At 40.8% G+C, this 127,447-nt stretch overlaps 3 protein-coding genes across 9 annotated transcripts; 1 reads left to right on the top strand and 2 right to left on the bottom strand.

The window, feature by feature from the left end:
* The first annotated feature begins 8,885 nt into the window (after positions 1–8,885).
* LOC131235031 (pentatricopeptide repeat-containing protein At2g27610) lies at positions 8,886–13,571 on the top strand. 3 transcript variants are annotated; one of them, XM_058232116.1, is made up of 2 exons: positions 8,886–12,118; positions 12,525–13,571. In XM_058232116.1, the coding sequence occupies exon 1, from the start codon at positions 9,363–9,365 to the stop codon at positions 11,913–11,915; it is 2,553 nt and encodes an 850-aa protein (XP_058088099.1). In that variant the 5' UTR covers positions 8,886–9,362; the 3' UTR covers positions 11,916–12,118; positions 12,525–13,571. The 3 variants fall into 3 exon arrangements, with proteins under 3 accessions (XP_058088099.1, XP_058088097.1, XP_058088098.1); XM_058232114.1 differs by having other exon boundaries at positions 12,492–13,571; XM_058232115.1 differs by having other exon boundaries at positions 12,454–13,571.
* A 6,399-nt stretch (positions 13,572–19,970) lies between these two features.
* On the bottom strand, positions 19,971–90,442 carry LOC131234939 (transcription initiation factor TFIID subunit 12). 5 transcript variants are annotated; one of them, XM_058231944.1, is made up of 9 exons: positions 90,234–90,442; positions 84,951–85,475; positions 59,721–60,233; positions 39,168–39,242; positions 33,882–33,960; positions 33,704–33,768; positions 33,185–33,220; positions 20,920–21,022; positions 19,971–20,084 (listed from the first exon to the last, which is right to left on the bottom strand). In XM_058231944.1, the coding sequence occupies exons 2-9, from the start codon at positions 85,455–85,457 to the stop codon at positions 20,065–20,067; spliced, it is 1,398 nt and encodes a 465-aa protein (XP_058087927.1). In that variant the 5' UTR covers positions 85,458–85,475; positions 90,234–90,442; the 3' UTR covers positions 19,971–20,064. The 5 variants fall into 5 exon arrangements, 4 of the variants coding, with proteins under 4 accessions (XP_058087927.1, XP_058087926.1, XP_058087928.1 ...); XR_009165845.1 differs by lacking the exon at positions 19,971–20,084 and adding an exon at positions 21,136–21,383 and having other exon boundaries at positions 20,818–21,022; XM_058231943.1 differs by lacking the exon at positions 19,971–20,084 and having other exon boundaries at positions 20,338–21,022; positions 90,234–90,441.
* Positions 90,443–108,628: 18,186 nt separating this feature from the next.
* Positions 108,629–120,006, bottom strand: LOC131234564 (subtilisin-like serine-protease S). The gene is made up of 11 exons (XM_058231501.1): positions 119,935–120,006; positions 118,482–118,573; positions 118,285–118,382; positions 116,597–116,749; positions 116,075–116,186; positions 113,870–114,407; positions 112,613–112,707; positions 112,302–112,541; positions 111,142–111,256; positions 109,537–109,741; positions 108,629–109,190 (listed from the first exon to the last, which is right to left on the bottom strand). The coding sequence occupies exons 1-11, from the start codon at positions 120,004–120,006 to the stop codon at positions 108,643–108,645; spliced, it is 2,268 nt and encodes a 755-aa protein (XP_058087484.1). The 3' UTR covers positions 108,629–108,642.
* Between the last annotated feature and the right edge of the window lie 7,441 nt (positions 120,007–127,447).

Below are 127,447 nucleotides of genomic sequence, written 5' to 3'. Positions count from 1 at the left end.
GCTTGATTGGGTTTCGTGGTAAGACAACCGAGGTTAAATAGAGGCTTGTTCATCGCTTCGGTCAAACTTCGTGGTGGTGTGGGTAGTAGAATCCCTAAGCATATGGCAACATGACCCTGTTGCCTGTCTGTTTGAGACCTAGAGATCTTTTTTATGTTCATCAATATAATCATGGACATAGGGTGGCAAAGCTAACTAATTCTAATCTAATAAATCTGGATTGGTTTGTTGCATGGTGCTGGCTAAGAATGGAGAAGTTGGATTGAATAATAATAATAATAAGTATATATAGTGGACGATGAATAGACAACGCGACATTGAGAGAATAGTATCGTGTTGTATTGAAGTTATGTGGGCTTCGAGTTCTTCGTTCTCTACTAAATTTACATAAGTTTAAGGTGGTTTGATGAAAACTTATATTAGAATCAACTTTCGTCATCTTCTCTGGATTAACTACGCCAATTAGTAAATGTGACCGATTATACTTCTAACTTAAAAATGAGTTTTCAATTATTTTTTTTCAAATTAGCCAATTATTTGTCAAGCGTGACTGATTATATTTCTACTCTTGAAACGAGCCTTCATAATCTTTGTGTAATTAACTTGATTATAAACAGGTGTGACTAATTATATTGTGTCATCTGTTAGTATAATCACTTAACATTAGCCGTGTGTCATAAAAAGAATCACCGCCGTTTAAAACAACGGACATCATCGAGCGTATAGCTTCTCTTATTTTGCCACGAGTTTTATTATCAATTTTTAATCAAAACTTATTGTCACATGCCTGAGGATGAGAAGTTGAGAACCTTTCTTGTGCTTCAAGATCTCCCTTCCCAATCACGTCTACCTGAAATAGGATTGCGTACTAACTCAGTACGCTCTTATCGTACCGAGTAAACTTAGTTGGGCCCACCTTGAATGTATGTGGTCAACATCTAATTTAAGGGGTTGAGCTCAAAATTTAAGCATATCCAAAGACCAATTGGATCATACCACAGGAAAAAGTGGGGATAATGATTTCCACCATTGAAACCTTGCTAGGCCATACAGTGATGTTTATTCTTCATCTAACTTGTTAATAAGATCATACAGACATGGATGAAGGGAAAATATAAATATAAGATTAATCCAAAACTTATGTGGTCCCCAAGAATTTTTCAATGGTAGACATTCAATTCACATTGTTTCTTGTGGTATGGTCCATTTGAACATTGTATATGCTTCGATTTTCAGATCAAGCCATAAAATTATCGGGTAAAATGGATGGACGAAATAGATAAAAATACATAAATTAAGGTGGACCTCACAGAATTTACTTAGTAGGTTGTGTTGTCAGAAAAGTCTTCACCGCCTTTGACCGGTCGTAGGGATTTCTGGACCGGTCATGGCCCACTCGACTCAAAGTCCAGCGAGATCACTTTTTGGTGTTCGGGATTGCTCGACCGGTCGTGGGGATTGCTTGACCGGTCGTAGAGGTCCCACGACCGATCGTGGCCTCGACTCGACCAGTTGTGGTTACGCAAATTCGTTCCGCGATTTTGCGGATTGCGAAAATCTGAGACCTTTCGCAACTGGGATGCGGAAGGGAAGTTGCCTAAACTATAAATAGGTGTCACTAGGGCTTTTCTAACGTATGAAAAATAATTCTAAAGCATTCTAAAGGGTTCGGGGTTTATCAAAGGGTATAGCAAGGGTGGGATTCGAGGCTATTCGAATCGGGTAAGTCCTCTCTCTTGTAATTTCTATTTTATAGTGGATCTCTGCTGCTTTATGTCGTAGTTTTTTCCCGCAAGGGTTTTCCGCGTTAAAACTTTGTGTTCTTCTGTGATTGCTTGTTACTATTGAATTGCTATCCTAAATTTAGATCTGTGTGATTCCGCAGACCAAATCCCCAACAAGTGGTATCAGAGCAATTGTTGGGGCACAGATATGAAACTGCAGGATTAGTAATAATGGGAAACAGAAAGTTTGATATTGAGAAGTACTCGGGCAAAAATAATCTTGAGTTATGGAAGGTTAAGATGCTTAACCTGTTAACCAAGCAAGGCGAGATTAAGGCTCTTGAGGAGCGAAAATCTATCATGAAAGATAATGAATGGAAAAACCTTGATAGTAATGCTTTAGCCTCTATCCGTTTATTTCTCACGAATGAGGCTCTCTATAATGTTTTGAGGGAGAAAACTGCGGCTAGTTTGTGGGCGAAGTTAGAAAACATTTATGCAAAGAAGTTCTCTGAAAATCGCCTACACTTGAAGCTACAATGTTATACCTTCAAGATGGCAGAGGGTGAAGATCTAGAAGTCCATATCAGCAACTTTAATAAATTGATGTGCAAATTGCTGGATATGGAGGAAGTGGTCAAAGATAAGGAACAGACATGTATATTGTTGAATTCTCTTCCTGCATCATATGAGTCTTTCAGAGATACGATGTGCACCACATATAAAACCCTAAGTGTTGACACCGTTATCTCAACTCTTCAAGGGAAGGCTATGAGAAAGTTAAATGGCGACATGGGGGCATCTTCCGATGCATTGATTATGAGGGGTAGAGATTTTGAGCGAGGTACAGGATCCTCAAGGCCTATATCCAAATCCAAGGGTAAGGGCAAAGGAAAATTAAAGTGTTCGAATTGTGGGTTGTCTAGACACATGAAGAAGGATTGTGAAAATCCTAAATCGAAGAGAGAAGATTCTGAGGCTTCATATAGGGAGGTCGATGCTGCCACATCAGATGAATCGAGTGGATGTGATGGTAATGTTTTATCTGTGTCTACTATCAGGTGGCCATATGATGATCGTAAGGACGAGTAGATGCTAGACACAGGGGCATCTTTTTACATGACTCCTCATCGGAGTTGGTTCATCAGTTATAGGGAGTGCGATGTTGGACAGGTATTTAAGGGCAATGATATTGCCTGTAATGTTGTGACTGTTGGTACAATGTGTATCAAGATGTTTGATGGAGTGGAACGTACATTGATTGATGTCAGGCACGTTCCTTATTTGAAGCAGAATATGATTTCTCTTGGTGTGCTTGAGGCAAAAGGATGCAAATACATAGGTATTGATGGTACTCTTAAGGTATCTAAGGGGGCACAGGTAATTATGAAAGCGCAATGAGTCGGTAACATGTACAGGTTGATCGGGAGCACTTCAAAAGGTGGAGCTGCAGTGGATGTAGCGGATTTCACTTCTGCACGTGCATGGCATGTTGAGCATGACCACGTGAACGGGCAGGGCAGGAAGGTTAAGACGCGCGGACAGGGATACAGAGCAGGTGGAGCAGCCACCTGTGAGAAAAATCACGGGGCATGATCGCAGGATATCGGCGAGGTATATAAATGACTCCAATATCACAGGGGATTCATCTTCTATTCAGATGGCTCTAGGTGAGCCTGATGTTGAGAAGTGTAAGGTGACTATGAGCGATGTGATAGATTAGTTGTACCAGACCGACATATGGGAGCGGGTGGAGCTTCCAGTGGGCCAGAGAGCAGTTGGAGGTAGGTGGATTATAATGACCCAAAAAATTTCATGGTAAGACCCGAGTACTACCTCTATTTTCCTTAGAAGTTATTTATAAGTTAATTAGCGTTAAACTCGATTGCTTGTGAAATTAACATCAATCACTTTAAATTTGATTTGTATGACTCAAAACTTGTAGAATCATTAGCGCTATGTTACTCTGAAATCTGGGATTCAACGCTAAATCCAATTGCTCTCGAAAATTTTTAGAAGTTTTGGATCGGACCTGGACCGCGCGTCGAAAGTCCGATAGGGATGATCTTAGGCAGTTATGGTCACCATGTTGGAGTTGGCCATCACCTCAAAAATCAAGTCCAGATGATGTTCTGGGTCGATTTGATTGAGTCCGGAGTGAAGAGTGTGAGAACGGTGAGAAATTAAATATGATTTTATGAAATCTGAGTCGTGTCGCTTGCGTGACAATTTTAAGTAATCTGACCGTTGGATTCTGACCCAATTTCACCCTCGGATCAGGGAAGATGGCCCAAACATGTCATAGTGCTTGTGGACCTGATCGAGTTTCGGTGATTGTTGAATTGAGTGTGGTCCGTCACGGCTGATCTGTAAAGCCAATCGGTACGAAAACTCAGCCTGACCTAGATCCATGGTCAGTGAGCTTAAGTCCGACCGCACGTGGAAAAAGGCCCACCGGAAGTGCTCCGTTGGATCGAGAGAGGCCTGATTTGGTTATAATCTAAGTATACCTTGGCCCTGGGGTTATTTTCATCAATGTTAGGCCTATATAAAGACCTTAAAACCCTAACTCTCTTTTCCATATGAATTTCCTAACCCTAGCTAAGAAAGAGAGAGAAAGTGAGAGAGAAGTTGGTGAATCATCTTAAGATTCTTTCCTGTCGCTCTTCATCCTTAAACCATCACTTTTGAATTGTTATTCCGGCGATTCTAAGTTCATCCTTGGGTAAGTTCATCTAACCCTAATCTGTTTTAGAGCTTAGAATAGTTTATGTATTGTTGTAGCTCATTTCTATTCTTGCTTTAGATTATCTAGTCGCCGTTGACGAAGACATATCGTCTGAATCAGTTCGGTGCGCTATTTCTGATTTAAGGTGCGGACTATATTCGTATAGGTTATGGTTTTCAAGGCTTTCAATGTCAGTTAATGGTTTATTCTTGTTATGGGTGTGATTTCATATGCTAAATGTTATGTTTATATCGTATTCCTGATATATATGCCTTGTGTAGAGATTTGTATATTCTATGTGTATATAGAAAGTACCGTATACGTATAAAATGTGAACATGTGTTTGCCATGATTATTTGTCGTGTACTTGTGCTGATTGTATATGTGTCAACTCCTTGGCAAAAAAGAATTGTCCAAATGCATGTATTTCAACATACGTTATGTATGATGAACTATGTAGTTTAAGTGTTTGTAGAAATGTTTGAATGATCTAAAGTGTATCATAATATCCTATTTGCGGGCGTTGAGAAGCGATTCTCAACTCTCCTAATGGTGTGTATGATTTCCTACATGTAAGTCACATTCTTTATTGTTTAATTTCCAGTATTACTTATGTGTAAATCCATGTTAAGTTGATATCCTTCAAATGCTCACATACTACATGATTTGAATTGTTGTTCCATTACTATTCTAAATTGTTGATATGAATATCTGTTGTAGTGGAATATGTTTGGGACTATGAATTAGTCCAGGAAATCAGTAATCGGCCTTGAGTTCGTGGCTGAGGTTGCTTTCGCCACGAAAGGACGCGATTTGACGAACCCGAGTCGTAATAGAGTTGTCGGCAGTGGTTTGGCCACGCGGAGTGTTTGCGCACTCTATGTCGTTCAACCCAACGTGCGCTCGTGCTAGTCGAGTTCGTCAAGTAACCCGATTGTCCGATGTATGTTCACCATGTATGGACGCTATTGTATGAATGTAGGGTACCAAACTTACCGATGAAATCCCGTTAACCGTTGTACCTTGATCCGCTAAGACTCATGAGCCGGACATGGTGGTATGGGACACCGTGGTCAAGCTGTTGGCCTACGTTGGGGTGACGAGCCTCCCCGTAGTGACCAGTGAGCAACCAAACTCGTGAGCTGATTATGGTGGTATGAGACACTATATTCGTGCTGTCGGCCTATATTGATTGGTGACGAGCCCTTTGTAATGACCTCGAGCATACCTGGATACTGCATTAGGGCGATGAGCCTTAGAGTAGTAACGAATGTATGATAGGCGTGCATTGATTGGTGATGAGCCCTTTACAGCGACCTAAAACCATATGATCGTCTGAGATTGCCTAGGACTGACGACCCTAGAATGGATCACTGTATGAAAATTGATATGAGGAAGGTACCTTAGCTTCCCAATCCTGCTGTATGAAAATGACTAATAACCACTTGGTAATCATGACCATGCACCGCATTGCATGTGCCTGGAAGAGATGGAGCACTTGAGGTGATGTCATGCGTAACATAAGATGAAGACGCTGGGGGTGTATAGGCGAGGGCACGCATCATTTTACATACATCCTTGCACTAACAAGAGTAATTAGGACATGTTTGATTGTTCTGCTTTATCATTACTGCTTGATTGAATTGATAACATGTTAACCTTTGCTTTATTGTTCCACTGAGTTGATCACTCACTCCCACGTTCTGGGACGGTGTTTAAACACCAACCAGACTCTGTCTTAGATGCAGATGTTGATGCGACCCCTGAGGCAGAGTAGGAGTTCGAGGATGATGAGGCCGCATTTTCTTTTATGCAGTTTTCAGGTGGGTTCTTATGAGTCATGTCCTGATGCGCGGGAATTCTGGGTTTTCCTTTGTAAAACAACATGTCATTTAGTACTTGTATTTTTTGATAGTAACACTTGTAAGTATGACCTGGCATGTATACGTATTTCAGGGACTTGCACATGTACACATATGTTTCTTTAAGTTTTCCGCTTGCGTCGTTCACTTATCCCTGAATTATGTTTGCAGTTTGGCTTAATCTATTCCATGTTTTATGTATTCTTACAGACAATATACATTCATCATTAAATATGTTGCATAAGTGATGTTTTGAAACTCGGAAGCTGAGTTATGCTCGACCCCCGAATTTCAGGGCATTACATGGATCTTCAGTAGGATACAACATACATACAGGGCGAGGTTGGTAAGGAAGGGTTATGCTCAATGAGAAGGGATCGACTTCTTAGAGATATTCGCGCCGACGGTATAGCAGATGTCTATTAGATCCGTGATTGGCGTTGGTTGGCCAATGTGATCTTGAACTGGAAGGATGGATGTGGAGTCTGCACTTCTACAAGGGAAAGTAAAAAGCAGATTTACATGAAGCAACCAGAGCAGTTCGAAGTTAAAGGGGCTGAGAAAAGACTTTGCAGGAGGTCATGGTTCGACCTGTCGCCTGAGCAGTAATTTTGATTTCTTCTTGATGAGTCAGGAATTAATGACATGTAGATTGACAATTATGACATGTCTGAAATCATTGTACTGAATACTCGGTTAAGTGGGACATTCAGGATGAAGGATCGGGGGGCTGCAAAGATGGTTCTTGGCGTTGAGACTGAAAGAGGAGTAGGCTTTGGTAATTGCAGGAAGAATACCTTGTGTGTACGTATTGATCAAAGAAGTGATGGATCATGTAAAGCCGAAGAGCGTTCCCTATGCATCTCTTCGTAAGTTTTCCTCAAGACATGTCCCATAACAGATGAGGAAAAGCAGGATATCTCATTAATCTTATTCGAATGCGGTTGACAGTGTATGCCATGGTCTGGATTAGATCGGTTATTTCACAGGCTATCAATGTCGTGAGCAAGTACCCCGGCAAACAATATTGGATAATGGTGAGATGGTAAGAAGACTACGTCTTTCCTTTTGGAGAAGACAGGAGCAAAGGTGGTTGAGAATGTGGATTTTGATCCGCCAGACATGCTCACCTAGATCGTTCCTGCAGAGAAGTTCAAGTTCTGTGTAACTTCTCTAGGCTTGGCGATGGCGTAAAAGAAGGACAGAGTGTGCACGAGAAGCACTGATTGAAGCTATGATGTGATGAAGAGATAAGCGAAGAGATTAAGAAGCTACACGGTTGAAGGTTGAAGACTTGGTGAAGATTGTTGTCAGAAAAGTCTTCACCGCCTTCGACCGGTCGTAGGGATTTCTCGACCGGTCGTAGGGGTCATCTCGACTGGTCGTGGCCCGCTCAACTCAAAGTCCAGCAAGATCACTTTTTGGTGTCCGGGATTGCTCGACCGGTCGTAGGGGTCCCACGACCGTCGTGGCTTCGACTTGACCAGTCGTGGTTACGCAGATTCATTCCGCGATTTTACGGATTGCGGAAATCTGAGACCTTTCGCAACTGGGATGCAAAAGGGAAGTTGCCTAAACTATAAATAGGTGTCACTAGGGCTTTTCTAAAGTATGGAAAATAATTCTAAAACATTCTAAAGGGTTCTAGGGTTATCAAAGGGTATAGCAAGGGTGGGATTCGAGGCTATTCGAATCGGGTAAGTCCTCTCTCTTGTAATTTTTATTTCATAGTGAATCTCTGCCGCTTTGTGCCGTGTTTTTTTCTCGCAAAGGTTTTCCACATTAAAACTTTGTGTTCTTCTGTGATTGCTTGTTACTATTGAATTATTATCCTAGATCTAGATCTGTGTGATTCCGCAGACCAAATCCCCGACATGCTGAGCGTATTGAATTACTCGGTACACAATCCGCTTCCCGTCTACCGTAGAAAGTCGGTATTGATCTTCTGTGTGGTAGTGCCACCACATATGTATTTCTTAAAGATGAATTTGACAAGAACGGATGGGGTACTCCCCCTGACCAAAGCTAATGACTGGTGGTCGGTGCTATGTGAGCCCCAACATGATGTATGTGTTTCATCTATGCCGTTCATGTATTTTTACAGTATCAGACCAAAAATGAGATATATCCCAATCTCAAGTGGACCACATTACAGGAAACAGTATTGAATGAGTGTCAACCATTAAAAACATTTTGGTGGCCATAAAAGATTTGGATCAAGCTGATTTTTGTTTTTTCCCTTCATCTGGGCCTGGATGACCAAATCAACAGATTGGATGTCAAATAAACAGTACACTGGGCCTTAGGAGGATTTTAATGGTAGATATCCAATCACTATTGTTTTCATATAGTGCGGACTAACTGAGATTTTTATCCCGCTAATGTTTGGGTTAGAGCCCTAAAATAATCTTTAAAAAGGATGAACGGAAGGGATGAAACACATACGTCATGGTAGGGCCCACATAGCACCGATCACCAGCCACGGGGCTGGTGGCGGGGGGAGGAGCCAACCCGTTTCCGAATCTGACACGGTGTAAACACAAACACCACGGTGGACCCCACACGCAAATGAGTGCAGGAACTGTTCGTCTACAACTAGTTGCGCCTGAGACTCTGTAGAAAAATCCTCCCATGCAATTATGGCTCATCTTTTGTGATCTAGACCGTTGATGGAGTCAACGTGATGAAGGATCCCAAAATCTCCCAGCTAGGAAGATGTAGATCCTAGCCATACAATCTTCGATCACTTTACCAATGTATGTAAGATCGTGACTGAAGGGTTAGGATCTTCCAATCCGCTTTCCGTTACTGATGTAAGGAAACAAAGGGACCCACCTAGGTTCCACTGGGGCCCACATAATGGCAAGCCACGTCAGTCGTTCGTGGGAGTAGCTAATTTGGTACTCTGGCGCAGTACCTTACTATTCCCATTTCTCATCTAGACTCTACACACGCCAGGCGCACTATAGCATTCCTTTGCCGTAAGTTAGCTGAAATGGCAGTTGTAGGGAACCCATGAAGCAAACCCATTGTAGAGGATAAAAAACAATGATATTCAGACCATTTTTGAAATCCAAACAAGCCCAAAAATCCCAAGCTTTCAGAGCTTTCCAAAAGCTCCTATCTTCTCAAGCATGTCAGGTGTTCGACGAAATGCCTCAAAGAGACCTAACCGAGTATAACCATTTGCTCTTCGAATACTCTCGTAACAATCTCAATCGAGAAGCTCTGAGTCTCTTCTTTGACATTCGACGATCAGATATACCCGTCGATGCATCCACCCTCTCCTGTATTCTGAAGGCCTGCAGCTGCTTGTATGATCGATTTTTTGGGAAGCAGATACACTGCCACTGCATCAAATGCGGATGTGAAGCCGATACTAGCGTGGGCACTTCTCTTGTTGATATGTACATGAAATGCGATGACATTGAGGATGGGAGGAAGTTGTTTGATCAAATGCCTGAGAGAAATGTGGTCACGTGGACTTCATTGCTTGCGGGTTATACGCGAAATGGGCTTCCTGAGCTTGTGCTGGAACTCTTCTTTCAGATGCGGTTGGAGCGCATCAAGCCAAACCCTTTCACTTTCGCGAGTGTTCTTGCTGCTTCGGCAGCTCAAGGTGCTGTCAGGGAAGGAATTCAAGTTCATAGCCAAGTCATCAAATTTGGGTTCGAGTTAACTGTGTTCGTGGGGAATTCCTTGATAAACATGTATTCAAAGTCGGGTTTGGTTAGAGAGGCAAGGGTGGTGTTTGAAGGAATGGAGAACGGAGATGCAGTTTCTTGGAATGCTATGATTGCAGGGTTATTGTCAAATGGGTATGACATTGAAGCACTGGAACTGTTTCATCGGATGAGGGTGGTGGGTATGAAGCTGACCCAATCGATATTTGTGACCATTATCAAGCTGTGTGCAAATCACAAAGAGCTGAATTTTGCCAGACAGCTCCATTGCTACGTGTTGAAAAATGGGTTTGGGTTCGATGTCAATATAAGGACGTCGCTCATGGCAGCTTATAGTAAGTGTGGTGAAATGGATGACGCATATGATCTGTTCTCTATGATGCCTGGAGCTCAGAACGTTGTTTCATGGACAGCTATGATTTGTGGGTACTTGCAGAATGGTGGGACCATACAAGCAGTCCACCTCTTCTGCGAAATGAGTAGGGGGGATGTTCGGCCTAACCATTTCACCTACTCGATCATCCTTACAGCTTCCCCCACTATATCGCCATTCCAAGTCCATGCCCAGGTTGTCAAAACCAACTACGAGAGCTCGTCGTCGGTAGGGACTGCACTGCTGACTGCCTATGTTAAGCTCGGGAATACCCATGAAGCTGCCACTGTCTTTGGACTAATCGATGAGAAGGACATTGTTGCATGGTCCGCTATGCTTGTGGGGTATGCCCAGATTGGAGATGCCAAGGGAGCCGTTGAGCTTTTCTGCAAGATGGGCATAGAGGGAGTTAGGCCAAATGAATTCACCTTCTCTAGTGTCATCAATGCATGTAGTAGCCCGATGGCAGCGGTAGAGCAGGGGAAACAGCTTCATGGATGCTCGATCAAGGCTGGATTTGAGAATGCCATTTGTGTGAGCAGTGCTCTTGTTACCATGTACGCAAAAAGAGGGAGCATTGAAAGTGCGCATGCTGTTTTCATTCGGCAAGTGGAGAGGGACTTGGTTTCATGGAATTCGATGATCTCGGGCTATGCACAGCACGGTTACGGGAAGAAGGCTCTTGAGATTTTTGGACAGTTGAAACAAGAAGGCTTGGAAATGGATGGAATCACATTCGTTGGTGTGATTTCTGCATGTACTCACGCAGGACTTGTGGATGAAGGGAAGAGATTTTTTGAATCAATGACCTGTGATCATGGCATCAATCCAACAATGGAGCATTACGCTTGCATGGTCGATCTTTATGGTCGAGCTGGTAAGCTTGAAGAAGCCATGGATCTCATAAAAGGGATGCCATTTCCAGCCGGTGCAACTGTGTGGCGGACGCTCTTGGGCGCTTGCCGGGTCCAACTCAATGTAGAGTTAGGAAAGATTGTGGCGGACCACCTCTTATCCCTCGAACCGCATGACTCTGCTGCTTATGTGCTGCTGTCAAATATCTATGCGGCAGCAGGAAAATGGGAAGAGAGAGCCAAGGTAAGGAAGCTAATGGAAGATCGGAATGTGAAAAAGGAAGCTGGATACAGCTGGATTGAGCTGAAGAACAAAACACATTCATTCATAGCCTGTGATCGAACACATCCATTAACAGATCGCATATACATGAAACTCAAAGAGCTGAATTCCCGATTGAAGGATGCCGGGCACTGCCCGGACACGAGCTTCGTGCTTCATGATATAGAAGAGAAGCAGAAGGAAGTGATTCTTTCACAGCACAGCGAGAGGCTGGCCATTGCTTTCGGATTGATAGCCACTCCTGCGGGGACCCCGCTGCAGATCGTGAAGAACCTTAGAGTGTGTGGCGATTGCCACATGGCTATCAAACTGATATCGAAGATTGAGGAGAGAGACATTGTGGTGAGGGATTCGAACCGCTTCCACCACTTCAAGGGAGGCTCTTGCTCGTGCGGGGATTATTGGTAATCCTCTTATTAGATTGTGGAAGCCAGGTTTGCAGGTTTGAGTGTTTGACCTTTATTCAAGGAAAGGCTGGGAGAAGTAAATCTTGATGCAGGTGACCGCAATTTTCTTATGGATGTCCAGAACAGGATGATGTTGAAACCAGTTCACGAATTCAGAGCATGATAGTAGACTCCTATGCAAGCATGTCTGTGGCTCTCTTCAAGGTACGCCAGGCAAGATTTTTGATACATCGGGTCAAAATGTGAAAGATATTGGCATGAATAGGATTGAGAATACTTATAATGGCACACTTGTACAAGATCTGTGCCATTCATCAAGTGGTCCCCACCATGAACATGTGCTGGCGCTCATTAGGTGAGGTCCAAATGCTTACAATAATAATGGGCAGTATACTAAATCAACCTCTGGTCGACTTTTACATGCAACCTACCTGGTGGGTGGACCAGCCTGATTTTTGGGTCTGAGCTTCAAGATGTTGCCTGACTGATTCTCAGCCAAGATCTTACACTCGTTTGCCACACTCACATATTTGCCACAGAGTATCCTATTCATGCATAAGCATTGCGGGGCTTGCAGGACTAGTTACAGACGGCTGTGACGAATATGCAGGTGATGATTATTTACTTCAAAGTTGAAGCCCATTGAGTTTTCGGTAATCAATGGAGATTTTCAGACTACAATGTCGAACTGTGTATGTTGGCGGAGATGGAGGATCTTGGCCACCACTATAGAACCATTGCAGGGCGTGAAGGACTAGTTACAGACTGATGTGATGAATATGCAGGTGATGATTATTTACTTCAAATTTCGAAGCCTGTCTGCATTGAGTTTTCGGTTGTCAATGGAGATTCTCAGAAGACAATGTCAAACTGGGTATTTTGGGGAGAGGTGGAGGTATGCAGTCACCTCTTTAGAAGCTACGGGGGCCCATTTGTTTATGTTTGCTACAAATCAAATCAAAATCTCCAATCACCACCTTCATCCCGAAGATGAGCAACTAGACACATTCTTCCATTTCATTGCTCGCTGTAAGGAGATTGACATCTGCCTTCCAAAAAACTTCCTGACAGAAACAAGATTGACAGATGTTCAACACCACAATTTCCAAATCTTATTCATTCCATTACTGAAGAAAGATTGATGAATGATGAAAAGGTACATTGACTAGTCCACTTTTTATCTTGTTGAGAACCTTTCACTGTGTATTTCACATGATCGAATGCTACCAAATGGGTTAATAATGGCTTAAGACTGTGATTGGATGCACAACTGAATCGAAGTGCAATAATTAGTTGAGTGGAAAGGACCAAATTGCAGTTAAGTGTTCATGTTGATGGACTAGGCTTGGAATATTACAAGAGTTTTATTGTTTAGTTGGACTTAAAAGGAAGAGAAATTATTTGATACTCTGTCGGAGTGTGATGGGTGATACTCTGACACTTGCATTCATACACATGGCATGGTCATGTGCTCAAATTAAACCATCCAAATCATGGCACCCACTGTAGACAAGTTCACAGTCATGTGCTCAAATTAAACCATCCATCATCATCATGCAATATCTAATTTAAGAAAATTCGTTTGCTGAATTTTAATCTTTGATCATTTTCCATGTAGACTGTACATTAGATATAAAGTAATCAACTAGTTAAGGCATCATTTTTTGTATAATTGTTCTTTTATAAATCATCTAAAGTGGTATTTGTAAGACTTTTCCGTTAAGTGTGCCATCATAGATCAACGGTCTTAATCAAACATGATCAGATCCAACTATTGGATTTAGGTAATGATCATGCTGGTGGACAGGTGGAGCCCACTGGTCATGCAATTGTGTCCTACATGATATTGGCCAACACATTGTCCACTTTATCATTTGGTGGAATGCTGGCAAGATTGGACTCTCTAAAAGCGTATAGATTTGACCAATTAGGAGTCAGGACTCTTGATGAGTTTAGGGTTCATTAGAATTCAAGCTGGGTGGAAGAAGTGGAGATGTGCATGTGGAGTTTTATGTGATAGTCATGTACCACTCAAACTGAAAGGGAAATTTTATATGATAGCTATAAGACCAGCCATGCTTTATAGATCAGAATGCTTGGCTGTTAAGGAACAACATCTTCATTGGATGAGTTCAGCTGAAATGAGTATTTTGAGATGGATGAGTGGTATATGCCATTTGCAAACATCATATACCATTGTTTACTCCCTCTCTCATCTTCTTAATCGAAACTATATCATTTGCAAACATCATATACCATTGGATCTCTTCTTGCAAATGCCTTGCCAACGAACCCATAAATAATGGAAAAAGGTACATGCTCAATGCCAACCCCTAATGCAGGCCTATAGTAATTGGAAACTCACTTGTCTTTCCACTGGTAACTCTCACACTTGTTACTGCTTTCTCGTACATTTTCTTAATCGTGTAAATATATCCTCTTTAAACTCCTTTCTTTCCCAACACCCACCAGCTTAACTGATGTAAGATTGAATGAGGTACAGCTAGAAAATTCAATCAAAGGATATAACTTTGCGATTGGTTATCCATTGTGTGCATATGATATGTTGGAAAGACATTGACAAGCTCTGCATGCTACCCAATGTCAAAGGCTATTCGCCCTTGATCATTTTTTCTAAAAATTTGTCATTTGAGAGGTTAATTTTGAGTTTAAAGTTAACATTTACTATAAATTGTAAGTTACTATTTGTGCCATTGTTAGGGTATTTAATAGTTTGGTGAATCCTAGAATAGCTTAAACTCCTTGTTTAAGTCATGTAGAAGAATTTGGGTTAGTTTAGAAGTCGATTACTATTTTGAAGAAGATTACTATTTCAAGAATGTTATGAATTTAGATTTTAGAGCTTATATAAGTCATGATAATGGTTATATACAGAAACTGTATTCAGACTTTCATTCAATAGTATCAATTTCCTTTCTTGTTCTTAGAGCTTTCTCCCTCTCTTTTATCCATGCTCGGCTAATCTCGATTTTTATATTTTCCTTTGTAGTTCTTTTGGTTTTTTTTAGGTTGTTATCCTGTTACAACATAAATAGATGACAATTGTTATAGTTTTTTATATTTTTTATTGCAAGGCATTTGGAGCCAATCGGCAAACACAACTTACTAAAGATTGTTGAAAGAGTTGTAAACTCTTCTTTACTCTTTTTTCCTTAAGAAATATTACCACTAACTCAGATTTTAGACTAAAATTTCAAAATACACATCCAACAGATGATTCAAGCCATCTAAAAGCAACAGCAATAGAAAGTGAATAGAAGTAATCGTAAGATTTTCTGTAAGGTGGGCCTTCAATTGATCAATGGTTTGGATCTCCCCAAGGGTTGGATAATGTGATCGGGCATACCAGTGGACCCCACTAAGGTTGTGATTGATCTAACATCATGTAGGGGTGTTGCGTTATGGTTGTGTTACCCGCACAGTTGTTATAATTGGAATAGGAATGTCAAATTAGTGTGGAGCCTAAAGCAGAGGATTTTTGATAGTTTATAAATTCCTCACCCTTAGTAAATATAAAAACAGGCCTGGTTCCCAAGCCTACACACGTTAGAAGCCTCTTCATCCCATCTTGGTGCTTCCCTAAAGGTGTAAGCTAGGAAAGACTTTGGCAATTGATCCACAGCAATGGCAGCCCAACTAGGTAGGAATTTCAGTTAGATTTCTCCATCTCCATCTCCAATGCACTGCACGGTCCTTTAAATTCCACATATAGTTTTACAGGTGGTATCAGAGTCAACTGTGCATCGGTTATGGTAGATCATTTGATAAACCTGTTCATAGACCTTTTTTTGGGCCAGATCTGGACTGTCTATTAATGGACTTTTCATGTCAGATATGGACCATTGGTTCGGACATTTGAAGTTGGAATCCAGCATCATTCGAAGACAACCCTGATCATTGGATCTCTGGCAAACTGTAACATTGATAGAACCCCATTGAAGTTCGATTCCAAATCAGGGGTGGGTTTTGTTGCCAGAAAAGAGAGCCACCACCATTATCTCCAGCGACAACCATTAATGGTGCAAGTACATCAGCCGGTCATCCTTGCCTGCAAGCACCCACTTTCTTGTTTCCTTATTCATTTTCGGCACCCATAGATGCAGCAGCATAGGCCACCATTGATGTTGGTATACACATCAGTCATATGGTTTCTTAAAATCCATTAACATTATTATAAAAAATTAAAAAAAAGGAAGAAGGATAGGTTTTTCTAATTCGTTTTCCAGCAGCGGTGGGTTGCCTTTAGGGCTGCATCAATTGGCCCCCTTTTGTTATCGTTTCAGGCTTGCGACAGCTAGATTGCAAAGGTGTGTGGCTATGACTGCTATTTCTCCATTGATCTCAGCATGGATTTTTCTTTCTGGTAGTCAAATTGATTGATTGCAATGCCGATTTAGGAGGTCAGTCGTTGGTTTTGGAGGTGATGGAATCTTTCCAGCAGCCATGGATTCCGGTGAATTCCTTTCTTCAAGCCACCAATTCTGGGATTTTCAGGCGTGTTGTCACTGATTTTCTATATTGGAACCATTTTTCAGGGGCAGTGGTAGGGGCAATTCAGGGGCATAGGGTTAGGGTTTCTGTAAAATCCCTTTCCGTTCAACTGCAGCTGGGTCGCTCAGGCCGTTTATTACGTTCGGTGGGCCTGGTTTAAGGGCCTGACCTTGTTAGTGCACCACCCGATAGGCCTGGCTCTTAGGATGATCTGATCTAGTGATCCAGGATATTCACAATCACGCTCCTGAATCTGGCCTTTATTTTGTTTTGGGTCCAAGTTGGGGCTTTTCTAGTGGGTTTTCAATGGACCAGATCATGGGTCTATTCTAATGCTTTTGGGCCCAAGTATGGATTATTTTGGCTGTTCCACTACTAGCCCTCTTGTGGGGGTTGTTTATGTTACTTTTGGGCCCATTTTGGGCCTGGTAGCTGATCTTTGTAGACCCCTATTTTAGGCCTATGCCCATTTTTTTAATTAGCCCAATTTCAAAGCCTGTTGGATGCCCATTTCAAATTTATGTATGGGCCTGTCCTTTTAGGCCTTTTTATGGGCCTTTATCTTAGATCGTGACCATTTATTTAAGCTATAATAAGTATATAATCTGAGTCATTCACTAGATGGACAATAAAGCATTTGAACCTCTCATCATGTGGACCTTTAACATCGGATCTAAACCGTCCATTTTAATGGATCCTAATGTAAGGATCTCATCATCCATCTAAATCATTTTAATCATTCAACATGGGTATCCATCCTATGAATGTTAAAAGCCAAAACTGGGATGCTCATTGATGATGTTCAGATCATAGAGTCTCAATTTGGCTCAATTGTGGGCCCATTACCCATACTCTAGAAGCTGACATGGACCATTGATTTAAAAGGAAAGGGTTGAGTAAACTTAGTAGTTTGTTTTCTTTTAGGATCTTCTATATTTCAATGATCGATGCCAACTACTTTCTTGCCAAATTAGGCTATTTAATTAATAATCCGTTGAGGGCAAGATTTTATTCGCAATCCTAAAATCTAAATTCATAGAATTGGATCTAGTTGTGTTAGACACCATTGTGACCTCAATCGGCGCAAACTTACTGATTTTGACTCTTGATATTGGGATACAGTGGTAGGATTGCATATGGTTGCGTTTGCATCCATTGCGGATGGTGATAAAAACGCAAACAATCACTATTTGGTAGGAATGTGAGCGGTGTTGAGTAAACGGTGTTGGTAGTGAGTTGAGAGACTCATTTCACCCGCAGGTGATGAGTGTCTTAGATTTATATGATCGGCATTGTTTAACTTTATGTTCAAGAGAGTCACTTGCATGTCGTAACTACCTCCCATAGGAGGAACAATGATGATGTAACTGATTCTTACCAAGATTGATTGGTTGGGCCCATCTTCATTATGGGCATATCAATTGAAGACCCCAATTAATTGAATTTGTGATCATTTTGCTTGATGTTCGGTTTTGTTCATGAATTGTTTAAAGTATACAAATTAACTAATGTGAGTATTATGTCATCGAGTTAACATTCCAACTTGATGATATTTAGTTTCCTTTTTAACCGGATCTTATTATCCCATAATGAAAGAGTCCATAAAGTTAGACCTAGAGAGCATCGTAAATGACCTTAGCTCAGAAAAGGAAGAAAAGGTTTGGTAAGCAAGATAAGGTTCACAGTGTTCATTTAGTAACCTCGGGACAAGGACATAAAGGGATTAAGAGATCTTTAGGTTCTAAAAAAGTTACTTATAACTAATTATAAACCAAAATTACTTATCTGAAATAAGTCACTTATTTACTGCTGTACCTAGAAAAAGTAACTTGGTGGTATCCACACGGGCCGAAAAGACCTCTGCTAAAGTGGGCTCGGTCACACCCTCAATCAAGAGGTGTCTTAATTTAGGTCCAACACACATCATCCATTGGACTCCACACGTGATAGTGGCATGAGTAGTATCATCTATACCATGACATCAACATGGTTACACCATGGGGATATGGATTCAGTGGATTTCGGGAACTACAGGGGTTTATTTTATCTCAGGTGTCCAATCGCCAATCAAAATCTATGAATGGATGTAATAAAAGATGTCATTTTCAGCCTTTGAGATTCCAAGTTGGGGGGTCTCATTTGTAAACAGTCCAAACTGTCCAAATACAATATCGGTAGACCATGTGCCCATAGCCAGAGAATTCTGACCACTCACGCATTGTCCTTCACAAACTATCATAGGTCAGCCCTACATGATGTGGCCATAGCCAAACGATTTTAATCTCTTACGTGTGGTTTGTGACACCTAGGATTTTAAGTTGAAGGCAACACTTTCGTGTGCTGGGTCAGGGACTGGCAGGAATTAGGTGAGTCTGGGTTAACGGCTTACTCGGCGGAGTCCCTTATTGTAAGGCCCACCTCGATGTATTTGTTGTGTTGTATGTCAATGTTGTCCATCCATCTTGCCAATATACTTTGAGGACATGGTTCAAAAAATGAAGTAGATACAAATCTCAAGTGAACCACACCATTAAAAACTTCCCAAGGAATAGAAAGTGAGCTCTACCGTTCATTTCCCATGCCTACAACATCCAAGCCATTGAAAAGGTGGTCCCCATGATGAAGTCTACATTCAGAAATACAATGGGAGGCATAAAAAATCAGGCTTGCGAACAGTGATTGAAATATAGACATGATCAGTGGACCATCCTGTTTTTATCTGCGTGATGGGGGCCCACATTTTGTTCCAACTAGTATATCATCCTATTTTCGCATATGACCATGTTCATGTTGTGAACACCCCATGCATATTTCTTCTTAACCGTCCTCTTGCAAGCCGCCCTATTGAGGTGACTTTGGGGGCATGGTCCATCTGTAGTGAAGCCTAACAGACCAATGATCTGGATCATCAAAACATGGGTCCCCAACAGGAGCAAATACAATCAGCGTCCCAATCCAACCGCTCCTTGCAACCGAGTCCCAATGGTTTGGTGACCCAAAACTAATCCTAATTGGATTTACCCATTTGGACGGTTAATATTGCACATCAATGTCTGCTCCATCCACAAATGTGTCCCACAACTTGGATGGTCTGAACCAAGGTGTTCCGTAACGATAACGGTGGCCGTAACGGTGGCCACCACCGTTACCTTTACGATACGATATGGGGCATAACGGCTGTTACAGCCTCGTAAGGGCAGTTACGGTCTCTCTTTATTATTATTTTATTTATTGAAAAGCTTCCGAAAAGCCTGTATCTACCCAGTGGTGTTGATTAAAAAGTATGAAAAACATGTCTGTACCGTAATGGTTATTACGAGACTATTACAGCCTTTACAGGGGATGTAACGTGCCATTAACTGCAATTACAAGTCATTTTTTCCATAACGGTTGTTATGGCCATTATGACCACGTAACGTGTAATGGTTGCCACCGTTACCTTTACGTAACACGGCCTTTATGGCACACCATGGTCCGGACTACATAGCCGAATCTACATGCCATGTAAAGAGTCCATTTGAAAATAACAATTAAATAAAATTCTATCAAAAGACACCTCAGCTGTGAGTGTGACAATATTGTAGTTTTTTTTTCTCTTTTCAAAATATTTCCACATGCATCAGCACACCATGCCATTCTCATTCCATGCTTTCTCCACCTGCGTATCTGAAGGTTTCAAGTCCATGCATTATATGCATTTCTTTTATGATATGTTATGGCTATTCGGATCCTACTCTCCCCCCACCTATGGAAGATCCAGGCTGTTCATCAGGCGAGCCACACATACGAAGAAAGTACAGGTAAAAAAGACTGGTGTGCGGTATCTGCTACATAAAAACTTACAAGGTTACGGGGCAAACATGCAGAGTGAATGGAACTTTTGTTCTGATGGGTCGTCACGCGATAGACCATAGCCCAAAAATAAAGGAGAGTAGACCATCACAACCCTTCAATGAGTGGCCTAAAGAAGGAACTGTTATCGCAGCTGTCTACATTCAAGCATTAAAACTTACAACAGAATTGTCTAAGTTATCCAATCACTGAGATACTTGGCCCATAGACCATAGCTCATCTGAAGGGTAGCTCACCAGACTGACAGTTCGATTGCCCCATGTTCGCCATGTTCACCTTGAGGGAACCACATCGAAATTACTTACAAACCTCTTAAACAACTTGACCGCTATTCCACATTTGTCATCCAGGTGTGGTCCACCTGATGACTAGACCAGGCCTAATTTTCAGGCCATGACATTCATAGGCCCACCTAATGAACAGCTAGGATCCCACACAGTCCACATTGGGATATTTGGAAAAGGTAGCAGTTAGCCGCAGAATGGATAACGTGTATGCACATGTAACCGGGGTTGCACATGTAAAGGTTTGAACAGGGATCATCAAAAAGGAATGGAGAAGCTGTGGTGAAGAACCCTCAACATGACGTCCAGCTCATGCCCAGCCGCTCTGCACTGTCTATTCACGTGTTTTGGGAGAACCTGTTGTAGGTGCTTTTGCCGCATGACCTTTAGTACTTGCAGTAGGTTGTCCAGCAGAAGCTTTTGTGTTTCCTGCGTCGGTCCCTACGATCGACTTTTTGACCTGGGAATATAAATGAAGAACACCATATCAACATTCACAGTAGGGGATTTGTTGGAATACATATACGAAGCTGACCTCAAGATCTTTTATAGTACATTTGAACTTTCGATTACCGTGGGTTGATCCAGTGGTATGAAGAGTATATATGATAGGACTTGCCTTGGTGATCATTGCACCGAAAAATCCACCAGATTGAAAGATGCTACAGAATACTTGGGCTTTTTTGGTTAAATGTCAACCACTTGCTGTTCTTTCTTATTGAAGGGTTCAGATTCTTCTAACTGGGGAATTTTTTGGTGCACAGGACATCACAGTGGGAAGTACCATTTCAATGGTTCAGATGACTGAACTGTGGACCCACCTGTACAAACTGACAGTGAGAAAAGTACAGCACAAACATTCGGCCTGAGAATTGTACAATTCCTACATCAATAGATGCAGCCTTTTCTTTCATCTTAGCTAATGCAGGATTTCATGCATATGGGACAATGCCTAGGTGATCCAAACTGTTGATCTAATGGGCCCCACCTTGATTGGAGGATGAAACGAAGAATCTCCCACTTGAAAGAACCTAGCAGTGGACTGTTTTTGATTGAATTTAACCTCTGACATCTTTTGTCGGGAACGTCAATTCACAGGCCACTGACCAAAGGGTTGGGATCTTCTTACCTAGAAGTAGAGCTGGGCAGGGGGCAACTTGACTCGGTGGATCCGACTCCATCAGATCTGACTCGACCCGAACTGAATGGCAAAGTCGGGTTCGGATTGAGTAGCCCTATCCCAATCTGAAACCCGACCAAGTCGGGGTTCGAGTTACATAGTAACTCGACCCAACTCGAACTGAAACTCGATCCGGTCAGACTCGACCCGATTCAAAACCCGACTCGATCTAGTTATCGGGTACTATAAAAACAAAAATAAAACAAAAAACAAAAAACAAAACAAAACAAAAAACCTTCTACCTACCCTAACCCTACCAAGAGCCGCCTGCCGCACCCAACCCGATCCGAGAACCCTACTCCGGCAGAGCCACCCGTCTGGCCACCCTCTATCAGTGACCTCCTCCTCCTCCTATTCTCTCTGTCTCCTCCACCCATCCAGCTCGATTTCAGGTATTATTTCTTCTTCTTTTTTTATTGTTTTAATCAGATAAATCATCAAATGGAGCGGCCTGGGCTGATCCAACTCAGTGCCAACTCGGTATTTCTGACCGGATCGGACTCAGTTCGGATTAGGCCAGACCCGAACTCGGATCGAGTCAGGCATGCTGGACTCGACACCAAGTCGGATTGAGTTCGGGTCAGGCCTTTTTCAAAACTAGATCGAGTCAGGTCAGCCCTAACTCGGTCCGACTCGACTTGATGCCCAGCTCTACCTGGAAGATATTCTAGGCATCCCCCATCATCAGATCAGCAGTTTGGATCACCACAGGTACGAAATCCTACACGTCAGCCAACTGTACAATTGCTAATGAGTAGGACTAAATAAATCCTCTGCTAATAGTGACATGCATATGTATGCATGAAAATGCGCTTGTGCAAAGGCAGATAGCCCATTCTTTTAATAAATTACAAGTTCATACAACAATAGAAGAAACAAATGCCAATGTACACATGGTTTCTACTTTGTGCAAACCTAAAAAAGGAAAAATACCCTTTTTCAGAAGGAAAAAAGGAGAGACGTAAAACAATATATGGGGATGGTACAAAGATCTGGACCACTCCAACATGATCATCCCCTATTTTGTTCATCTCACAAAATAATATGACTAAAGGGAGAAATTTCAAGATGTCATCCTCTTGGCCATAATCTTCAAGTTCCCAGGTTCATCCGCCCAATGACTAATTCATCTAACAACAAAGAGATAAAAATCCTCGGACCTTGTACCTTGTAGAAGTGCAGTTGCCTCGGATGCATTTCGGGTCTCTCACTTTAGTGGGACCTGAAACCCCCTATCTTACGTCCCGTTGTCATCTAAATCAATAGCTCCAATACCAGCCAATCTCAAATTGTGAATAAGGTTCCTTTCAAGTTTATTTTGAGCATTCCTACCTAAACTTTCCATAATGCTCATGCTTGTTCTTCCTTCGAACAACAGACATAAAATTGTGGTTCACACCTTACACTCTAAATCGGTTGTTTAGAATTGGACGGAACCCCCACCCCCCCTAGAAAGGTAACAGTACCAGGTAGAGGTGGGCATCAAGTCGAGTCGGACCAGATTGGGTCCAACTTGACTCGGTCCGAAATTTTCAATGGATTGACTCGAACTCGATCCGATCCGAGACCGAGTCCGAGTAATCTGACTCGATCCGATCTGTTGCACTGCTGGCCTGACCCGAACCGAGTCCGACTCAGCCAAAGTAACTGAGTCGGATCGGGTTGGATACGGTTTAGATCGAGTCTTCCTTTTTTATTTTATTTTTTGAAATTTTTAAAAATAAAAATAAAAATTAATGTGATTTTCACAGTTAAAAAATTTGTAGGGCCGTTAATAAGGTCACAACTACATGGATGAAGAGGAAAAACAAATTTCATATTAATCCGAGACTTCTTGATCCAAAACTTCTGTGACCCCTAAAAGAGTTTCAACAGTAGACGTTCAACCCCCCATTGTTTTTTGAAGTGTGGTCCACTTGATCTTTAGATCTGTCTTATTTTTCGGCTCAAGCCTTATGACGAGCCCGCCAAATGGATGGACGGTTTGGATATAACACATACCTCATGATGGGACCCACAGAACTTGCTGACGTCAATACAATGTTGGTGCATGGTACACATGCCAATCCGCTTCAGGAGATCTCATCACGTCAATACAGACGCGGATTTCCTGCAAAAGCCTTCTGCAGGAAGTTACCGCACTGGAAAGTTAGGTGGGGCACACCGTGATGTTTGCGAGAAATCCACCCCTTCCATCCGTTTTGTGAGATCATTTTAGGACTTGAGACCAAAAGTGAACTGGATCCAAGACTCAAGTGGGCCGCAATAAAGGAAAATGTGTAGGAAAATTCCTGCCGTTGAAACGTTCCTAGCGTCAACGATGATGTTTACATGCCATCTATACTGTTTATAACGTCATTCCTATTGGGATGAAATGAAAACACAAATATTAGCCTGATTCAAAGCTTCTGTGGCCACACGAATATTTCAATTATAGACGTTCAATCCTCACGTTTTTGGCCCACCTGAGTATTGGATCCGACTCATTTTTAGGCTTATGTCCTAAAATGAGCTCACAAAACGGATGGATGGAGTGGATTTCTCAAAAACATCACTGCGGGCCCCACCTAAGTTCCAAGCGCAGGAACTTCCTGCGAAAGGCTTTCGCCCCCGTCCTGTCAATACACCAGAGCTCGGTCAGAACAAGGTGCTCAAGGCGCCTCGAGCCATGAGTTGAGAGGAGACGGTGGTCGGTGCTCTGTGGACCCCACCATGATGTATTTACTTCATCCATGTCGTTCATTTATTTTTCTAGATCATTTTATGGTATTAAATGAGGTATATCCCAATCTCAAGTGGACAACATTACAAAAAACAGTGTTGAATGAACATTGTGTGGATGGGATCGGATCTAATCGGATCGGTCTGGATTGGCCACTGATCTGAACTTGACTTGATGTACGGTCGGATTTAAGTGGGCCTACTCGATCCGACCCGATCCTGGCCTTCGGTTCGGATCGGGTCGAATTCTGCCTAGCTCTAGTACTAGGGCTCGAACCCTAACCCGTTTTGTTGGGCAGTTTTTCTCACCAATTTGATCGAACTACTGGCTGACCTCCAACATCTTAAATGATGCAGACAGCATCTACATCAATAAATTCTCCACCAGTAATTTCAGCATGGCCTGTGACTTTACCATCTAGTGAAACGAATTCATGTCAAAATGTGAACAAATCGTTGTTTGTGACCCCAGAGGACTGACCAGATCCCACTTCAAGATATGGCCGTCGCCATTCTCATGTATTGCTCACACTAAAACCAATTAAAAGAAGATCAATCCACATGTCCAATCAACAATTGCGATCAATCATTCTCAAAGGCCATGACACATCCCTTGTTTATCCATCAAATTGCTAAGTTTGGACAATCAAAACCTTTAGATCTAAATAGAGCCCACAATGTAGAAAATATACTATCAAGATTAGTCCAACAGTTCAGATCAAGGCAAGCCTCATGTTTCTATAACAAATTAAGTAGCTCAGGCTAGTAAAGAACATGAAGATCAAGTACACACAAAAGCCTAAGCCGAAGACAGACAACCCCAAACCCACTGACCCGAAAATGGTGCAACTTTTGCACTCAAGTTGTGTGCAAAAGCATCACTTCATACTATTTTTCCCACCAAACCAATAATTTCCTCTGTGTCGAGAGGCGAAAGGTTAGGGGCAAGGTCGGTCCCACAGAGTTCTAAGCTCTCCAAAATTGATGTTTTCCTTGCAAATGCAGCCTTGCGTAATGCAAGCACCTTGCATCCACTTTCTAATAGGTTTCCTTACCTTTTCACATATGATTTTCACTCCTTTCTGAGACCCATATGGGCAACTATCAAAAGGGAAAAGATGTTAAAGATTTTTTTATTTTTTTATGCCCACTTGAAGCTTAAGCTCTTGGGGGAAGAGGGAGATTCACCACAAACCCATTTCTTGATCCACACCAACTCACAGTTAGTATAAGCCATTGCTATATATTCTGCTTCAACACTTGATCCATATGACTAGATTTCCTCCCATAAGCGTGTGGTATCCAGTAGTAGATAGCATTTCTTGATTCGGCCCAATCTGCATCAGAGTATCCTAGGACCTGAAGATGATTGTTCGTCTATACAGAATTCCTTGACCCGGTGCCCTTTAAGAGTATCACAGAATTCGAACGACTGCATCCATGTGCGGTACCCTCAAAGAGCTCATAAACTAACTCACCACACTCATGGCGTAAGAAACATCTGGCGGGGTGATGGTTAAATAGATGAGTTTATCAATCAACTTTTGATACCTCCCTAGGTCATCAAGCACCTTTCTTGGATCACTAGTAAGTTTGTGATTCGGATCTAATATGTGTATTTACTAGCTTAGTTCCAAGAAGACCCGTCTCTATGAGTAAATCCAAAACATATTTTCATGGAAACTGATTAATTCTTTACTTTGATCTAGTAACTTCTATACCTAGAAAGTATCAAGGATGTCCCGGATCTTTTGTGAGAAAGTGTCTTGCATATTCCTTTTCAGGTCCTCTATTCCGTTATCATCACTTCTAGTAATAACAATGTCATCAACATATGCAGTAACACAATTAGACCTTACATGCCTCTCCATATAAAGACAAAATGATCTACATTGCTTCGAACAAAGTCATAGTTCAATACAAATTTTAATGAATTTGCCAAACCATGCACGTGGTGACTGTTTTAGACCATAGATTGCCTTTCGCAATTTACACACCTTGTCTAACTCCATATGAGCAATGAATCCAAGTAGTTGCTCCATATATACCTCCTCTATGAGCTTAGCATAAAGAAAGGCATTTTTAATATCTAGATGGAAGAGGAGTCAACCATAATTAACGACCACATAAAGAATAATACGAATTGAATTTAATTTGGCAACTGGTGAGAATGTTTTGATAGAATCAAGACCAAGTGTCTGAGTATATCCTTTGGTAACCACGCTAGCCTTTAACTGTTCAATTGTACAATTGGGTTGGAATTTAATGGTGTACGCCCATCTACAACTAACAGCACATTTCCCTGCAGGTAGATTGGTGAGCTACCAAGTGTTATTTTGATAAAGAGCAACCATTTTCTATTCCATTGCTTCCATCCCTCATTTAATAATGCTTCCTGATATGACTTGGGAATAGAATAAGATGACAAGGATAGAACGAATTTATGAAAATTGGGAGATAAATATTGAAAAGACATATATTTGGAAATAGGATGATCAATACATGCACGCTTACCTTTCCTAAGGGTAATAGGAATATCATACTTGTTTGGAGACTTCGATGGATTATAAGGCTCGTAGATGGCACATCATGAGAAATTGCATTGTCTGTCCATTTTCAACATGTGTAAACTTTCAATTGAGATATAGTGGCAAGAGATGGAACTATCTTTGTCAGCTGTAGTAGGTATAGGGACAAGTCCTATATCAGGGCACAATTGCAATTTCTCATGATGTGCCTCTGGGTATTAAAGAAACAACCATAATAATTGATGTTGTTTGCATTTTCCTATAAATTTGGAGGATTTTGACTTCAAGTGCGGCAAACAAAATCTCCAAACTCCTCCTTTTTTACAGTTGACCATGTAAGCTATGAAAAAAAGTGGAAGTCACGTGAAACAGTGAGGAAACTTGCGATGAAACAAATGGTTGTGGTATTACATGTTATGCAGGCCTATATAGGCAAGGAAAACGCCGATTTAAGAGAGCTTAGAACTCTTTATGGGCCCCTCCCAACCCCAAACCTTTTTCCCTCTCGATATGTGAAATGCCAGCTACGCAAGGAAGCGGACGAGCAGTAACAGGTTTGGTGGAAAAATTGCGCAAAGTGCTGCGTATGGGCGTTTGCACACTCATCCTAAGTGCAAAGGGTGCAACATCAGCGAGCCTAGGTTTGTGATGCATGACAATTAACCACTTGCTCTAAAAGCTCGAACTGATAGAGCATGGAGAATCAATCCCTTTATCTCATAGCCCAGGCCCCACATCCCATGGGTTAGGACCTCGGTCGAACCCCCCTTGTGGGCCCCACATCACATGGGTTCCGCTTCACACGAGTCACCTGCCTCACACAAGCCACCTGCCTCACACGGGCCACCCACCCCGAGTGTGCCCCTACATCCCACAAGCCACCCCAGGCGAGCCTAGTGTGAAAATGCCTCTGGATTAGTTTGTTTCTTCGGCTTGGACCTCCATCGTGTACATGATTTTCACGTCCTTTACGCACCTAAACCCCTTGCTTTGTTGTAGAAACATGGGGCTTGCCCTGATCTAAGTCGGACTAATATTGACCATGATCTATTATGTTATGACGTCATTTCATCTAAAGGTTTCGATTGTCCAAGCCCTGCAACCTGGTGGATAAAGAAGGGCCACATTCTAGCCCACTCCAAATGACTAATCTCGATTGTTGATTGGATGTGGCAGCTGATTTTCTTTTGATCGGTACGATTCGAGCTTTCCATGAGAAGGTGATGGTCATATCTTGAGGTGGGACCATAGGACCAATGGAATGATCAATCCACCAAGGTTATAGACATCGATTTGATCACAAATTGATATGAATTTGGGCCACCAAATGTGATGCAGGACATGAAATTCAAATATGATGTGTAAAGGACTCTACAAACTCTAATGGCCTATAGGATAGTGACATAGGGACAAGATCGATAGGCTTCCTAGGAACAACATCACACCAAAGTGCGGTTTTATATGACCCAAACCGAATAGGAACAAAACAACAGCGCCAATCATCGGTATTATTTGCTTGTGTAAGGCGCGACGCACAACTGCAAGGGTCACAGGCTCTTGCGCTCCCTCTTCCTCATCACTAGGGGTTTCTACTGGCTCATATTCTTCTTCTTCACCGTCACTCTCTAGGGGCACTACTTCTATTTGCCCATCATTAAGGAGCACCTTGGTGCCCTCTCTCGTACCGCACTGGTGGGCAAAGTTACCAAACCCCTGACACCTAAAACACCTAGTTGCTCCACTCTCACGTGAGCTAGACCCGATAACTTCTTTACCCTTATCATCCTTGGGCCTAGGCTGAAAATTACTGTAAGGTTTGCTTTGGTACCCAGTGTTAGGCTTAGCCCCAAAAGGGTTGGCCTTAGCGCTAGAATTGTGAAACTCAAACTGCCTTCCCACATATGTTTTAAGGTATTGCTCAACCTCCAATACTACTTGATAAAACTGTTCAATAGTGCCTATGTCTTTAGCGAGTAATTCTCTCCTAATGTCAAAATGGAGGCTCGTTTTAAATCGAGCAAGGGTGAGTACGGGATCCTTATCAACTTCACACCTGGTCAAGTACTCTTCGAACTTCTCAATGTATTCTGCCACACTCATGGAACCTTGTCGAAGAGACTGTCATTCCTCAATCAACCGTAAACGATAAAAGAAAGGGAGGTACTTATTCTTAAGTGTTTCTTTCATTTCTCTCCAATGGACTATTGGGAGCTCTCTCGCTCTCTTTCGCTCTACAGTAGCCCAAAACCTCTTTGTTTGGCCCACAAGCTTCATCTTGGCGAATCGGACTCGACGAGCATCCGACATGTCATACCACTCAAAATAGTGGTCCATATCCGCCAGCCAATCTAAAAAGGCTTTAGGGTCCAAGTGGCCATCAAACATAAGGGCATCTACTCTAACTCTCTTGAGGAGTTGCGCATCTTGGTCATATTGATCATGATGTCTCTTGCGGTGTGGGTGCACGGGTGCGCGCCTATGACCAATTCCTTGGCCACCTTCATTCCTTGGTCTAACCTCCTGATCACCTACCTGAGATTGGGCATCTTCCCTAATGGTGAGGTTTGCCTTGGCGGAGGCCTCTAGTTGAGTAACGCGCACATTAAACTGCGTTGGTCCATACGTTGTTCCAAGCGCTTACCCAAAGACTCAAACTATCAGATTAGGTTGTCCATTGATTCTTGCAATTGCTCCATGTTTAGCGTAGAGTGCAAACCAAAACCGCGACCAGTACATGTGGGCATACAACTACTTAAGGACCTTCTAATACAACTATATGCGCCTAGATGGGACTAAATGCTCCTATAGGACTCTTTATTGGGGAAACAATATAATACTACTCAATTTCCAGCAACGTATCTACTCAAAGAATCTGTCAACAGAAAATCCAGCAAAGGGATATGGGGATTTTCTGATAGCAGAAAATTCAGCAACTAATATCAGGAATTATGGACCTCTAAACAGATCTATATGATGATACTTGATGCATAATGGACACAAATAAACTAAACCCTAAACATGTGATGCATTCCCCTATAAAAACCTTGTGCTCTGATACCAAATTTGATGCAGGACATGAAAATTTAAAGATGCTATGCAAGATTCCAGGCTTTAGATCATACTAGTTCAGAAACAATCACACAAATTTCACATCTCATATAAAGTCAAGCACTCAATCAAGGGGAATCGATGCGGATCCAGGCCAACACATGCTAGGGCTGGATCAATAAAAGTTATAGACCAAACACTACTCAAAGGAGAGTAAATTCATCCACACATGCACAAAAATATTTTCCTAATCTAAGGGATTCACATATTTCAATTCAGGGAACCCTCAGGTTGAAGAAAGGTACGTGAAAATTGGGATTTAAGACAATCTAGGATTAGGGTTAGGGTTAGGGAAATCAAGTAAGAGAGTGAAAGAGAGGAAAGAGTGAACCTGATGCCAGCCCGCACGTGGACAGCAGGCCGGGCCTGACGCATGTGAGCTGGTGGCTGTCCGCACGTGCGTGGGGTCCACGAAGCCAGAAAACCCCTCCTTGGGTCTAGTCGGCCAGGGCTGGGCTACAAACCCCCCAAGTTTCGGCCCGATCCGACGTACGGTCCGTGCGTGATGCTCCGCCGAAGTTTCAGCCCTCCTGCAGAGCTAGATTCCAAAAATCTGCTTTAGAGAAGGAATGGCTGCAAAATAACAATGGATTTGGAGGTGGAATGACTGTATGAGGAGAGGAATATGTATGGTAGAAGGTAGGGGCAAATCAGGATGGGCGTGGCTTCGAACCACGATAGTTAGCACTTCGAAAAATGGAGGGTTTCGCACCAAATTAGGCTTTTACAACTCAGAAAGGAGCAAGAAAACACAGAAATTTTATTCAATCTTCCATGAGAAAAAGACTACAAGGGGTGTCTATTTATAATAAAATCTTATACCCCAAAACTCGCGCCATGTGTGCAACCTATTACTTAGAGATGAAGTAACCACAAATAACAACTAATCAAAGTAATCTTAACCGTCCATGATGTTCCTAATAACAAAATTAACCAAAACTCAAAGTACTAGATCGTTTAGAATAGTGGGCCACGATCATGAGAACCCATGGTGGGATTCACATGACGATCGGGTCCACTCCAAGGGACCAAAACGTAGTCCTATAACTAGATGTCGTCATCGATCGAGTTCGATGATGGGGCCCTCCTTGCGTACGTGCGTAGGGGCGTGAGTGTGCATGTGATGTCCCCATCAAAATGATAAAATCATAGGTCGGTGAAGTCGTAGGCCACACTGAAATTGACGGGGGGGAATTTCTTAACCCAAACGACTCCTATATTAGAATAAAGAATGAATAAAATAAAGGTTTGAATAGTTGAACTAGATCATTTCAAACCATTTCTTTTCCATAACAAGATTTTAGTGACCAAACCTATTCCATAAGTGGGTCCAGTCGTAATCACATGTCATCCACATTGTAGAAAGTTACACTAACTCCCAAATACTCTTTCTTGTTACTCCCCAATCAATGATCACAACTCCCGCTATAGATGCCACTTAATCTATAAAACCCTTTCTTTCTTTACTTTAAAATTTCCATATCATGACATAAGGAAGAATTCTCCAGTAGAATACACCCCTTATTATGATAAGGTCCCCTAGCCACCCTTAATCCAGAAGACCCTACTCACAAGATAAGGATTAAAAAGAAGCAATGCTCCTAAGAAACACTGAGCACTGGACAAACACATCATCAATTGCCTCTCCCACCTCTCTTCCTACACGTTAGGCATATGCATTCGGAAGCCAAACCATCTGATTCTTGGTCTGATCATCGGCCTCTGTCCACATAAGCCATCCAACAAAGGGTGTTCCAATCTTAGAGAAAGGGAATAACCCCATACCATTGCAAAAGGTGACGATCTACCCCTAATGTAGAAAGGCAAAACTATTTGCATGAATGGAGTGTCTATTTCAAACTGTCAACAATGTGTAAAAACCGAGAAAGCGGAAGGAGTACAAGAACGAAGCATGAATCCAAAAAAGGGAGTGGCGCCTTGATAGGAAGGTCATGCAATCCTTCTAAATTCCTTGAGCATTAGGTTCATTATCCGAACAATGACTAGCACTACATCCTTACTTTCTATGCGTGTATAGAGATGATGATAAACTAGCCACCCCCAGCACCCCCAAGCCATCGTAGGAGGCACATGATCCATGAAGGCCCAACAAAGCGGTCATAAGCTTTCTGCATATCAATCCCTAGTTCTCGTTCCCTTTTTTCACATATAGTCGCTATCGAAACTCATCTTGCTGAAATTAGAGGATCTTAGAAGGGAAATGAAGAAGTCCAAAACTCCTTTCAATATAGAGAAGAGCACCTTCACTAGAATTTTGTATAGTTTACTCACAGAACTTATTGGTGTTCCCTTTTCTAGAATAAATCCTGACAATGGTAGCAATTTCATCGCTGCATTTACTGATACAACCCCTTCAAAAGAGCATATCTATGCATTATGTAAATATGCATCCATGTAGGGTTGATTTAAACTATTTTAATGACCAGAAGCAACATTTCTAATACTATGATGAAATCACATTTTATAAGCATTCTGAATTTTAGAGTACCTTATTTGCATATGCATGCACCCATGGATGCTTGCTGACAATAGCATAAATGTTATGTAGCTTCAATTCTCTCCACAGAAAAATGTGTGTGATTCTTGTAACAATATATGTATATATGTGTGTGTGTGTGTGTGTAAGGAAACAATATTATGAGGTTGAGCTTTGTGGGCCCCATTGTGATGTGTGACCCATTGTGATGTGTGATGGACATCCACACCCTTCCATGGTGAGCCATGGGGCTAAAAATCAGGCCAGTCCATGACTTGGGTGGGCTACACCACAGACAACAGTTGAGAGTGGATACCACCCATTGAAACCTTCCTGATTGCATATAGGGCCCATTAAGATGTGGTTTAGACATCCAGCCCATCCATTGTGTGGCCCCCACTTGGATGAGGGTCACACCAAATTTCAGGATATTCTAAAACTCAGGTGGGCCCTAAATGCGTACATGGAATGAGGACCATTACTGTGGGGCCGCAGATCTTGACCTCATGGGAGTTGTGTGTGTGTGTGTGGGGCCACAGTTGGAAAAAAAAAAAAAAAAACTAATTCAGGAAAACGGTTGAAACATACCGCTGCAAGCCGCTCCTTGTGGATATCATTCATGAACTGCAGAGCTCCCAAGGCAAGCAACCAACGATGAGTATTCAGAAATAGCATTTTACTCTATGATGAAGAACAACAGGTTTACAGAACAAAATTGTCCTTTCATGAGTAAGCTGATGTTCCCTTATACTACCTCTGGGAAAGATACAGGAATGCTGCTACGCCCGCACATGACAACCTGGCACATGGGGTGGACATCAGAGCGCTGCATCAGATGGGCCCTACTGGGCACAAAGCACAGCTCCAAACTCAGGCTGGTCGACTCATCAGCCAGGCCACATGCATACATGGAATGAGGACCATTAGCATTTTCTTTTTGCAAACGATCCACTGTTTTCGTACATGTGCAGTCCACTTTATGAGTTTTGACTTTTGGGACAATCTACAGAGCATAGATATGCAGCTCCAATGCCAACCACGTATGCAAACCTGAGGCAGCATGTAGAGGGGTGTAGCGAAGCCCATGACACCAGAAGAGATTCTTACCGGCTTCTTGCAGCTTTTAATCTCATCTCCACTAAAACCAGGTAGTGTCATATTCCAGTTTCTCTCTGTGCAGAAATAAAGAAAAACAGAATCATATGCCAGTGGCATGTTTGCAAGCGCAACTGAAATGAATTGCAACTCACATAAAACCAGATGGTAGATGATTAGAAAATCTAACCTAAATGTAATAGAATGTCCTTCGCTTCCAAAGTGGTTGATTTGCGGTGCTTGGCCAAAGAACAAGCCACTGTTGTTATCTGTTCAACAGAAGATAGGATTAGAATTAAAAGGGCATCAGTTGCTTGTACTGTCAAATGCATATGGGGACTGCCAAACCAACAAGGTGGGCTTGGCATTTGGAGAAGAGTAGAAAATGAAATCCACATTAATCAGGCTTCCATTTTCTGACTTCCCCAAAATCACAAGTGAGATTTGTGCACTAAGTTCCTGAACATATCTCACTTCCAATTTGGCATTGCCTACCCTATTGGCCTTGGAAACCAGTAACTTCATTGGCACAAATGCTTTAAAGAAACAGAAAGCAATATCATTATTGAACTAGCATAGTGGCACATGTCATCCAGTAGGCAAAATTGGTACGATAATCAGAAACAGCACAAATGACTAGTAAACACGAACAGATCTCATGAAAATTTAATCAACCCTAAAGCATCATGTCTAGCATGGCAATGTATATTCTATGCAGATTTATTGTGTGATTAGTTAATTTTTTTCCACAATCAAAACTTCATTTGAGTAAAGAAGGAAATACAATTGAAAAACCAAACTATTTCCTGTGGCATTGACTTCGCTATAGGTGTGGACAATCTAAAAGCAACTACAAACTGTAATCATGTCAAAGGACCTTCCTGAATGGCCTCAGCTGTACTCTGCATGTGTATGTGTAAATGCCTCTCTTCACCCATTTTCTTTCGCTTCCTTCTTTCTTTAGCTTTTCAAATTAAGATAACCAAATTTTCATCAACTTCCCATGGTTTTTATGGTAGTTTCACTTATGCCTTTTCTATTTCTTTTTTCTATAATATTTTAATATCTATTACCATGGTTTGCAAATTGGCTTAGCGTATCAAATTGTTCACGACTCATGCGGATCTTATCACCCTGTATCGGCTTGTACGGGGCTGTATGGAGCCAATACAGCCATATCGTTCACAGATAAGACCAGTACATATAACGTCAAAACTTGGTGTATACCCCCTATAGGATGCTAAATGCACACCCATTAACATATGCAAGTTCCCATTGGGGACACCTGGCAGCTTTGTACACAATCCAGGTAGCTTGTCGAGTAGACCCACCATGAAGAAGCCATGGACCAAAAAAGAAGACCCATAATAGTATTCTTCCTCGAATCAAATAGGATATTCCAATTGGCCTAATATTTGGGCCATGGCCCATCCCAGTAAGCATGCCGAACAAGTGATCTGAATCTTGTACATATCTGCCACATTCCCATGGGACTTGGCATCTAATAGAATATGTGATAATTGACAAGCCATGTGCAATTAGTGTTCCTTTATCATCTAAAGTTGCATCCCTTTCACATATCAGAACAATCTTTGTTGTATTTTGTTGCTTTAACTAGTGTTGTCTGTTTCCACTGTTTCCTCTTTTATTTCTGGAGATTGTTTTTTTTAAGATTTTTTCCCAATCCCAAGACAAATATCATAACGAACAAAAATATAAGGGCCTGTTTGGTAGATGCCTGAAATGAGTTAATTGCATTTTAGTTAATCATAATTATTTACTAGAGATCATGATCCTGATACACAATTCCACTTAGTTAATCATAGGGATTTTTACCAAAATGGCTCCAAGGTATGGTTGTTTCAAAAGAATAGACTCCCTATTCATTTCCTTTTTTTTAAAAAGCCTCTGACAACTTTTTAGATTTTCAATGGACCAAAATGCCCTTGCTTTTGAGAGTTGTGCCCATACTTAGATTTGTCATGTGCGGTCGCATATGCAAATATGCGATCACATATCATGGCTTATACGATCAATGCATATATGAGATCGCATATATTGCAAATGCAAGAATATGTGATCGCATATGCGATGTATGCAATCGCATATTCGCCTAATGGTAAAAAATCTGACCATTGGGAACTTTTTTCTTCTTTTTTTTTTTTTTTTCTTTTTTTGCAAAATCCGGACTTTTGGCCTATAAAAAGGCTTTCAAGTCCCCTCTATATGCAAGTTTCATTCACTCAAACTCTCATCTACTCTCATACTTTCAAATCTTTCATTCTCTCTTACATTCTCCATATTTCAACTCTCAAGTTCCAAGTCTCCAAGGCCCAAGCTCCAAATTCTTTCAAGCTTCAATCAAGAACCAAGATTTAAGATAGAAGAAGCAAGAAGACATCGAATTCAAAGTCTCACATCACATGATTCTACATTCTCTCATTTCATTTTCTTCACTCTCTCATTTCATTTTCTACATTCACTTACTAAATACTATTAGTTATTAGTACAATTTAGTAATTTACATTCTCTCATTCCATTTCTTACTAATTACTATTAGTTATTAGTGCAATTTAGTAATTTAAATTCTCCCATTTCATTTCATTTTCTATTTTTAAGTTTCTAAATACATTCTCTCATTTCATTTTCTAGTTCTACAGTTATCTATTCTCATTCATTTCATTTCCTACATTCTCTTATTAGTTACATACTTACATTCTCTCATTTAATTTTTCTAGTTTTAACTTTTAACTTTGTAGAACTAGATACATTCTCTCATTTCATTTTCTAGTTCTACATCTATCTCATATTCTCATTCATTTCATTTTCTAGTTCTACATCTAGTTTCTCATTTCTACAATCTACAATCTACATTCATTCATTCTCATTTCTTCAATCTACGGCAATGATGATGGTGGTGGTGGTGATCAAATGCCACAATAGCAAATAGATCAATATATATATTGTAGCATTTACCATTTAGTATTATTTTGTTAGTGACTTAGTATATGACTTATTGACTTATAAATTATATTTCTATTTTCTACAATCAATAATAAATAAATATCTTCTTCATTTTCTTTACTTACTAAGTGTTAATTGATATTTTTTAACTATATTGTCGAATGTTGATGACTTAATGTTTAACTCATAATTTAATTGATTTTATTTCACTCAAATGTATTTTAAACATATAAAATTAGCTATCTATTAACTTAGGAAAGTTCCCCCTACTTTCTTATATATTTTTTTCTTTTCTTTTTCTTATTTTCCCCTATTTTTCTGTTTTTTTTTTTTCAAAAATAAACAAATTTATATGCGACTGCATGTGCGATTGTGCGATCGCATATGTGATATGACAACATTGCCCCTAGTTACTTTGCTTATGGGAAAAGCTTCCAAGCTCCACTCCTAATGCATGAGGTCATCATAATGTGATGATTGGGCCCACTTAAAGGTAGATCTAATCTGTTCATCCTCTTCATGACCCATTATTTCAGTGACAATACACTAACTTCAGCTTGATACAAGATCTTTGTCACCCAAACGAACGATAACGGTGGTCGTTCACTCTCAGTTGTTTCCTTATGATGTGGTTCACTTGATCTGCAAATGTGGCTCATTTATTGGCCCATGGCCATTTATGAAATGCAGACTTCAATGGTTGGAGTGGATTCAACACACACCCGATGGTGGGCCCCATAGACTCCGTCCATGTGGTGTTAAGGGTTAGGGTCGCGGTTGTCATGTGTTAAGGGTTGTGGGGTCCACTGTCGGGTATGTGTTGAATCCACTCCGCTCATTGGATTTAAAATTTAATTTAACGCCATGGGCCGAAGAATGAGTTACATCCACAGATAAGGAGGACCCCACTACAAGGAAATAGTCAAGAGTCAACGGCTACCATTATCAATCGTTGTGGGCCACAGAGAGCTCATATACGGCTGAAATTAATGTCTTCTAGCTGAAATGGTGGGCCATGAAGAGAATGAACGGATTGGATCTCCTTTCAAGTGGGCCCAATCACCACGTGATGGCCACATGATGCATTGGTAGTGGAGCTACGAGCACAACTCATAAAGGCAAGGGCATTTTGGTTCTATGAAAACTAAAAAGTTGTCAGGAGGCCAAATAAAAAAAGAAATGAAAATGAAGACTATTCTCTTGGAACGGCCATACCCTAGGGCCATTTTGGTAAAACTCCCTTAATCATAATTATGTATTAGAGGTCATGATCTCTAATACATAATAACGATTAGCTAAAATGAGATGAACCCATTTTCAGGCTTTACAAAATGGGCATGGCCGTGTGAAACAGAAAACAACAAATTGAAAACAATGGAGAAAACTATGCGGCTTTCAATGAGAAAAATAGTATAGTAAGCAGTTCCCTAACTAATAAAGTTTTCCAGTCATGAAGTATATTTCCTGTGTGGTGGCGTAGATGTGAAGGCTTGGCACTGTCTGGATGTACCCCACAATGTGGATGGCAAGGACGTACAGATTTGACAATGCACGTTTCGGGTGACACCACTGTTTGTGTCAGTTACCCAAATGCAAATGGTCGAAAGCTGCCTGCTTTCCCACCAGCATTTTGAGCCTCAATTTAGAATTTCCAGATGGAAGACATATGCCTCCATACAAATATGAGTTGTCAATGAGTCAGGTCCTCATATACCTACACAGACCCACCTAAGAAGGTCAGGCTCGGGTCTTGATCCCATATGTGAGGCCTGCACCTAGATCCAGCAGGTTTGGGTACCATTCGGATCCTAGATCTTTGGCTTCGGGATGGATTCAATTGCTAGAAATATTAATCTAATACTAATATACTTTTTTTAATGGCAACAAGAATTTTATCAAAAACAAACGAAAAGGAAAACAAGGTACAAAGGGGGATAGGCAAGAGGGATGACGAGGGATCAGTCCGCTCCACCCACGGAACAAAAACAATTCATATATACCCAAATGTCTTCCAATTTACAGCCCTTTAACTGTGGGTTTCCCAAAGCCCACATAATCACCCTCCATTTAGACCTTGGGAATACTACTACAATGCTCTCCGATCTGTTATTAAATATTCTATCATTCTGCTCTTTCCAAAGTGACCACCAACCGAAGAGGAAGCATAGGCACCATAGGATTTTATTTCTCTTTCCTTGGACCCCCGCAAAAAAAAAAAAAAAAAAATCTCCATGGTAATACTACAGCCAAAAACATAATATTACTAATAATCAAATACCAGACCCAACCTATTAAAACCAGAACCCGACCCAACCCAGCCTAATTTTAAGCTGGGTCCAAATCTGGGTACCCATTGCCCTAGGTGATGGACAGGCTTTCCAATTCAGATTTTGCAAGACACCCAAACATCCCTCGAGGAGGATGATTTCATCAATTCATGAATCCATCAGCAAGAGAAAAGAAAGAATTCAACACTAGAACAATAGAGAATTGTGAAGTCTGTAGAACTCACAGATTCGACGAAATCCTCAGCAATCTCCACAAGAACATCTTCAACTTCAGGATCTAACTTCTCAGATGGATCGATCTATGCAAGAAGCAAGTTCACTATGTTAAAACAAATGTGTAAACCTTCAATCATCTACAATCTGCAAAACATCACAAGATAACTGATTCTTGCAAAGAAAAAGCAAAGTGCCAAGATGATGCTTCTGAACTCCATATATGAAGATCAAAGGCCATTTAGACGTCATTTATAAAGATCTTGTACACCTAGGTTTCATTTTCTAAAAGCGATTGTGCTTGTTTAATCTTTGTTCTCTATTTTCAAGGAGAGCATAAACAGACATACAATGGAGTTCTACCAACTCCAAATGCACCACCACACTCAAAGATACCTTGTTACATCCAACCCATGCATCAGGTGGATGCCACTGTAGATAACCTATCCCAAAAATAGGGGTCATCCACTCATCAGCATAGTTGTCAAAATCCTATGTTAACGATTTACTAAGAGTTAGGTCAAATCTTAGGCTAAACAATTTGAATCTCTTTTTAGATGTATCCTACTATTTGAATCCTACAATTTACAATTCAAATCCCATTTTACAGTTCAAATTATTGTTCTCTTTTAAAAAAAATAAAAAATAAAAAATTTATTTGGCTTCCATCTTAATATTGTTAAATTGGTGGTGGCTTTAAGAATATTTTAAAATCGGTCAATTCTTTATTTTTATTCTTTATAAAAGATTAAATGATGGATCATCTCTTTAACAATGATGTGTGGAGTTGTATCTTATGATTCCTTACCTCTTAACTGGTCGAGACACCAAATTGATCTACGATTTATCTTGAATGTTTGTATGAATGGTTGCAGTCATGTTGTCATCCATCCATATCTTTTCATCCCCAATATGTAAATGGAGTTTACTTCAACTTGAAGACCGAGACTCTTTTCTGTCACGTATCTTGAATTAATACAATGATAATATCACCCTTTAATTTGCAGTCAAGTTTTTCAACTTAAAGCTCAGGTAATGGCTTTGACTAGACCTTTGAAGTAATACAATGACCACATGTGTAGTTATATATTCTACAATTATCTAAAAAGCCTAATGTAGAATGATAAAACAATAAATATTCGGTCAATATTTTAAAGATTTTGTGAATATAATTTCAGACCTTTTCTATATTGCATAAAAGATTACAAAAATCCTACAATTTTAAGATTTGCAAGCAATTTCAATCCTCTTATGATTTGCGATCACATTTGAGGTTCTAGACATTGTTTGTCAAGCAAAATATGCATGTACATTGGATCATCTGTTCAAGTTGTCGGTATCGCTACATGTTTTGCTGGTTGGAGATAAAGATATAATATCGTTGATAACCGGAAATGCGGGGAAAAGGGGGAAAACATGGGGAAAATGATGGAATTTTTCAGTGAAACTTCAGTACATGCCTAAATGTATATATTTGCATATTTACGAATAAAAAAATTGCAATAGGAATGCATCACATAATAAGTTTTCATTTAATTGGGCCAAAAAAAAAAAACATGGGTTACCATAAGAAACCACTCCAATAGTAACCAAAATGAATTTATATAATACAAATGCAGCTAGCATACAATAATTATGTGGACCACCAGAAGAATCTAGAAGTTTTGAAGTAGTTTTGACTAGTTTCTTTTAGTTTGGTCCATCTTATGATTGTATGGTCCTGATTTTTCATAAATCCAATCATCATGGCGGGGTTCACTTGATAAGTAAATAGTGCACTCAGGCTATAAAAAATACAATCACCTGTAAATCTCTGATTCAAGTGGGGGCTCACAAAATGGTTGGGCCTACATGATTATGAGATGTCCTAATTTCATGACAGGATGATCCTTTCTAACAAATTGCATCCATGAAAACGCCTAGGTGGGGCCATGTGCAACCGTTGTAAAAATAAGCTTATTCTACAAATTTTGTGGAGGATTCTTCAGTAATTTGAGCACTTAGAAATAGCATACTTGACACATATTAACTCAAATTAAACATTGTTTGAGAAAGATCCTAACCTCTAACTCGCAGCACTTGTTTTTAAAAAATAAGCCAGTTTGATCTTTTTCATATTAACCTTTCATTCACTATCCAATAACGTAACAGTTAGATAACTACATAAAAGTAGTTTTTTAATGGTGGATATTCAATGATCAATGTTTCTTGTGGTGTGGTAAACTGATGGGGACATCATGCGCACGCGCACGCTCCCCACCCTACGCACGTACTCAAGGAAGAGGAAGCCCCCACTATCGATCTGGATCAACAACGACATCTATGGAGGACCTCTTTAGTTAGGGGGCCATGCTATAGAGCATTGGAGTGGACCCGATCATCATAGGGATTCCACCATTGGATCTCATGATCGTGGCCCACTACCCTAGATGATCTAGAATTTTGAATTTTGGTTATTATCGTTATTAGAAACATCATGAACGGTTTTGATTACGTTGATTATTTGTTCTTTTTATTACTTCGTCTCTAAGTAATAGGTACGCACATGGCGCGGCTTTTGGGGTATAGGGTTTTCTTATAAATAGGCAATCCCTTGTAGGTTTTTTCATTGAAGTTTATGAATAAAATTCTGCATTTTTTCTTCTCTATTCCTCTAAGTTGAAGAAGCTAATTGGGTGTGATACCCTCCCTTCCTCAAAGGGCTAACTACCGTAGTGCGAAGCCACAACCATCCCAAATCGTCCCAACCTCCTACACTCCATATCCATCATCTCCCACAGCCATCCCATCTTCAAATCCACCACTTTTTTGTACTCAAGTTCTCATCTACAGCAGATTTTCAGATTCTGGCCCTTCAGGGGGGCTGAAACTTCGGCGGAGCACTACACACACACACCGGATAGCGGATCAACATGAATCTTAGCGTGAGGGTGGACCTCCCCTGGCCGACCAACTCCTAGCTGGCCGTTTCCAGTTTCGTGGGCCCCACACACATGCGGACAAGAACCCACGCACGCGCGTCTGGGCCGAGCTGCTGTCCACACGTGTGGACTATCTCAGGTTATTCTCTTCGCTATTTCACTCCTCTCTCGCCTTAAATCTCTAACCCTAACCTTAGATAATCTCAAATTCCAAGTTTTCCAACTTTTGCAAACCCTGGACTTTCCCCGAATTGAAACATGGTGAATCTCTTGAATTGGGGAACAATCCTTTGCAAGAGTGGATGAATCTTACACTCCTTTGGGCATTGTTTAGTTTATAATTTTATTTTCCTGCCCTAACCATGTATAGGCTTGGACCCCCGTAGATTCCCCTTATTGAATGTTTGATCGTATGTGGGATGTGGAATTTTGTGATTGTTTAAAATTGGTATGATCTAAAGCTTGAAATCTTGCATGTCATATTTAATTTCATGTCCTGCATCAAATTTGGTATCAGACCCAAGGTTTTTTTTTCATAGGAGAATGCATTGCATGTTTAGGGTTTAGTCTATTCATGTCTATTTTGCAACAAGTCTCATCATATAGGGCTGTTTAGGACCCATCATTCACAACATGGACTACTGAATTTTCTGTTGTCAGAAATTCCCCATTTTTCATGACTGAATTTTCTGTTAACAAACTATTTGGGCAGTTATGTTGCTGGAATTTTAGTAGCGTTGTGTAGTTTCCCTCATATAAAGTCTTATATGATCATTTAGTCTCATTTAGACGCATATAGTTGCATTAGAGGATATTTGAGTTGAGTGAGTAGTTGTATGCCCACACGTACTGGTTGTGGTTTTGCTTGCACCCTACACTAAACATAGAGCAATTGCAAGAGTCCATGAACAATATAACCCGGCAGTTTGAGTCTTTGGGTAGGCGCTTGGAACAATGTATTGACCAACACTTTGAACAGCTTAACGTGCGCGTTACCCAACTAGAGACCTCCGCCCGGGCAAACCCTGCCATTGAGGAAGATGCCCAATCTTAGGCAGGTGGTCAAGAAGATAGACAAAGGAATGGAGGTGGCCAAGGAATTGGTCATGGGCGCACACCCATACACCCACCCCGCGAGGGGCATTATAATCACTGACTCAGATGCGCGACTCCTCCAGGGAGTTAAAGTAGAGGCCCCTATGTTTGATGGCCACATGAACCCTAAAGCTTTTCTAGATTAGTTGGCGGATATGGACCACTATTTTGAGTGATGCAACATGTCGGATGCTCGTCAAGTCAGATTTGCCAAGATGAAGCTTGTGAGCAAGCAAAGAGGTTTTGGGCTACTGTGGAGCGAAAGAAAGAAAGGTCGAGGGAGCCCCCAATAGTCCACTGGGGAGAAATGAAAGAAACTCTTAAGGAAAAATACCTCCCTTTATCCAATCACTTGAGGTTGGTTGAAGAATGGCAGTCTCTTCGACAAGATTCCATGAGTATGGCTGAATACATTGATAAGTTCGAAGAGTACTTCACCCAGTGTGAAGTTAATGAGGATCCCGTACTCACTCTTGCTCGATTTAAGACGGGCCTCCGTTCTGACATTAGGAGAGAGTTGCTCGCCAAAGACATAAACACTCTTGAACAGATGTATCAACTAGTGTTGGAGGTCGAGCAATACATCAAAACACCTGTGGAAAGGCGGTTTGAGCCTCGCGATTCTGGCGCTAAGGCCAACCCTTCTGGGGCTAAGCCTAGCACTGGATATCAATACAAGCCTTCCAGTAGTGTTCAATCTGGGCCCAAGGATGATAAGGGTAAAGGAGTTGTCGGGTCTAACTCGCACGAAAGTGATGCGACTAGGTGTTTTAGATGTCAGGAGTTTGGTAACTTTGCCCACCAGTGTGGCACGAGAGAGGGCATCAAGGTGTTTCTTATTGATGGCCAAGTAGAAGTAGTGCACCTAGAAAGTGACGGTGAGGAGGAAGAATATGAGCCAGCAGAAACCCCTAGTGATGAGGAAGAGTGCAATTGTGTGTCGCGCCTCTGCATAAGCAAAGAATACTAACGATTGGTGTCACAACACGACCGTCTATACTCACGCAAAATGTGGTAATAAGAGCTGCAAGATGATCGCGGATAGTGGTAGTTGTACCAACGTGGCATCAACTGGCACTGTGAGCCGTTTGGGCTTGAAGCTTGAAACCCATCCTTAACCTTATAGTGTCTTGGGTTGATGAAACTTCCAGTCCAGTCTCGCACCGTTGTCTTGTTCCTATTCAGTTTGGATAATATAAAGTCACGCTTTGGTGTGATGTTGTTCCCAGGAAGCCTATTGATCTTATCCCCATGTCCCTGTCTCATAGGTCATCAGAGTCTGCAGAGTCCTTTGCACATGACATTCATTCATCGCATCAAGAAATCAGGCGAAAGAACAATACTAGTAATGAACATTACAAAATTTCTGCAGACCAACATAAATGATTCAAGGAATTCAATGTAGGGGACTCTGTGATGATCCGCATCAGGCCAGAGCGGTACCCTCGGGGAGCCGTTCGTAAATTACACGCGCATAGCGTTGGACCATTCAAAATTATAAAACGAAACGGTCTCAATGCGTATGTGGTAGATCTTCCACCTCCCATGGGAATTAGTTCCACATTCAATGTGGAGGATCTATTTGCATTTTAGGGGACCACTGATACATTATCCAGCCTTACACTGAACCATCCTAATTCTCCAGACCTTTACCTTGATTCATGGCCTCTTCCCAACCCATCTTCTTAGCCTCTTCCTCCCATACCTACCCTTCCCACACCCAGAGAGGAGATAGAGGATACTCTGGACCATCGGATAGTATCGACATCGGACGGCGGATTTCAAAAGTTCCTGATCAAGTGGAAGTCACATCCAACTTCAGACAGTGTGTGGCTCACTCAGGAGCTTCAGAGACTTGATCCTGACATCTTGGAGCGGTTCAGGAGTTTTGTTTCGCTAGTGGGGAAATCTTTGCAGCCGGAGAGAGTTGATGGGGACATCATGCGCACGCGCACGGCCCCCACCCTACGCACGTACTCAAGGAGGAGGAATGCCCCACTATCGATCTGGATCGACGATGACATCAATGGATGACCTCTTAGTTAGGGGGGCCGTGCTATGAAGCATTGGAGTGGACCCGATCATCATAGAGATTCCACCATTGGATCTCATGATCGTGGCCCACTACCCTAGATGATCTAGGATTTTGAGTTTTGGTTATTATCGTTATTAGAAACATCATGAACAGTTTTGATTGCGTTGATTAGTTGTTATTTTTGTTACTTCGTCTTTAAGTAATAGTATGCGCACGTGGGGCAGCTTTTGAAGTATAGGGTTTTCTTATAAATAGGCAACCACTTGTAAATTTTTTTCATTGAAGTTTATGAATAAAATTCTGCGTTTTTTTCTCTATTCCTCCGAGTTAAAGAAGCTAATTAGGTGCAAAACTCTCCCTTCCTCGAAGGGCTAACTACCGTGGTTAGAACTGTACACGAGCAACACATACTCGGAAACTCGCTCAACTCGGCTTGGGAAAACTCGACTCAACTCACTTCGAGCCGAGCACAAGCTGATTTTTGGTGCTCGAAAAGAGTTCGAGGCGAGCACGAGCTTGACCCTGCTCGACTCGGCTCGACTCAAATAGTACTCAGAATCAACTCGACTCGACTCGGTACAGTGACCAAGGGTATATATACCCTTCTAATTTCCAAAAACAAAAAACCCTAAGGCTGCCTAACCCCATTGCCCGTTCAAAAAAAAAAAACCCTAACCCTGCCATCCCGCGGCCATACGGACCAATCTCCAGCCATCCCATCGACCATCCCCATCTGGACCAATCGCTCCGGCCATCCCAGTGCTCATTCCCCTCTCCCATCGGCCGTCCCAGACTCTCAGCCGCTCAATCGCCCTGTCTAGCTATCCCTCACCTGTCCGGCGACCTTTCTGGTGGCCACAACGATCGTCCGGCGGTCCCCCTTCTTCCCTCTCTCTTGGGCTCACATTGCCCTGTCCGGTGCCGGTCGTCCCTACCGCTCGTCCCTGCCCTACCCGGTGCCCCTGTCCGGTGCCACAGCTCGTCCCTGCTGCTCGTCCGTGCCCCTGTCCGGTGTCACAGCTCGTCCATGCCACCGATCATCCCTGCCCTCTCCGGTGCCGGTCGTCCCTGCCGCAGCTCACCCGGTAAGCACCTATCCAGACCATTCAAATTGTGGTTTGGTTGTGCATATTTGCATATCGGATTATCATATTATCATATTATTTCATGATCAGGTTATCAGATTATCATATTACTGGATTGGTGGGCCTTTTTTGGACAGTTATAAATTTTAAAAAATGCAATTTTACTATTTCAACAAACAAGGGTCTACAATCGGAGATAAGGGATTACGGGTTATTCAATCAACCTGATTTTGGGACTGTGACTTCAGTGGGTCCCACAATTTAGTTGGTTTAATTTGAATTAATATATGCCATGCCCCTAGTGGGGGTGGCTAACAGTGAAGTGTGAACTGATAGTGGGGTGTGCTAACAAGCTAACAAAAAATAAAATAAATCCCATCTAACAATGAAGTGTGGCTGTGATTTCAGTGGGTCCCACAAGCAACATTAGCTGTCTGAGTATCATATAAATCCCATCTTTATGCATGTATTTTATTCATGTCATGTAATATATACACCCTTCATATGTGATAATCAAAATACAATGGTATTTCTAGATATGTAATTATTGTATGATAATGGTGATAATTCCACTAAGGGCTTGACTGGGAACTTGTAATATAAGGTTAGGAAATGAAATTGGAGGTGAATGAATTGAGAGTGAATGGCTTGCATAGCATGTGTTTAGATTACCCAAACTATTTGATTAGATAATTTACTATTGACCTTCCTATTCAATTCCAAGCTCTCAACAACCCATTTGGTAGAAGAGGTAACACCTTTAGCCGTGCTCTGAGTAGTAGCTCCTTTGGAGCCGCTTTCACGTCGACCGAAGGGTCTTAGCGTGGAACTACCAGATCAGCCTGTCGAGTCTTAATTTAGCGCGGATATCTTTTATTTTTATAAATGTTTTTAATAGTTATTCTTTCAGCCTGCTCCTTTGTTTGCATAGATATTAATTATTTTTATTGTTCTAGTTGTAGTATAGAATAATCAGTTGCCTATTTAAGGATTTTTATGTTGCCAGACATAGATTCAGTGTGTTCTTGGATGCATAGAAATTCTCAAATTATCCCTTCTTGGACAGTTTAGGGTTAGATAGATTGTAATGTCTTCATTTATTCCAATTTAAATGCATATGCCTGTTCTAGTTTCGTCTCTCCTTTTTCTCTCTAGATATATTTCCTGTATTTATTTCCGTCATCAAATGTCCACACTTTGTGTTGATGATTGACATGGGAATCAAATACAGGATTAATATAGTCTGAAGAGATATGGGGAGATGCTGTCAGAATTTCGGCGTAGCATTTAAATTGGAAAATGAATGCATTATAATCTATCCAACCTTGAATGGGTGACTGATTTAAACAGTTAAGTAAGTGTGCCCGTCTAACGGTCTAGGTATAGTCGTATAATGTATCAAGAAGTTCTTGACAAGAACTTTATTTTATAGATGACTAGTCAAGACGAAAGCCCAAATACCTCCGAAATGGGCGCATCAGCCAAATCTCCTCTAATTGTAGAAGGAGAAGTCAACTGCAAGCAAAGGTAAAAAGAAGAGATCAGCAGTGTGGGATGACTTCGAAGAAGTCACAGTTAACAGTGTAGATAAAATAAAGTGTAATCATTGCAAGGGATTATACAGCAAGATTCCAGGAGGATCTATGACATATCTAAACAGACATTTAAAGACATGTCCCAAGAGACCAAGAATGCCTCCTCTCGGCCAACAGTTGCTGTCATTTACGAAGTCAGAAAGGGATGACTCACAAGGCGTAGTGTCCACTCATAAATTTGATAAAGAGAAGCTGAAAGAGTGGTATGCTAAATTAGTGATTCTCGAAGAAAAACCGTTCAGAATGATAGAAAGTAAAGGGTTTAGGGCTTTCTATCAATTCTTTAACCCTTGAGCCGAGAATGTCTCCCGCATCACAGTGCAGAGAGAGTGCATGAAGATGTACGCAAAGGAGAAGATGAAACTGAAAGAAGTTTTGGCTTCAGTGTCCAGAATAAGTTTGACGTCTAATTTATGGACGACGTCCAATCAAATAAAAGGATACATTTCATTAACCACTCACTATGTAGATAAGGATTGGAAACTCTGCATGAGAATTCTGAACTTCCGCAACCTTTCTCCTCTACATACCAGTTTACTTATTTCAGATTGCATATACAGTTGTCTACAAGACCAGGGCATTGAGAAGAAAATTTCAGCCATAACTTTAGACAATGCTTCAGCAAATGACAGTATCATTTCATGCTTACGTAACCAGTTCAAGGCTACAAGAAATTTATTTTTTAATGGAAAGATATTACGGGTCAGATGTTGTGCCCATATTCTAAATTTGATTGTACAAGAAGAGCTAAAAGAAATTGACCTAACTATAGAAAACATAAAAGAAAGTGTGAAATATATAAGGGGGGGTCGCCATCGAGACTGAGTGTATGGAATAACGTCATCCAATGTTTAAATGTGCCATCTAAATGTACCCAATGAGGTTTGGGCGAATGGTCTTCACCATAGGTTTGCTCCCTATAGGTGAGGGTTCGATTCCCCTCCTTGGCTTTACCCAATACACGTGGTTGTGGGTAATTGCGTGTATCCGCAGGGATTAGTCTCACTTCAAAAAAGAGGTGGGGACACCCTATGTCTACAAAAAAAAAAATGTGTCATCTAAAAAAACGTTGAAGTTGGATGTGTGTACACGTTGGAACTCGACGTTTGAAATGTTAGATACAGCAATAGAATTACAACTTGCATTTTCTAAATATGCGGCGCCTGACAAAACGTATTCTTAGTTGTCGAGCACAGATGATTGGGCCAAAGCAAAACAAGTTCACACCTTTCTCAAAGTTTTCTACAATTGCACGAATATTTTTTCCGAGAATCAATATCCAACTGCGAATCTGTTTCTTCCGTCTCTTTGGAAGATTAACGATGCTCTATAGAAAAATGTCAGTGCGGGTCCAAATTTCACACATCAAATGACAGTTGGTATGAAGACGAAGTTCGATAAATACTGGGACGAATGTAATCTATTGATGTCCTTAGCAGTTGTTCTTGATCCTCGTTGTAATATGGGGTTAGTTAAGTTTATTTTCATGAAAATTTATTCTACTGATAGAGCAGCAATAGAGACGTTCAAGGTTCGTCAAGCCCTTGAAGATTTGTACAATTTGTATACTACTACTTTGCCTGCAGCAGGTGTTGAAGAAAGTAGAGATACGAATGTTTCTGTACCTGATAATGATGATGTGCTAAATAAATACATATCATTCTTGGCACAAAAACAAATGGGAGTTAAGGCTAAGGAATCAGAGCTAGAAATGTACCTCAATGAGCCAATCATAGTGCGATCTGACTTTTATATGTTGGAATGGTGGAAGATGAGGGTTAATAAATCAAAATACCCTACATTATCTGCGATGGCACGGGACATTTTATCAATACAAATTTCAACAGTGGCATCAGAATCCGCATTCAACATAGGGAGCAGGGTTGTGAGCAAGTAACGAAGCTCACTTGCACCAAATACAATTGAAGTGTTGATTTGTACGGAAGATTGGTTACGCCCGATATGGGGAGGAGATGTGAATGATGATGATGAAGAAGAGATTGAGATTCATGACAAGTCTCCACCTGTAGATTTGTAATTATTTTCGGTTTTTCAATTCTATTTGGTTGAAACTTGAATGATCTGTAATATTATTCAACTTGAAACATGAAAGTGGTGGAATGTGGTTTGTAAGACTTTGATATTTATTTATTCACTACTGTTCATTTGCTTTTATTTTTGATACATTTATATTGCTTTTATTTTGTTCCTATATCAAGTTCAAATTATTTATCAATGATTCAATATTTTGATTTTTTTAATTAAAAATTGCATGTAGATATGTCGTCATCTGACTCATCAATAAACATTTGGGACTACGCTTCCCTAGTTGAATCACCACCAAGGTCTGGAAGAACAAAGATTAAGTATGGTTTGTGTGGTGCAAAGTTTGTGAACAAGACTAATCGGTTTTGGTTATACTTATCATGTTAAGGTGGTAATACAAAACCATGCCCTAATGCCCCTAAGGATGTACAAATTCTTTTTCAGGCCCTTTTAGATTCGAATAGAAAACCTTCCACTCCATCCAAACCTTCTAGTTCTGGATCTAGTACATGAATAACATCCACAAAAGATGTAAAGGAGGAAGCCAGATTAAAAGCTTTGAAGGAAGAACAATTCCAACTCGCTTTAAAATGCAATATGGAAGAAGTTTCTAGACTTCAGCGATATCCTCAAAGACAACACGATGTTGAAGCAGGATCGAGTACGATAAGTAAGAAGAAGAAGAGTAACAAATTCAAATTCCTCACCCGTCTCGGTGAATTTTATAAGGCATTGGGCACAACATACAATTCTTCACATAAAGAAAGTTTGAAAAATCTAGTTCAAAGTGTAAAAGAGCACGAAGGAAACATCTCTTCGCTTCTGATTCAAAGGAAGTGAACCAATATGTGTATGAAAAAATAGATAGTAGTTCGGATGGATCAGATGACAATACAGGAAGACACTCCTCTTATGGAGGTTATTAGTTGTAAATTGTCATTTTGAACAATATAAATATGTAATTATCGATGTTTATTAATCATAAATTATGCATTTTATATATTTTATTGCTTTGTTCAACTTCGAATTCCAATTGATCATCCAATTCAAATTCAAATGAATATCAATTTATAACTCGAACACGGCTCAAAGATCGAACTCAAAACTCGATACTCGGCCCAAAAACTCGAACTCGGCTTCAAAGCTCGAACTCGAAACTCGATACTCGGCTCGAAATCTTGAACTCAAAACAGGCTCGAAGACTCGAACTCAAACACGACTCGAAAACTCTAATCGAACTCGGCTCGAAATCTGCTCAAACTCAGCTCGAACTCGGCCGAGCCGAGCACAAGCTGCTGCTCCGAGCTCGAAGCCCGAGCCGAGCGGAGTACGAGCTAGGGCTCGAGCAGACCGAGCCGAGCACGAGCTGGGCAATACTCGGCTTGACTCAACTCGTGTACACCTCTAACCGTGGTGCGAAGCCACAACTATCCCAAATCGTCCCCACCTCCTATACTCCATATCCATCATCTCCCACGGCCATCCCATCTTCAAATCCACCAGTTTTTGTACCCAAGTTCTCATCTAGAGCAGATTTTCAGATTCTGGCCCTTCAGGGGGGGGGGGGCTGAATCTTCGGCGGAGCACTACTCACACACCAGATCGTAAATCGACGTGAAACTTGGCGTGAGGGTGGACTTCCCCTGGCCGACCAACCCCTAGCTGGTTGTTTCCAGCTTCGTGGGCCCCACACACGTGCGGACAAGAACCCACGCACGCCGTCTAGGCCGAGCTGTTGTCCACACGTGTGGACTATCTCAGGTTATTCTCTCTCCCCTATTTCACTCCTCTCTCGCCTTAAATACTTAACCCTAACCCTAGATAATCCCAAATTTCAAGTTTTCTAACTTTTGCAAACCCTAGACTTTTCCCGAATTGAAACATGGTGAATCTCTTGAATTGGAGAACAATCCTTTACAAGAGTGGATGAATCTTACACTCCTTTGGGCATTGTTTGGTTTGTAATTTTATTTTCTAGCCGTAAACGTGTGTAGGCTTGGACCTCCGTAGATTCCCCTTGTTGAATGTTTGATCGTATGTGGGACATGGAATTTTGTGATTGTTTAAAATTGGTATGATCTAATAATTGAAATCTTGCATGTCATATTTAATTTCATGTCCTGCATCATAAACTTGAGATCTGGTCCCAAACATTAAACAGATCCAAATCTTAGATAGACCAAACCATAGGAAACAATGGTGATTGAACACTCACCACTAAGAACTTCCTAAGGCCCACCGTAATGTTTATTTGCCATCCAACATGTTGATAAGGTCAACCAGACTTGGATGGGGGGAAAATACAAAGATCGGCTTGATGCAAAACTTGTGGCCCACAAAATGTTTTTAATGGTCATTCACCAATGTTTCCAGTGGTGTGGTCCACGTCGGCCTGAGATTTGGATTTGATTAGTATTTTAGATCACATAGTAAAATGAGTTTTAAAAATGGATGAACAGTGTTGACATACAAAAAATTCATCAAGGTGGACCCCACATGGTAAGGGTAACACCCACTAAGGTGTTAGCCAAGTAAAACTTAATCCACTGAATGTGGATTGCATACCGAATAACTCAATATGCTTTTTTCGTACTGAGTAAACTCTTTTGGATCCACCTTGGATGTATGTAGCTCATCCATGTCGTCCATCCATTTTTTCTACTCATTTTAGGGGTTGGGCCCAAAATTGAAGCGTAAACAAAGCTTAAGTGGACCACACCACAAGAAACAATGGGGTTAATGATGTCCACCGTTGAAACCTTCCTAGGGCCCACAGTGAAGTTTATTTGTCATCCAACCCATTCATAAGGTTAAAAAGGATGCAGATGAAGGGAACAAATAAATATCAGCCTCATCCAAAACTTCTGTGGGCCCCAAAAAGTTTTCAACAGTATACGTTCAATTCACACTGTTTCCTGTAGTGTAGTCCACATGAGCTTTGGATATTCTTGAATTTTGGGACTGTGCCCTAAAATGATCTAGAAAAATGGATGGACAACATGGATATGACCAATGTTCGAAATATCGGTATCGCGTTACGTATTGTGAAAGAGTGTGAAGTACATACGGGAGTCACCTTTACGATTAAATACATGGAATGAGATCGTGAAACGGTTGAATTTGTCATCTCAGAGAACGATGAAGCTAGATGTCATGACACGTTGGAATTCAACTTACGAAATGTTGGATTCAGAGATGCATTCTCGCACTATGCAGAGCGTGATAGTGCGTATCAGTGGTTGCCTTCTGATGATGAGTAGACAAAAGCTGAAGCAGTTCGCAAGTTCCTTTCAGCTTTTTACAACATAACGAAGATCTTTTTAAGAAGCAAGTATCCAACAACAAATATATTTCTACCGGAACTTTGAAAAGTAAAAGATGTTTTATACATAAGCTGTAGTGGACCAGACTTTCTACAATTAATGACTATTGGTATACAGTTAAAGTTTAATAAGTATTGATCTGAGTGCAGTCTGGTAATAGTTGTTACAGTCGTTCTTGATCCTCGATACAAGATGTTCACGCTTATATTTATTTTTAATAAGTTGTCTAATGAGAAGAATGTTACTGAGATCGATAAGATTCGTGATGCAGTTGAAGATTTGTAGAATTTCTATGTACAAATTTTGGGGGCCGCAAAAGACAATTCCGTAGGTCAGACTCCTGAAGTGGGTTCTAGTTATAGTGTTGATGCACAACGAAACACGATCGACAATTTCATGTCTTTCATGGCACAGATTGAGACTCAAATGCAGACAACCCAAACAGAACTTAACCACTATCTCAAGGAGCCACTTGTAAAGTACAAAGGCGAAGAATTTGATAGTTTAGATCGGTGGAAGAGTACCATGTGCTCTCGTTAATAGCATGAGACATATTATTAATTCCAATTTCAATTGTGGCGTCAGAATCTGCTTTCAAGACGGGGAGTAGAGTCGTGAACAAGTATCGAAGCTCACTTACATTGGAATCAGTTAAAGCGTTCATTTGTACGCAGAATTGGTTGCGCCCGATCTAGGGAAAAGGAAACTGTTGATGAGGAGTTCGAGGAAGAGTGAGAAATAGGATGAGACAGTACCTGCAACAATTGCATGAAGTAGGATGAGACATTGCCTTCTATTTCCCTCGCATTTGCTTACGATAATTTGACAGTTATTATTTGGGGACTTAAATTGTAACATTTAATGGGTAAATTAATATTTGCTATGCTTATCACTTATCAGGTTATGTATTTTAATGTTTCTTTTTTATATTTTTCCTTTTTCATTTATACTTTTAAATGACTTAATGTTGCTTAAATCTCATATGGTTGGCTGGTTGCGTTTATTTATCTTCATTCCTTAATTATTTATGTTACCATAATCTAACCAAATATTCTTTCTTTCAAAATACACACTTATAGATATGTTATCGGAAGATGATCCATCGACAGATATTTGGGATTATGGAGCCCAAGTCTACTCCCAGGACGGAAATAAAGTTGTAATGCAAGTTGTATGGAAAACAATTTGTAAACAAAACAAATCGGTTAAAATTACATTTGGCTTGTCGGGGAGGAAACGTTACCCCATGTAGCAAGGCTCCTCAAGAAGTCCGGGATTTATTTCGAGTCATTCTCAACTCCAATACAAAGACTTTCACCAAGCCTTCCCCTACAACCAATTCAACTAGCCATAAAATATATAAAAGTAGGCCTATTATAATTGAAGGTTCGAGCAGAAGAATTGCCCCCACAGTTAGTAGAGAAGAAGAAGACAGACTAATAAGGGAACAAGAAGAACAAGATTATAAAAAAGCCGTAAAACAAAGTTTGAAATTGGCATCCAGGACCAGACAACAACATCAACCCCCTCTGAGACAACATGATGCCGAAGTAGACACGAGTACGACACATAAGCCAAGCGATAAATCATCAAAGTTTCTTAAAAGTCTCGCAGCATTCTATATGCAGTTGGGAATCCCGTACAAATCGGATCATAAAAAGAGGCTGAAAAAACTTGTTGAATCTATGAATGAGGATGATGGAAAGGCATCTCCACCATAAGGTAAACAACCATCTTTTAGACACCTCCAACTCGGACTCAGCCCAAAGTTCTCTCGCAGTTCAAGCCATAAAAAAAAAAACCAACGGATGATTCTAGCAACAAAGGTGGGAGAAGGAGTTACTATTATGGACAAGGTTACTCGGGTTACATGCCACAAAGGCATTCATCATATAGAGCATATTTAATGAATGAATGGTTTATTGGTTTGTATGTGGAACTCCATCTGAGATTCTGAACATACTTTTCATTTTAAACAATGTTTATTTACTTCGTTCGTTTTATGGACATGGTTTATTTACTTTTGATTTCAAAACCGAATCGGGTCGGGTCAGCCCTAACTCGATCCGACTCGACTCGATGCCTAGCTCTAGGAGGGGTCTTCTTTCAATTGCAACATGCAACAAATGCAATTGGGCTCATTTTAATTTTTGCATGACTAATCTCAAACTGCTAAATGGGAAAGGAGAAGTGGTGGAAAATGTAGGTTTGTTTCATACACATGATTTTGATCATTAAAACATCTGTAGCAGATCCAAGAGTGCTTTTAAGCGACGCCTGTATTTTGAACAATGTAGATCGTCAATTACTTTTAAACCATTCATTCTTTTTGTACAGCAGTAAGCCACTTAATGATTGCATCGAGCCATTCACCACTAGCATAATTTGGACACCCCAGGGCTAGATTTTTAAGCTTGGGCTCAGCCCTCAGGTCAATGTTTGAGCCCAAGCCCTTGCCCTAGTAACTGAGCCCAGCAACCCAATCCAACTTGGTGCCAACTCGACCCGACTCGGTATTTCTGACCAGGTCAAACTCGGTCTGGATCAATCCAGGGCAGAACCAAACTCGGATTGGGTCAAGCATGCTGGACTCGATACCGAGTCGAGTCGAGTCGAGTTCGGGTCAGGCCTATTTCAAAATTGGATCAAGTTGAGTCAGCCCTAACTCAATCCGACTCGACTCGATGCCCAACTCTACCAATATGCCACGTGTCGGCCAATGTAGGTCAATTTTTTGTATCGTGCCGATACAGATACGATACGGCCATATTGGCTGATACGATACCGATATTCATATCTATGCTGCTTACATCTCTCCCGCTTACAAAGTGGCACATGTTTTGTAGCCTATATCTTAAGTTACGTGTAGGGCTAGCAAACTTCAATTAATCCAACCTTAGTAGAGAGAACATTCTACACTCTTGAGCAAGGACACTAAACCACTAGATCATTCAGGACTCGAGTTCGAAGGAAACACTCTTATGGCTCAAGCTATGCAACTTGGACACTATGATGTGTCAATGTCGAACATGGATACAGGATGTTGGATACAACTTGGAATGCAGACATTTCTATTAAGAAAATTTAAATATATTTTAATAGCATATTGTAATTATTTATTTATTGTAAAAATAGAGCATGACTTCTATGCACCAGGGGTGCACCAAGAATTGGCATGCATATTGTTTCCTACCATTTAAAGATAGTTGGCACGTACCTATGAGAATTTCAATTTTGAATTGTCAAGTCCATTTTGAAATGTGTTAAGATTCCCATCGACTATGGGGGCGCACTGAGTGTCCATGATCTTTTCCATGAAAATAATAACAATAACAAACCCAAGGGCCGATCAACCTTCACTAAGATAGTAAAGCTTGTTAACTTTCACCAAAGCCTTCATTGTCACTGAACCGAAAATGTGCTCATTGATCCAGCCCATAACCTCTTCGATATGCCATATCCATCAATTTGACAACCAATTCAATGTCAGCCTAAAGTTTTGAAAGTAGGCTAAAATAGCATTGACCAACCAATCAATGAACATTGGGCCATTTTACTACGCAAGTTGGGCAATGGCCTATCCAAAGGCGACCATTCCAAACAGACGGCTGGGAGCAGTGATCATGTTCACTGCTACAGGCCAGGGAAGGCCAGAAAAGGTTAGCATTTGTAAACACAGTAGTGACGTTTAACAAAACCCTTGGGAGAGAAACAAAACTAGAATCTAAGGATAATGTAAAAATAGTTTCTAGATATAAATTAGCATTTTATAGCCTTGTCAAGGAGTCCTGGGCCACAAGTTTCCAAGTCATGTCAATTTACATGGGAAATTCCTATTGCCAATAGAAACTATGGAAGGGGTAGATTCCAAATATCAAAGTTATCTCCCAAACAAAATGAGATGAATTATCTCCCAAATGTTAAGGCACAAATTCCAAATATCAAAGTTATCTTCCAAACAAAATGAGATGAATTAAAGCATTCAAACAATATTTATGTAAATAATTGATAATGCAAGGGCATTTTCACACCGGGCTCGAGTGAGGTGGCCTGTGGGATGCAGGGGCACACTCAGGGTGGGCAGCCCGTGTGAGGCGGGTGGCTCGTGTGAGGCATGCCCCACCCGTGTGAGGCAGGTGGCTCATGTGAAGTGGAACCAATGTGAAGTGGGGCCCACAAGGGGGGTTCGGCTAAGGTCCTAACCAATAGGATGTGGGGCCTGGGCTATGAGATAAGGGGATTAATTCGTCATGCTCTATCAATTCGAGCTTTTAGAGCAAGTGGTTAATTGTCCTGCATCAACTGAACATGTGATAACAATTATCAATACATGCAAAGTAAATACAAATACCTCCTTAAGACGGAATGTGCAAAGTAGATTAAGGCGAATGGCTTTCTCCTAAGTGCAATATAAATATTTCATGGTTCTATCCGATGCAGTGTTTGAAGATTGGTATCGCTGCAAGTTTCGCTAGTTAAGGAGACAGAAACAATATCGATATTGCCGATAATATCACCGATAACCATAAATGCGGGAAAACATAGAAAACGGTGGAATTTTCTAGTGAAACTTCATATGCTAAAATACATTTGTATATTTATCAATAAACAATTGCAAAAAGAATGCATATATAATAAGTTTCATTTAATGAGGACCTAAAAGCACGTGTTGTCACAAGAAATTAGTCCAACCATCCCATTTATCCATCCAACCATCCAAACCCATCGATATTTTAGAATATTGATAGGTGAGAAATCATCGACAACTGAAAGGAAACAAAAGACAATGGTCACAATATCGGTCATGTTGCAATAACAATACTATAACGATATTATTGATATTATGTTGACAAGCACACTGCATACAAACATGCACCCATTAAAAAAAAGAATTTGAAATGGAAATTTTTTAATAAACAAATTTTTGGCCATATCAATACATTGGCAATATTATCGAGATATCACAGATGCACTAGCGATACAAGCGACACCTAGAACATACACAGTAGAAAATATTAGCAATACATTGGCGATATCGATACATTAGCGATACTGATACATTGGCGATACTTAGCAATACATCACCAACACCTGGAATTTCTGATACTATCAGTGTTATCGGTATTTCTACCAGTGTTATCAGTATCGTTGAGCTAGAGATATGGATAATAACGGGGATATTTCAATAATATCAGGGATACTTTAAACAATGATACAATGTAACAGAGAAGTTTGAGATCAATTCAAGGTTTCAACTATGCAAAATGGAGACCACCTTTTCGAGGTTGTGAACTGTCTTAACGCATTTGTGTTTGTTCCCAACACTCCAGACATGGCTCATATGAAAAACTAAACTTTATACTCTTAGGATGCTTTTTACTTATAAATAAATGATTTTCTTAGGGGTGTGTTTGGTTGCACTAAATAGAATGCGAATTGTCATGAAATTTCATGATATTTGGTACAACCAAATGCAACTTAGGCTATTATTATTTATTGGGATAATTTTACATGTAAAATACCACAATATATTTTCAAAATATTAATTTTATTGCTTTAATATTTGTTTGGAACACGTGTTTGTGCCCAAGCTACTTAGGGTTTCAATCATGCCAACCTGGCATTTCATTTCTACAAATCTATACTTCCCAAAATGAACAATGAATGTTAAGAATAAAAATTGAAGAATAGCAGCATCGGCATGTGCTCTGTAAATGCATGGACTCCAAATATCAAAGGTCATCTCCCAAACAAAAATGATATGAATTAAGGAATTCAAACGCTATATGTGCAAATAGTTGAACATGCGAAAACCATTATCAATACATGTGAAAAAATAAATAAATAAACACATCTTTACAAGGGACATTGTGCAAAGTAGTAGATTGAGTAAGATGAACGGCTTTATGCTAGGTGCAAGACGAATGTCTTCATGGTGCTATACATTGTAAGAGAGAAACTTGAGATCAATTCAAGGTTTTGACTATGTAAATTGGAGATGGTGCGGAAGTTGTGCAGTGTCGAGAAGTATGCGCTTGTTCCCACTTCCCAACACTCCATACATGGCTCATATGAAAAAGTAAGTTATATATTCTTGGGTTGCTTTTTAGATATAAATAAATGATTTTCTTTGGGGTGTGTTTGGTTGCACCAAATATCTTGAAATTTCATAATATTTAGTGAAACCAAATGCACCCTGGGCTATTATTTTAGTTGGGACAATTTTACATGTACAAAAGCACAATGTGCTTCCAAATTTTAAATTTTATTGCTTTAATATTAGCTTGGACATGTCAAACACGTGTCTATGTCCGAGCTACGTAGGGTTCCAACCATGTCAATCTGGTATATTTTCATTTCTACAAATCTCTACTTCTCAAAATATCCAACAATTGGTAAGATTAAAAAGAGAGAAACAGCAGCATGTGCTCTAGAAATGCATGGACAACGAATGCACAACTCACCTGGGTGACCAACTCATGGATGCTTCTCTTGCTTAAGATCTGGTTGCCAGATTCAGCAGCATCTGTACTACTCATCATTGTGGTAGGCCCCAACTGGGCCATGCTAGGTTGCATGCTCCCCAGGGCAATAGATTTCTGACCTGCCAATACAGGAGGTCGCATTGGCTGATGTTGATGTTGCACCGGTTGTTGGGCCCTTAGTGAAGGGAATTGCTGACCATAGTGTTCCTGGGACTGATGTGATTGATGTTGCTGCTGTTGGGAAGTAGGCATTTGCTGTGGGTGAGAAGTGGTTGGCAAGGGATGTGATTGAAGGTGCGGTCTTTGTTGGAACGTTTGTGGCCTCATGTGTGGCCTATACGGAGTGGACGGTAAGGAAGGTTGATGCATTTTTCCTTGGGCTGACGACATCCATGGCTGTGAAAGAGGCTGCGAACCTGGTGGCGTACCGAGTGATGGAGAACTAGGAGAACCCATAGATGTGATTCTCCCCATACCATGGCCTTGGAATTTCTGCAAAAAACCAATTCAATTATCTGAGAGAGGAAGAAAAGGCCTTTCGCGATCCTTAAAAAGAAATCTCAACCCTCTAATCTTCAAATACACACACACACACACACACACACACACACACACACACACATAGGATGCAAGAGGTGGTTTTGGGGTAGAGGTTTGTCATAACGAGGAGAAGAGTTGGAAGGAAAATATGGCTGTGTTTGTGTGTGTGTGTAAGCGCACACGTAAGCCATAGCCCTTCTGGTAATGCAATAGCCTCCGCCATAGGCTGTTGAGAAGCTGACCAATATGCCAAAAGCCCCAATATTGATGGAACAGGTCAAGCTAGGCTCTTTAAATCACTAGGATCGTAACATTCCACCACGTTTCCACAATCGAAGTCCGCGGCAGCTCGCTGTGTATGGGGGTTGCACTCTTGTTGTCCAAGTAGCCCTTTCCATGTTGTAGCAGCTTTCACTTTAGTCAAGGTTTCCCTTTCCACAATACATGGTATATATTAACCCAAATTAAATCGGATAAATCATGGAGCCCATTATTACTAAGCCACAGCCCCAAAATCAGATTGTTTAAACGATCCTAACCTTTGAGCTGTGGACTCTTGTTTGTTGAAACAGGAACATTGGATATTTTTACTACTAAACATCCAACAAATGTCCACCAATTTGATACTTAAATGATGAAATAAACGCAATTTCTGAATTATGGTGCATCTAAACTATGGGACATAATTTGGGCCATTTAATTTGAATTACTTGTATGCCAGGAGTAGTATTTGTAAGTAATTTCTAAGTGCCTGTGTATTATCCATCACACTCTCTCCCAGTAAACACAGTTTTCACATTTAGACGTTAAAACTCTATGTTAGTTTAGCACCACCTAAAAATTGGCAGTGACTCTTCAAACACACACATGGCATAGTTGTACAGCAATCAAGGCCATCCAAATTGCTGACCCAATTGTCGGGGAAGCATAACCAAAAACATACAGTGCAAATATACTATTAACCATCTGATTTGTGCATTCGAGTTCAAGCCACTCACTATTCTACTTTTGATCATCCATTTAATAGCCATTAATTGGTTGGTTAGGACTTGGGATTACTTAATCAGTGTCATTTTAGAGATACGCTCCATCCACAATGAGCTTAACAATTTCAATGGTCTAGATAGTTGGATATCAATTTTGTGTGCTAGACTAATTTGGATGGTTTAATTTTAATTTGGATAAATAAAGGTTTTTTTTTCTGAGAGATGAAAAAGAATTTATTGAGGCAAACGCCAAAAAAGGAACAAAAAGAAAGAGGAAAGGAAAAAAGAAGCTATACAACCCCGCCCCGCCCACAGCCTTGGCCCAAACAAGGCACAAAGAAAAAACCTACACAAACACGACCCAAGGAGACTGCTCCGACTTCCAACAGACCCACTCCGAGATATTTTGGAGAGTTCGACTGAGAACTCCCTGAACAGACTGATTTACATCTCTGAAAGTCCGGTTGTTTCTCTCCAACTAAACCGACCAAAGCAAAGCTGGCAGTGCAATCCTCCATCTGTGGAAACCCAAAGAACCCCCTTTCTCCCCATGCCATGCTCTGAATAAAGCATCAATCGATCGTACCCAGCAGGACCCAAGAAACATTTGCTTTGTTGAGGATGGCGTTCCACAAAAAATTAACAAAAGCACAGTGAATAAAAAGGTGATCCACCGTCTCTTCATCATCCAGACATAGGATACAGACATCAGGCAGCACCATGTTACGTTTGCGGAGATTGTCTATTGTTAGAATCGTTTTTTTTTTTTCCAGGAAGACAAGCAAAAGCAACCACTTTAGGCGGAGCTCCATGGAATCAAATGTCAGCCATATGCGAGGAGCTCCCAATCCTATCTAGTTACGATAATGCTTGAAGGAATTAACCGAGAGGGAGCCGGATGTCGCATACCTCCAAACCATAGAATCAGCTACCACTTGCGGACGACCTATGCCTTGCAACTGAGAAAGCAAGCTAACTAGATCATCAAATTCAGAATCACTTAAGTTCCTATGACAAGGAGGAATCCAAACTCCCTAATATGAAACACAGCTGGCTACCAAAATCATTCAAGTTGGGCTCAAATTAGCGAGATTCGGGAAAACCTCCTAGAGCGGGGAGTCCCCAGTCCCCACACCAAACGTCTTCCTAGAATCGTACTCTAGACCCATCTCCTACTTGGAATCTGATACCCTCCCTCACCATAGGGGCTAATCTCACAATACCTTTCCACACGGAGGAAGCACAATAAATAGATTTAACGAATGATTCCGAAATATAAAAGACGACTACTAGTGCAATGTCATGGCCATGGCGCTGTCAGTTTGAGGGGCTCGGGTAATCTGAATTTGGGCTTCAAGGGCTTCAAGATGGAATGAATCGCTCAGAGAAAGATAGTAATTGGGGTACAGTGTAAAGAACACTGTTCCAGCGCTCAACGTAGTTTAGATGGTGCTGGTCACTACCTGGTTGTATTTCTTGAATTGAGTATCCAAGACTGCGATGTTGCTGGCTATTTCAAGCACAAGACGCCCATGAAAAGTGAGCGCAATTTTGATAGCACCAATGTACAGATGGGTGAATACGTCTGCAAGCCATTTTGGATGAAGGTGAGCCGGCAAATTTAGAGTGACAAAAGACTCATTTTGTCCCGAGCAGATGAGGTGTTGATCAAACTTTGATGCACAAGCATATTCTTTGATGATACTAGAGTGCTTTGGGGCCACTAGCTTTTTATAGCCTTTTTGGCAGAGTTATCATAAGGATTGGCATAGATAACATAAGGGTTAACCACTGGATAGTTGGTAGCTGGAATTTTCTTTGTAGGAGATTGGTATTCTATTTCATAAAGATGATCGAGTTTAGAGGCTGAAAGAGTTCAGAAATAGGATGTGGAGGGTAGGGATGGGGTAGGTATATCAGGGGATGACATTGTTGTCATTGTATAATAACTATTCCTTAATGGTATTCAGCACGGGCTGTCCTTGGGATTTTAAAAACAGTGTCTGCCTAACCAGAACGTCATGTACGATACTAAAGTATAGCAAAGCGGTCTTCAAGCAAAAACTCCTTTTCAGAGGAGAGTAATATTTTCTCATAAGGTTACATCCATTGAGCTTCATGACCTCACCTTTCCAATGGCATCTTGTGTCAAGGTCAGCAGTAACAATAAGAGAGACAATTACTTAATCTCATCAGATTAAGAGATTATATTGCCAGGACTCCATGCCAGTTTTCTCTTGTGAGAGTTCTGAGAACGGCAGTCACAGAGGATACTAATCAAGCAAAAAAATTCTGAAAATATAAGATCCTCAGTCAGTCCTTGCCATCCACCAGCCAGAAGAATCCTCTTCTCCTCTCTTCACTTCTAATCCTGAAGAAGAAATCAACACTTTCTCAATGGTCCCAACAAACTTGTTCCCCATCCCACCAATTCCCCTCATCCAAGCACATCTCCTTTTGGACACTTATTCTCTCCCCATTCCTATCGTTGCTTTCCTTGACACAGGTGCTTCTTCTTCTATTCTCAATCCTTCTATTCTTCCAAACTCCTTTTGGCAACCCCATACTCAAGACTTTCAAAGTAGCAAATGGAAATGTATTTTATAGTAAATTGCGCAGCAAAACTGTCATTCTCAAACTATTTCCTCATCTGCAAATTCGCCATAAATTTTTGGGTTCTAAGATAACTGGCAAATATCTGATTCTCGGCTTCAATGTCTTGCACTCCATCAGTTGATTACAGCGAACACCTATTGGCCTCTCTCACAAGAACCATTTTCTCCCATGGACCGACAAATCCCATTTGTACAATCCGGATTCTCAAAACCCAATTCCCATTGAAGAACAACTAAAACGGATTGTTGTGTTGAAACTCACAATGAGTTTGCATTAAAACATGCAAGGCCACTCTGGGCAAATGCTGACTTCTTTGTCCATCTTCCTTTCGAGAAAAATGCAGATATCAACCCGACAAAAGCATCACACTGAGGGATGTCTCCAAAGCATCTTAATTTGGCTCGAGCAGAACTCTCTGAGCTCATGGACCAGAAGCTCATTGAGCCAACCACTTCGTAGTGGGCCTGCGAAACTTTCTATGTCAATAAGTGAGCAGAACAGACACGAGGAAAACCCAGACTGGCGATAAATTACCAGCCCTTTAACTCTTCCCTTGCAGATGAAAAGTTTCATCTTCCTCACCGAATCTCATTATTCCAGCAATTAGCTGATGCTTGGGTGAATTTGATTACTATGTGTAATCAAATTCACCACGCACAGGAGGGCAAAAACCAATGACAGTAATCACCAATTGATAAACAAACCCACAATGCGGCAGACAACTCAGCAACAAATCAACAGTGATCCATTCGATAATGTAACCCTGCCAATAGCTCAACAATAACGAATACAAGACCAAAGAAAATCAAGGTATATAGAGCTTTGTCTCTTTCACACTCTCACGAACGAGCAAATAGTTTTCAAAACTCGATGACCATGGCCCTCGTACGAGTGGAGACTATTTATAAACAAAATACTCCTAATAGATGGTTTCTAAATCAATAACGAATTGAAAAAAAAAAAAAAAAAAACAAATAACCAATGAAAGAAAAGAAACTAATAACAAAGAAAATTTGAGATGTAAAAAGTTCTAATTTTAGGGGGGTTTTGGCCAAGCATATGGGTCCACAAGCCCCCAAACCTATCTCTCATCGACGCGTGGCATGGAAGATGTGTAGGGAGAAGCCAAATATGAGAATAAAACCTGTGTATTGAAGAAACAGACATAACGAGTTGGTGTTATTTGCATTTTTCTCTAATTTTGGAGGACTTTGACTTCCAAGTGGGGCCCACAAATCTACACTCTTCTCCCTTTTTATAGTTGGCCATGTACACTAGGAAAAGACATGAAAATCACTTGTGAAACAACGAGGAAACTAGTGAGAAAATGAATGCAGAGTGGTTCATTACGTGTTACACAGGCCTGTGTAGGCAAAGGAAATGCCGATTTTGGAGAGCTTAGAAATGAAACCCTCCCAACCCTCAAACCTTGTTTCTCTTGATACGTGAAATGCCAGCTACAAGGGACACGAACTCACAAAAAGGGCACCAACAGGTTTGGCGGAACGGCGCAAAGTGATGAGTTAGCACATTTACGCACACATCCTGGGCATGGAAGATGCAACATTTTGAGCTCAGTGGGCCTTCGGCTTGGGCCTTCATCGTGTACTTGATCTTCACATCCTTTACTCACACAAACACCTTGATTTGTTGTAACGTGGGGCCCACCCTGATATGAGACAGATTAACGTTGACCGTAGATTTGTTGTGTTGTGAGGTCGTCTTTTCATCCGAAGGTTTCAATCTCCCAAGCCCTATGGCCTAATGGATAAACAAGGGCCACGATATGGCTAGGTCAAAATGATTGATCTCGATCACTGATCGGACGCATCAGTTGATCTTTATTAGATGGATACGATCTAAGCTTTCCATGAGAATGGTGACAATCATATCTTGAGGTAGGACCGTGGGACCAATAGCATGATCAATCCACTAGGATCGTAGACAGTGATTTGATCACAATTGACATGAATTTGGGCCACTAGATGGTAAAGTAGTAGGCCACACTAAAATCGACAGTGGAGTATTTCTTTATCCAAATGTGATGCAGGATGAAGGTTTTCTAAGCTAATGTGATAATGAGATCAATTTCCAAATTAATACAATTAAATCAAGCATTTAAAAGCACGTACTTTACCACAAATCAGAAAATCAGATTTGACTAACAAGGTTCTAACTAAAGTGATCATCATAATCAATATAAAACTATGAAAGAATGGCCCATACGAGATGTGGGAATCCCGTTCTAACATAAGATAGTCCCAACACTCGACTGGATTGATGATTTCAAGTCTTGGACACAATTTGTGACTAAGAGTTCAAAATAGGAAACCTAGGGCTAGGGTTTAGGGGAAGATTAGGATTAGAGTTTCAAAGGGGATGAAATAGGCTATTAGGGTGATGGTTTTTTTATGAGAGAAACAAAGTAGAAGGAAGGGGAAAGTGACTGTCCAAGTGGACAGCCTGTACGCCCATACGTGCGCGCGTGTGCCCATGCGTACGACCACAAGAAAGAGTGCACAGCTTAAGGTTTTGGATGGGTTGGGTGTTTGGATGATTGAGGAGAAGAGAGGATGAAGAAATAGAGACAAGGGATAGGGTTTAGGGTTTGAATAGGAAGAAAATGAAAAGAGAGAAAGATTTGGACTAACCTTTGAAGAAGAAGAAGAAGGGATAGATGAGGATCACCCTCGAGGCTTCGCACCTTCTCTCCAATCCCTGGAGAGTCTAGATCTTCACCTGCAAATCTCATACAAGGAGGAAGAGAGAAAAGAAAGAGCTTGTTTTTCTTCAAATCGATGGGATAGGGTGTGGACGTTGCGCTAACTCCTAAATACTATTTCCCGTTGCTACTCAATCAATTATCGCAACTTCCGCTATAGATGCCACTTAATCTATAAAACCCTCGTCTTTCTCTACTTAAAATTTTCCATATCATGACATAAGGAAGAATTCTCCGCTAGAATACACCCCTATAATTAAGTTCCCCAGCACCCTTAATCCAAAATACGCTACTCAGTACGCAAGGGTTTTAGTGCACTTGAGAAAACACTAAGCATTATTCAAGTACATCATCGACTACCTGTTCTACCTCTTCCTATGCATTAGGCATATGCATTTAGAAGCCAAGCCTTCTAATTCTTGGTTTGATCGTTAGCCTTAACCCCATACCATTGCAAAAGGCAACATCCTACCCCCAATGGAGAAAGGAAAAAATATTTACATAAATGAAGTATCTATTTCAAAATGTTAGTGATGCGGACACAAGCGCATTCAAGGTGTACCAACAAAGAAAGCGCCAACCACAAGTGCCGTTCTTGTGGATAGGCGACTATTGAGGAGCTGAAGACCTTTCACATGTGATTGGACATATAGAAGACCCCACTCAGGGAAGACACATGTGAAGGAAGATTGGAGAAAGAAGACCGAGCGCCCAAACTTTCCCGTACTTATGTTATTTGCACGTTTTTGACTTAGTTAGGGGTCTTTTAGTAATTTTATGTCTTTATTTGCTTATCCTAGGGGTATTTTAGTAATTTTATGTCTTTATTTGCTTATTTAAGTGGGCTAAAGCCCTAAACTCGAATTTTAACTATTGATTAATGAAAAGCAAACCCTTTGGTTGCCTCCTTCCTCTCTTCTCTCTAATGGTGCTTCTTCTCTTCCCTTGATCTTCTTCTTCTAATTTCTTCTTGTGCCCCTCCAACTTCTTCAAGGTAATAATTTTCTTCCTTCTATTTTCCAGTTTTGGCTAATCCTTCTTCGATCAAAATCTTGAGAACCGATCTAAAACCTAAACCCCTAAATTCTCAAATCCCTAATCCGAGAAACTTCTTGGTTCTTCGGACTAGTGATCTTCGTTGATCGATTAGGTGTGACCGTGCAAGATCGGGAGGTCTCATCCCTCGCCAGATCCAACCTAAGTAGTAATTGAATTCCATAATCCATGGTTGTGGTGATGGCCCGCTCCATTGCATGTTTCCTTTATGATTTTCTCAGTTATGATGATTACTGTTAGAATTTTAGATCATTTATTCCTTTTATTTCCGCTGTTTAATTATGTCCATGAGCATGCATCATAATTAGGGTTGTCCTGCGTCAAATTTGGTATCAAAGCCTAAGCTTGCATGGTTTTTGTCTAGATCGAGTTATCAAATTAGGGTTTTGATTTTTAGGTTTAACTTAGGAAAATTCCAGGTTTAGAAAGTTTTCAATTTTAGAAACTTTCCAATTTTAGAAAGTTCCTAATCTGGAAAATTTTCAGATTTGAGTTGTTTCCTGTTTCAACTTAATTGTGTCAGTTCATAGTAGTTTTGCATTCATCGCATTCATCTTGAAAGTCATAACACCTAGTAGTCTAGTTAGGTAGAGTTTGGTTCAAGTCTTCATTGTATGCCCACGAGAAGAGGTAGAGGTTTCGGACTTCAACCTACCATGAATAACGAGCAGTTATCTGAGCAACTTGCTCAATTGATACAAAAGATAACCGCCCTAGAAGCGGGTCAAAGGCGTGAGTTTGCCCGCCTTGAGAACCAAATTACCACTACCATGACTAAGGTGGAGCAACTAGAGGCGTCCCAAAAGGAAAACCCCGCTGTAGGGGAAGATGCGCACTCCCAAGTGGAAGGAATCATTGAAGAACGCGCTGCCACACGTGGTGGTAGTGAGGATAGAGATCGTAGTAACGGTCGTGGTGTGGTGGGAGAGGCACGAGCCACATGTGGTCATCAAGACCGCTATGATCCAGATGAGTATGTGATGAAGAGTGTGAGAGTTGAGGCCCCGAGTTTTGATGGGCGCTTGGATCCCAAGGCGTTCCTTGACTGGGTTGCTGATATGGACCACTACTTTGAGTGGTATGGCATGTCGGAAAACCGTCAAATGCGGTTTGTTAAGATGAAGCTTGTGGGTCAAGCCAAGCTCTTCTGGACCAACACCGAGCGTAGGATGGAGAGAGTTGGTAGAGCCCCTATCACACATTGGTATGAGATGAAAGAAGTTGAAGGAGAAGTACCTTCCTCTCTCATACCGTCAGAAGCTCCTTGACCAATGGCAATCCTTATGCCAAGGGTCAATGCCTGCCGCTGACTACATCGCTAAATTTGAAGAGTATGTGATGTGATGTGATATCCGAGAAGACCCTCTAGTAACGCTCTCGCGTTTCAAGACAGGCCTTTGTGCGGATCTTCAGCGCGAGCTTATTACTCGGCCCTTAACGGACTTAGATGAAGCATATCAAGTCGTGCAGGAGTTAGAGCAATATCTGAAGGCTCCTGTCGTTCGTCGTTTTGAGTCCCGAGACTCCAGTGCTAGATCTAGTTCCCAAGGAACTAGACCTAATATTGGTAGTCAACCTAGGGCACAGGCGACCATTCCGCCTAAGCCTAGGGAGGACAAGGGCAAAGGGGTTTTTGGTGCCGGTTCTAGTAACATGAGCCAAGTGAGATGCTATGAGTGTGGCAACCTTGGCCACATGTCTAATCAGTGTCCTACGAAGAGCCGTGGGAGAGCCTTAGTTATAGGCGAGTCCCACAAGGGTGGAGATGACCAAGGTGATTATGAAGTTGAAGAGTATCACCCTTAAGGAGGACTTACTGATGAAGAAGAAGTGGATGGAGAAGTAACGCTTGCAGTAGTCAGGCGTGTGTTAGCTCAGTCTAGAAGTAGTGCTGACTAGCGTCGAAGCACTATCTTCTACACTATTGCCAAGTGTGGTGAAAAGAATTGTAAGGTGATAGTGGACAGTGGAAGTTGTCAGAATGTGATTTCCACTAGCACCTTAGATCGCTTAAAACTGAAATCCACACCTCATCCAGACCCGTATAAAGTTTCTTGGGTTGACAAGACATCCCTACCTGTCACCCAGCAATGTCTAGTCCCCATCAAGTTTGGGTCATACAAAGAGTCCCTGTGGTGTGATGTTTTACCTATGGATGTGGGACATGTTATCCTAGGTAGACCGTGGCTATTCGATAATGATGTCACGATCTTTGGCCGTTCGAATGCGTGTACTTTTATGTATAATGGTAAAAAGATCAAACTTAATCCCATGCCACCTGAGAATACACTAGGGAAGAAGAAGGATGAGAAGGCAAGTGAGCCTAGAGAAATGGGGAAATCCAAACCTAAGTCTTTACATATAATCAGCGCAAGAGAGTTTGAAAAAGAGGCTAAGGAGGATTCTATGGTGTATGCCCTTGTGGCTAGAGAAATTACACCTGAGGTTCCATCAGAGTTGCCCCGTGAAGTGACCTCGGTCTATGGTGTATGCCCTTGTGGCTAGAGAAATTACACCTGAGGTTCCATCAGAGTTGCCCCGTGAAGTGACCTCGGTCCTGAAGGAATACAGTGATGTATTTCCTGAAGACTTACCGAATGAGTTGCCACCTATGAGGGACATACAGCATGCCATTGATCTTGTCCCAGGGTCTACTCTACCGAACCTTCCTCACTACAGGATGAACCCTGCAGCGCATGCAGAGTTGAAGAAGCAAGTTGATGAGCTTTTGCAAAAGGGTTTCATCCAAGAGAGTATGAGCCCGTATGCCGTGCCTGCATTGTTGACGCCAAAGAGAGACGGCACATGACGCATGTGTGTGGACAGCCGTGCCAAAAACAAAAGTACTGTAAGTATAGGTTCCTTATACCTAGACTTGATGATATGCTTGACATGATGGTCAGGTCCACTATATTCTCTAAGATAGACCTCAAGAATGGATATCACCAAATCCGTATACGCCCAGGAGATGAGTGGAAGACGGCGTTTAAGACGAAAGATGGGCTGTATGAGTAGTTGGTCATGCCCTTCGGCTTGACTAACGCACCCAGTACTTTCATGCGGGTGATGACAGAAGCTTTGAGGCCGTTCATAGAAAAATTCCTAGTGGTGTACTTTGACGATATTCTTATTCATAGTACCACTAAGGAATCACACCTTGAACATTTAAAGAAGGTCTGTAGTGTCCTTAGGAAGGAAAAGTTGTACGCTAATCTTAAGAAATGTGCATTCATGTCTAGCCAAGTTGTGTTCTTAAGATTTATAGTGTCATCTGAAGGGATGCACGCAGACCCTGAAAAAGTCAGGGCCATAGTTGAATGGCCAGAACCAAGAAACATTCATGAGGTGCGAAGTTTTCACGGCCTAGCAACTTTTTATCGTCGGTTCATTAGGAGTTTTAGCACGATCATGGCTCCCATTACCGAGTGTATGAAAAAGGGAGAGTTCTTGTGGTCTAAAGTCGCCGTCAAGGCTTTTAAAGAAATTAAGGGCAAGATGGCGGAAGCTCCTGTCATGCGTCTACCTGACTTTTCTAAAGTCTTTGTAGTAGCGTGCGATGCGTCTGGTGTCGGTATAGGTAGAGTGTTGAGTCAAGAAGGACACCCAGTGGCCTATTTCAGTGAGAAACTGAATGAGGCAAAACAAAAATACTCCACTTACGACAAAGAATTTTATGTGGTAATGCAATCCCTGAGACATTGGCGACACCACCTCCTACCGCAAGAATTCGTTTTGTTTTCTGACCATAAGGCTTTAAGATATTTGCATTCTCAGAAGAAACTCAACCCAAAGCATGCCAACTGGGTAGCGTTTCTTCAGGAATATTCATTTGTTTTGAAACACAAGGCCGAGGTTGAAAACAAACCAGCAGATGCCCTTAGTAGGAGAGTGGCGTTGCTCAACTCCTTGAGTGTAGAGGTAGTCGGATTTGAGCAACTGAAAGATGAATACCCCATATGTCCTGATTTTAGGGGTACTTACGCATCGCTCTCTAGTGACCAGCATATTATGGGCGAATATGTTCTTAAAGATGGCTTTCTTTTCAAGGGAGACAGACTTTGTATTCCCCGTATGTCCCTTCGTGAATTCCTCATCTGGGAGCTTCATTCAGGAGGGATAGCTGGCCATTTTGGTCGTGATAAGACCATTACCCTCGTGGAAGATCGTTTCTATTGGCCAAAACTCAAGCGAAACGTAGCCAAAGTTTTAGGGCAGTGTCGAACATGTCAGCTAGCAAAGCAAAGAAAGCAAAATACCAGGCTGTACACGCCATTGCCAGTGCCACATGCTCCGTGGCAGGACATTAGTATGGACTTCGTGCTCGGGCTTCCCAAGACTATAAAAAAGCACGATTCCGTTTTTGTCGTTGTGGACCGTTTTTCTAAAATGGCGCATTTCCTCCCATGTTCGAAAACGTCAAATGCGTCTCATGTTGCTCGTCTCTTTTTTGATGGTGTGGTGCGTCTCCATGGGTTACCTAAAACCATAGTGTCTGATCGTGATGTTCGATTTACTAGCTATTTTTGGAAGACACTGTGGCACATTATGGGAACTCGTTTGCAATTTTCTACTGCTTACCACCCACAAACAGATAGTCAAACTAAAGTGGTAAACCGTAGCCTTGGAAATCTTTTACGTTGTCTAGTGGGTGAACATGTTAAGACTTGGGACCTAATTTTACCAACTGCTGAACTTGCTTATAATGGGTCAGTTAATAGATATACAGGGTTGAGTCCTTTTGAAATTGTAAGTGGCTATAAACCTAGAATGCCCATAGATCTCTTACCTATGTCTGTTACCCAAAGGTCTTCTGAGTCAGCCGATGCATTCGCACGCCATATTCATGATTTGCATACACATATTAGACAGCAGTTAAATAAGAGCAATGATGATTATAAAGTTTTAGCTGATTCTCATCGTAGAGTGCAAGAATTTCAAGAAGAAGACTATGTAATGGTGTGAATAAGGCCAGAGTGATTCTCTCAAGGATCTGCAAAGAAATTACAAGCGCGTAGTGTTGGACCATTCAAGATATTACAGAAGGTTGGGTCCAACGCGTATCAGGTTGACCTTCCACCTGAAATGAGCATTAATCCAACTTTTAATGTGGAAGATCTAGTCCGTGCCCATACTCCCATTGATGATACATCGTCCCTTTCATGGCCTTTTTCTGAGTTTGCTACCCAACCCCTTCTACCCCCTCCTCCACCCATTACCCATAAAGAAGCAATTGAGGAAATCTTGGATGACGAGATAGTATCTACGAGAGATGGGGGTTTCCAAAGGTATCTTGTCAAGTGGAAGAACAAACTATCGTTTGAATCTACGTGGCTGTCGGGCGACGCATTGCAGGGTATTGATCCAGATCTACTCGAGCGCTACAAAAGTTTCAACTCGTTGGAGTCGAGTTTTTCTCACCCGAAGGGAATTGATGCGGACACAAGCGCATTCAAGGTGTACCAACGAAGAAAGCGCCAACCACAAGTGCCGTCCTTGTGGATAGGCGACTATTGAGGAGTTGAAGACCTTTCACATGTGATTGGACATATAGAAGACCCCACTCAGGGAAGACACATGTGAAGGAAGATTGGAGAAAGAAGACCGAGCGCCCAAACTTTCCCGTACTTATGTTATTTGCACGTTTTTAACTTAGGGGTCTTTTAGTAATTTTATGTCTTTATTTGTTTATCCTAGGGGTATTTTAGTAATTTTATGTCTTTCTTTGCTTATTTAAGTGAGCTAAAGCCCTAAACTCGAATTTTAACTATTGATTAATGAAAAGCAAATCCTTTGGTTGCCTCCTTCCTCTCTTCTCTCTAATGGTGCTTCTTCTCTTCCCTTGATCTTCTTCTTCTAATTTCTTCTTGTGCCCCTCCAACTTCTTCAAGGTAATAATTTTCTTCCTTCTATTTTCCAGTTTTGGCTAATCCTTCTTCGATCAAAATCTTGAGAACCGATCTAAACCCTAAACCCCCAAATTCTCAAATCCCTAATCCGAGAAACTTCTTGGTTCTTTGAACTAGTGATCTTCGTTGATCGATTGGGTGTGACCGTGCAAGATCGGGAGGTCTCATCCCTCGCCAGATCCAACCTAAGTAGTAATTGAATTCCATAATCCATGGTTGTGGTGATGGCCCGCTCCATTGCATGTTTCCTTTATGATTTTCTCAGTTATGATGATTACTGCTAGAATTTTAGATCATTTATTCCTTTTATTTCCGCTGTTTAATTATGTCCATGAGCATGCATCATAATTAGGGCTGTCCTGCGTCAGTTAGGAATGTGTTAAAACCTAAAAAGTGGAAGGAGCGTGAGAAAGAAGCATGAGTTCAAAAAAAGGAGCAGCACCTTGATAGGAAGTTCATGCAATCCTTCAAAATTCCCAAAGCATTAGGTTCATTATCCTCACAATTACTCTTTAACAACATCCCACAATGACTAGCACTACCATATTTACTTTCTACACAAGATTCTTACTTTCTACGGGCATATATTGATGGGGACATATCGTGCACATGCAGGCCCCCTTTACGCACGTCGCAAGGAGGAGGGCCCCACCTTAGATCCGGATCAATGACAACATCCATGGAGGGCCTCCTAGTTAGATGACTGTGTTTTGGTTCCTTGAGGTGGACCCGATTATCATGTGGATCCCATCATTGGATCTCGCGATCGTGGCCCACTACCCTACGTGACCTATGACTTCGAGTTTTGCTTATTACCGTTATTAGGAACATCATGAACGGTTTAGATTGCATCGATTAGTTGTTATTTTTTATTACTTCGTCTTTAAGTAATAGTATACACACATGGCGCAGCTTTTGGGGTATAAGTTTTTCTTATAAATAGGCAACCCCTTGTAGGGTTTTTTTATTGAAGATGATTAAAAAAATTCTGCATTTTCCTGCTTCTCTAATTCTCCGAGTTGTGGAAACATAATTGGGTGCGAAACCCTCTCTTCTTCGAAGGGCTAACTACCGTAGTGCGAAGCCACACCCATCCCAAATCGCCTCCATCTCCTACCATCCATATTCCTCATCTCCTACAGTCATCCCCTCATCAAATCCACCCACATTTGCAGCTAATCTTTCCCCTACAGCAGATTTCCATAATCTGGCCATGTAAGAGGGCTGAAACTTTGACCGAGCATTGTGTTCAAACCAATCATCCGTTTGGCCTGAAATTTGGAGGGAAGTGGCCCAACCTGGCCGACCAGGCCCTAGCTGGCCGATTCCAAATTCGTGGGCCCCACACATGTGCGAGCCACCATCCACGCACGTGCGTTAGGCCAGTTTGTTGTCCACACTTGCGGGTTGATCACAGGTTCCCTGTCGTCTCTATTTCACTCCTCTTTCGCCTTGTCTCCATAACCCTAACCCTATATCATCTCAAATTCCCAAGTTCTATTCCACTTTTGAAACCCTAGGTTTTCCCGAATTGAAACGTGAGAATCCCTTGGATTGGGAAACAATCCTTTGCATGTGTGGATGAATCTATTATTCTTTGAGCATTGTTTGGTCTATAATTTTTAATTGATTCAGCCCTAACATGTGTAGGCTTGGACCCTCGTAGATTCCCCTTATTGAATGCTTAACTTTATGTAGGATGTGGAATTATTGTGATTGTTTCTAAATTATTATGATCTAAAGCTTGAAATCTTGCACATCATATCTAATTTTCATGTCCTGCATCAAATTTGGTATCAAAGCTTAAGTTTTTCATAGGGGATTGCATTGCATGTTTAGAATTTAGTCTACTCACGTTTATTTTGCATTAAATTTCATCATATAGGTCTGTTTAGGACCCATCATTCACAACATAGACTGCTGAATTTTCTGTTGTCAGAAATTCCCCAATTTCATTGCTGAATTTTTTGTTAACAAACTATTTGGACAGTTATGTTACTGAAATTTTAGGAGTGTTGCATAGTCTTCCTCATATAGAGTTCTATAAGAGCATTTAGTCTCATTTAGACGCATATAGTTGCATTAGAGGAACTTTGAGTTGAGTGGGCAGTTGTATGCCCACACGTACTAGTCGCGGTTTTGGGTTGCACCCTGCACTAAACATGGAGCAATTACAAAAGTCAATGGACAACATAACCCGGCAGTTTGAGTCTTTGGGTAGGCACTTTGAACAACATATTAACCAACATTGGGATCAGCTTAATGTGCGCGTTACCCAACTAGAAACCTCCGTCCGGGCAAACCCGCCATTGGGGAAGATGCCCAATCTCAGGCAAGTGGTCAGGAGGATAGACAATGGAATGGAGGTGGCCAAAGAAACAGACATGGGCGTGCACTCGTGCACCCACCCCGTGAGGGGCATCATGATCATTATTATCCAGATGCACAACTCCTCAAGGGAGTTAGAGTGGAGGCCCCTACGTTTAATGGTCACTTGGGCCCTAAAGCTTTTTTTTTTTAAACACACGCGCACACACACACACCCCCACACACTCACGCTAGTGGAATTTCACCACCTATGGGTACTCGAACCCTTGACCGGGAGTTGAAACTCCTGAGACTCTACCACCCGGGCAAAAGTAAGGACCCTAAAGCTTTTCTATATTGGTTGGCGGATATGGACCACTATTTTAAGTTGTATGACATGTCGGATGCTCGTCGAGTTCAATTTACCAAGATGAAGCTTCAATTTACCAAGATGAAGCTTGTGGGCCAAGCAAAGAGGTTTTGGGCTACTGTGGAGCGAAAGAAAGAGGTTAAGGGAACCCCCAATAGTCCATTGGGGAGAAATGAAAGAAACTCTTAAAGAAAAATACTTCATTTTCTCTTATCACTTGAGGTTGGTTGAGGAATGGAAGTCCAAGTCTAAGCCTCTCCATATTCTAAATACCAAAGACTTTGAGCAAGAAACTGAGTCGGACTCGATGGTGTACGCCATTGTGGATAGGGAAAGTGCACCAGAGGCTAGTGCAGAGTTACCCACTGAGGTCATTCCGGTAGTAGATGAGTTTTGTAATGTCTTTCCCGATGATCTACCGGATGAGCTTCCCCCTATGAGGAATATACAGCACGCCATTGATTTAGTCCCTGGGGCGACTCTACCAAACCTGTCTGAGGTGGTCAATACGAGTCTGGGAAATTTGCTCAGGTGTTTAATGGGGGAGCACACCAGGACGTGGGACACTGCACTACCTATCGCCGAGTTTGCATTTAATAGTTCTATCGATAGATTCACAGGTTTAAATCCTTTTAAAGTCGTTGCTGGTTATAAACCTAGAAAGCCTATTGATCTTATCCCTATGTCCCAGTCCCATAGGCCATTAGAGTCTACAGAATCTTTTGCACATCACATTCATTCATTGCATCAAGAAATCAGGCGAAAAATCAATACTGGTAATAAACATTACAAAATTTATGTTGACCAACATAAACGATTTAAGGAATTCAATGTAGGAGACTCTGTGATGGTCCGCATCAAGCCAGAGCGGTACCCTCAGGGAGTCGTTTGTAAATTACACGCGCATAGCGCTGGACCATTCAAAATTATAAAACGAAACGGTCTCAATGCGTATGTGGTAGATCTTCCACCTTCCATGGGAATTACTTCCACATTCAATGTGAAGGATCTAGTTGCATTTCAAGGGACCACTGATACATTGTTCAGCCTATCACCTAACCATCCTGATTCCCCAGACCTTTCCTTTGATCCTTGGCCCCCTCCCGACCCATCTTCCCAGCCTCTACCTCTCATACCTACCCTTCCCAGAAGATAGAGGATATTCTGGACCATCAGATAATATCGATGTTAGACGGCGGATTTCGAAAGTTCCTAGTCAAGTGAAAGTCACGCTCAACTTCAGACAGTATGTGGCTCACTGAGGAGGAGCTTTAGAGACTTGATCCTGACATCTTGGAGCGATTCAAGAATTTTGTTTCACCAGTGGCGAAATCTTAGCAGCTGGAGAGAGTTAATGGGGACATCTCGCGCACACGCACCTTCAATTTAGATCGATGACGACATTCATGGAGGGCCTCCTAGTTAGAGGACTGTGTTTTGGTTCCTTGGGGTGGACCCGATCATCATGTGGATCCCATCATTGAATCTCATGATCGTGCCCCACTACCCTAGGTGACCTAGGACTTTGAGTTTTGCTTATTACCGTTATTAGAAACATCATGAACGGTTTAGATTGCATTGATTAGTTGTTATTTTTTATTACTTCGTCTTTAAATAATAGTATGCGCACATGGCGCGGCTTTTGGGATATAGGTTTTTCTTATAAATAGGTAATCCCTTGTAGGGTTTTTTTATTGAAGATGATTAATAAAATTCCGCGTTTTCCTGCTTCTTTAATTCTCTAAGTTGTGGAAATCTAATTGAGTGCGAAACCCTCCCTTCTTCAAAGGGCCAACTACCGTGGTGCAAAGCCACACCCATCCCAAATCACCCCCATCTCCTACCCTCTATATTCATCATCTCCTACAGCCATCCCTTCATCAAATCCACCCATGTTTCAGCTAATCTTTCCCCTATGGCAGATTTCCAGAATCTGGCCCTACAGGAGCGCTGAAACTTCGACGGAGCACCGTGTTCAAACCGATCATCTGTTTGGCCTGAAATTTGGAGGAAAGGTGGCCCATCTAGAGCTGGGCATTTCTGACTAGATCCGGTGGATCCGACCTAATTCGAACCGAACCAAAGGCTTGGATCAATGCGGTTCAAGTAAGGCCAATCAGATCCGATCGTTCATCGGATCGAGTTCGGATCGTTGTCAATCCAGACCGATCCGATCTGGAATCTGATCCGATTGGATCCGATCCGATCTAGTCATGTAGTATGAAGTTAAAATAGAGCCGTTGGATTATTTCTGGAGTAGTTCTGTTAGACTGCAGGTGATTATTTCTGGAATAAATACGGGAGTTATTTGAAACTCTGGCTGCGTATGGAGCTTGATACGCAGGTAGAGCTGTACACGAGCAGAGTTAGCTCGGTAACTCACTCGACTCGAAATGAGTTCAAGCTGAGCACGAGCTGATTTTTGGTGCTCGAATTGAGTTCGAGCCGAGCACAAGCTTGACCCTGCTCGACTCGGCTCGACTCAAATAGTACTCGAAATCGACTCGACTCGGTACTCGACTAGGGGTATATATATCCTAAAACAAAAAACCCTAAGCTACGGGTGAATTTGCCAAGATAGAAAGAGGAAGAAACATTGGCGAAAGCTCCTCTAAAATTGCAGGAATCCCTGAAATATTTCAAGAAAGAGAGACTCCTCTTCACTTGCGAACGAATGAGATGCCCCAAATCAGCGTCTTTTTCTGTCAGGGCTGCTTACACTCGGAAACCTACTAGAACTCCCGGTGCTTATCAGCTGATTGACGATGATGCCGGTGACAAATTCATTGTCTGGGGAGGCGCCGATGATGCTCCTGATTCTCCCATTCCTCCCAAAAAGGTCCTTTCTTGGAAGCCTGATAATGCCTGTTCCTGCCAACACGTAGAGAAGAAGGGTAACATGCAGGGAACTCGAATGTGAGGTATGCTTTCTTTAATTTGGTTTTCTTTTCTTGATTTTGTTATGGGGAAATAGCGATTAGGATTAAATTATGTATTTTTATTTTAGAACTGAATAAAGTGGAGATCTTTTCATGGCACCCAAATCGCTGGATGAACTCTTGCTTCATCCATTACACTAAGCAGTTGGGTGCTGTGGAAATATTCGGGATTTCTTTCCGCACCAATTCTAATGGTATCTCCCGTGAAAATTGGTTCTTCGCCAAGAACAGCTTCTATCGACTTTGGAAATCCCCCAACAATGACGGAATCTTATCTTCTAACTCTGCTAGAACTCGGCTCAATATCTGCTCGAACTCGGGCAGTGCGAGCTGAGCACGAGCTAGGCAATACCCGGCTTGGCTCGACTCGTGTACAACTCTATATGCAGGCACTTAGAAATAGAATACCTATCACATGATAACTCAAACTGGACCGACTAAACTGTGAAACCTTCTGTTGAAGAGTTAAAAACTAAAAATCAGATTTTTAGGACAAATGAAATATCTGATTCGTGGACACTTTTTTTTATGAAATGAGACCGTTGGATAGTTTCATTTTTAACTATCTAATAAATATTCCCAAATCTAATAGTCAGATAATAAACCAAGTGTAATTTTTGGTTAGTGTTACAAATAGGCTTATGACCAAAATTTGGACAATTTAATTTGAATTATTTGCATTCCACATGCAATTCCTAAGTAAATTCTAAGTGCCTGTGTATTTGTCTACCAGAGTATCATTCTCTGCCAGAGTATCAAAGTTTATCTGCAATAAATATTGGTAAGTTTTGGCAGACACGGATTTCCTGCGAAAGCCTTTCGCAGGAAGTTCCTACGCAAGGATGGTGAGTGGGAACCACCGATAATTTTGTGAGAAATTCACTCCGTCCATCCATTTTGCGATCTCATTTCATGACATGAGACCACAAATCAGGAGAATTCAAAACTCAAGTGGGTTTCACGAGATGGAAAATTAGGGAAAGAAATTCCAACCGTTGAAATCTTCCTGGGCTCCACCTTAATGTTTGTGTGTCATCCAAACCGCTTATAAGGTTATTCCCACTTGGAAGAAGTAAAAACACAACAAACTTAGGCTGATACAATACTTTTATGGCCAGTAGAATGTTTCAACTATGCTCGTTGAAAACCGACTGTTTCCTCTCGTGCGACCCACTTGAGTTTTGAATCCTACTGATTTTTGGTCTCATGTCATGAAATGAGCTCGCAAAACTGATGGACGGAGTGACTCTTAGAAACATAGCGGTGGGTCCCACCCAGCACCCTTGCACGGGAACTTCCTGCAAAAGGCTTTCGCAGGAAATTCGTGAAGGAGACATGATGAATGATGATATGTGTCATGCGAAGACCAGCACGTACGCGCCTCGAGCTCCGAGTTGTACGAACGGCTCAAATGAGATTAAAGTTACATGGGCCCCACCATAACGTTTATTTTTCATCTAATCTGTTAATAATGTTAAAAACACATGGATGAAGTGGAAAAACAAATTTCATATTGATCCAAAACTTCTATTATCTCAAAAAGGGTTTCAATGGTAAATATTCAATCCCCCACTGTTTTTTGCAGTGTGTTCCAACTGATCTTTAGATCTGTCTTATTTTTCGGCTCAATCCTTAAGACAAGCTCTCCAAATGGATGGACGGTTTGGATTTAACACGTACCTTATAGCTTGACTCAAAGAACTTGCTGACGTCAATACACCACCAGCCAATCCCTTTCCGTTTGGTATCAACCACCTCTCTTCCGATCCGAACGGTACCCAACCCGATCCGATTCGGTTTCCCTGACCCAGTCGGACTCGGTTTGGGTCAGGCTAGCAGTGCATCGGATCGGATCAAGTCAACTGACCTGGACTCAGTCCCGAACCGGATCGAGTTCGGATCACTTAAAAATTCGGATCGAACCGAGTTGGACCCAATCTGATCCAACTCGACTCGATGCCCACCTCTAGGCCCATCCCTGGCTGACCAGGCCCTAGCTGGATGATTCCAAATTCGTGGGCCCCACACACGTGCGGGCCGCCATCCACACACGTGCGTCAGGCCAGTTTGTTGTCCACACGTGCAGACTGATCACAAGTTCCCTCTTGTCTCTATTTCACTCCTCTTTCACCTTGTTTCCATAACCCTAACCCTATATCATCTCAAATCCCCAAGTTCTATTCCACTTTTGAAACCCTAGGTTTTCCCGAATTAAAACGTGAGGATCTCTTGAATTGGGAAATGATCCTTTACATGTGTGGATGAATCTACTATCCTTTAAGCATTGTTTGGTCTATAATTTTTAATTGATTCAGCCCTAACATGTGTAGGCTTGGACCCTCATAGATTCCCCTTGTTGAATGCTTGACTTTGTGTAGGATGTGGAATTATTGTGATTGTTTCTAAATTATTATGATCTAAAGCCTGAAATCTTGCACATCATATCTAATTTTCATGTCCTACATCATATATAGATGATGATAAACTAGCTCCAACCCACTCCCTCCACTTGTCTCCAAAGCCCATCGTATATGGCATATAATCCATGAAGGCCCAATCAGCATGGTCATAAGCTTTCGATATATCAATCCTACATAACGGTCATGGTTCTCGTTCCCTTCTTTTTTTCAAGTATAAAACATTTAGTCACTATCAAAACCACATCAAGAACCCATCTTCCTTTCATTAAAGGATCTTAGAAGGGAAATGAAAAGTCCATAACTCCTTTCAATACAGAGGAATGTACCTTACTGAAATTTTATATTGGCTACTCACAGAACTAGCATATTATAATTGTTTATTTATATGTAAAAATAGAACACGACTTCAATGCACCTAGAATAGGTACACATTGTTTCCCACCATTTAAACACGGTTAGCAAGTACCCATGAGCATTTCGATCTTGAATTGTCAAGCCCATTTTGAAATGTGTGTTAAGATTCCCATCCAGCAGTCTCAAATAGTGGGAGATGTGCCCACCGACTCTGGGCACACGAAGGGCCTGTTTGGCCAGGCAAATTGGATGGGATTGGATGGTATTAGAGTGGATTGCACGGATTTCAAGGTAATGATAGCTGCGTCAGTGGATTGGTGCAAGATCTATGGGATTGCTATATCCCGGGATTGCTATACGGGGTCTGTTTGGCACGCCCGGCTAATCCTGGGATTAAAACTTCCAATCCCTTTCAATCCCTCGAACCAAACACGTCCCAGGAAATTTTGAAGGGATTCGGGTGGATTGGATGGGATTTAAAGGTAACGATGGTGATATCAGTGGATTGTCTTAAGATCCATGGGATTGCTATATCCCGGGATCAGGATCCTGTGTCTGTTTGGCACGCCTGGCCAATCCCGGGATCTATCTTCCAATCCCTTCCAATCCCATCCAATCTGCCTGGCCAAACAGGCCCTAAGTGTATGTGATTTATTCCATGAAAATAATAACAATAACAAACCTAAGGGTCAGTTAACCTTCACTATGATAGTGAGGTTTGTTAACTTGCACCAAAGCCTTCATTGACACTGAACGGAAACTGTGCTCATTGATCCAGCCCATAAACTCTTTGATAAACCATATCCCCCGATTCAGTGGTCAATTACATTTCAGCTGAAAGTTTGAAGGAAGTAGGCTAAAATTGCATTGACCATCCAACCAATGAACCTTGGGCCATTCTACTGTGGATTTTAGGTAATGGACTATCCAATAGTGACCATTAGAGCTATACACGAGTTGAGATGAGCCGAGTATTGCCCAGCTCATGCTCGGCTCGCACTGCCGAGTCCTACTCGTACTCGGCTCTACTCAGGCATCGAGCATGGATTCCCTGCTCGTGCTCTAATCGTCCGAGTACGAGCGGAGTACGAGCAGAAATCCAGCCGAGTCGAGTCTGAGTTTTCGAGTCGAGTCCAAGTCCGAGTCCAAATTTGAGCCCAATTTCTATATTAACATATTAACATATATTAGCTATATTAACATATATTAACAATTTTAACATATATTAGCTATATTAACAGATTAACATATTAACATATTAACAATTTCTGACATATATTAGCTATATTAACATATTAACAACTTCTACATTAACATATTAACAATTTCTATATTAACATATATTAGCTATATTAACATATATTAACAATTTCTGACATATATTAGCAATATATGATATCAGTTTTTGACATATATTAACAATTTATACAAAATAATAATAATACCCTCGAGTACGAGTCGAGTACCAAGTCGAGTATCGAGTCGAGTACCGAGTCGAATATCGAGTCGAGTACCGAGTCGAGTATTGCCCAGCTCGTACTCTACTCGCAATCAAAACGACTATCAAACTCATGCTTGTGCTCGGCTCAAACTCATGCCAAGTCGAGTCGAGCGAGTAACCGAGCTTACTCTGCTCGTGTACAGCTCTAGTGACCATGCTAATGGATGGCTTGGAGCAATAAGCACATTCACCGATGCAAGCTAGGGAAGGCCAAAGAGAGTTAGCATTCATCAACACCATAGTGGCGTTTAACGATACCCTGGAGCGCGCAAAATAGAATATGATAATAATGTGAAAATAGTTTCTTATAAATTAGCATTTCATTTGAGCCTTGGCAAGGAGTACTGTGCACAGGTTCCAGGTCGTGTCGATTTACATAGGAAATTACTGTTGCTAACAGAAATTGTGGAAGGCATGGATTCTGAATATCAAAGGTTATCTCCCAAATAAAAAAGAGATGAATTAAGGAATTCAAACACTATTTATGCAAATAGCCAAATATGTGATAACCATTATCAATACATGTAAATATATATACATAAACAAATACATCTTTTTTTCTCTTTCTTTGTTCTTTTTTTCTTTTTCTTTTTTCTTTTTTCTTTTTTTTTTTCTTTTTTTTTTTGAAAGGTAATGCTACCAGGGATTGAATGCTGGATCACTCGTACACACTGCACTGTCTTTTCCAGCTCGTCCAATGAGCATGAGATGAATAGCTTTATCCTAATTCCTAAGTGCAAGAGAATATTCCCAGATCTATACGGTATAAAAGAGAAGCTTGAGATCAATTCAAGGTTTCAATTATGTAAAATGGAGATGGCACATTTTTAAAGTTGTTCAATGTCGAGAAGCATTTGAGTTTGTTCCCAACACTCCAGACATGTCTCATATGAAAAACCAAATTTTATAATCTTGGGATGCTTGTTACATAAAAATAAATTATTATTTTGGGGGGTGTTTAGTTTCAACAAATATCATTATTGTGATATTTTTACATGTAAATATGCTTTCAAAATATAAATTACAATGCCAATTGGACTGCTACAAAAGTTTGGAACTATTCTAAGGATTGGGGTTGATGCCTTTTCAGCTGCTTGGGGTGTGCGCCTTTTTTCAGTTTGTTGTTCCTTGGGGTTACGGTTTGCTGGGGTTCTTTTGTTGGGGGCTGTTTGTTTTGGAATCTTTTCGCTTGTTGTATTCTTTGTCACCTGTGGGTTCTTTCTCAATAAAATTTGTTGTCAACTTTCAAAGAAAAATAAATAAATTTTATGACTTTAATATTTGTTTGGACATGTCCCACGTGTGTCTATGTCCAAGATATGTTTGAACCATGTCAATCCGGCAAATTCATTTCTACAAATCTCTTCTCAAAATGCGCAATGAATGGTAAGATTGAAAAGAGAAGATCAGCAGCATGTGCTTTAGAAATGCATGGACAGAGACATGGCAACATATCCTATAGAAATGCAAGGAAAATGAATGCACAAATCACCTGGGTGACTAAATCATGGATGCTTCTCTTGCTTAAAATCTGGTTGCCGGATTCAGCAGCATCTGTACTACCCATCATGGTGGTAGGCCCTGACTGGACCATGCCAGGTTGCACGGTCCCCGGGGAAATAGACTTCTGACTCGCCAATGCAGGAGGTCGCATAGGCTGATGTTGATGTTGCACCGGTTGTTGGGCCCTTGGTGGAGGGTACTGTTGACCGAAGTGTTCCTGGGACTGATGTGATTGTGACGATAGATGCTGTTGCTGTTGGGAAGCCGGTATTGGGTGAGAAGTGGTTTGCAAGGGATGCTGGTGTTGTTGCGGAAGGTGCGGTCTCTGTTGGAACGTTTGTGGCCTCAAATGTGGCCTATATTGAGGGGATGGTAAGGAAGGTTGATGCACTTTTCCTTGGGCTGACGACATCCATGGTTGCGATTGAGGCTGCGAACTTGGTGGCGTACCGGGTGATGAAGAACTAGGAGAACCCATAGATGGGCCTCTTCCCATACAATGACCTTGGAATTTCTGCAAAATATATATATATATATAGGGAAAAAAAAAAAAACAAGCCAATTACAAAAGAGGTAGAAAAGGCCCCGAGAGAGGTCTCAAGTCCAACTGGTTGGACCACAAGTTACAGTCAACCCAGTGTATAACTTCCGCCCTTTCATGTGTATTCAAAATTAGGATTTTCCCATTATGAGGATCACCTCATCCAAAATTACGTCACAAATACTTATCGAGTGTACCACACTTGATTTTACTATCTATCAATGCCTATAAACAGTTTTTGAGGAATGGCCCATATGATAAATATATGGGTCTGATTTTTCCAATAGATGATCATTATTACAAGATCTACCTATTGGAAGGGTTGGATTTTAAATGCACTAAACAGGTTGGAAGTTAATTGGTGGGTAGTCCATAACTTGTGGTCCAACCAGTTGGACTTGAGACCTATACATGCAAACATACATACATATATAACCACAGCATTTCTCGTAATTCAACAGCCTCTGCCATCACTGTTACGAACCTAAACGATACACCAAAGGCCCTAATATTGATGGAACACGTGAAGCTAAGCTCTTTAAATCATTGTGATCGTAACATTCCACCACGGTCCACAACCAACGTCCGCGGTAGCCACTCTATGGCACTCACTCTGGCCTCTATTCCAAGTAGCAGTTTCCACTAGCACTTTTCCACTTGGAGAGGGCATTGGGGTTGCACTCTTGTTGTCCAGGTAGCCCTTTCCACACTGTAGCAGCTTTCATTACCTAACCAATACGCCAAAAGGCTCATGACTGATGGAGCATGTCAAGCTAGGTTCTTTAAACCTTTGGGATCGTTACATAGGCACGCTATTAATACCAACCGGAACCAAATAAAAGAAGATAATATTGCCCATTTCATCATAAAGGACACCACCCATACCAAAGGGCCCCAACTACCTAGGAGGAAGCATCAAAATAAAGCCTTCTCCACTGGCATAAGGATAAGAAGCCTTAGAACTTGCAATCAAGGACCAATTACCAAGAAGATCCACAAGCAACGTCCCTATAAATTGAGGGAGAATAAAATCCCAACTGATTAAATTGCTTTTGATGCGTTCTGACGTCCTCAACACTTGGGTGGGGGTCTTCAAAACCCCTTCCTTCACTTTCTTTCCAAATGCCCCAACATAATGCCATCATGTATCTAAACAATGTTCATCAAGTATTATGTCAATGCCAAATATCTAAACAGTGTTCATCAAGTATTATCTACCAAAACAACATTGAAAAAGTTCATTTTAGGACCATAGAAGATGGTTTCTTAACATTAATCATAAAAGTCACCAGCACTTTGCTAAGCACACACACGTGTAGTAAAGCTCATGTGCCAGCATGGGATATAGTAGTGAGATCCAATCCATCCATCAAGTTGCTCTGACGTTGTATATGTTTTCCCAAAATAAATTCGGTTCACTCAGCATGTGAACTCCAATACTGGAAACAGGCAAATGGGTCAGAAAACTTCGACCAAGTTTTTCATAGACATACATTTGTTTTGAAAACTATTGCCCACCTAACTAGTGGATCAATCTAATTCTTGGGCTAGGGCATCCATATAGTGGTGCAATTCTAACTGATGGATCAAAGACCTATCATGCCATGTTGGCACATGGCAAGCTTTATCGCTCATGCATGTGGGCTTAGGAAAGCTCAAAGTCACCAATCATCCAAGCGCACCTCCCGACAAGAAACCTGACATTGAGCTCTCTCGATATCACACCAACCGCTTTGAGGCACTCGACTTTAAGAATATATTCAAATAAATCATCATCATCATCTAAGCCTCATCCCAACTAATTCGGTCAGCTACATGAATCTTTTTCCACCATTCCACTCTATCAAGAGCCGTAACTTTAATTAGACCACAGGTCATCAAGTCTTTTCTCACGAACTCCGCCCATATCCTTTTAGGCCTTCCCCTTGTCATTTTAGAGCCTTCAACTTGTACCAACTCACTCCTAACCTGCAGTTCTTGGTCTCTGTTGTGCATGACCAAACCATCTAAATCTATTTTCCCTCATCCTATTACCTATTGGTGCCCTAAATTCCCTCAAATGCATTCATTTATAATTTTATCCTTCCTTGTTTGGCCACTAATCCATCTCAGCGCATTGTGGCTACACTCATCCTATGAACTTGTTCCTCCGATGAAACATGGCCGGTCTTATAGCCATCCTAAGTTTCCCTTTCGGATTGAGTGGTACATGACAAGCACATAAAACTACAAAGGCATGTCTCCATTTCTTCCACCCCGCTTGAATTCTACAGGCAACATCCTTCTCAATCTCTCCAATCTAATGAATTATCAACCTAAGATAAAGATATTGATCATTTAGGAAATTTCTTGGCCATCAATTTTAACTAATTCCTCATTTTACTCCTATTACTAAAATTGCACTCCATACACTTTGTTTGTTCAAATAAGTGTAAATCCTTTAAATTCTTAAGCACCCCTCCATAAATCTAGCTTTGTGTTTACCCCCTCCCTCATCTTATCAATCAAAATTTGTCTTCAAATTAATAATTTCAGCTTTAGACTTTGATTAGTCTTAAAATGTAGATGATCAACTGAAAACTTAGCATTCAATCAACAACCATCAAGTCAAATATTACAGTTATAGTAGAGCAATTTCATCTTTACAAAAGACCCTAACCTTCAATATTTGAAGACTAAAAAGGGCCAATATATGGTAAAAAAACATTGTTTAGAGAAGTTGATGATTCAATTCCTCAACGAGCTTTTGCTAAAGCTAAATAAATGCTTGTAATCAATAGAAAATCCTATTCATTGTCAGGGCTTAAAAAGTTAAAGAGGAAACCTACAAATAAAGCTTACAAGTGATTTGGGTAGCTAGAGACTAGCTACTTGATGGAGATTATTTTCTTAACTGCAGCTGAACTGGTCTCTATGTATGGGTGTCTAAAAACCCAACGCAGGCACATCGATGAACCCAAACAAGGTATTCCGTAATGGTAATGATGGTCATAATGGTCGCCACCATTCTTCCTGAAAAATTCTGAAAAAAATATCTAGAAAATCCAAAATAATGTAAATATTCCAAATATGTATTCTTTTTTTTTTTTTGGAACATGTTTATGGTAGCATATCTAGAAAATCCCATTGCACCCCAAACAGTTGCCATGCCGAGTCCCTAATTGTTCTTGCAACTGTGCAACACAAGAATAGATTATCTCCTGATTCCTCTGCACTTCTACACATCGAACATATATTTTAGATTGTGATTCCACTCTTCTTTAGATTATTGTAAGTAAGGATTTGTTTGTGCAAGCTGTCCACACAAATTCCTGAACTCTAGGAGGGACAGCAACTTTCTGCGCATAGGCACAAGAATGCACTTCTCTACCCATCTCACACAGAATATACATAACAGGCTTGGATAAAAACTTTTCCCTTGAAGACCACTTCCACACCCTCTGATCCTCACTTAAGGGGTAAATTTTGAATTCATAGGATCTCCTAGAGAGCACTGAATTCCCCAACTCATGATCCCTCAAGTTGTGCCGAAGGTTAGCATTCCAAACACTGAATCCCCAATGGATTCACATAAGTCGCTAACCATGAAGGGTCTCCAGCTAGAGCAAACATTGAAGGGAAAGCCGACTCCAGCATGGTCTCCCCAATCCATCCTTCCAAAATCGGGTGTTATTGCCTCTGCCCACAAACCCTGTGCCATCCTCAAGCAAATGGCAGACTCTACAAGGAATGGGCTGATCATCCTCCCCATATCCCCTCCCAATCAAATCAATAGATTTCCACATAGTGAAGCGTTCATTCCTCGCAAGATGGCAAGAAACCATTTCTTTTCATCAAAGAATCCATATTTAGAACCAACCACAGACTGCCATTCTTCTTAGAGTTTTGCACCTCCATCCAATGAAGGAGGTGAAATCTACAGCCCTCCTCCCTACCCTCCCACAAGAAATCTATCTGGATTTTTCCGATTCTATTTGCAATACACACCAGCATTTTAAAATGGGATAGATAGTACACGGAGATTCATAAATGCGGCTTTGATTAGAGTAATTCTTCCGCCCATTGAGAGCTATCATTTTTCCCACCTAGCCAACCCCTTCTTGAACCTTACAATACTCAAATCCCAAGAAGCCTTGACATTAGCATTCCAAGGTATTAGTTCAAGGGAAGATGAGTACACCCAAAAGCTCCAGCCATCGAGTTCACGCTTCTTCATTCATCTCAATTCCAGCTATTGGGCCTTTCCGCAAATTAACTATCAACCCACAAACCGCTTCAAAGCATCTCAGCATGCCTTTGACATTGAAAAATGATTATGAGAGACCTCACCCTCTGCAAATTGGAGGTGGGAAATCAATAATTCCTCATTTAAATAGAAACCCCCTAAGAATCCCCAAGTCCATGGCCTTCGAAATCAACATGCTTAAACTCTCAGCGACTATCATAAACAAAAGGAGAGATGAAGCAGCAACGACTGCAGTATCGATAATATCGGCCGATATTTTCTGTAACGCATTCCTCCTATATGAAACTAGCAGGGAGTTTATATAGAGTCGATATGGCGTGATGTATCGTGGTATCGACAATACATCGCAAAATAATGAAATATCGACTCACGCTCCTTTGTGGAAACAAGAGCAACACCCATTCCCTTAAAAAAACCGAGAGAGAGAGAGAGAGAGAGAGAGAGAGAGAGAGAGACAGACAGACAGACAGACAGAGAGTGCGTACCTTCTCCTCTTCTTCGTCTTCCTCTCTTCTCGTCGTCGTCGTCGTCGTCGTCTTCTTCTACTTCTTCTGTTTCTCTCTTCCTCTCTCCCCGCAAGGCTGGGACGCAGATTTCCTGAGAAAGCCTTCCGCTGGAAGTTCCTGCGACGGGAAGCTAGGTGGGGCTCACCTGTGATGTTTGTGAGAAATCCACCCCGTCCATCCGTGTTTTTTTTTTCTCGGACTATTTTAGGACAGGAAACGTATTGGCTACGCACCCGCCACCAGCCAATGGCTGATGGTCGGTGCTCTGTGGGCCCCACCATGATGTATGTATTTTATCCATGCTGTCCATCTATTTTTATAGATTATTTTATGATATGAGACCAAAAATGAGGTCAATCCCAATCTCAAGTGGACCACATTACAGGAAACAGTACTGAATGAACATCGACCATTAAAAAATTTTTAGGGCCATAAAAGTTTTGGATCAAGATGATCTTTGTTTTTTCCCTTCATCTGGGTCTGTATGACCTAATCAACAGATTGGATGTCAAATAAACAGTACAGTGGGCCTTATGAAGATTTAAATGGTGGATATCCAATCACTATTGTTCTCCTGTGGCGTTGTCCACCTGAGATTTATATTCCTCTCATTTTTGGAATAAAGCCCTAAAATGATCTGTAAAAATGGATGAACGGAATGGATGAAACACATACATCATGGTCGGACCCACGAAGCACCGACCACCAGCCACGGGGCTGGGGGCAGGGGGAGTAGCTAATCCGTTTCGGACATGGGACTCAGGTGGGCCGCACGACACGAAACAGTGGGCAGGGAAATGCCTACCGTTGAAACCTCCCTGGTTCCATGGCGACGTTTATATGTTATCCATGCCGTTCATAAGGTCATTCCCATTGGGATGGACCAAAAACATAAAATTTAAATTTTTTACAAAAAAAAAAAAAAAAAGCCAGATCCTACAATTAACATTCAATCTTCATTGTTTCCTATCGCACGGCGTATTTGAGTTTTTGATATTCCTGATTTGTGGTATCATGTGGTAAATTGATCTCACACAGCGGATGATGGATGGGGTGAATTTCTCACAAAGATCCCGCCTAGCTTCGTGTCCCGTGATCTACAGGGATTTCCTGGAAAGCCTTTTCAGGAAGTTCGTACGATGGGATGTAGGTGGGGCCCACCGTGTTGTTTGTGAGAAATCCACTCAGTTTATCCATTCTGTGAGCTCATTTTAGGGCATGATATCAAAAATGAGGTGGATCCAAAGCTCAAGTGGGCCATGTGAGAGGAAATGGTAGGGATTCATTGACCACCATTGAAACATTCACGTGGCCACAAATGGTTTATATCATGCTAAGATTTTTGTGTTTTCACTTCATCCCTGCTAGAATGACATTATAAATGGCTTGGATGGCATATAAACATCACGGTGGAGCCCAAAAAGGTCTCAACAATAGGCGTATCTTTTCTGCTTTTCACCATCTAGTGTGTCCAATTAAGCTTAGGATCCACTTCATTTTTGGTGGCATGTTGTAAAATGACTTCATAAAATGAATGAGAAGGGTAGATTTCTCACAAATATCATAGTAGACTCCAGCTAAGCATCCCAATGCAAAAACTTACAGGGATTCATTGCGACCCAAAGACAGAGGGTCCTAACCCATGAACTTATGGGAAGGAATTAAACTCCCCCATTCACCTCTAGCCCCTGCTCAGCTACGTACCCACCTCTACACATTGAATCTTCGTCTTGTTTAGATCCTTCATGTACTTGCTTTCTTTTTCTGTTTTCCTTTTTGCGACATTTTTGCTTATAATGTCCCTTTAGGCTTTTATTATGGCTAGCTTATCTAGTCATTTTTGCTCGTGGTGCCCTTTCGAATTTTCAGCACGTCCTAAGTATTTGATCTTACTTGTCCATTGGCAGTTTATGTTGTTTTTATCATTGGTGTCCTTCCAAATTTTCACCAAGTCTACTATTTGCCAACGGTTTTTACTCAAAGCGCCCTTTAAGGTTTTCACTCTGACCTCTTTGTTTAGGCACGTCTTTCTTTTCGTAGTTTCTTTAACTTTTGTAGCGACTAAAAGGTTGGATATTCCATCGCTGTCGGTCGATTGGTAGTCTCTCTTACCTTCTCTTAAGTCATAATGGTAAAGCTATTGAATTGGGTCAACTTCACCCTGAGGGGTGGAAGGGTGATCGATTTGTGCTTTGGGGTCATTTTTTATATCTTTTGGACTACGTGCTCTTTATTTTCTTTTTATTTTGTCTATTTTTTTGTATATGTATTTTCTCTCTTTTATGCTTTGACCCTTTATTTATTGGATGTCCTTCAAGATAACCAACCTTGGTCGGTTGATTTTAGCTTTACTACTGTAACATTTTAATAGCGTTAGATTAGCTTACCCATGAAAGATTTTCACATTGTCGGCATTACTAACCTTCGAAAGATCCTCACCTCGGGTTATAAGGTCCTAAAAGAACTCTGGATTGTCGCATTTGAGCTTTGAAATTGCCCCTTAAGTATGATGGATGTAGCGATGCTTGTTGCGAACTCAGTCTAGCTTTCTTTTTCGTGGTTTCATTCTCCATCAACACTCGCCTTAACAGGATTTGAACTTACATGGTAGCTTCTATTTCACCAATCAACATATAAAGAGTTTCGTTCATAACTATGCATATAGAAGCAGCCCTTCATCTTTGAACTTACGAAGGGCGTCCGATTGTTGATGATGGCGACACGTGAGAATCCTTAGGAACTGATGATGTCGTCTTTATTATCACGTGAGATCAAAATGTTGCCTCTATCCACTTTGCAAAGTAGTCGATCATGTTAGATGTTGTCGGACTGACTTTCCCACTAATGTCAATATCCCACATAGAGAATGGCTACAGCCTTTTCAGGTTAATTGTAGAGTTTCAAAGTGCATACGTAGATCTGGTGTATGTGCTCCCGACACTTGTAGTACTTTTTGACATGCTGGTAGCAATCTATCTCTATCATTGGCTAATAATAACCGAGCTGTAAGATCTCTTCCGCCGTTGTATTCATTCATGTGTAGGCCACACACTCTAACATGGAATGTAGGCATGGTCTTGGCAGCTTCTACTTGACGGGCTTGATTTTAAGCTTGGTTGCTAAGGTTTTTTTATTGAATTTAGACAAGTCTTCATGCAATGCAAGATTAAGCGATCATGGCTTCAAGAATTCAATCACTCTTTACTTATTTTTCGAGGACAAGGATTCTCAATGCGCACTTCTCTGAAGATTTTGGGAGATCTTAGATTTACAATGTCGAAATTTTTTAGGATGATACTAGCTTTTGGATTTGAACTTTCTGAGGAAATCCTTTAGTTCGAGAGTCGGCTCATCATTTTCCACATCGGTGGGTTGGTCCAAACTCTTGAGTTCAAAGTCTAACTCTAAATTAAAATCATATGAGTTGACTTTATTCTCGAGTGTTTTGACTGATAGACCTGACAATTTATTACTTGAGATTTTTGGATTTCCTTTGCTTTTAAAATTTTTCTAGTTTTTTTGGAATTTTGCAAATATCTAAAAAATTTAAAAAATTTTAATATATATATATATATATATATATATATAATTTTGAAATATATGGTGTTTTGGGTTTTGGATTTTTGGATTTTTTTTAAAATATTTATTTTATTTTATTATTATTATTTTTTAAGGACCATGAGCAATGGCAGCATTATGAAATAGGGGCCTAATTCAGCTCGAGGAGCCAAACAGTATTTGCATTGACTTTTATTTACCGTCATGGGGACTACGAACCTTTTACTACCCTCCGCTCCTTCCCCTCAGGAAGCAGGGCTGGAAGGATCAGTAGGCTAGCCATTGCCACTATGCCCAAGCGTCATGATCAATCTAGGGCTGGGATCTGAGTTGGTGTTGGACGTGGTTTATTGCGGCTTATCCTCGATGCATTGTAACTATTTGGGCTTATTTAGCTCAGGTGGGACCAAGACTATGGTCCAATCAATTGAGGACAATTTCTACCGCTTGCCCAAGTCTTCTTCAAGTAGCTCAGTCAGGTTCAGTCTGTTCACTTGATCCTCTAGGGTAGAAGCTGGCCTACCTTTAGGGCAGACGATCTTTGCATCGATAAACTGAATGAACGTGAAAATGAAGGGATCCTCTTCTTAGCGACTTCATCTTCTTCTAGGACCTTTGCGCCTTGGTTTGTCACGTGGAGGATGTTGATATCCCAATTCTCTCCTGCCCTCATTCCCTCAGGCCTCAACGACATGTGCTAATCTTGATATTCAAGCCGATAGTAGAAGATTTGGTGCTCAGTCAGATTAAAGACGCATTTTGATCCGATGAGACATGTAAGAGGAATGTGATTCGTAGTCTTAAGTTTGATATTATGATATGGGATGTTTTCATTAGAGCATTGTGCGTCTATGGCTAAAATGCGAGGCTCCTTATATCTCTTGTTGCTCTGGCTAGATTGTGGGCACTTCTGCCCTTGGTTCTCGGCTGACGGTGCTGGTATGGATAATAATGATGGCATTGTGGGCAGGCTGTGCCCCTGGCTGGCTTTAGTGGGCAGGTTATGCCCCTGGTTGATTAATGTTGTGACGGGGAGGTTGTCCCCTAGATTGATTGTCGAAGGGGGGAGGTTGTCCCCCTAGAGACAAGAGTGGGCAAGTTGTGCACCTAGTTGATCAGAGTGGCCAAGTTGTGCCCCCAGCTGATTAATATTGCACTAGGGAGGTTGTCCCCTTAATAGATTATTGGAGGGGGGAGGTTATCCCCCTGGATGATTGATGTCGTGACGGGAAGATCATCCCCTTGTGGACTTAGAATTTTGAAATCTGGACTCACTGGAGATGCCCCTTGCATATTTATGAGCATAAAGATTAGAATGGCTGAGAGTGCCCCTTGCAAGATGAAGGGCTTTGAGATTGGACCGTTTGTGGGTGACCCTTGCAAGATGAGGAGCTTGAACTCCAAATCATAGTCGATGGCATGGATAAATTGGACTGGATGGAGATGATGATCTTCTTGGATGATACTAATGACATAGGTGCCTGTTGATAGGCAACATTAGGGTATTGTGGGTTCCATTTGCCAACTATGATTGAGATACTGTGGGTTCTACTTGGTTGTTGTTGTTGTTGTTATTGTTGTTGCAGTTTTCCCTATTGAAGGGCAACTGGTGAGCCTTTAATAGAGGTAACCAAATTATCTTCTTCCATTGGATAGGGGACAAGAATACTTTTGTCACCATTCTCGTATCCGATAGGCCTTCTTTCCACTATCGATTATACTGAAGAGGCCTGATGAGGCCACCAAGGGGAGATCATCCAAACCCTTATTCCGACTTCAACTTGTTCCCTGGCACGGATGATTAGGTAAAGTTGGCATACGGATACGAGACAAGGTATGCATAGATACTTAGGTTTGTTGAGTGGACGATCATGAAAATTTTTTCTTCGTCGTCGATAGGTATCTTCATTTTGGTAGCCATGGCTTGCCACTATCTAATGTAATCTGATAACAACTCATCATCCACTTGCCTTAAAGCAGTAAGATCTACCCTTTTGGGTGTTGAGTTAATTTTGTACGAGAAACGATCGACAAATGCTTGAGAATGTTGTTCCTATATCTTGATTTAGTGGTAGTCCAGTGACGTGTATCAATCTAATGTGTCGCCTTTCAAGGATTCCTAAAACAGATGAATCAATGTTCTGTCATTGCCTACTATGACATTCAACTCACCGGAGAAGGCTCTCAGGTAGTCTACAGGACATCCCACACCATCGTATCTTTTAAATTTTGGTTCCTCATAGCCTGAAGGTACCCTTGTGTTAGGAAATGTACAGAGGTCATTGAACACGATAGATGCAAGATCCATCCCATGTTGTTTCTGCAGCTTCCTCTTCATTTGTTGTATTTACTCTCAGATTTGTTCAGTTTCAGATGGACCAAATGGGAGGCATTTTTCCCTTTGCTAGGTCGGAATTGACCCCCTCTCATAATAATTGGTCTTGTTGATGCCCTTGTGACTCCTGCTTGAAGGAGGTTGGACTGAAAATTATTCCCATTGTAGGGAGTTTGCTAGACATGAACTATGAAGGGAGACTGTGATTAGAAAGAAAATTTGGCTGCATAATGATGTTGACATTGACTAGGATTCCTGGTTGCGGGATGTGACTGGAATTGGCTCTTGTTCATGAAAGGATACTAGAAGAAATGCTTTGAGATAAATGGTTGTTCTGCCTAAAGGTCTCTATTAGGAGTGTATTGAAAGTCCTACGTGAATCCTAACAGCTGTGGCTGGACTATACTGAAGGCCGGGAGAAACGCAAGAGCTAGTGATTGTTGTTGCTAAGCTGGACTAGCTTGAATGCCGACTACCTGAAGTAGTACACTTTTACTTTGTATAAATTGTAAAAGTTGTTCTTGCATGGTTTTTCATGTTTTATGCTAACTCCTTGATAAAGACAGTTGTCGTTGATTCAATCAGTTGTGATTGTGAATGAGTGGCCTCAGGCATTTCAAGGGCAGGAAAAGGAGAGAGACGTGACTATTCTGGATCGGGTTATGGTAAGAAAGGTTTGCTTTGGAATGCCCAAGAGCATTGATTTAGATTTTTTTTTGATGAGATGAATGTTAGATTCTGATGCAAATGTGCAAGAACCGCTAATCCTTAAGAATTAGTGAGATCCTGTTTTTTGAGTTGGGACTCAACTGTTATGGATAGCGTCTCCCCATCAGAGTCGTTATTATGTGGACACTGAAATTTCATGTCAAAATCAACTCGAGATAGCTTTTCCATGAGTTGTCTCTTTCGAGGGCTTTGTGATTAATTGATTATGTTTGACCAGAGTCGCCACTATCCAATTTATTCATATCTACAGTCATCTAGGCCCTATAGAAATGTTAGATCAGGGATTCGAAGAATTCCTGCCCTAAGATGACTCTTTGGTTCTGCGATAAGAGATTCTGAGTAAGGGATCGCGGTTAAAGAGAGTGAAGATGTTAGACACATACTTTCGCCCATACAGATGTACAATCTCTACTTCATAGGATCTAACTATTCTTGAGGGTTAAGATTCAGTTTTCGTATATGAATGTGTTTAATGCTTGTGACATAATATAAAGTAATTGACAACTTTTTGGTTGGGTAGGGTCCGATTAAATTGGCAAGCCTCATATCATATTTATGAGCCAATTTGGTGCAAAGTGTGTTGAATGATGAGACAAATGTTGCACAATGCAAATGCTATGGCTAGATAAAGCTTGATGGAAAACAATTGAGTTGATAGTAGTGTCGTAAGGATCATATCGAGTTACTTGAATTGAACTTAGGCCAGCTCAAGATTCTTGTGTTATAGCTGGACCTAGGCTAGGCTCTCTTCCTTGTTCTCACTCTCCTTAGTGGGTTAGATGACTAAAGAGGTTTAAGATGTTGGGTTTAGAATGCTTGAAAGAGGCTTTTGGATGAGAGGAGTCGTTGGCGAATGATAAAATAATGGTAAGGGATGCTTGATTGATGATGCTTGAAATGTGAAGGGAACCCCATAGCCTAGTTTTCTGGTAATCCCTGCAAAGCTTGAAGTTAAAAAAGGCTTGGATGACTGGGATTTGAGATTGTCATGTGGCAAAATCTCATATGTTAGTTTGGATAGTATAAAGTGTAATTTGGATCAAGAGAGAGGCATCAAAGTAATTTTAAAGTTTTGCACATGAATGAAATAGGCAGGGAGGATAGCCGCACACGAGTGGGCAACTAGTCAAAATATGGCTAGTGCCATGTGGCGAGTGGCACATAGGGTGCTGCTCGTCCTCCACTTTGCTCTAACTTCAGAGGGAGGCTCCTCCTATACCTTTGGTCTTTCAAAGCTGCTTTGTTGTCTCATCTTTCCTTCAATTTGAACTTTAGAATGGTCTTGGGCCAAAATGGGTTTATGGACTTGGCTTGGCAAGGGGAGTTGACTAAGTAAGCTATGATGGCTGACCAGGTGATTGACTCAGTGGGTTGACTCAAGGGTTAACTTTATAGGTTTTGTTTTTCCTAAAGTTTGGGTTCGAGACCAGGTTTACGGTTTTGTTGGGTTAATGTGACTAGGTAAATTGAGTTTTAGGGTTGGTTTCTAGGGGTTTAAGGGTTTATAGGTTTTGGATTTTGGGATTTGAAGTTGGATTAGAGTTTGGCTTAGGGTTAATGGGATGGATTAGGGTTTATGTTTAATCTTCATCAAGCCTATCGGCTCGATGTGGGGTGTCTTCAGTCTTCCATCCATTTTACTAGCTCATTTTAGTTCATAAGCCCAAAATTGAAGCATATCCAAAGCTCAAGTGGACCACACCATAGGAAATAGTGTGAGTTGAACACCTACCAATAAAAACTTTTTAGGGGGCCATAGAAGTTTTGGATCAAGTTAAAATTTGTGTTTTCCCTTCATCCATGTCTTTATGAATAATTTAGATGACATATAAACATCACCGTGGGCCGTGGGAAGGTTTCAACGGTGGACATCATTATTCCCATTGTTTCCTGTGGTGTGGTTCGCATGAGCTTTGGATATGATTCAATTTTAAGATCATGCCCTAAAATGATATTTAAAAATAAATGTACCGAGTAGATAAGACACATACATCTATGGTGGGCATCGTGGAGTTTACTCAGTATGCTTAAGTGTACTGAGTAACACAGTACACAAATCCATTTCCTTGTAGGAGAAGCATCGTTCCAAGTATGTCTCGATGCATCATGTGACTTCGCATGATGATTGGGCCCATCAAAAGGTAGATCCAATCTGTTGATTTTGTTCATAGACAACTACTTCTTTATAAAGTACTAATCCCATGTTGATACTACCTCTCTGTAGTCCACAACAATCAATAACCCACAATGACTGCCAAATGTTTCCTTGTGGTGTGATTCACATGATTTGTGGATCTAGTTGATTCTTTAGCCCATAGCCTTTCATCAAATTCTGACTCTAATGAACAGAGTGGATTCAACACATACCTCATGGTGGGCCCCACAAACAACTAACAAAGACCATTTAGGTAGGGTCGTCGCCATTATTAATGGTCGAGATTGTCACGTTTTAAGGGTCTAGGTTGTCATGTATTCATAGTGGAGGTTGTCATGTGTTAATGCTCGAGGTTGTCCAGGAAGGTTCCAACGGTAGGTATTTCTTTTCCCAAAATTTCCTCTTGTGTGGACAACTTAAATTTTGTATCTGCCTCATTTTTGTTCGCATTTCCTAAGATGATCTGGAATGGATTTCTCACGAACAATACAATGGCCGCAACTAGCTTCCCGACACTAGAACTTCCTGGGAAAGGCTTTACTGCTTTAATATTAAATCCGCAGTCCCATGCAAGCTCGACTTATCCACGACCCAGGAACCAACAACGTGGGTGCAAACTTGATTGTAGGGCCCATCTTGATCCATGAATTATATATCCAGGCCATCCATCCTTTAGTCAACTCATTTTAGAGCATGATCCAAAAAATCATAAGCAGGTTTCAATATGAGATAGACCACACCAAACAAAATAATGATAATTGAACATCCACCATTAAAAACTCCCTAGGGCTTACTTTAATTTTTCTTGCAATCCAACCCATTGATAAGGTGACAAAGATATAGATGATGGGAAAAAACAAATATCATCTTGATCCAAAATTTTTGTTGCCTACAAGAAGTTTATAATGGCAAAAACGATTGTTTCTTATGTTTTGGTCAATTTGAGATTTGAATCTACTTAATTTTTAAGCCTATACTACAAAATAGTTTGAAAAGATAGATGAAGGGCGTGGATATACAATTGGTACATCAAGGTGGGCCCACATTCAGGGCGGCATGTATTGGGTGAGATATGGGCCACACCTAACCATTCCACAGTCTCTCTCTACCACATATTACAACTAACTAAGGTTAGTTTGAATGAGGTACCTAACCCTATTACAACTGACCGAGGTGAGTTTGAATGAGGTACCTAACCCCATGGTACATGGACCCATCATGATGTTTTTGAGAAATCCTCTCTGTCCATCCATTTTAGCAGTTCATGTTAAGATATAAGAACAAAAATCAGGCAGATTTAAAACTGAAGTGGGCCACATGACTAGAAACAGTGAAAAGGAGTTGCTTATGGTTCAAACCTTTCTGGGCTCCACTATGATGTTATTATAAAATCTAAACTGTTCATAAAGTTGTACAACTATTCATAAGGTCATTATTATTGGGATGAACTGAAAGAACAAAAATATTAGCTTGATCCAAAGCTTCCGTGGCCCACGAATGTTTTAATCATGGGTGTATAATCTTTACTGTTTTTTTAATCATGTGGCACACTTGAGCTTTGGATCTGCGTTATTTTTTAGATCATGTCATAAAATGATTTTGCAAAACATGTGAACGATATGGATTTATCACAAATACTATAGTGGGCCCTATAGAGTTTACTCAGTGGGCTCAATAGCATTGAATTCCGCAGTAGGCAATCCGCTTCCCTCCGGCTATCGAGCATGGGCGTTTTTGTCTCTTAAAAATTTGAATTCAGGTATGGGTGTACACTGAGTTGAACCAAGTCGAGTTGGCCTCAGCTCGACTTGGCTCGGCCACTAGCTGACCCCAACTTAAACTCGGCTTGGCTCGGTCCTCAAGCTTGACTGGCCAGCTCGGCTCAGTTTGGTCAACAGCTCGGGCTAGTTCAATCCGAGTTCGAGCCAAAATCGAGCCTTTGTGGTATTTTCACAAACACATGCAGTGCAATATCAAAATTAAGGAAAAATGGTATTTGTTTCATATACATACCTTCATTGCCATTTATGATCAGTTTTAGGACAAGTATTTCATCGAACATGGAGCTAAAATTGGCCGACTTCGTTGATTTCATCAAACACCTTATAGGCAACATCAAAATCAAGGAAAAATGATATTCGTTTCATATATATACCTTCCTTGCCACTAGCCAACACTTTGTTGAGTCATTTCATCAAACACCTGGTGAACAACATCAATATCAAAGTAACAGAGTCACCAAACTAGTTCGATCTAAGTTTGAGTCGAGTTGGGGTTTGATCCGAGTCGAGTCGAGCTTGGGCAAGCTCGAACTTGAAATTTTTTTGAGCTAAAAAAATCAGCTTGACTCGGCTCGAACTCAGCTTCGAACTGAGTCAAATCGAGCTTTTTCGAGTCGAGTCAAGTGAGCTAACTAAGCTAACTCGGTTCATGTACACCCCTATTAGAGAGTTAAAAAAGGTTTTCCAAGGGAGGCCAAAGACATAATTTGACCATTAAATTGGGGCCATTTTCGTAAAAAACCCAATAAATGAGGTGTTGTGTGGGACGCGGATTAGATACTGACAGCTTGAGTAGCGAGACTTGCTACTGAAGTGACGTCACCAAGTTCTGTGGGTCCCACCATGATGTATGTTTTGTATCCACACCATCCATCCATTTAGAGAGATCATTTTAGGGCGTGAACCAAAGAATGAGTCATATCCAAAGCTCGAGTGGACCCCACCACAGAAGACATTGGATAGAGTGACGCTCACCATTAAAATTTTCTAAGGGCCACAAAAGTTTTTAATCAAGATGATATGTTTTTTCCCTTCTTTAATGTCTTTGTTAACTTATCAACAGGTTGGATCTTAAATAAACATCATGATGGACCTTAGGAAGGTTTAACAGTGAGGGTCACTCTCTCCACTGTTTTCTGTGGTGGGGTCCACTCCAGATTTAGATCTTACTCATTCTTTGGCTCATGCCCTAAAATGATCTCTCCAAGTGGATGGACGGTGTAAATACAACACATACATCATATTGGGCCCACAGAACTTGGTGAAGTCACTTCAGTAGCGAGTCTTGCCACTCAACCTGTCTAATCCGCATCCATGGACAATTTCTTCTCCATTTCTCTTTTGAGAAAATGATCGACAGAATGTGAGATGATATGCATGCACTTATAAATTGCATATTTTCAATTAAATGTAGGGCTGTACACAAGTCGAGCTAGCTCGAAAAGCTCGCACGACTCGGCTCGAGTCAGCTCGGATTGACTCGGCTTGAATGGCCGACTTGGGTCGAGTCAGGCTAATTTTCTGAAGCTCAAGTTGAGTTCAAGTAGGGTGCATTTCAACTCGACTTGACTCGAAGCTGGACTCGACTTGAGTAAAATTTTTAAACTTTTTAATTTCATATTTTATATATATATATATATATATATATATATATATATATATATATAATAATATAATATAATATAATATAATATAATATATTATAATGTAATATACATATCTGACCGCCCATACCCCTTACCCTCCCTCTCTTTTTATTTTCCCTAACCCAACTCAACAGCTGCCAGCACAGCCCCACCCAACAAGCTTCATGCCGCTGCCCGCCCGCCGATCGCCGCCGGCCTGCCCCTCTCTACTCTCTAGTCTCTATCTCAGCCCATTTGGCCACCATCCAAGCATCCACAAACAAAGATAGGTTTGTTTTTTATTTAATACAATAATTATATGATTTTAGTTATATTTTTTTAATTTTTATTTTCAAATAAGAATCAAATTGGGTCGGGTTGGCCGGTTGGGCGATGGGTCGGGTCGGGTTGGGGGGGCTAAGCTGGGGTTTGGGGGGGCTGGGTTGGGTCGGGTTAGGGTTTGGGCCGTGTTGGGGGGGGGGGGGGGTTGGGTCGGGTTAGGTTGAGTTGGGCTGGGTTGGGCGTTGGCCCATTGGGTTGAGTCGGGTTGGGGCCATTGGGGATTTATAGGTTGATGATACATCTAAACTAGGTACCACAACACAATTTGAGGATTTAACAATTTAGGTGACACCATATAAAATAATTTATAGCCATTGGTAAATAGCAAAACAAAAGTATGATCCGTTCATTGAATGGTACTTGTTGGCTGTTGCTGAGGCTTTCAAAAGCTGATCTATGTTATTGTACCAACCTATTGGATTGGTTGAATTTTATATACAAATGGAAACATAGAAGCTATACATTGGTTGGACCTTAACATATAATTCAACAGATTGGACTTTAGACCTTCTGAATAAAATAAGAAGTCCAAATTGATTATGATAGAAGTGGCTCTAGTAGTCTAGTTGTATAATTTTTTGGAAGAAAAAGAAAATATTTGCTAAATATGCTTTGTTTCTAAATGGTGTGCAGTAATGTCATCAGATGATTCATCCACTGATATTTGGGATTATGGATCCCAAGTGTACTCCCCAAACTCTGGAAGAATGGAAATCCAATGTAATTTGTGTAAGGCTAGATTTGTTAACAAAACAAATCGGCTTAGACTACACTTATCAGGTTGGGGGGAGATGTAAAACTGTCCCTAAGCACCAGAGGAAGTACGATTTTTACACCAAGCTCTTGTAGAATCCAACAAGAAGTTTTCTACCCTCTCCCCTACACCGAATACAACTAGCCATAAGATATACCATAACAGATCTGTTCTAATCAACGAAGATTCTGAAATAGAGAATGTGAAGAGAATAAGTAGAGAAGAGGAAGGGGAGAATGAAGCTAGATTAAGAAGACTAGAAGAAGAACAATTACAATTAGACTTGAAGTTAAGCAAGGAAGATGCAGATGTACCAAGATATCAATGATGTGCTCCTCAACAACATGACGCAGAAGTGGGATGGAGCTCGACAAGTAAGAAGCCATCAAAGTTTATTTCCAAACTCGCCTCATTCTATAAGAACTTGGGTATTTTGTATAAATTAACTCATAAAAATAATTTGAAAAAATTAGTTGAATCTATACAAGAGCATGGTGAAACGGTCTCCCCACCTTCTGATATAGGGAGGTTAATAAGTATATTGAAGAGGATACCACCAGTTTGAGCTTGGATGATGAAAATTATGGATTTGATCTAAAGTAGGATAAGGAGAACATTAAAAATTAATTTTGATGTATTAAGTTTTTTAGTTGTAATCTTTTAGACTTGTAGTTGTACTTGTATAGAGTAAATACATTGACTTAACTTTCCTATTATAATGCTCTAACTCAACTTGCCTACCATAAATGCATTATCTTCTTATTGTTCTGAATTTTTTTCTTGTAGACTTATAGTTGTATGGATAAACTATTTCTTATATATTTTGATATTTGTTCTTTAAATATTGATGCTTATGATATTTGTCATATGATGTTGTTAATAAATATTTAGGCCACCTAGTGGTTTAGCATTTATATTCAACAAGTGTAATCATTCCACTGCAAATACTTGTTTTTTATGGATTCTTAAATTGTCCCATTTTGGATAGTTCGGTACCATACCATGTACTTAAGTTGTCATCATTAAATTTACATGTAGTCGGAATTTCGGTAGTTTTTCTCCATATTTTCTCTAGATATGTGGTTCTTTACTAGTTAGTTTCCATTACATATGTAATGGATTACATGTGGGTGTGACAATTAATTAGTATTGAAATTTATATATATCTGGATAATATAGGGAGATGCGATGCTGTCGAAATTTCGGTTCGCATGTAAATTGTATGGGGATAATACATGGTATGTTACTAAATGAGATAGAGACAATTAACACCTCTAGATAGAGACAAGTAGGAATAAGATGTTTAGAGACAATTAGTGAACAATGTTTGAAACAATTATGGACAATTTATAGTTATATATATGTATGTATCTTGGTGGATTTATTTATTAAGAGACTACTTGAGACACTTGTATCTTACAGTTTATGGAGGGGCTCGATATTGTTTGTATTATATATTTATATATACGTATAAATGTGTTTGAGTGATTACTTCAACCTATAAAAGCCCTGATCTTACTCACCCTTGTTACTTTTGATTTTTAGATGACTAGTGAAGAAAACCCAAGTACTTCTGGCCCTGGTGCGTCAATCACATCTCTTTTTGTTGTGGAGGGAGACAAATTAGAAAACAAGGTTGAAACGGCTTCAAGTTCGGTGAAAGGGAAAAAAATATCGGCGATATGAGAATCTTTTAATAAGATCATGCAACCAAATGGTTCAATCAAGATTAGATGCAAGTTTTGTAAAATTCTTTACAGCAAACATTCTGATTTTTTTACAACTTACTATCAGAGGTATCTTGATAAATGTGTGAAGAGACCAAGAACATTGAAGGGTGGAGTCTGGCAATTGCTTTCATTTACCATCTCTGAAGAGGACGATTCTCAAGCTACACTCTCAACATATAAGTATAATTTAGATAAACTGAAAGAGTGGTTTGCGAGGATGATGATAATCAATGAGAAACCATTTAGTATGGTAGAAAGCAAAGTTTTCATAGGATTTTGCAAATTTCTAAATCTCAAATGTGAGAAGGCCTCTCATATTACTGTGAAAAGAGAGCACATGAAGATGTATGCTATTGAGAAAGCTAACTTGAAAGCTCTCCTGATATCCGTATCCAGAATAAGTTTGACTTCGGATATGTGGATGGCCTCGAATCAGAGAAAGAGATATATGTTATTGACCTCACACTTCGTTGATGCGGATTGAAAATTATAAAAGAATATTTTAAACTTCTACTATGTTCCTCCTCCTCATACCGGTGTGGTACTGTTTGACTACATTTACAACTGTCTTGTTGAGTGGGGCATTGAAAAGAAAATTTCTTCAATTACTTAAGATAATGCCTCTTCCAACGATACTTTGCTTTTTTTCTTACGTACTCAATTCAAGATTGCCAAAAATTTATTTTTTGAAGGTAAAATATTCCAAGTTAGATGTTCTGCTTACATACTCAACTTGATTGCGCAAGAATGACTGAAAGTAATTGATTCAACGATTACTAACATACGAGATAACGTTAAATATATAAGGGGGTCACCTTCATGACCGAGTATGTGAAATGATATAATCCAACATTTGGATTTGAAATCTAAATAGCAGTTGAAGTTGGATATATGCACATGCTGGAATTCCACTTCTGAAATTTTGGATATGGCTTTAGAATTTAAAGTTGCATTCCCTAAACTTGAGGCGCGTGATAAAATGTACGCATACGTGCCAAGTGATGAAGACTGGAAGAAAGCTGAAGATGTTCATCAGTTTCTTAAAGTTTTTTACGACTGCACGAAGATTTTTTTGGAAAATAAGTGTCCCATGACAAATCAAATTCTTCCTAAAATTATTTTCATTATGGATGCGCTAAAAAAGTGTGCCGCTGATGATCCGAATTTTTTAAAAGCGATGACTTTAGTAATGTAGTTGAAATTTGTTAAGTATCGGGCTGAATGCCACTTGTTAATGGTCATTGCAGTTGTCATGGATCTACGATACAAAATGACAATGGTTAGATTTGTTTTCAGATCACTTCATTCTAGTTCCGAACGAGTTTCAGCAGAGACCGCCATTATTAATGCTGCAATTGAAGAGCTGTTCACTTCATATATTGATAATTCGGCTGAAACATCAAGTGTAATAGGTACTTCTCAAATTGCAGGTAGTTCTTCTACAGTGGGCAAGCGACTTCATGACTTTATATCTTTTTTAGGTGAAGAAGAAACAGAGACGCAAAAATTGAATCCGAAGTGGAGAAGTATCTAAATGAGCCGGTCATAAGGCTATAAGAAGATGATTTCGATGTTTTGCAGTTGTGGAAGTCTCAAGCTCGTGAATACCCTAGACTTTCTGTGATGACACGAGACATTTTATCAATTCCAATTTCGACCATGGCATCAGAATTAGCCTTTAGCACCAGGAGTAGGGTAGTTAGCAAATATCGAAGCTCACTCACCTCGAATATAGTTGAAACACTGATATGTACGCAAGATTAGTTACATTTGGTTTGGGGCGGTAGCAGTTTTGATGTTGAAGAGTATGAAGAGAAGAATGGAAGTGAAGACGTGGACCAAAATACTTGAAGGAATGTAAGCTTTAAAATTTTTCATTAACGTTTTATATTTTCTGATATATTTTAACTCTTTAGATTTGATGTTGATTGTTGAGGACCACTAGAGATTTTAGTAATGTGGCATATGAGACATTTTATACTTGGCCCATTGGGATTTGCAAGGGCAGTTTTATAACATACACAATAGGTAAAAATACGCATTTTGTTGCTCATGTTAATGCTCCAACTGGTCCCAACATAAACATTTCAAAGCTTGAGTTGGACTATTTTGGCTCATCTTGACCTAGGGTTGTCTCGGGCTTATGTTGAATAATGCAAGCTAGGCTTGGGCTAGAGTATCAAGCCTGAGGGCTAGGCTCAAGCGTAAAATTGAGGCTCATTTCTCAATTGGGCCAGGTTTCGACCATGTAATAATGGCCCATTTGCCTAACTTGGTCCATTAGGGTTTGTAAGAGCAATTTTGTTATATATATATATAGGTACTATGTCTCGACGAGTCCCATGAGGTCAAGTTGTGTGGGCCCCCACCGTGATGCGTTTCGAACATCTACCTCATTAGTCAGATGCACCATTCCATCATGGGCCTAGGTCTCAAAAATCAAGTCAATCCGTGAATTGTGTGGGCCACACCACATACAGAAGTGGGGAGGGGCCGTGCACCATTAAAACATTCATAATCATTTTTTAGGTCCACCGAGATGTGGTTTGCAAATCCAGCCCATCCATTATGTGTGTCCCACTTGTATGAGGGTTCAGACCAAGTTTCAGCAGCATCCAAAACTCAGGTGGGCCCCACCAGGTGCTTTTATATGTTTTAACGGTGTCTTCACATGATTTTAGATGGTATGGCCCACCTGAGTTCCGTATACAGCTGATTTTTGGGATATCCCATAATTTAGAGGAGACCCATCAAATGCACAGTGTTGATGGTCGACACACATCATGGTGGGGCCCACGCAGCTCGACCTCACGGGAGCTTATCGTGAGGTCGAGCGCATGGTACCTTTTCCCATATATATATATATATATATATAAAAGTAAAAAATCTCATTCATTCCTCATCTTAATGCTCTCCCATGCTTCGACTCAATCAACCCTTGACCCAACATAAAAAACTCTAGCTAGGCTTGAGCTGGACTATTTAGCTTATCACGGGTTGCCCCAAGCTCAAGCTTATGTTGAACAATGCAAGTTGAGCTTGGACGGAGCTTGACCCAGCCCTAACTCGGCTTATTGACACCCTTACTTATGGGAGTTCTAAGCTTTCATTGCCAATCCTAAGCTTGGATTAAGGAGGGTGACAGCAAGTTGATAATACGTGTCACACTTATGTTGTTGTAACTTTCATCATAAATCTGAACAATATGACATTTCAAAACCCTAAATAGAGTGGAATGACAAAACAAGATTCATGTAGCAGTCCCCAATTATTTTGGGATGGAGTAGAACACTTTTATATAGTAATATAGATATAGATATAGGTAAATTCTCTTTGGAATTAATCCCAAATCAAAAGTACACCTCTCTCCTTAATTCTCTTACACTGAAACTACATTAAGAGCAATGGGACTTCTAACCACATGTCTACCATCACTCCATGTTATGGCCCCAAACACAAAGCTCCCATTACTATCCTTATATGGCACAAAATCAACCCTATAAGTAAGCTTTTCTCCTGTTTTATTAAACTTAAGCTTATATGGCACGACCGCAACCTTCACGCCAGTCGGATTCTCTATCTTGGGCACGTAGACTGATCGACCGCTACCGTAGTTAGTGACCGTCCGATACACAGATACGCTCCCATTCATGCTACCGATGCCGATTGAAGGATAGTTGAGATTGTAGGATGGCATTGACATCTTCTTACAGGCGATAGCCTCCCCGGTGATATTCCGAAGCTGCGCGGGGTTCGCACCATTGCTACATAGAAAATCAATCATGTCGTCCACATCGTAATCATAGACCAGGCCTGGATTCAGCGCCGCAATCGGGTTCATGTGGCCGGATCCGTAGTCAAAAGGCGTGGTCGGGGCGCCATTCGGCTGTCTAACTATGGTGTTTCCAGTGTTATCTATCAAGGTAGCTATATCAAGGATGTAAAAAGGAAGAATTCATTAGTGACAGTTAGTAGAATTTCTACAATAATGTTTTCAGTTTGTGTAAGTGGGGCCCATTGTCAAGTGATCCAAGCCATTGATTTGATGGGCCTCACCATGTTCACAATCTTCAAAAGTCCCTTAAGAGTTGAAAGATCTTATCTATCTCCATTTGAGTGCACAAACTATTAACTAATCAGTCATCATGGTCACATAAAAAAGATTATTGGCCCATGGCCCATCAGCTGTGGGGCTCATATATCAACCCTTACGATAATGTCGCGGGCCCACTTATAAACAAATATGTTGCATTATTAAGATAAAAAGGCGAACCTGTGGTCATTAGTGCTGATTTTATTGCGGCCGGGCTCCAATATGGATGGCAAGATTTTATGATCGCAGCCACACCAGTTATGTGTGGGGAAGACATGGAGGAGCCTGAAATAATGTTATAGTTGACAGACCGCCCGCCTGCAGTATCCAACGCTACCGGCGACCATGCGGCCAATATATTCAGTCCGGGGGCCGTTATATCGGGCTGCAATTACAAATTTCGGTTAATGAAATACAATGTAGGAAGAGAATAGAAATGATCACATCCAATGGGCCAGGATAGGTCCAGCCCAGCCCACACGGTGCTATAAGGCCCAAGGGCTAAGCCCAGCATGGACTACCACTGTGGGTCCCAGTTTGGGGGAAAAATAAAATAAAAATGGTTGGGCATGGGCTTGACTCAGCTCGACTTGAAAATTGATCAAATATAGGGCTAAAAGTCGGGCGGGTTCAACCCTACTGACCCATGACCAACCCGATATTAGGTTGGGTTTGGACAGGATGTATTGGCTTTAGTCTCGAGCTTGGGCTATATAAATACCAACCCGATAAAGGTTGGGCCAGGCTTGAAATGAGATCTTAGTTGCCCAACCCAACTTGAACCCGATACAAGTTATAAATTATAATTGAGTGTAGATTGTTTGTATTGAAGGCATAGAAAATTCCATTGCCATCGGGTCTCATTGGTCCACGCCATTTCCGATGACTCAAGATAATAAGATATGCCAGATTTCTCTCTTTCAAATAGATTGCATTCTATGCAACACCACTTTAAAAGGAACAGGCTAATATTTTAGCTTGTTTGTTTAGAAAAAAATAAAGTTCTTTACGATAAATAATTACATATATAATTAATAAAATTATAGGCATAAAAATAAGAAGTATATTGAAATATGATAAATTAACGTAATAACGAAAATATAAGCATATATCCACCTGACCAACCTGACGAAGCCGCTTGGATTGGGCTTGGGTTGAGAATTTTTAACCCGAGGTTGGGATGGTTTGGGTTAGGGTTGAGGTACAGGAACCTTGGGTTGGGCTAGGGTTGAGCACCAATCCGATCCAACCCTAATCAAATCCCCATTTCCCATCCCTTGATCAGGTGGGCCACAACTTCACAAACAAACATACAGAATCCATGTGTTGCCTAACTGACGATTGAAACGTAAAATAGAGCCCGAACTGGGCCAAATGGACGGGCTAAAATCTGTCCTGAATTGATTGGCCCATTGGCCAAACTAATAGGCAGGGGGCGCAGCATGATGAGTGTGCAGAATATCTGATCCATTGAGAACTTGGGCCACAACAGTAAGATCACATCATATTAAATTCAGGATAATCCATTCGTTGGGTTGGCCACACAAGTACATTAACTCATATCATTGTTTGATCATATTTTTACATGGTGTCCCGCTAGATGATTAGATGGGACTTATTTTTGGGACACTTGATCATCATGATGTGGCCCACCTTCTTAGATGAATACACTATCCTATGTACATCACATATTGGCAGGAAAGAAAATGGACGTACCCGATCTTTTCTCAAGTTCTAAGAGATAATCAGAGGAAAATTCAAATTAGTGTGCCGTTTAACACTTACTTTGATAATATCCGGAGTGATAATGTTGGGTCCCATCGAAGAAAACACAGCCATCTCAGGGGCGGGCTTAACATGTAGAATTGTCTGTGATCGGGAGATCGTGGCCGTTGGATTCCTATGATAATTGCAAGGCAAACAAGAACATGGCAAGATTAATAGCTTGGCAAAAGAGAGAAAAGGATGCATAGAGATGTAAGCTGGTCATCAAGAACTCAGCGCAGACACGTGTACAAGATCTGGACCGTTCATCTGTTGGATGAACCATTCTACTAAAGATGGCAACGGTCAGATGATCTATCCATCAATTTCAAGAACATTGCTTTTTGAAAATTGATCATGGATTGGACTTTTCGCCAACCTTAAATATAGCTGAATCAGTGGCTAGGATCATCCAATTGGTGTGATTTCTGGGCGATCACCAACCTATGGTACGGCTAAATATATGAACGGTCCAAATCTCATACATGTGTGCCGCACATGGGGAAACTGCATATAAAGATGATAAGGTATGTGTTACTGTTGCGGAGTATGGTGGATCATACTCACGCATGCATCTTTCACCATCTGATCAATGGACATTTTTCCAGACCATTCGTCTATTTCTTAGCCGTCCTTTTGATGAAAATTGTTCAATGGTCAAGATCGCACGGTCATCATGATGGACATATCCGAGAGATCCACAATTAGGATGTTTGTCATCACCCAGATCGTCCACCACATGTACGGTCCATGTGTGCTTGAGTATTTATTCACCATACTCCTGCCAGAGTATCATAAAGTTCTAAAGAATTGGATTCTAACAGTGCGTTTGGATGCACAAACGAATTGAATTGCAAACATCCAATTCAGAATTGAATTGCAAACATCCAATTCAATCACATTGCAGTTACATTACTTTCTACTCCAACCTCAAACTAACCCAATTGCAATTTTGAGCCCATGAGGCAAAATTATCGCAATCCAATTCGATAGTGCATCCAAACACGCCCACCTGTTTCAATCACACTTGATTAAGAACTCATTGACTCTACTAATTCACAGCATTATAGAATTTGAGTTAAAACTTGTATTAAGGAGCCAAAGACTGGTCTAACTGAGTCAACTTGGTGAATCTTAACTGAGTCGACTCAGTGAGTTGTCTTAAGAGATTTAAAACTCACTTCTCAGTAGCTAAGTATGCTTGAAGTTCTTGAGCTTCTTCAAGCCCAATCAAGGCGGCCGGGATTACGAACTGGAAGCCAACATCTTTGGCAATTGGATCAATCAAGATCATCCCGACCCCGCCCCCGTCATTTACGACGACGCTTTTATCCGTCCGATTGTCTGTAACGGATTCGATCAGGCAAACCACGATCTTACTGTTGATCAATGTAGGATTCAATGAATCTCTTTGGCAGAAGCTGATTAGAAAAAGATTGTTATTACAATAGAAGGGATAGATTGAGAGTGGTAATTATAATTAGTGGATTACCTTGCATTTTGAGATGGGATGCCGGTGGCGGCCGCAATGCTCGCCGGTATCACGCCGGAGAAACCGTTCATTTTCAATGGATTCACTGATTGGCCCTGAGATTAGACATTGATCAGATGTTACAAAATGGCACATTAACAGTCAATGGATGTTTAATCATGTTTACTTAGTGAGTGAAGTGTGTAAAGTAGCACCCACGGTTACTAGTGGATGTATCTATTGATCCAGACCGTCCACTGGAACGAACAACTCTTTGATGGGTCACCCTAAAAGAACTAGATTAATCGGATGGTCCAAACATGTAATTTAATAATATAGTCATGGACCGTCCAATTACTTGAATTTTGTAGTTACTGTTTTTAAATGGTTAGGATCATCCCAGGTTCTCAGGTAAGGTGGTCATTATTAGAATGGCCTACATCAGGGAGCACCTTCACCTTTACTTACAGTGTTCTTAGAACACAGGATAATCCAAGCCACTGATTTGATGCGCCCCAATGTGAAAACACCATACCTCCAAAATCTCCTCACTAGCAAGATCCTGACCTGTCTATAGTAACGTGAAAATAAACCATTGAACCAGGTTCATCTGAAGATGGCCAAATATTGGATGGCTAGATCGTCAATCCGGAAGACTCATGGGTCATTGTCTATCCATTGAATCCAATTTATATAAGGGAAATGGTACCATGAGGTCCACCTCATGGGAACTTCCCATGAGGTCGAGCTGTGTGGGCTCCACCGTGATGTGGGTTGGACATCTACCCCATCAGCCAGATGCAACATTCCATGATGGACCAAGGTTTTAAAAAAAGTCAATCCATGACTTGGGTGGGCCACACCACATACAAAAGTTGAGAGAGGTTACCCTCCCATTAAAACATTCATAATCATTTATTCGGTCTACTGAGATGTGGTTTACAAATCCAGCCCATCCATTGTGTGTGCCCCACTTGGATGAGGTGTCAGAGCAAGTTTCATCTGCATAGAAAACTCAGGTAGGCCCCACCAAGTGCTTTTATATGTTTTAGTCATGTCTTCACATGGTTTTAGATGGTATGGCTCACCTGAATTCCATATATGGCTGATTTTTAGGATATCCCATAACCTAAAGGGGACCATCAAATTCACGGTATTGATTTTCGACCCAAATCACATTGGGGCCCACACAGCACTATCCCATGAGGTCGATCTCATAGTACCATTTCCCTTTATATAATTCCTGAAAAAAAAAAAAAAAGACATTTCCAAATTTACCTTTAAGGTTTTCAAATTTCCCAAAGTGACGTCGGAGTCGAACCGACGGTCCACTGAGCTAGCAGCAACGGTGAGGATCCAAGGTGCGACGTTGGTCGCAGTGCTGGGAAGCCCAGAATTCCCAACTGAAGCTGATGTGAGAATTCCCTTCTTGAAAGCAAGGAAGCTTCCAATCGAGTTCGTGTCTTCGAAGAAGCTGGGCTGAGGCGGTAACGGTCCCTCGGAGATAGATATGATATCAACACCATCGCTGATGGCGTCATCAAATGCTGATAGAAGGTCAGCATCATTACATAGGTTGAACCAACAAGCCTTATAGATTGCGAGCCGTGCACCTGGTGCACCACCTCGTGCAATCCCAGTGGCTAGGCCTAGTAAGCTAGCACGAGCCACGGTGGAGCCCGCGGCTGTAGATGCAGTGTGGGTGCCGTGGCCATCAGAGTCACGTGCAGAGCGGAAGAACGTGCCACCGAATAATTCAAGTGGGCCATTCTCGGCCTCGAATCCTTCGGAGTAGTAGCGTGCACCGATGATTTTCCTACGAAATTCCATGACTTTTAATTGTAGTTTATAAATCATTAAAATCTTGAGGGTGTTTTTGGTATTTTTATTGACAAGAATATTTTCTTCTAGGGCTGTCAGAAGCTGGGCCTGGGCCTGCAAACTAAAACCTAGACCTAGAGGTGAGCATCGTGTCGAGTCGGACCAAGTTAGGGCTGACCTGACGCGATTCAGTCTTGAAATAGGCTTGATACGAAGTCTAACCGACTCGGTACCAAGTCCAGCATGCTTGACTCGATCTTAGTCCGAGTTTGACCTGGATTGGATTAATCCAGACCGAGTCCAACCCAGTCACACGAGTCGAGTCAGGTGCGATAAGTATTCATGGGCTGAAATCACCACTCAAAGCCTAGATTCACTTGCCAGTTACACGACATCTCATGTAAACCTCATACATAAGTTTTTTTTTTTTTTTTTTAAATATAAATATATATGTACGAGTTGAGTCAGTAACAAGTTGGATTTCGGGTTAAGTCAAGTTACTTGGTGACTCGAACTCGACTCATTTTGAGTTCGGATTGGACATAGTCAACTCGATTCAGATTGACTCAACCACTTGGTTCACACCGAGTCAGATCTAATGAGTCGGACAAGCCGAGTTGTCCCGTGCCCAACTCTACCTAGACCTTAGGTTAGAAAGTGTAATAATAACAGTTATCTATGTTCTTGTCATGAATTCCTTAAATTTCAAAATAGACCAGATAAACAAACTTGAAAAATTTTAAATAGAGCCTTGGGCCTGATACACCAGCCCAAAATAGGCTCAAAGCCCAACAGGCCACCCTAGCCCATCCACACTTAGTCCGGTCCTGGTAGTTATCTTCATGCAATGGAGTGCTGAACTGGATCAGGACAGGTCGAGCCTGAGTCGACTCAGTGTGCACAAAGAGTGAAATATAGGGCTGTCGATGGGCTTGGCTAGCCCGTCAGGCTTTCGGCCTGGCCTACTTTAGACCGGGCTCAGGCTGGTATAGTTGGCTGGAGGATTGGACCATGACCAGGCTGTCAAGAGCCTCCGAGCCCGCCTGGCCCATTTAGGGTTTTAGGGCATTTTTGTGATATATTATTCATGATCAGGCATTCTTAATGAACGGCCCAGATCTCTCACAAAAGCAAGTGGCCGGGCTCAGGCAATGCAATTCCATCACGTGATGGGGCCGGGCATGTTTCTTTTTTGCCCATCATGGGCCCAATGTGGTCTGGGCTCAGGCCCATCCAATTAACTGATGTGAAATGCAGTGCATGGGAACATTCTCTATGCATTTAGTTGCATTTGAATGAGTCTGTAGTCAATATCCTCAATCTGGACCGTCCATTTGGTCCAATCTGCGATAATCAAGCTGCCCAGAAAAACTCATATGGATCAGATCATTCTTCTATTTTTTACAACAGTCATTTTCCCTGGCCACACAATCGGATGGTCATCATATCCAAGTGAGCCCCAGAGAATGAACAACGGAGATCGACAACTTAGAATATATTTTATAAACGATCACAGCTTTCCATTTTCTCACGTCATTTGCCGGATGGTTAGGATCATCAGATCGGTGTGATTTTTTCAAGGTCGCCCATGAATAGTAGGTTGGAGCATATGATTGGTCCTGATAGATGATCTGGACCACCCACGTGTCCCGATTGGCTTACTTGTTGCAATTGGCCAAGGTAAAATTCTCTCCAGTGACACATTCTCCTTTGAATCTCTTAGGTACAGGTCCTAGCCCTTCATCACAGAAGCTCTCTGACTCCGGCCAAACTCCTGCAAATAAATAAAAATATAAATGCCAAAATACGGTGCTCCTCGTTCCATCTGAGAGCTTGGACGGTCCAATCGACTAATCCAACCCATCCACAAGGTAGATGACGCATTTCATCTGCCACCATGTAAAAGGTAGACAGATCAGATGATTCTAACCATCTAATCAATAGCCTATAAAATGGACGGGCAGAAAGCTATATAAAAGAAGGCCAACTTATAGATCGATCGGATCATTGATCAGTGTTATTTTCATCTGATCTGATTGACTGGATGGTCATCTAAAATTATCGTCCATCTATCCAGGCCATCTGATAAATGGTCACCACTTGACAAGGATACGCACCGTTTGGACGGTACAGATGATCTATGTACTATGTTTTATAACGTAAATGGAAGGGTGGGCCACTTACCACTATCGATGGAGCCGATGATCACGTCTGATTCTGCGTTGATCTTGGCCATTGGGTATTGGCTAATCGAATCCAGGCCTAAAAAATCCCACGAATGTGTGGTGTGCAAACGGTTTGTTTTGCTTTCAAAGACCGAAATAACTTCTTTCCTTTCTGCAAACATCCACCAAAACCATGTAATTAGAGAAATTAATCATTAGAATCTTAGGAATGATTACATACATCCAGCTGTGGGGGACCCACATGAATTTTGAGTGCCATCCAACCCGTCCATTAGATGTGGCCGCCTCATTTTATAATTAAATGCCTGCATCCAGCCTAATCCGTATCTCAGGTGGGCCACACTAACAGATACAACAGGATACACTGCAGTCGGTGGTGACGATCGAGCACCGTGGACACTTCTAGATGGAATGTGGGGTCCACCGTGTTGTGTGTATACCATCCAACCCGGGCGAAATGCGAGCCCCATCAGGATGAAGTGACACACCAAAACTCAGGTGGGCCACACCACACACATACGTAGGATTTAGGCATGATTGTACATTGCTGCCTTTGATGTATGGTAATATACGTCCCGTGATTATCAAATTCTTGGAATGTATGGTAATATACGTCCCGTGATTCTTGGGCCATTGCATCTTCATATAAGGACGTACAAAGGACATCTGAGCCGTACAGAGATGGGGCCCATCATGAAGATCAAATGGTACAAATTAAGGCAGATCCGCTAATCAGTTGGATTCGGCCGTCTTTTGATTTTGATGGTTTGGCACACCTAATGTGAGTGGACCAGTCTGATTTTCATGCCAGTAGATATTCATGGTGGGGCCCACATTTTGCATGGCATGGATGTCGTACACATGCACACGTGAGGGAAAAAATGGCGCGGCATGGTAAGCTTAGCATGCTATAGCTGTTTGTTGATTAGTTCTCTATTCTAATTTCCAAGTGTAGTGATTATAATCATTAGAAAGAGAATTATATTGGGAGGTGCTAACTGAGATATCTTGTTGCCATTGCTATTTTTTGGGCCCACCTTGTTGGATAGATGATGGTGGATATCATGCTGGGGCCTGCTAAAATAAGCAAATCAAGCAGCCTCTACAAATATCCCATGGAAGAGAACTGATCACCAATGGTCATGGTGTGGCTCGCTTGTTATATCAAACTTTGTTTTTACTTTTAACTAACGAAATACATAACCAATATGCCAAAAGCTTTTGGACTGATGGAATGCGTCAAGCTAGGCTCGTAAATACTAAGAAAAATCCTTATAATAAATACTAAGAGATACCAAAAAAAAGAAGAAAAAATATAAGTCGGAGAAACTCTCATCAAGCTAGTCTTTTAAGCCACTGGTCTTTATCATTCATACTAAAAATCCACTATGTGAAATGGATATTAGGTATAGTTACATCTTTCCAACAGGGTTCACCCGTGGATTTCTGAGAAGCCAGTTTATTTGGATAGTATATAAAATTTTTAGTTTTTACATTATATATTATACAAATTATGAATAAATTTAATGATTATTACGTGAAACTTATAATTATTTTACAATTTAAACAATTATAAATATTAAATTTATCAAATTATAGGAGAACTGATTATTTCAAATGGATTCCTTGATGGGCCTTAAGAAATTAGATGTTTTTTATATAAGCATTGCATGCTGTCGAGCTTACCTGCAAGTCGACGAGCGTGATCTGGAGTGAGCATGGCTGAGAAGCCTCTAAAGCTCTTACTATAGTGATGAACAATCGCTTGTTGGGCTCCATTCATGCTACAAAGATGCACCAAAAGCACTCGTGTTAGTGTAATGTCACAAATTTTGTTTTTTTTTCTCGTGGAAGGTATCTCAATGCATTACTAATGGTCGTACCTGCCCATAACAGAAGCGAGAGCCTCATGGTTGGCTGATATGACTGCATCGGAATTTGGATGTGAATGCTCGCCCATATAGACCACATATTGCTGCAATGTCTCATTTGGTGCTCTTCAGTTAGAGGTTAAAAATTGAATTTTGAAAGCCCGAAACATTCTTATTTGATATGAGAGTAGTTGAGGTTGAACTATCAATGACTAAGTAATTGGAGGGTTTGTCCTATTGTTGATTTGCACCATTCATTTGTTCAAGAGCAAGTTATGGTGCAAGAATCATGCATATTTGATAATCCTAATAATTTGCCTAAGGGTAATTTGTTATAACTATCTGTTATTTATGAGATATATTACATGGCTAGAATCATCAAATCAAAATGTTACTTTAGAATCATAAAAAATAAAAAGTAAGATTTATCTACTAAATGTTTCAATGATGATTGGACCTATTCTGTTTGTATGGTCAACTTGACTTTTTATCTACTAAATGTTTCAAGATGATGATTGGACCTATTTTGTTTGTATGGTCAATTTGACTTTTTATTGTCATACTCATGCTATTGATATGAAGCTTAGGATCACATGATTTGCATGATTTTTGCACTATAACTTACTGTAGTTGTGTGAAGGAATGACTGGTTAGGATGAGCAATATGTCACCATGTGTGTCATTTAAAAGGTTTAGGGACATTAGTAAAACCCTAATTAATGATCTGTCCCATGCATATAATTTGTAGATGTGGAGCCTGTAGACTGGTGATCCAGACCATTGATCTTGTGGCTGGAATCATGAATGTACCATGCCCAAAAAATCTCCTCAATTGAAAACTTTCAATCTTGACATGCTAATAGATGTGCTAAAAAAAGAAATACACCAACAATTTACATTCAATGTGAAAAGACCATAGATTAAGCAGCTGGGTACTTCCCATTTGGGGATTTTTGAGGCATGCATGGCCTAATGGAGGCCACCATATCAACGTTTTCAATAACCCAACCATGGTCCCTACACTAATGAACTTCACACGAAAAGGGAAGCTCCATATCAGTCACTAATAGAAAAGTCAGGACCCAGATGCAACACATCTCAGTCTTATGCAATAAGTAGTAGGCTACTTGCTTTCTCACTAGCAAATGTGGCACACGTGTGCTATTCATCAGGTGGGCCACACTATGCTGCGCATGACCGAAAAATCAAGGCGGTCAAGCAGTGCCATGGCACAAAATGTGGTTGGGAAAAATTAATGACCGTTAAAAAAGATTGACCAATCATCCACTTTCGCTGTACACATGCCATCTGATGAAATGTCCCACATTGGCACTTGATGGGCCTCTCTTACAAATGATCTTCAAAAAAAAAAAAAAAACAAATAAAAGCCATTGTTCTATATTTTATCTTCTACAAAACAAATCACCATTGCTAAAAAGCTCACAAATGAATGCTGTACACTTACCTTAGTGGTTCCATCTCCATTCACCAATGAAAAGACACTGAAAAGAAGACTCAAAGCAATGGCCAGCTTCATGGAGAGAGAGAGAGAGAGAGAGAGAGAGAGAGAGAGAGAGAGAGAGAGAGAGAGAGAGAGAGAGAGAGAGAGAGAGAGAGAGAGAGAGAGAGGATGATATATGGAAGGTGGATGTATAAACTCTTTTTATAGCCTAACTGCCTAAGTCAATAGAACATTTCAAACTTAGATGTTTCCAATGCTGGTTCCATATGAAGTTATTCAAGTTATGCCAATATTAAAAAACAAAAGTTATTAAACGGCTCATCAACTGCCTGCAGATGTGGCCTATAGCCGGCTTATGGGGTCAGGGATTTTTAGGGTTTTTATAGGTTCTCAATGCATGAATTATGTCCAAATGGGGCCAAGGTTCAATCCAGACCCTTTATATGTTTAGAAACACCATGGATAGTGGATGCCCCAAAATTTATTGATATTGAAATATCCTAACCGTCTAATCTTTGACCTTTTAATGGGACATTTATGTGGTTTTTTTTTTTTCCTTCATTTGTTTATTTCCAGGATAGTGATCCAAGGGTCAAGATTGGTGATAGAAAATTGCGGGGTTTCTAGTTTTAGTAAAACTTGGTCCATTGTATTTGTACCTTATCTTTCCTTCATTTAATATATAAGGTTAGGGTCTGTTTGGAAGCCACTTAAAAATTAGTTTTTCTCTTTTTAATTATTATTAATGATATATTAATGGAGTTGAACTCAACGCCGTGCATTTATGGTCCCTTTTAGGTTATGGGATGTCCCAAAAGTCAGAATTCAGGTGGGCCATACCATCTAAACCGCCTAAAACATATAAAAGCACTTTGTGGGCCCACCTGAGTTTTGGATGCAGCTGAAACTTAGTCTAATCCCTCATCCAAGTGGTACACACACAATGAATGGTCTAGATTTGTGAACCAAATCTTAGTTGGCCCAATAAATGACTATGAATGTTTGAATGGGAGGGTAACCCCTCTCAACTGTTGTATATGGTGTGGCCCACCCAAGTCATGAATTGTCTTGATTTTGTAAGTCTGTGGCCCACCATGGAATGACACATCTAGCTGATGGGTAGATGTACGTCACACTTCACAGTGGGGCCCACATAGCTTGACCTCATAGGAAGCTCTCCCGTGTATAACTACAATTAACTAAAATGAGATCAACTCATTTTTAAGTGGCTACCAAACATGTTCTCACCTATTTTCTTCCTTTGTAGGGAGGACCCTTTTTTTTTTAAAATAAAAAAAATAAAAAAATTTTAATATCAAACATGATAAGTGGTATTTTGGAGATTCAATCTTGTTGAATAAAGATTAGAGTGTGTTTGGGTGCCACCCAAAAGCATTTTTCATTGTTTTTGTCCGGTGAGCACGATAACAGAACTTCGACTGATGACATTCAATGGATGTGATATTTTAGTGAAGGCATGGACACATAATGGCTCTTCAACTAAAAGGTCTGCATCCGTGGGTTGCAGGATCCAAGCCAAAAATCATATTTCAGTTTGGATATCCAATCCTGCTGAACAGGGATTAGAGTGTTTTTGGGTACCACCCAAAACCATTTTTCCTTGTTTTTGTCCAACAAGCACAACAATAGAACTTGGACCGATGACATTCAATGGATGTGATATTTTATGAAGGCATGGACACTTGATGGCACTTCAATTGAAGGGTTTGGATCTTTCATATGTGCAATGCATTTGTACATGCACAGAAATGATAAATAATTGTATAGACAAAAATGATTTTTATGCAGTACGGATGAGGTCGATTAGGAATAATTCTTACAGAGCTTCCTCGAATTCACTAGGGAACAAAATAGAAATAAATTTTAATAAATTCAAAATAAATTGATTAATGATAAAAAAATGAAATTACAATACTTTAAATAATGAACTCAAATTTACGATGGAGTTTTAGACTCAAACAACTTTAAAACGTGATTTACTATAAATAGTAAGTTTACTATTTATAGACATTCATCATTCCTACTAGATGCCAGGGTTTTTAGCCAAAAATAGTAAGTGTCCAAATTGGCCTAACCAAATCATTCTCCTAATTTTTGTAAGCCCTTTCATGTTGGGCTCAACTCGTAAAACTTAAAGGATCAAAAGTTGTAATCAAACTAAAACTTAGTATTTATAGTAAAAATGAAAATAAAAGGGACTTTTGACTATTGATCCGATGGAATCTTGCAAATTTGGCGTGGGCAACTTGAGGTAGCGGGTTGGTTAGGTAAAGTAGCTTCTCCTACCCAAAATTATATATGATACATTGAAAAACTTACCCCATTTTGCGAGATATGATTGTTTTAAGGTTCTAAAAGTTCGGATCATTTTCCCTCCAATGGAACCTTTTTTATCCATCTTTGCTACAAAACACTCTACTACCGGCTCTACATCAACTATCCAAGAGCATTTTGGACGGCGATATCAGTCCACTCGGCAATGGCATCTAAACAAGCTATTAGACTTTTTCGGGAAAGCAAAATAATGGTGGAGTTTTGACTAACGTTTCATTCACTGAGAACAATGAAGAGTGGACAAAGTGAGGAGAGAGAAAGAGAGATCTTCCAATTGCTATTATTTTAATTTACAAATTAAAAGTTCTGTCAGCTATAATTTTATTAAGATATGATTCAGTGCTCCTAGATCATTATAATTATAGTGCTCCCACTTATAATTCAATGGGTCAATTACAACCGTCCATTATATCCCGCAAATTTCATAGGATGCCATGCAAAAATCAAACTGATCAGATGATCCAATGCATACCATCTTCTTTTATAATCATCCGTTTGCCAACCCACGATTGGATGGTTATGATCGTCTAATAAAAATGATGCTCTAGAACATAAGAAACTCATGATGAGCCTCTACAAATAGACGGTTCAGATCATTGATTAAACTCAATGGTCTAGATCGATTTTTCAAAGTGTCCTGATGCAACTAGGAGCACCATAAGTGATGGTGTTTGGAGAGAGATGGATAGTTTCTCAATTTTATTTTACAATGTAGAGATTCTCTCTTCATTGATATTTTATTTAGTTTAAGATTATTCCCTTAGTTGTTGCATTTATGGTCACATGGCCTCAATTTTCTTCCATACCAGTGTTATTGGTATTTGGAACCCTCCATCTAAGGCCCACCCACATGATGCTAATATGATCTTGATAGTTAATCTTGTGGATCCCAAATGGACTGGCAACAGCCCAAAAATCATTACGGACAATCCTAGTGGTCCAATTGGGCCATGACGTGAAAATTCAATGGTTTGGATTGTTCGATCAAGAGGAAATTCTAATGAATTTGGCTACTCAATAGTATTTAGGAAGCTCACTGGTGTACGCGAGTCAAACTGAGCTGAGCTTGGCGCAGCTCAACTCGGCTCAGCCACTAGTTGACCTCAGCTTGAACTCGGCTCAGCTTGGTCTTCGAGCTTGACTAGCCAGATCGGCTCGATTTGGTCTGCAGCTCGGGCCAATTCGAGCTGAGTTCAAGCTAAGATCGAGACTCTGCAACATTTTCTCAAACACATGAAGTGCACCTTCAGTTTCTCAGGGAGTGTAAAACAGCAACATTGGTTTATAGGTATTTCATCAAACACTCAATATGCAATATAAAAATCAAGATACAAGGGTATTTGTTTTGTTTCATATCCATACCTTCCTCGCCACCAGCCGACACTTCATTGATTCATTTCATCAAATACTTGTTGAGCAACATCAATATCAAAATAACCGAGTCACCGAACTAGTTCGATTCAAGTTGGGGTTCGATCCGAGTTGAGTTGAGCTCGGGCAAGCTCGAACTCAGTTTCGAACCAAGTCAAATCGAGTTTTTTCAAGTCGAGTCGAGCGAGCTAATCAAGCTAACTCGGTCCGTGTACAACTCTACTTGGAGTAATGCAAAATTCAAAATATCTTATAAGTGGGCCAAGCCGGGTCAGGTGGGTATTAGCTTGAGCCCCACCCATTTACTTAAAGGGTCTCATTTTTTTGCTGGGAGCAGACACCAGCCGGCCCATTAATTTTGGCCACCCATCTAAGAAGTAGACCTGTTCAGTTGGCCCATGGACCCGCTCAGATCATTTCCCGCCATATTGCACAGTGTCATCATATATGAACCGTCCAAAAAGTGGGGTCCATTGTTGATGGAGCATAGACTGAAAAACTAGCCGATTAGATAATCCCGATCTAAGATCATCAATCAGGGTTGGGCTACACTCCATCCATGATGGGGCACACAGCTTGAACAGTCTAGATTAGCTTGTATGTATGCCACATCAAAACTATCATCAATGTAGAACTGCAATACGGTGGTCAACTGGCAATGTGTATTATATTTTGGAGGTTTGGAGTGGTCATCGGATCAGCCCCATCACAGGTGGGCCATCGTTAAAAAATCACATTCATTAGAGAATGCCAGACATACAATAATATAAGATATTCTTTGTTGGGGACGCAACAAGCCCCAATGCGGCTTATCCGGCATGGAAGCAATCTCAAATGGAATCACACAATGTAATATATATGGAAATAAAAATTCAAACGACCACAAAGAACATACAAATTTTACATAGAAATTTTTTCATGGAAAACAACTATGACATCAAGCGACCCATAATCAATTATGAACAAATAATTACAAGAGAGAACAACTTACAAATGTAAAAACTCTAACTTTCTCCCTCTTAAAACCCTTCTCACAATGTCTCTTAGATATTAATTCCAATACCGTAAAAACACGTTTTATATAATACCATACAGAAATAGAAGTAAAACCACACAATTACGGGGAAGTTGCACAAATTGTCGATCGAATTGACTCCAATCGATGACCCATCAATCGAATCGACACCCATTGTCGATCAAATTGGAAGTGTCCAAAAGTGCCCAGAGAGTAAATTTGTATTTTTTGGGTTTTCTCAATCGAATTGACCGGACTGTCAATCGTATCGAAAACTTTGTTTCAGCAACAAATTAAAGGCACCCAATCAACAATTTCCATCGTGGCTTTAATCTTATATCTCCATTGTTTCAAGCTGCTATCACTATCTCTAAAACTTCTTCATAGTAGTACAATCTTAGTCATTTCCTATGCATACTCTCTCTTCATTCATTCTTTATCAAGTCTAGAGAAGTCAAGTAAAACCTGAACTTCTCTATAGGAACCACATTTATTAGCATGTCTGTCGGATTTTCATTAGTGTGAATCTTCTCAAGAGTAACACTGCATTCCTTTAACATCTGTCAGATAAAATGATGACGAACATAAATATGTTTAGTTCGGGAAAGGTACGCCAAGTTTTTCGCCAAATTGATCACGTTTTCGCTGTCACAATACACAGGCACGACTTCCTATGAAAGCCCTGACTCATTTATTGTCCCTCTCAACCAAACAGTTTCCTTGAATGCTTCCATCACTGCCATATATTAAAATTCGATAGTGAAAAAAGCAACCACAGATTGAAGTTTTGACATTTAACTGATTGCTCTACTCGTTAATGCAAATAAGAAACCATAAGTCAACCTTCTATTGTCCACATTACCAGTATAATCCAAATCCAGAGCCCACAAGTCTCTTCTCAGAATTTTCGAATGTCAAGATTTAGTCAATTGTATATCGTATGTAACAAAGTAACCATTTCATTGTCTCCCAATGTTGCTTGCTAGGGTTTGGCATGTATCTGCTTACTACACCTATCGTATGTGAATATCCGGTTTAGTACAGACCATGACATATATAAGACTGTTAATCGCGCTCGAGTAGGGCACATGAGACATATACTGTTTTTTTTCATCTGACGTAGGACATTGTTCTAAAGAAAGCCGAAAGTGAGCAGCGTAGGGTGTACTAACTGGTTTAATCTTATTAAGTTCGATCTTGATCAAGACCTTCTCAAGATACTCTTATGAAAACAACCAAAGCTTGTTCCTTTCCCCGTCTTTGTGTAAATCGATGACGAGAATCTTTTTTGCAGTCCCAGATCTTTCATCTTGAATGTCTTGAATAACAGAGCTTTCAATATGTTGATTCTAAATATGTTATGGCTAGAGATAAGCATATCATCAACATATAATACCAGAATAATAAATTTCCTATCACTTAGTAATTTGAAGTAGACACAATGATTGAACTCACTTCTGATAAATCGCCGACTCAACATGAAAGAAACAAACTTCTATACCACTGCCTAAGAGATTATTTTAGGTCGTAAAATGATCTCTTTAACATGAAAAACCTTATTATCTGCTCTCTAAACCTCGAGCCCTTTAGGTTTCTTCATGTAGATCTGCTCTTCTAGTTTCTTATGTAGAAAAGCAGTCTTCACATCTAACTGTTCCAATTCTAGATTATATTGGACAACCAATGCTAATATGAATACGATAGATACTTACTTGACCACAGTTGCGAATATCTCACCAAAGTCAATGCCTTTTTTTCTTAGTATAGCCATTTGCAACCAATCTCGCCTTGTACCTATAAGTTTTTTATGAAAAATACACTTGCACCCAATTTCTTGCCTCTCAACGGGTAGCTCTAATAGCTCCCACATTTCATTATTGTACAAAGAATCTATTTATCATGCATCGTCGCTATCCACTTCTAAGCATCTGTGTTATCTAATGCTTCCTAAAAGGTAGACAGATCCCCCTCATTCATAATAAGGGCAAACATAGCGTTTGAGTCATCCTTGTATCTCAACGGTACTCTGCGATTCCTCGGTAGATTTCTCTTGACATGTGGTGGCTCCACCTCATGTACATGTTCATGTTCATGCGGCTCAGCTTCTTCAAATGTTTCAACTTTCTCTGTCTCAATATTAATCATTAATTATTATTTTTTCATTTCCTTGAGCTCATCCTTCTGTAATAAGGAACCCTCATTGAACTTGACATTTCGAAACTGCTGGTAATTGTTCACTCCCCAAGTATAGGGTTGTGATGTAGTAATAAACTCGGTAAGACCGAGGTCGAATCCACAGGGACTGATACCTGTACGTTATCTAAAACCAAGTAAAACTAGAACTAGTCTAAGATGCGATCTAAAACAAATAGAATTTAGGAAATAATTGCGGAACAATTATATAAAACTTAAAGAATTCAGAGAAGGGAAACTAGGGATTCAGAGGATCCACTTGTAGGGATCAGGGAGATCTTATGCCTGCATTAAGATTTATGAAAATCAAACTGAACCTACTTGATTTGATTTTTAAGAGATGACAAGTATATGAATTAGAATGGATTCCATCATCTAACCATGCCCAGGAGACAAAGCAAACAACAGGATTAAACTAATTACCAACTAATCAACAATGTATGAAGATCAGGAAGGGTACTGTCATCCTACCATGCCCATGGGACAATGATAAACAACAGGGGTTCCTGACTTCATAAACATAAAAGGGAAAAAGAAATACTCAAAGCCTTTGCAAACCCATTGTAATTTTAGTCACAACAG

The sequence above is a fragment of the Magnolia sinica genome, chromosome 19 (assembly GCF_029962835.1).
Source record: "Magnolia sinica isolate HGM2019 chromosome 19, MsV1, whole genome shotgun sequence".
Lineage (NCBI taxonomy): Eukaryota > Viridiplantae > Streptophyta > Magnoliopsida > Magnoliales > Magnoliaceae > Magnolia > Magnolia sinica.
The sequence above is the reverse complement of the archived record's forward strand: the minus strand, read 5'-3'. Positions and strand labels throughout refer to the sequence as shown.

Excerpts from the sequence above, each read along its gene's own strand:
- LOC131235031 (XM_058232116.1), top strand. The coding sequence starts at position 9,363 with ATGATATTCAGACCATTTTTGAAATCCAAACAAGCCCAAAAATCCCAA.
- LOC131234564 (XM_058231501.1), bottom strand. The coding sequence starts at position 120,006 with ATGAAGCTGGCCATTGCTTTGAGTCTTCTTTTCAGTGTCTTTTCATTG. Across the intron at positions 112,542-112,612 it reads ATCCCATCTCAAAATGCAAG|CTTCTGCCAAAGAGATTCAT; the intron begins GTAATCCACTAA and ends TTTTCTAATCAG. Across the intron at positions 111,257-112,301 it reads GCATACTTAGCTACTGAGAA|GAATCCAACGGCCACGATCT; the intron begins GTGAGTTTTAAA and ends CAATTATCATAG.
- LOC131234939 (XM_058231943.1), bottom strand. The coding sequence starts at position 85,457 with ATGGGAAGAGGCCCATCTATGGGTTCTCCTAGTTCTTCATCACCCGGT. Across the intron at positions 39,243-59,720 it reads TCCATGAGTTGGTCACCCAG|ATCGATCCATCTGAGAAGTT; the intron begins GTGAGTTGTGCA and ends CTTCTTGCATAG. Across the intron at positions 33,769-33,881 it reads GGACATTCTATTACATTTAG|AGAGAAACTGGAATATGACA; the intron begins GTTAGATTTTCT and ends ATTTCTGCACAG.